General features: G+C 36.8%; 8 protein-coding genes across 11 annotated transcripts; 5 read left to right on the top strand and 3 right to left on the bottom strand.

Moving 5' to 3' along the window:
• Positions 1–46,615: 46,615 nt before the first annotated feature.
• Positions 46,616–48,574, bottom strand: LOC133533007 (sun domain-containing protein 1-like). The gene is made up of 2 exons (XM_061871915.1): positions 48,391–48,574; positions 46,616–48,291 (listed from the first exon to the last, which is right to left on the bottom strand). Exons 1-2 carry the CDS (start codon positions 48,398–48,400, stop codon positions 46,643–46,645), a joined length of 1,659 nt encoding a protein of 552 aa, XP_061727899.1. The 5' UTR covers positions 48,401–48,574; the 3' UTR covers positions 46,616–46,642.
• Positions 48,575–54,185: 5,611 nt separating this feature from the next.
• LOC133532887 (zinc finger protein 728-like) lies at positions 54,186–60,428 on the top strand. Its single transcript, XM_061871746.1, has 2 exons — positions 54,186–54,682; positions 59,506–60,428. The coding sequence occupies exons 1-2, from the start codon at positions 54,463–54,465 to the stop codon at positions 60,426–60,428; spliced, it is 1,143 nt and encodes a 380-aa protein (XP_061727730.1). The 5' UTR covers positions 54,186–54,462.
• Positions 60,429–66,477: 6,049 nt separating this feature from the next.
• On the bottom strand, positions 66,478–71,709 carry LOC133532939 (zinc finger protein OZF-like). The gene is made up of 2 exons (XM_061871814.1): positions 70,542–71,709; positions 66,478–69,406 (listed from the first exon to the last, which is right to left on the bottom strand). Exons 1-2 carry the CDS (start codon positions 70,783–70,785, stop codon positions 68,448–68,450), a joined length of 1,203 nt encoding a protein of 400 aa, XP_061727798.1. The 5' UTR covers positions 70,786–71,709; the 3' UTR covers positions 66,478–68,447.
• Positions 71,710–76,938: 5,229 nt separating this feature from the next.
• LOC133532936 (zinc finger protein 287-like) lies at positions 76,939–81,033 on the top strand. Its single transcript, XM_061871810.1, has 3 exons — positions 76,939–77,350; positions 78,006–78,134; positions 80,306–81,033. The coding sequence occupies exons 1-3, from the start codon at positions 77,149–77,151 to the stop codon at positions 80,977–80,979; spliced, it is 1,005 nt and encodes a 334-aa protein (XP_061727794.1). The 5' UTR covers positions 76,939–77,148; the 3' UTR covers positions 80,980–81,033.
• Positions 81,034–85,538: 4,505 nt separating this feature from the next.
• LOC133532937 (uncharacterized) lies at positions 85,539–89,051 on the bottom strand. Of its 3 annotated transcripts, none has more exons than XR_009801778.1 (2): positions 88,441–89,051; positions 85,539–86,451 (listed from the first exon to the last, which is right to left on the bottom strand). XR_009801778.1 is itself a non-coding variant. In XM_061871811.1 (2 exons), exons 1-2 carry the CDS (start codon positions 87,183–87,185, stop codon positions 85,581–85,583), a joined length of 975 nt encoding a protein of 324 aa, XP_061727795.1. In that variant the 5' UTR covers positions 87,186–87,214; the 3' UTR covers positions 85,539–85,580. The 3 variants fall into 3 exon arrangements, 1 of the variants encoding a protein (XP_061727795.1); XR_009801777.1 differs by lacking the exon at positions 88,441–89,051 and adding an exon at positions 86,950–87,214; XM_061871811.1 differs by lacking the exon at positions 88,441–89,051 and adding an exon at positions 87,082–87,214.
• Positions 89,052–91,245: 2,194 nt separating this feature from the next.
• On the top strand, positions 91,246–96,101 carry LOC133533017 (zinc finger protein OZF-like). Its single transcript, XM_061871929.1, has 3 exons — positions 91,246–92,657; positions 92,739–93,075; positions 94,882–96,101. Exons 2-3 carry the CDS (start codon positions 92,811–92,813, stop codon positions 95,820–95,822), a joined length of 1,206 nt encoding a protein of 401 aa, XP_061727913.1. The 5' UTR covers positions 91,246–92,657; positions 92,739–92,810; the 3' UTR covers positions 95,823–96,101.
• Positions 96,102–103,195: 7,094 nt separating this feature from the next.
• On the top strand, positions 103,196–104,873 carry LOC133532886 (uncharacterized). Its single transcript, XM_061871745.1, has 2 exons — positions 103,196–104,683; positions 104,838–104,873. The coding sequence occupies exons 1-2, from the start codon at positions 103,196–103,198 to the stop codon at positions 104,871–104,873; spliced, it is 1,524 nt and encodes a 507-aa protein (XP_061727729.1).
• Positions 104,874–106,997: 2,124 nt separating this feature from the next.
• LOC133532999 (uncharacterized) lies at positions 106,998–136,805 on the top strand. 2 transcript variants are annotated; one of them, XM_061871906.1, is made up of 9 exons: positions 106,998–107,799; positions 107,907–107,936; positions 109,286–109,402; positions 112,499–112,708; positions 118,113–118,244; positions 122,537–122,824; positions 131,269–131,358; positions 132,372–132,509; positions 136,142–136,805. In XM_061871906.1, the coding sequence occupies exons 2-9, from the start codon at positions 107,933–107,935 to the stop codon at positions 136,231–136,233; spliced, it is 1,071 nt and encodes a 356-aa protein (XP_061727890.1). In that variant the 5' UTR covers positions 106,998–107,799; positions 107,907–107,932; the 3' UTR covers positions 136,234–136,805. The 2 variants fall into 2 exon arrangements, with proteins under 2 accessions (XP_061727890.1, XP_061727889.1); XM_061871905.1 differs by having other exon boundaries at positions 106,998–107,936.
• Positions 136,806–144,179: the final 7,374 nt, after the last annotated feature.

The raw sequence follows: 144,179 nt of genomic DNA, 5'->3' as shown, positions 1-144,179 counted from the left end.
GATCTAGAGCAGAGCCCAACTGGGGAAGTACCTCCACCTTACAGAAAACCGCAGCCAAATAACACTAGACCCTACTCATAGTGTTGTGTTCCTGCCGGCGAGTAAGAGCTCAACGAGGGGAGGGAGGGTTGTTAGGGTTGGCAACTGCTCTGGAGTTGCAGGCGTACATAGGCTACGGTAAGTACTTACCATCAGGCGGTCCGTATGCTTGTTTGCCGCCGACGTAGAAAATTTATTGTTTTTTTCCTATTTTTGTGTAAAAATCTTAATGCGGTTCATAGAATACATCTACTTACCAAGTTTGAACAGTATAGCTCTTATAGTTTCGGAAAAAAGTGGCTGTGACATAAACGGACATACAGACGGACATGACGAATCTATAAGGGTTCCGTTTTTGCCATTTGGCTACGGAACCCAAAAAAACATACAACCGAATTGATAACCTCCTCCTTTTGTATTATTTTTTTTTGCTAAAAACTTATTTGTGACACAAATAATGCTAGAAAATAGCAAAGCTAAAACTGAACAGTACCTATTTCCCGCCATACATCGACGGATTTCTCCGTCCTCAGATAGAATACGGATGACCAAGCTAGGTATTCGCATTCGGAACTTTATTGCTGCAGTATGGTCTCGCCGGAAGATCAGCGCTGACTTTTGGGTTAGCATTAATGCTGAGGCGGGACCATTTCGTGGTAAACTATTTATTTATTCTATGTTTCTTTCTTTTGTTATGTTGTTATACTTTTGTATGTCATAGTTTATCACGAATAAATGCTATGATTTCTGATTTCTGATTTCAGTTATGCCCCTGCAGACCTTTGTTTGTAGTGTGTGCTACGCCTCACTAACACACTAGCATAGCCTTAACATATGTATATAAGTGCATGTACGTGTTATTTAAGCGATTATACGTTTTACCTCGAACCTAGTTGTTTGATTCAACGCCCAATATCACAATTTTATGACTGCAGGAAAAGTTAAATTTAATACTAACGCGTCGATCAAAAGGCCTTTTCACCACACCAAAGGCCCTCTTGATTGGTCAAAAACTAATGAGAAAGTTGCATTTTATCCACATGTGGGGTAAAGTAATCAAATGCTAATATTGAGTTGTTTCCTTATGTTAGCTATTAGATTTGACTTTTAAATAATGGTTTTGAATTATTATTTTTGTTCATCTCAATCGGAAACCGGGAAGTTGAGTCCAATTTTGCTTCCAAAATTTGGCAAATTAAGTATAAGCTTGTAATAAAGCGTGAAAATGGCATCATACATCAATTTTCTATGAAAAAAGACGATTATATAATGAGATGACATTTCCACACTTTGTTCTATCAAAGTCGGTGTAGTTAGCATGGACACTATAACAGTTATCTCAGTAAATTAAGACATTGTTAACAAAAACTATTAACGCAGCGTATAAAAGGTTAAGCATTTACTTATACATTCCACCAGGCAGGTGGCTCCATCGGAATCGGTGCAGCCGGAATGAAGACGGCCCTTTGTCCTGTCAGGGAGGCGCTGTTTAAACACGAATTAGAATAAACGGACAGAAATCCTAACCATTGTTATTTATATTCTGAAGAACACAGGTAGTCATACATAATTAATGGTTAAGGGGAAGTTAGTATAAAGAGAAAATAGTTTTTTTTTTAAGAGGGAAAGATACGAAATCTTGTATAATTCCCAGTACGTAAGTACCAACTCGCTTTGGTGGTAAATAATGGGATATTTTTCTCAGCATTGTGAAAGTGACAACTAGTGAAAGGAAAACATCTAGACTTCTAAAGGAAACATGCATACATCCGCGAAAAAATTAAAGAAATTAAAAGGGTGTATGAGAAGTCACCTCGCTTTAGTCCAGCCAGACTATAGCCCAAGCCTACTCTCGCGCATAGGGGGAGGTCTCTGCCCAGTGGCGGGACAAGACCAAAATTTTATGTGGGCAAGGTACATTTAGCGAGGCCCTCTGGTGGCGCAAGAAATGACGAATATTTTTACGTTGTGTCCGAGATATACTTATTTGAGGCGCGAGGCCTCTCGGACTGCGAGGCCGCGGGCGGTCGGTGGCCCACGTCGCCCACGCCTAACGCCACCTCTGCCTCTGCCTCTGCCTAGCAGACGGACGTATATCGGTTGAATGATAACTTTAGTTATTTATCAACACCCTGCCCTCCCTGTCGCTTCTTTCCGCCATCGCTCTACGCGACAACATTTTCATCTTCACTATTTAGATGATTGACAGTCCTCAAGTGTGAGTTTCTCCAGGGCTATAGCCGCGAAAATCTTAGTTCTTCAATTGCGGGCATTTTTCTCTGTCACTCTAATTACGTCTTAGTCTTCGAATAAAAGAGAAAGATCCGCGCAATTTGCTAAATTCGGTTTTCGTGGTAGGCCCCCAGAAACTTCCTGCATCACACAGCTAAACGTGGAATAAACTGTCACCCGTGGCCTTCAGACCTTCAAGAAAAGATCAAGCTTTCATCTAAAAGGCTGGCTATGCACTTGCTTCCCCTCTGGTGTTGCAGGTGTCCATGAGCGACAGTAATTGCTTACCATCAAGCGATTACTCTGCTCGTTTTTATATAAAAAAATCTAAATCTAAATCTTGCCCAAATGCAAGTTTAAAGTTATCCACGTAAGAAAATAAAAATTGGCAAAACAGCTGACGCCCCGTATTGACTTCAACAGCTACTCAGAGGTGCCTTTAATTTACCGCATACCGCAGCAGCATGCGGCTTTAACACTGGATAACTTGCCACGTGACAGAAATGGGCATGGCACGGTATATTCGTGGCACGGGGCACTCATTTCGACAGATTGTCCACTAAAATCGTGCAAAAAATATCTGCATATGAGAACAGAAACCAAGATGCAAGCAGGGGTAAAGTTAAGAGGAAACTGATTAGGCAGCGAAAGTAAAAAAGCAAAGTCCTACTTCCCTTTATGCCCAGCGCTCGCCCCCGCGCTATTCACGCGTAATATATGCCACACACAGCATTGAGACGACAATTCTACAACTCACTCTAGGAATTTCATATTTGACTAAAGAGCTTCTAATTATCGCTACTTCTTACACGACTAGAATTTAAAAACAGTACAAAGTTACCTACTTATATAATTATGCTCTTATTAAGCTACAGTTCTGGTTCAGACTTCACCAGCATTTCTGCTGCAGTAATGCGGAGTGTGCGGTGGGATTACATAATCTAATCCCCCCATCTCCGTTCTGCCACCGTGAGACTAGACGCGGACTTGCGTTTCACCCTTACGTCGTTAGGTACTCTGCCGCTGATTCGCACTAAACGCTACGCATCCAGCTTTATCATGCGAATGGCTAAGGAGTGGAACTGACTTCTTCCAAATCTATTCCCAGTCCACTTTAACTTGGATCTTTTTAAATCGAGAGTGAATAGACATGTTTTAGGTAAGCATGCTCCATCCTAGACTGCATCAGCACTTAGCATCAGGTGAGATTGTGGTCAAATGCTTACTGTTTCCAATAAAAGAAAACATATCTAGTAGTAGTAAACTCTTTATTGTACAAAAACACATAATAAAAGTAACTTACAATTAGGAAAAGCTAAGTACAAAGGCGAACTTATCCCTTCAAAGGATCTCTTCCAGTTAACCTTTGAGTAGATGAGAGGAGAGAGTGAGAAGAGGGTGACAAATGCAGCAACATGTACAACTAGGTACTAGAAAGTAGAGGATATAAATACATACAAAATTTATAGGATAAATTTACATATATTACACAAAAAAGTAATAGGGATTTAAGCTAAAAAATAATGAAAAACGTGGAAAATAATTAGTAATCATACACTAGGAACACTAGGAAAGGAAAATTATTCAGCAGTCAGATAACCTAACCTTGAGCAACACAACCGATAACGACCACGTCTACGCATATCTATAGACCCACCTTGCCATCTTGCGCAGCAGATCGGCTTCGCTGCAGCAGCATCCTGAGTGCGCTGGCTGAGCGGGCGGACTGCCTGATCATGCAGCATTGGAACGAGGCACGCGCTCCAGTGCGTGCCTCTGTCCGTAGGTATTAGTCTATAAGTTTCTATTATTATTATATAGTTTGTTCTCTGTTGCTAAACATTAATTGTATTTAAAAAAAATCTGTTGGTGTTGTGTAGTACTAACCAAGCTATGAACCCAGAGTCTGCAATAAATGTTTTTTTTTATAGAAGCTCAAGAAGCTCTTGCATCCTGCTCTGCTACCGCCTACGATATGCGACGGACGCGCTTGCGCCCGGACAAATCAAACTGGATAAAACGTTTTGGTCAAGTTTGAGGTCCGGTATGAGGCACAACGATGTGTTTATAACCGTGTCACTTAGCCCTCGACGTATGACAGTAAGTGTAGCAGCCGCTATCGCCCGTCACTGGAAGGACCACCGGCGCGCGAGCCGGTATAGACGCGACACTGCTTTGATTTTAGGTATATGAGGAAACTCCATAGCATAAATCGCAAGAAAACGTCAACAAGGTTGTGTTAATGAGTTTTTATCTATTAGGATATCAACTTATAGAGGTTCTTAAGAGGCAAGAATAGCTTTGCTAGAGAAATAACGGTACTTTTTCTATGAAATTTCGGGAGAAAACATTTTAAATAAACTAAATCTAAAAACTCTTGAAACTCTAGGTCCATGGGCGCACAAGTTTTTTGGAGAAATCGCGAAACGTCTGGTTGACGTAACTGGTGATCGAAGAGCTGGCGGCTTCCTCGCACGACGTATCAGTATTGCGATACAACGAGGAAATGCCACCAGCATCCTTGGTACAATGCCTCAAGGGCCTATTTTAGATATAAGCTAGTTATAGTAATCATCTGTATATATCCATTATGTATATTGTTATTGTAAAACAATTAGGTACTCAATACTAACTAAATCTTAACAAATCTCTTTGATTTTGATGTCGATCGTTTCAGCATAATGTATTCTAGGTTTCTGGTTCCGATAAAATAAAATAAAAGATTTATTTTGTGTCACTAATTTTGAAGAAATGGAAAATCTATATCCTAACCTAATACTAAAAGTCATAGAGAATGGAAAATATTTTTTTATTTTTATTTTTTATTATTATTAACTATTAATTTTGAAACAAGATTTAACACAAAAAGCCACTATTGAAAACCTCTAGGGTTTATGTAATTTAGAAGTGGATAAATGTTTTCTCTTTTAGTATGGTCAATCACGCTGTATACTCTCTGCTCTTAAGAGATTTCGAGTTACAGTGGTAAAATGAATGGATAATTCAAATTATAGAGGTAATTTATTCAAACGCGTAAACTCTTTACTCACAACTTTGGAAACAAATCAAATTATTTCATAGATGGCAGCACCAATCTCTCTCATTATATCATAATTCCATAAGGAATTCATATAGGATTAGGAGGTATTGGTCAAGTTGGTTGGTTGGAATTGGTGGTTGGTTATATTAGTTATATATGTGTATGTTGCGCCTCTGGATATGAGACCAGGCTACCAGGTGACGCCTCTGCCTTTTACGTCTCAAGTTTTCCAGCCACATTTCATCATGCTTCTTCACTCGCACGCATAGGTCTTTACGCCACTCGGGTCTCAATCCAGCACGTTCTTCCCAGTTGCTTATACCTATGCTAAAGCATTCCATGTCGCGCTTGCAGGAGTCCCTAAATCTTAACATCGCACGCCCCACAGGTCTTTATTGAAATTTAAATCAATATTTCTGCCGGTCTGTCAGAACGTTACTCTTTGCGCGCGCGCACCTCAAAGCTATCAGCGGCTTAAAGCGGCGATAGTGGTATGATTCATTCGGTTTTTATACCGAGTTGCCATTAATGTCCTAGCGTTGACGACCAGGGGTCCTGGGGCAGTGAGAAGACCCCTTGTTATTGAATACTGTGGGACTTAGAGCGTATTCACATTGTACGGTCCGATATCGGACGACGGATGGCAGTTGCTAAAAAATACCCTATGGCACTAAGTTATTTTATTTTAGACCAGGGATCCTTGGGTAGTCACAAAACCTTTTGCTGTTGTAATTGTAGCACCGCTCACAATCTCTCTGCTTAGCCTTAAGGTTCACTGGTAGAGAATGCCTCGTGGCATTAAGTCCACCTTTTGTACTGTATTTTTTTTTCTTTTGTGCCATAAAAAAACCTTCAGTATTGAGTACTACAGGACTTTTATTAACTTGTACAAACGTCGCCATTTATCGCATGCCGCGTTCCATTGTGGTATTTGATCGATGTATTGAATTCGTTGGAATAATTTAAAATAGCGTATCCTTTGTTGTAGCTTTTAGTCAACTTGTGAAGCTATCAACGGTTCATCCGGTTTTTATGCCGTCGCCGTTTATGTCCTAGCGTTGACGACCAGGAGTCCCGGGGCAGTGAGAAAATCCCTTGGTATTGAAAACTGTGGGACTTAGGTTCTATTTCAGTGTCCAAATAAAGTCCTGAATAACCTACTTGCCACTTATCTGACGAATGTTTTTCTCAGGGGAAAACATTTCAATTTCAATCAGCATTTCAAAAACTCCTTCCTTTTTGTGTCAGTTGAATATTTATGATATTGTTGGCTTAACAGTATCTTGACAAGCGCTGGTGGCCTAGCGCGAGCGTGCGTCTTGCAATCCGTTGGAACCCCGAACCCCGGCTCGTACCAATGAGATTTTCGGAACTTATGTACGAAATATCATTTGATATTATACTAGTCGCTTTTCGGTGAAAGAAAACATCGTGAGGAAACCGGATTAATCCCAACAAGGCCTAGTTTACCCTCTGGGTTGGAAGGTCAGATGGCATGGTCATGGCTTTCGTAAAACTAGTGCCTATGCCAAATCTTGGGATCAGATGTCAAGCGGACCCCAGGCTCCCATGAGCCGTGGCAAAATGCCGGGACAACGCGAGGAAGAAGAAGAAGAACAGTATCTTGACGTGAAACACGTAGTTCATACACTTTTTTTATTTTTTTATTCTTTCACACTTGGAGAGCCTTTACACCTCCAAATCTTATTAATGTCATTATTATTGTGTATTATTATCTTTTTCAGACCGTGGTGACCTTATACATCTCCAAACTTAATGTATTTACTGTGGAGACTATACGTCTCTGTAATATTGTATAATATTCTTGACTTGACGAGCCCTTGAGGCCTACTTGCAGAATAAAGTTTTGAATTTTGAATTATTTTATTACTTATTTATATACTGAACCCCAAAAATAGTGTCCCCAAAACCCATGTTTTGTCGCAGAGTCACTGTAAACGCTTCTTAAGTGCGACGTATCGATGTTTTACCCGTGTTTTCGCCTCATGACGTGTTTTTACGTCTCTAAGGTTGCCATGGAAACTTTATAATAAAATAATGCATGTTTTTTTTTGGCCTAATAGATCCATTTTGCTGCTTAGCACATACTGTATAGTATATGGTAAATGTATAGAGTAAACGAGACGGTGATAAAAGCTTGCATAAAAACTCGATTTTCTTTAAGAGGGAAGATTAGCTTTGCAATATTAGCGAAATAATGGTACTTCATAAAAACGAGAAAACCCTTTATCTCGAAAAATTAACAAATCACTTTGATTTTGATGTCGATCGCTTCAGCATAATATATTCTAGGTTTCTTTTTTTTTATAACAAATAAAAAAGTTAGTATTGCAAATCTTGAAAAAAAAAGGAAAACCTATAAACCTAGTTTATATTGTGTCAATAACATACTAAAGAATTATGGAGAATGGAAAATATTTAGAAGTGGAGAAACGTTTTCTCTTGTTGTATGAGATCCCTCTTAACAACCTTTAAAATTGTCTACGGAACCCGTGTATAGTCGCAGGGTCATCACTGTAATCGGTCATCGTTAAGTGCGGCGTATCGGTGCCGTACCCGCGTTCTCGCCAAATGACGTGTTTTTACGTCGCACTCACGGGGTTCTCAGACTCATGTTTTGACGGGGCCGAGGTAAACATACCTACAAAAAATCGTATTTTGTAGACTTTGTTATGATTTACTTCTAAATATTAATTTAATTTTACATATAAAATGTATTGTTATTGGAGCAATAAAGAATATTTACTTACCTACTTATTAACAAATTTATTAACAAGGGTTCAAGTTTCGCGTTAAAAAAAAATCTACCGAAACTTTTCACCACACAAACGCGCTAATTTCTGCTAAAATTAATTAGGTACATTAAAATAGGTGTTAACTATAAAACATTACAAATTAAATATATCAAAATTTTATAATCCAAAATCACCACTTAAAATTCTATTTCAATAGCTATGAGGAACTCAAAATTTGCATCACATTACTTTACCACTCTTGTGAATAAAATGTAACTTTCCCATCAGTTTTTTTTTTAATATAGAGAGCCTTTACCAGCTGGTGTGGTGAAAAGTAACTTGTTTATAGACTAATATGAAGCCGAGGCGCGTGATTGATCGCCCTCTAGGTACATTGGAATGCCTCAAAACAACAACAAAAATGTTCAAACCAGCAAAATTAACTTTGCCTGCCTGTTCAAGTTGAACTAGAAACCTACCTACACGTAGCTGACAAGGGCCGTAGATATAAATCCATTTTTTCCACTAAGACGCCATTTAATTTTATCCTAACATCTGTCATCAGAGACCCAAAATAATCTAAAATAGAGCAACTCCGAGACAGTTTCGAATTTCCAACGTATAAAGCAAAAGTTTCTCGAGAAAAGACTTAATTCCATCCGTATCCATCTTTTGTCTGTTAAGACACCTTTTATTGCGTTCGAAATTTGAATCTTTTGACAAACTTATTTATAACGTCTGCCAACAATAACATATCCCTTATAACTATAGTCATAAGATTGAAATGTATTCGTTTTTAAGTTAGCGAGATGTAATTTTAAGTTTGTATTCTTTAGCATTTTGTATAGAATTTGGAACGCATTGAATTCTTTTGTCAGTGCTAATCCAAAGAGAATATGTTTTTTTTTTGCGCGCTTTTATGGCTGTTTGCGCTGGCAAAACCTAATGTGGATTGGATTTTGACGGCTTTTTAAAAGAAAACTGTTTAAGCGTGGAATCGAGGGCTTTGTACGAATTATGGAGAGTGTTGCAGAGATTATTATTATTATCGAAACGGAAGTTATGGAATACTTTAAGCTATGAAATTCGTAGATTAGTTGTACTCAAACACACCCACTTTGTCTGTAGAAAAAGGCGCGAAAAATGGGAAGTCAAGAAGTCAACTTTTACGCCTCATTTTTTAAATCTGCCGCCTTTTTCTGCTGACTAAGTGGGTGTGCCAGGAATAGATATAGACCAGTGTCTAAGAAAGCTGGAAGTCTTGTGGTTGAATTTTTTTCAAGATGGCGGAATAATAGTGGTTCGTAACGTCTACAGCTCCAGAGCGACTAGTTAATAAATGATATGATTATATTCGCCGATAGGACAAACAGACAGACAGGTGAAAACCGTTGACACTGCCGACAGCACTTTTCCACCGAGTAAGTATTGAGTTGCTTTTCCATCTAGTTCGCTGGGAATGTGCATCATTAGCGAGCAGTTTTCTTTCAAGTTAAGGGGCCTTTTATCCGACAATCGTAAAATGTGCTTCCTTTGCTCGAACTTTCGAGGAGATCATCGATTTTGGACTCGGAGGAAAAACCATCATCACCTGGTACAGACTATTACAGTATTTTTATACGCGTTTTGTTATGGAAAAAGATATAATATTGGATGTAAATGAAACGGGAATTAGAAATACATAACAAGAAGGCTATTCATTTCCGTAATTCAATGTATTTCATTCGGCCTTACCGTTGTCAACGTCTTTATAGCAGTGACATATATAAGGTTTAACTTCACCTGAACCGTGAGGTATTTTCCACTAAGGAGTGAATTTTCAAAGAAATTTAAAGGTGCATGTGAAGTGCCCAATGCGGGCTAGCGTGGGACTATAGCCCGAGCCCTCTCGCGCATGAGAGGAGGCCTTTTTTTCCCCTGTGCCAAGCAGTGGGAAGTATATAGGTGAATTATTATATTATTATTAGTTATGTTCTGTTTGCACTAAACTACATAGTGGATAGCCATTAGTCATGGCTGACATAAGTGCGTTTCGATACTATTTAAAATATCAAGCCGCGTAACTAACGTGCAAACGTTAACGCTCCGTAGCGTATCGTATTCATCTCTCTCTATCACTCTTCCATATTAGTAGTAGTATCAGACATTATTTATTTATATATACCTACTTTTAAATTACAAATCTACTGTAAAAAAGCCTAAAATAAATAGTTATGCTAGTATATCTATATTTATTTCACTTAATATTTAGGTTCAAAGATTGGAGATTTAAACGAATACAGAATACGACAATATCATGCTACTTTTATTAAACGAAACGCATCCATTTTTTTTTTTCATTTGTCAAATATTTGCAAGCAACGCTAACCTTAAATTAACCTTATTTCGTTGAACGAACTGTTAAAATGGTCAGTTATCAATTTAGAAGAAACAATGAACTTCCGAACAAGATCAAAATATAACTTGTTATTGTACCTATAAGGATACGATTTCAGTTTCATTTATATATCAGAATTTGTCTATTTTTAAAAATACTTTTACAGAATGGTGTGAGTAGTATACCTACGATTTTATGTATAAAAGTTTTTCTCATTTACATATATCTCAGGACGAGCCCTACGGGCACTAAAAATGGTAATAGTTCAGTGGTGGCACTCACGAATTCGAGCCAATCGTGCAGTCTAACGCATCTAGTTGCGACAAATCGCGCGCGCGATGCGAACTCATCGACCAATCGCGTTGTGGTGTGAGACTGCGCGATTGGCTCGAATTCGTGTGCGTAACACCGCTGTACTGGCCCCATTCTCATTGCCCGTGAGGCCCGTTCTTAGATGTATATGTCAATGGTTTTTCTTGCCATGTTCAAATTTTATTGCAGGATTTATCCAAATTCCCGTAATATTTCGTGTTTTTTTTTATGATACAGGAGGCAAACGAGCAGACGGGTCACCTGATGGTAAGCGATTACCGCCGCCCATGGACACCTGCAACACCAGAGGGGTTGTAAGTGCGTTACCGGCCTTTAAGATAGGAGTACGCTGTTTTCACCATCATAATCTAGCAATTGTAACGATTAATTTCCTATATATATATATTAAATGTATCCGTTCAATTTGACGAGGGGCCCATACGCTTAAGAATATCGCCGATCTCCTTTGACATTGATAATGCTAGTGCCACACTTTAAAAAAAAAAAACAAAAGTAAAATTCGCACAAAACACCGATACGAGTAAAATAAAGCTACAATTTAAAGGGCATCTTAAGTAAGTCTATCTATTACAAACTGGCTGCGATCCTAGTTAAGACACTAAGTAGTCAAGCCAGCTTTCAATATAGACATTAGCTAATTGTCCAGTGTCGCTAACTGGCTAATTATGATGATTTTATCGCCCTCATTATATTATGCTTATATTTACATTTGTGAAAGCAGTTAAACTCACGGAATTACATATAATAATAAGATCGTAAATTAATAAAGGAAATAATAATAACATTATTTAATGTGCACAATGAAAGCATGATTAAACATGATTAGTTGTCAAGCGGACCCCAGGCTCCCATGAGCCGAGGCAAAATGCCGGGACAACGCGAGGAAGAAGAGAATAATGAAAACATGATTAAATACAGCAATTTAACATAAAAAAATACCAAGCAACACCAGCGATCTCTTCCAGAGAACCTCAAGGTAGTGAAAATTATCGTAAGGAAGAATACATATGTACATCGGATCGATCGTATCGGATAGGATTTCCATCTTCATCACTCAGATGGTTTGCAATCCTCAGCTGTGCGTTTCTCCAGAAACTTTTCCTACCAAAGGGCTCCTCTACACCATGGCCCAGCGTAGGCTAGTCCTAGGGAGGCATTTATGCGTTAGAGGACTTAGTGGGCAAGTGATATTGCTATCTCATTTCACCGCATAGCTGCGTCCCTTAGACTGGCCTACGCTGGGCTATCGTGTAGAGGAGCCCTTGACTGTAGAAGGAACTGTTGTCGCCCGCGGTATTTACGGCCCGATATGTCATTGATATCTTCAAGAAAAGAGCGTACTCCCATCTTAAAGGCTGACAACGCACTTACAACCCCACTGCTACTGCAAGTGTTTATAGGCAACGGTAATTGTTTACGATCAGGCGATTTGTCTGCTATATAAAAAATAGTACTACAGTTGTAGCGTAAAAATTGTACTGTTACTTTTTTACTAACAAGCAAGATTAGGGAATACAGTCCGAAAGAGAACATGAAACCAGAGAGCTGTGTAGTGAGACTTGCATAATAGGGTATTAAAATTAAAGGGTGCCCCAAAAAAGATGAAAGAAATAGTAGATAATACGACAAGGGCAAAAAAAAATCTTATTTTTGGCGCAAAATATGCAACTTTCTAATACTGCACTGTTTTGTCATCTTGTTAGCATTCAAAAAGGGAGATGAATGTTGCTCATGTCCGCAGGAAGAATACCCTTAGTCGCCCTGCACGTGTCCCCTGGGTGGTGCCAAACGAGCAACAACTCTTGGCCGCTGCACATTGTTCTCTCTAGAAGGACCTCGCAGCGCTTCACTCGAATCGAATGCAATCGGAATGTTACCATATGCGAACGGCTCTTTACAGAGCCACTCGACAAAAGACATCGGCCCTTTAATCCGGATATGTCAGTTAAACGTGGAAGGAATTAGTAAAGCTAAGTCGGACTACTTGCAAAAGCTACTGTACGATATTAGAGCTGACGTTGTCACAATCCAAGAGACCCACACTAAGGACGATCAGGACTTCGAATCCCGGGCAACCATACAAGGCTTCACGCTGATCAAGGCCTGAAGATTGGGAGAGGTTGGCCTCCTTTTTGCAAATATGGCGACTTACTCGTAGCCCCGCAAAAACTGAAGTCACCTGCTTTCATCTCCACAACAAGCTGGCAAACTACGACTTAAATGTACACTGGCAGGGAAAAAAACTGACGCACAACTTTGCCCTTAAGTACTTGGGAGTCACCTTAGATCGTTCACTCACATTTAAAGAACATCTTACAAAATTGGCTAGAAAACTGCAAACGTTCCTGGTTTGCAACATCCTCAATAAACTTGCTGGTACTTCGTGGGGAGCAAACGCAGACTGCCTGTGCACCTCAGCCTTGGCCCTTGTTTACTCTACTGCTGATTACTGCTCACCGGTGTGGCTGGAAAGTGCGCATACGGACCGAGGCGATATAGAACTCAATAAGTCGATGAGATGCATTTCAGGCACCATCCTTCCCACACCAACTTACTGGCTCCCGGTCCTATGTAACATTGCACCTCCCAGACTGAGAAGGGAAGAGGCACTTTTAAGGGAAACCCAGAAACTTATGACTAGAGTGGACCTCCCCGGGCGCCAAGAGTTCCTTAACCCCAGTTATCAGTTGTAAGCTGGCTAAGGCCCTAATAGAATCCGGACTCAGTCTTAAAGAAGAATGGACTTCTGACTGGCAGTCAAAGACAGCCTGTTCTCGGCCTCAGATCTGTTAGTAGCCTAATCTCACCCGGCGTGAAAGTGAAGGGGTTCAGCCTCCCGCAACATTAATGGTGCAAGCTTAACAGATTGCGGACAGGGTTCGGCCGTACCGCACATTTTAAACATGTTTGTGGATGGATCGACTCGCCCAGATGCGATTGTAGCGCTGAATCTCAAACTGTCCAACACGTGGTACAGGAGTGCCCCCTCAGAGCCTATCCTGGAAGCCCATCGGACCTGTTTTCACTTACTCTTGACGCAGCTCAATGGCTGAAAACCTTGGATATAAACTTGTGACATACCTGATATATTTTCGATTTATTTGTGATTTTTGTTATGCCATTCGATTAAATAAATAAAAGCATTCAAATAAAACTATAACCATAATGTTGTAAATACAAAATGGTCATAATACCAAAAAAAACTAGTATATACAGTTATTTGCCTAATTCAGTACATTAAATAGACACCTTTAAATCACAATAGCTATGACAGTGGAATTTGAACCTTAATCTATTGTGGTAAAGTTGAAAATATAGTAGTATTAATATGTATAGATTGTCTAGTTGCGAATTATAATGGATGGTCGTCGCTGGCGGTCGAAAAACGGATAAATTGTGGATGGTGTTATGCTGTATGTGAGTATGAGAGAAATTAAGTTACTCGTATTTTTAAACTCTAGAGCTGAACCCATTGTTCACCAGAGGCATTTGTTATGTTTTTTTTTATATTTTAAAACAAATGTAAAAAAATAAACTGTATACTTTGTACAATATGTTGTTCTTATAGATTGTAATTCAATAAATTACCTAGCCAACGTTAATACAAAATGCAAAGGCTTAATCTGACTTTTTTAGATATCCAAATGATTGTCGTAATTAATTATTTTACCTCTATTTATTACATTTTGGATGTGTCATTAGATTTGAAAAAAAATTAGGTATACATAAGTAATGAACAAAACCATGAAAGATTTACTCGACAATTTTACAGCCTTATCTGGCACCGCCTTTGTGGGATTAGATTTACTTTCTTACTTATTTGGTTGGCTCGATAACACTAGAGCACGCCAATTTGCCAGGTCCTGCGCGCATTCACGCTAAATAATTTCACTGACGATGACGACGAGCTCTTCCATTCTATCCGCCCTCCGATACTCAGAATGAGTTACAGGACTGAAGTCCTGTCGGTCAACCTAAATAGGTGTGCTTTGCAGTACGATCTCCCATCCTTTCGAGGTGATTAGGTTTACCAAGACTAAAATTAGCAAGACTAGTCTTAGAAGCTTTTAGCTGTGAAATCGTTAGACAGGAGAGACACAGGCAAATACCAACGTACACTGATATCAGAATGCCATATAACTGATGTCATTCATTGACTTATCGTTCATTTCCCTCGTACTTTTCTGTACATGAATTGGCGCGGGCGAGACGCATAATAACCAAATAACATGATTCAAATTTCATTATTTTGTCACTGATGTCAGTGTAAGTCGAATTGGTCTGATAGATTAAGTTACTGTGATGGATGGCTAATCTAGTACGTAATTCGTACTTGGCTCTTTCTTGCATAACGCCACCCATTCATTGATTTGGACAATAAATTATCCTTTAAGTCGTTCATTAGAATAATTTCGCAGTTAGACAGACAAACATGCAGCAAGATATATGGCGTGTCCAAATATTTGGAAGAGAATGTCGGCGATTTTTAGTGCGTGTAGATTAAGATTTTAATTATATTTTATTATTTTTACACGTTCTTATTAGAGATATAGCGTCAATAAGATGACATTTATCTATTTTACTGGCTGATAACAATTATTATGAAGTAGTTTCTTTAAAAATTCTCACGTTTTTAGATTTTCAATACATTTTCGTCTTTTTGCTTAAATGGTAATTATAATAATAAAAACAATGTTCCCTTTAAATACAGTACATACAAAGAAACAACCATGTTTTAGTATTAACACAGGTACTTGGTAAAAACATATTTTAAATAACTGCATTCTTTCAGTGTCTGATCAAAGACTCAAAACTTGAAGTAGTTTTTTTATATATTTTTTCATACTACGTCGGTAGCAAACAAGCATACGGCCCGCCTGATGGTAAGCAGTCGCCGTAGCCTATGCACGCCTGCAACTACAGAGGAGTTACATGCACGTTAGTTGCTATTGAGCTACGATATTTTGGCGCCCACCTTTTAATTTTTTTTTGTACTGTGTCGGTGGCAAACAAGCATACGGCCCGGCATATTGTAAGCAGTCTCCGTAGCCAATGGACGACATTAAGGACCAGTAAAAAGACATACCTAATATGTTAAAAATATGTGGATTTCCTTTTGAGTAAGTAAGTATTACATTCTACACATAAAGTTATACATATATTAAATTATCTAATTAAATAGAACTAGGTAACAACAGACGGTTTTATCGCTAAAAAGCGATCTCTATCACTGTTAATAAAGATTTCCTCGTATTTGTTGAGAACTTTACTAGCCAAGCGGCCATCATGCCTACAAATCTTTAAATGTTTGTCAAATTCATAATCAATTTACACGGATTGTCAAAAGATGACTACTTGACCAGGATCTAAGGTGAAGAACGTAACAAAAAATCCAGTAAGTGACACATTCTTCATTATTTTTTATATAGGGGAGAGTTGGGTTCATGCGGACGTCAGGGTACTTTGACGACATTTTTGGTTCTTGGGTATTAAAATTAAAATTTATAAGTCTAAAAATAAAATAAATTCATAAGGTTGTCTGGAAGAGATCGCTCTTTAATTAATTGTTTTTTTTCCCTTAATTGGGAAGAATAGCTTTTTGAATCTAGCGAAATAATGGTAATTTTTCTATGAAATTCCATTTCCCGAGAAAATGGTTTCTACTAACTAAATCTTAACAAATCATTTTGATTTTGATGTCGATCGCTTCAGCATAATATATTTTATAAACGTATAAACCTAGGTTTTCATTGTGTCAATAACATACTAAAAATCATAGAGAATGGAAAATATTTAGAAGTGGAAAAACGTTTTCTATTTTTTATTTACGGTCACGTGGTATACCTGCATCTGTTACTGAGGTGTGCCAATAAGTACCTACCTATTCCACAACGTTAGAAAGAAACAAGAGTTAACAGAGGCTTGTTAAGTTTTATAAATAAATCGGCCAGTGCGAGTCGGACTCGCGCACGAAGCGTTCCGTACCATTACGCAAAAACGGCAAAAAAATCACGTTTGTTGTATGGGAGCCTCACTTAACCATTTTCCAGGACGCACCAATCTACAAGGTTTTCCCAAAAAATCAAAATATATTCCAATTAATCCAGCTTTGATGATTAATTTGAAGACAAGTAACATTTCCTGAAATTGTAATCTAATTTGAACCTTAAATCGGAATGCTAAAGTTGAAATTCTAATGGCGCGTATGTGGTCGATAAATCGTACAACGCCTGGAAAAGGGTTAAATATTTATTTCATTCTGTTTTTAGTATTTGTTGTTATAGCGGCAACAGAAATAGATCATCTGTGAAAATTGTAATCGTCTAGCTATCACGGTTCATGAGATACAGCCTGATGACAGACAGACGGGCGGACAGTGGAGTCTTAGTAATAGGGTCCCGTTTTACCCTTTGGGTACGGAACCCAAAAAAGGGGGTAAAAGTTCACAATTACCTTACTCTCCCCTAAATCGCCAGGGGGTCAAATTAGCACCAAATAGCAATAGGCACAACCCACTACCGTGTCCAAATTTTACTAATACAGACAAATGGGTCTCCATAATTATATTAGCAGAGACCACTGAAAATCAAAGACTACCAATCTTAGTTTACTCGATATTGTTTTAAATAGCGCTCGCTCACAAGCACTACTTGGAAAGGGAGGTGTAGCACAAGTCAAAGCAAAAACTATACAAATAAGTACATTATATAAAACTGAAACAAAGGTCAAAACTCCTTACAAGTAAGTATATAGAGTACTTGTCATACCACGTGCACCGTAGCACACCTATCCGCAGTGTTTGTTAACCATATTTCAAGAAGTGTACTTTATATAAAAATCTAATAGTAAACCATCATATCATCGATATCTCCTAAGTATACTGAGGCAAGTGACAATTTTATGAATAACGTTTTTTTTCATATTTATGATTAAAATACCAATATTTACCTTTCGCTGAAATTTCATGCTGAATTTCGAATTACTTTTGAAAATAATGTGACGTATATGGATGTAATTAACGTCGTTTTATATTCGAAATTTGTATACTGACGCAAGTCACTCGCACCACAGTACGCGGTACAGTTAACGCGGAGGAGGGTAACAAACGTATTGCATACTGATACAACTCTGGATCTACGTGGTAAAAAAACTGATAATAACAATGAAAACAACAATTTTTTTCGACTTCAAGTGTTTCTTCAATTTCATTATGAAACAGAAGTCCGGGCTGTCAGTACCGCTGCTTTCTGGGCATCCACTGTTTAGGGGAACCTCGACACGAGAGAAGAATTATGAAACACAAATGGATAGAAAGACAATTAAACACTTGCCCCCTTATTCATAAACGTGTACTAAAGTTACGATGTATTGGTATGATGGAAAGGGACAAACGATGATCAGCGGCATCGTAACTTTAGTACACGTTTATGAATAAGGGGGTTTAAACTAAAACTTAAACTTATAAATAAAAAAATTGTCCCAAGTCGAGATCGTTTGGTTGGTGGTTGGCTTATGCCCCTCTGGATAGCAATGCTTATCCGCTGGGCGAAATACAGACCAGCCCTCTGGTCACCCGAAGCCTCATTGTATAACTATACCTAAACCTCTAAATACAATGATTTAATCTTTTTTTTATAGTTTTGATAATGAGGTAACATACCATACCATTCAACTTTGAAACAGATTTTATCGTCAAAAATTTTCAAATTTTGACGTATACTGGACCAAGTGCTTGTTGGCTCCGCTTAAATACATGTATACTGGAGTATATACTGTTATGTCATAAACTGCGATACATTGTAGAATACCATTAATGCAGACATAATTTAAGAGATTTTGCCAGAACTAATCCAAAATTTCATGGAATTACATTAACAAATAAGGAAGTTACGTTTTGTTTTGTACTTTTAAACCGCTCTCCTACAAAATCCTGATTTTTCACTTGCCCCAGTATACTTAGGAGGTATCGATATACATGTTTTGAACACAGTTTAAAACTTAATTTTATCGGATTTGTCGCCATTTAATTTTGTTACCTATTGTTACTTAATATGGAATATCAGTCTTTATCATGAATTCGTCTCTACTAATACAGACAAATGTACCTATTTAATTATATTAGCCAACATAATTTGTCTTATTAGAGACGCCATTTTGAATTATTTACGACAGAAAGTATGAATACGTATACTTTTAATTATCAGCTTATTACCGTCACGTCAAACGAACATGAACTCTATCTCGTTGTTATAAAGTCTTATGCAGTTGCATAGTTTATTTTGTATAAAATGTTAGATATTTTAAAGTGAATACTCATGTTAATCTAAAATAGACCTTAGTACGATGAGTTAAAGTTGCATTTTACATTCAATGTAAGTTGGCTTAGGAGTGCCAAAGGTGTCAAACGACAAATTCTTCAATAGAAAACGAGAATAATATTTGCTAGAAAATGATTTTGGATGAATTCGGTGGTTGATGATTTTTAGGGTTCCGTACCCAAAGGGTAAAGCGGGATCCTATTACTAAGACTCCGCTGTCCGTCCGTCCGTCTTTTCTGTCTGTCCGTCTGTCACCAGGCTGTATCTCGTGAACCGTGATATATAGTTGAAATTTTCACAGATGATGTATTTATGTTGACGCTAACGACCTCGTTAAAAAAAAAAGATAAAATTAAAAAAAAAAACGGATCTTCGGTCTTGATGATAATTTTTATCTTTGTTATTAATTCTCGAGTAATTGTAGAAAATCTCTGTAACATTTATGCTTGAAATTTATGCCCTAATTCATAAGCTGAATGTTTTTTTTTTAATGTGCGATAGGTAAATGGACAGATAATGGTACATTAACCAAGTGCAGTCGTGTTTGGCAGCATAAAACTTTGAAGCGATGCTTTTTTTAAATGGTTAAGAAAAAACATAGGTCTGGGGGTGATTTGTTGATAAAATTCATCGCACTATACGTGGTTAACAGCTCCACTATACGTGGACAAAACCATTGTATATTAGGACTCATGGCATTTAAGCAACACAAAGGTCAGAAATGAGAGTTAAAGTCTGACGCTCGCACTCGACGATTGAACCGCCTATAACAAAATGATATTGTAATATGACGTCACATTACATAAGTCTGTCCTAAATGTATGGAAGATCAAGAAAATTGCTATTTTGACCCTGAAATATTGCGTTTGTATGTAGTTGTTTCTACAATTTATTTTTCACTAAAATGAAAGGAATCGTCGAATGGTACTATTTTCTTTTTTTCTTTTTTAAAAGTATTTTTTTTTTTTGAGATTTAGGTACTTTATATTTTTTTTATAATCTCAATATGAATTTATAAATTCCACTATTTTATAAGAGATGGCTCATTTTCTATCCATTTAGCTAAATTCTGTTATACCTAATCTGATCCAGCCACTTAGCGAGAGTCTCTCAAGGTGTTGGTCGAGACTACGCTATGAGACCGTTCGCTGAAACGACTATGGGGACTATGATTATTCTTATTCTTAAGGGGCTGTCAACACCCAATGTCCTTGAAATCGATGTTACTTAAACAGTTTTTTAAGGAAAACTATTTGTTTTAGTCAAGTAAGAAACATATATGTTCATATTAATTATATTTCAAAGACCGTGGTTGTACTCGATACATGATTGAACGAAATCGGCTCGATAGAATATAATTGCAAAGATTGGTCTTAAAATCACAATTAAACGGTTCTATGTCTTTATTGTTTTGACTTATGGGTCTGCAATTAAAATCACAATTTCAAAACATTTATATCTAAACCGCTAATGAGTAAAATATTACACTAATAATCCACTTTTTTTTATTTAATTAATTTTCTTATACCCTTGCCCAGGCCCAGTAACATGCGACAGTGCTATCTCATTTACTCCGATACAAATAGACAGTGTGCGCGCTTTAGGTATTGACAGCCTCTTAATGCAACGGTTTCAGTATTCATTATTCAGCTATTCCCGCAGCCCCCGTGTCGTGTCGTCACCGTGTTGTGCCCGCTGGTTAGCGCGGTGTGATTTCGACTGTGTTTGCGCGGCTGTTTGCTGACGAATGTCGCACGTCGCGCCGCGCCGTGTAAACACAGCATTATACAGGGTCTGGATACTAGTAATCACGGATATATGATACTGATACTTGGGGTAGCTCCAGCCAGCAGTTCCTGCAGCAAGTACTAGGTAGAAGACACTACAAGGGGGAGGCGAAGTTGCGGCAAAATAGCACAATTTAACATAAGTGTCACAGATGCTTGATTATATCCATCAGGCCGTATGCTAGTTTGCCACCATCGTGGTATAAAAGACGTGGAAGGTTACAAAAGACATCTCGCGCCAGCTACAAGTCTGTGTTAACCGCTGCCTCCGCCGCATTCTCGGTGTATACTGGCCCGAGAAAATCTCTAATGCCAGCCTCTGGAGATGCTGCAATGAAACCCCGATCGACCAGCAGATCAAGCGCCGGAAATGGAGTTGGATTGGGCATACACTCCGAAGGGATCCTAAACACATACCGAGGCAAGCCCTAGACTGTAATCCCCAAGGAAAAAGGAAACGTTGCCGTCCAAAGCAGACCTGGCGCCGGACTATAATTGCAGAGGCGAAGGCTATTGGGAAGACTTGGAGCGAACTCAAGCACGAAGCTCAAGACCGATCCAGATGGCGGCGCACTGTGGACACCCTCTGCCCCATCTAGGGGACATAGGACAATAAGTCAAGTAAGTCAAGTGGTATAAAAAAAATAAAAACTGGGCTGGGTTTTCAGTTTCACAAAATAGCAGAAAATGTGCATAGTCAAAAATACTTGATATGTAAAGCGAGCGTGATGGGCACCTTTGCGTCTGGGAGGGCTCGGGACGGGTTGTTTGATTAATTTTTGTATTTGTGTCTTTCTTTTTGTTTACTTTTACTCCTGTTTAGTTTATAGTCAATTTTAATGTTTTTTTTTCATTGTATTTAAATAATTATTTATGTATCTTCATAGTATAAATGTAAAATATAATTAATATGTAAAAATAGTTATTTACGATACAAGCGCAGAAAATAGGAAAGTCAAAACGAGTGGTGATAAATTAAAACACGACCGCAGGGAGTGTTTTAAATTGACACGAGTAAATTACCTATTCGCACGTGTATCGTACAACGTTTTACAGTACATATATGGCTATAAGTTTCAACATATGCACGGAAAGTGCTCGTACCCGCACGCGTGCATATGTACTGTAAAATACTTTATCTCGAATGGACAACATTTTTAATAATTTTTTATTTGTTTCAATATTTTACACTTAAACTCAACTAGAAATGTCCACGACTCCCAATTTCGTGTTTCCTCCGGCCAATTGTTAAGGAAGCTGTCCAGGTCGTCCCGCCATCATTTTTATTTTTTTGTAAGTATAATACGTAAATGTGTTTGGATGCTAACTACAGCGGTAGCACTCTTTGACCGGACCCCTTTCGCAAGTACGTAGAGTTAGATCAAGATAAGTTGGAAGCGATTTTAATAACCCAGCAGGGCCGGATTTAGGGGAGGGCAACCGGGGCTACAACCCCGGGGCCTCCACAAAAGAGGGGCCCCCACAATAGACTTCGGAAAATTTACCATTTTACTTGAAAAATGATTTGGGCCCAGAGGGCCTCCACTCCTTTATTGCCCGAGGCCTCCAGACCTCTAAATCCGGCATTGTAACCCAGACGGTGCAAGTGTCAAGTAAACGTCATAATTTCATACAAGTTTCACGTTTAAAATAACGCGTGCACCCTCTGGGCTAACACAATCGCTACCAACTTATCTTGAAGTGGGTTGACTCTAGCACGAAGATGAAAGTGAAGGACCCGCGCGAAATCGCCTTTTTTATTGAGAAACAAACAGTCATTCAATAACATTAATCAGCAGTAGGTAGACCTATAGATTCCTTAATTTACAAATAAACGTAGTCCTCATTTTCCACAGACTTCGCTGGTTCGGCCATTTACTGAGGATGGGTAAGGATCGGGGTGTTAAGAGAGCTTATTTGGGGCGAGCGACTGGTCGCCGTGCAGTGGGTCGGCCCAGATACCGCTGGAGCGACAGTGTTCAGGCGGATCTGTGCCAACTCAAAGCCGATAACTGGCAGGAAGTGGCACAGGATCGGGACAGGTGGCGTTCTATCGTTTTGGAGGCCAAGACCCTCTTTGGATCACTGCGCCACAATAGTTAGTTAGTTAGTTCATTTTCCACTCTGGATATTATCTTTACCGAAAATATTTTTATACAATTTGTTGTATATGAACCACAGCTATGCCTCTACGTTTGATTTTTTCGAATTTTTAGTTATTACAGGAGTTATTAGAAAACAAAAGCACTGGTGGTCTAACTGTAAGACCGTGAGACTCGCAATCCGGAGGTCGCGGGTTCAAACCCCGGCTCGTACCAATGAGTTTTTCGGAACTTATATACGAAATATCATTTGATATTTACCAGTCGCTTTTCGGTGAAGGAAAACATCGTGAGGAATCCGGACTAAACCCAATACGGCCTAGTTTACCCTCTGAGTTGAAAGGTTAGATGGCAGTCGCTTTCGTAAAAACTAGTGCCTACGCCAAATCTTGGGATTAGTTGTCAAGCGGACCCCAGGCTCCCATGAGCCGTGGCAAAATGCCGGGACAACGCGAGGACGAAGGAAGAAAGAAAGGAAGGAGTTATTAGATATATTTTTAAAAAATGTATGAAAAATGTTTTTCGCTTCTTATTCTAACAATAATCAAAAATATCTAAAAAAATCAAACGTAAGGGCATAGTTATTGTGAATATACATCAAATTGTGTAAAAATATTTTTCATATTGTCAATATTAAGAGAGGAAAACGAGGACTATGTTTGTATTGAGAAACGGCCGACCTTTCCTCTGCGCCGACTATAATCGTTAAAAACAAGCTATAAAAGATTAGTCAAGCTATACTTTTAACACCCTGTACATTTCGTCACGTATGTGTCGGGTGGTCCCTTTTTTGTTTTATTGCACCCATAATCTGTGGTTCAAAATTCTAGTTTATGGTTCGATTCCCCTTAGTCTATGGTAAGGAGCAATTACGGCGTTGTTTACACAGGACCTGTTTAAGGAGGCCTCATTGAAGTTTTAATAAGTTAGACAAATATGGACGTTGTTTGGAGGAATTTATAATGTTTTTTTGTTTGTGCTTTGTATCCTGATTATTCTAATGCTTATCAAATTAGTGGTTTTTTTGAGAAGTGAGAAGTTAAAGTGAGAGCAAACATATTTTTTGTATGAAAGCCTTTTATGATGATTTTGAATAATAAATATTTGACAGTGTTCATTTGGATTTGATTTGTAATGTTTTACTATTAATATTTTCCTCGCGTTAGTGTGGTGAAAAATTTTGTGTTTGAAATAGTTTAACTCGTGCCTTGAAACCCTCGCACTGCTAAAGATTCCACTCGCTACGCTCGTGATTCGATTTTGGAATCTTTCGCTTGCTCGGATATCAATATTAGCACGAGCAGTTACACAACAACTTTGCTCCCTTGTAAAACAAATAACTAAGTATTGTAACGAAGATTGAAACTTTTCGTTTCCAAAACAGATTTTTTTAAGACAGAGACAGAAGAATAGTTCCGACTTTTAGGAAATTTCCGCTACTTGCACATCTGTAGGTATCTAAAGTGAGGTTCAATGGAATTTAAAAATAATATAAACAAATATGACACATTTTGTAAGCACTTGACGTATAACCTAACAGGTATATTTTAACAAGTAATTTATATAAATAAAAGGTTAAGGGGTTTACTGTTGATAAAATATTGGTTTTCCACAAAAAATATATAGTACGATAGTACTAAGAAATGAAGCTAAATTAGTTTGTTTGCATTATTTGCAATTTTTATTGAACCTCATTTTATCTAGGTACTTTTAACTTTTTTACCCAATAAACTAGCCATCATCAAAGACATTAATCAAAACACCGACCATCCAATTCACCAGAACAATTTCAACTTAATATCGCAATCAAGCTCAATTACTCCACGTTTCCCCCAAACCGACCAATACGAAGAACACAATTAAACGCAGGGAAAACGGCCGCCATATTTTCCAAGATGGCCACCGAAAAAACTGTGCGCCATATCTTTTTAAAAGTTTTCGATCTCAACCTGATATCAATCTTAACAGAAAAGGATAAGGTTCTTTTTAGTTCGCAAGGAGAAACGTCACCAAATTGTAGTCGGCCAGTATGTGTAATTAAAAAAATCCGCGGAGCAAAAAGGTTGGTTAAAGTAACGCGAGTGAATGCTGTGTTGCCAAATGTGCAAGTTTATCTGTATTTATATAGGTAGACTTTTGGTAAACGATATATGTATAGTTTGGCGCTTAGCACTTCCGTCACTAGAAAAAGGCAGCAAAATTAAAAAATGTATAGGCGTGTAGGTTTGACCTCCCATATAAAAATAGAATTTCGCTCATTTTTCTACTGACAAAGCGGGTTGGCCAGAGAATAGTTTATTATATTCGTATTTATGTATAGTTTGTTCTAGGACTGTCTTATTTCAAATATAAATAGAGATAATCATACTGTATTTGTTTTACACTAGTACTAGCACCAAAAAGAATTGGATGAGTATAATTTTCCTGGTTCTTACTGACTGGCGAGTTGTGTATGCCAGACTATATATTTAGTATTAAAATAGGTATTTTTCATATAAACGCAAATTTTGTATTTGTTGTCGATATCGTTTCGTAAGATTGATACACTTTGTTAAATTTGAAGAGCTCCTCATTCTAGAGCTCCTCTCCAAATCCCAACGAGTCCCAAAAATATGTAGGTATGTAATTTTTCGTAGAGTTACGAAAGAAACCACAAGTTTTCGTACTAATAAGTTTTTTTAGAACATACTGAGAAATTGCGCTTATATTATACAGAATGTGGAACTCAAATTGTAACAAAATCTAAAGAAAAAATTAAAAAGGCCAAGTGCGAGTCGGACTCGTACAGGAAGGGTTCCGTACCATTATCTATAAAAACGGTCACCCATCCAAGTACTGACCCCGCCCGACGTTGCTTAACTTCGGTGATTGGATAAGAACCTCGAGATTGGAAAGAAATATTTATTTTATTCTGTTTTTAGTGTTTGTTGTTATAGCGGCCACGGAAATACATACTCTCTAGAAATTTCAACTCGCTAACTATCACGGTTCATGAGATACAGCCTGGTGACAGACGGACGGACGGACGGACGCACGGACGGACGGACAGCGAAGTCTCAGTAATAGGGTCCCATTTGACCCTTTGGGTACGGAACCCTACACGGTACGGTACGGTTACGGTAGTAGGTAACTAAAAAAAAAATATTATCGTGTTCCAGATTTTTTGGCCATCGTTATAGCAACAACACCGGCTGAATGCCCGAAATGTCAGGTTCGTCTTTAGAGCCTGTTGGCATGCGGCTGTATGATTTAACTACCCCCGTTAATTGCTAGTGTTTGGCCAATTTCCATTTTGACAGAGTTAAATACACTGTACATAACATTGTTGCTAAACTGCCTGTTGTTAATTGTATGTACATTTTGTGGAGGTAATTTATGTTCTACATTTAAAAAATGTTAATTTGTTGTGCCCACAAATATAGTAAACGCCCCTATGATGGGAGAGGCACCAGTAATGGGATGGTATAGACAAATCCTGTAAAAGAAATATTTAACATCAGTTTTTAACGCTTACCATAAACAAAAGGCAAAGAGGTGCTTAAGTTTAATTTTTCATTGATATTTGTTAATTTGGAAACTAATTGCGCTATACATCCAATGGCTGGAGCAAAAAAACATAGTTTTAACTTGTTAATAATATTGAAACCAATTGCAGCAGCTTTCATGATAACCTCAAGAAGGCTTGTTTTGAAAAATCATTAATGACAATATCATTTAAGATTGCAATTTGTCTAATATAAAAATATACAATCATTATTAAAACATAATCAACGTATCAATAATCGATCAATTTAGACATAATGTCAAAAACTGAATAATTGAATAAAGCTCTCTTACAGAGCCCGTAACATTTCATGCCGTTGACGGAAAAATGACGTCACGGTATATAGAGTTGATTGCAATTAATATTTTCGTAATAATTAATCATTCTGTCGACCTCTTTAGTTACAGAAACGTCTTACTGGCTTTCATCTTATTGTCACTCAACTAAATATAAGATTAGTAGTTTATTACCTAAATAATACATATTTTAGAATTAAACAATGTATTTTTTAATTTCATTTATTTTGTATTCCATGGTACATACAGATGTTATCTTAAATTAAATTGTCTCAACATGGACCCTGAGTAGAGTATAGCAAGTTAACCTTATTAACTAAATACTTAAAATTACCTTACAAAACATATTATTACCTATTGCCTAATATCTCAATTTAGTAGTCTACGTATACATCCGAAAAAAATTAAAATACTCGTACATTACAATCATTAGTTTTTCAGTCACAGTAAATAGTAGTTTTTCAATGTAAATAACTATACTAATAATAACAATACGGATTAAAATGTTATATTAAAAAATGCAGTGATGTCAATTAACAAATAATAATAATAATCGAATATAAAATATCGTGAGTCATACTAACACTAAGTTATAATAATAACTAGCGTGTAATCAGCTAAATATTAATAATGCCAATTAATTAAATCATTTCATTATATTGAGACAAAGGTAAAAAATAAAAAAATAAATAAAAAATTGAAATTAATACTTATTCGTTATCAGATGTCATAAATTCTTGATATGAATAGAATGATTTACTAATTAACCACTATATGAGTTTATTTCGATATTTTACGTAACAAGTATTCATTTTTCTACTCGTCAATGGGTAAATTATCTAAATTTATATTGTTGTTAAATTACGTAATTTTTGCGTCAACGGCATGAAATGTACGGGCCCTGTCTCTAAAACTAAATATCAAATGGTCAATGAATGTTTTTTTAATTTTTTTTTTTTTTTAAGGGCCTTAAAATCGTCAGTAAGTGTTTGTATACTTATGTAGAACCTCCGACACCCCGATGTCCTGTGAGTAGACACAATAGCTCCCGCACAATATCATAATTACTGGCACTATTGCACACAAGAGCTGATCGGTCTAAGGTAGCTTGTAGACGTCCGGTATTTTCGCCGGACAACGGACTGTGTTACGCGACTACATACGCGTCCAGTCCAGTTTCGTATGTGGCTACCGACAGCTACAACCAAGAAAACAAGACTTCATCGCCGAACGCGGACAAATGTCCGGTGAAAACGCCGAACGCCTACAAGCGACCTAACTGTGACCGATGTAATTCATTTAATTAATTGAAATGTAATTAATTTCCATCTCGCTCTCTAGCTCGACGTTTCAGTTTCGCAGTTCAGCGGGGTAACGCAGCCAGCAACTTCGGAACCTTGCTACAGGGCCTTTTTAGGGTTCCGTAGTCAGCTATAGTTTCGCCATGTCCGACTGTCTGTCCGCGGCTTTGCTCCGTGATTGTTAGTGCTAGAAAGCTGCAATTTGGCATGGATAGGTACATATTATGGGAAAAGATTTGTAAAAAAAATAATGTAAAACGAACTTTTTTTGTGTTGTTGATATCTATTACGTACTCAAATTACAATAATTAATCCAAAAATGCCTAGAAGAATTGTGGTCTCAGTTAAATCGAAGTTCCATACAACGAATAAAATAATTTAATTCAATTTATAATCCGCGTAATCTGTGATACATTTAGATTGAAGTGTACCCATCCGCGATAACAAAACTGTAAATTGAAATGTTACCCGTTTTACTTTTTAATAATATGGAAGGGAAATCGCTGAATAACAACAGTGCGTCGCCTACAAAAACATTAGATTTTTTCGCTTTAACCCTATGATGTGGGGTGTTGTTGGATAGGTCTTTCAAATCATCAAAAAGAAGAGGGGTCTGTAAAACTATTTTTTTGATAAGGAGAATGTTTTCAGAAATAATCTCTCCGAAAGAAAAAAAACATGTACATGCGCATAAAGTCCGTTCCGCGCCTGTGTCAGCGGACACATGTTCCCTCACACAATACGACGCAAATGAGCCGCCATCTTGGAAATAAAACAAGTGTCGTCGCTACTCTAAAACAGCCCAAACCCAACGTCCTTTATAAAGGACATACGGCGTTTGAGAATTAATAATAAGGTTACGCGTCAACCGTGTGGGAAATATTGTGGTTTCGTATGCGGGCGGAAAGGCTTTATTTGATATATAAATAATAAAAATAATATGCAGGTAATAATTGTTTTATTACCCTTTATGAGACCATATAGAGGTATTACGAAAGAAAAACGACCAAAAAACATACAGAGCATTTTGAAAGATGCCCTGGATACAATTTCAGCAGTGAATATGCAGGATAATCCGTACGCTTAACTATGTTCACCGTTTCGCTATCTGAAGGTTGTCTGAAAGAGATCGCTGTTCAGCGATGAGTCCGCCTGCTGTTACCTACACTGTTAGACTCCAATGAATTCTCTGTAACTTTTATTAAGTTGTGCAATAAAGAACTTTATTATTATTATTGTCTGTCTTTACTTAATCTCGGGACCATGGGGTCCCGGACATTTGGAAGGCGTGCGTGGGGCCGAAGCCAAAACGTAGAGACCCTTTTTAATAGACAATTGACTAAATGTGATGTGACACCAACAGACGATTATCCCTGTATGCACTATAGCAATGCACCCAAGAATAAGCCCCGGTTAGTGTTGGGCTATTGTAAAAAAGCGGCCAAGTGCGAGTCGGACTCGCCCATGAAGGGTTCCCTACCATTTATGACGTATTAAAAAAAAATTCTTACTAGATCTCGTTCACACCAATTTTCGGTGGCAGTTTGCATGGTACCTAATGTATATCATATATTTTTTTTAGATTTTTCATTCTGTTATTTTTGAAGTTACAGGGGGGGGGGGGGGGACACATTTTACCACTTTGGAAGTGTCTCTCGCGCAAACTATTCAGTTTAGAAAAAAATTATATTAGAAACCTAAATATCATTTTTGAAGACCTATCCAAAGATACCCCACACGTATGGGTTTGATGAAAACATTTTTTTTTTAAATTTTATGACGTATTAAACAAACTACTTACTAGATCTCGTTCAAACCAATTTTCGGTGGATGTTTGTATAGTAATGTACATCATATATTTTTTTAGGTTTATCATTCTCTTATTTTAGAAGTTACAGGGGGGGACGGACACATTTTACCACTCTGGAAGTGTCTCTCGCGCAAACTATTCAATTTAGAAAAAAATGATATTAAAAACCTCAATATCATTTTTGAAGACCTATCCATAGATACCCCACACGTATGAGCTTGATGAAAAAAGATTTTTTGATTTTCAGTTCTAAGTATGGGGAACCCCCAAAATTTATTGTTTTTTTTTTCTATTTTTGTGTAAAAATCTTAATGCGGTTTATAGAATACATCTACTTACCAAGTTTGAACAGTATAGCTTTTATAGTTTCAGAAAAAAGTGGCTGTGATATAATCGGACAGACAGACGGACATGACGAATCTATAAGGGTCCCGTTTTTTGCCATTTGGCTACGGAACCCTAAAAAGGGACAAAAAGAAACAGGGCTATTGGGTTGAAATATTAGTGGACTGGAAACAGGGACTATGAAGAAGACTATGGCACCTGCCCTAATCATATGTTAAAAACATGAAAAAAAAGTGGGCAACGGCCGCTCGCACGGAGCGACAAGGGAACAACATTGCGCGAGTGGTTCAGGTGTGGAGAGGTGTGCGCTCTTTCTACCCAATGGCTGTCAGCAGCCACTGTGCCAACTCGCGTCTCATGCATATTTCACTTCCACCCTGCGAGCATATAGCTCTGACACCCCACTCTGGACGGCCGGTAAAGGCAAGCCAGAGGTGAGAGTCCTGCGGCCCCTGCTCAGTGTTCACTCCAGCCGGCCAATGAAGGCAAGCCGGAGAGAGGGGCCTGGCCGACTCTCGGGGGTATGGGACGCAAGGGACGTCACTTCCCATTCAGCTCGCCACACGCCCTGGGGGCTTATTATTATTATACTGAACAATGTTCGCTATGGAATCATCTCCTAAATTGAGAAAAAAACACCCATTTCAAATTGGGTGTATTCCCATCCGTTTCAGGCGGTCACAGATGGGAACAGTTTCATTCCCAACCGTGCGCGGGGGTCGCTCGTTGCCCCCCCCAACATTACACTACGTTAGGTTATAATAATGTTAGAATTACACTATGTACAGTCATTTGAACTCATCTGCAATAATATGTTAGCCATAAGAACGTGTCACATATTTTTCTTGCCTTCGTTGTGTAACATATTATTACAGGTACATTAAGTTATACCTTAGCAGTGCTTCTAAAGCCCATATACCTACTACAGAACCCTAAAATATCCAAAAGGCAAGAACAGGACTCGCCTTCGCAAATAAAGAATCCACGACTTCTGCACGCATCACCGCCAGAATCAATGAAATAACAAAAAATCATTGTCAAAAGGGATTTACTATTCAAATTGAACATGAATGGGTAACATTGAAAAATTACAGGATACGCAAAAAGCTATTCTGCTAATTCGTGTATAAAATGTGCTTTATGATATATTACATACGGTCTAAAGTGTGAAACTGTAAAAGTACATTAGTAGCGTAATGGCTTTTTTCGACAATGACGTATTTAGAAATTGTGCCGCCGAGTTAACAATCAACAATGAATGCGTTTAGTAGACTGATTAGCGTGCGGAAAGTTGGATTTCGCGAACTAGTGCTTTTTACTTTTCCACTTGTTCCAATTCATGACTACTTATTGATGAGTGTTAATGTTAGTTTCCTTTAAAAGTCGTAATCAACATAAAAACCTACTGTTCATGTAAAAATAATAAATATATTTAAGCATATTACTTATTTTATTACTTACCTCTTTATCATGATAACACGTTTATTTTTTAATATTGAATATTGAAAAACCGTTCTTAATAAGTTGTCTGAATGGAACGGAATAGCTGCCGAAACGCCTGTTAAAGCAGAGGAGTTTTTTTACTGCAAGAATGTTTTAAGTTTCCAAAGGCAACATTCGATATTGTTTTCATACAATTTAAATATACGATACATAAATAATCGTAAATAACGATACTTAGGTAATAATAGTATAATATTTTATATTTACAATTGTTTCTGTCTTATAGAACACGCGTAAAAAAGTACTTGTTGTTTTTCTTATTTTTTCGCAACTGTATTAAAAACGTCGTTTGATACACGTGCGGAGATGTCATTCTTCCGCACCAGCAACGAAATGTACTATTGTCATTTTACTGCTTAAAATGGGAAAATTCTTAATGTTAATGTGTGTCATATAAAAATCTATATTTTAAGTTAGACGGTCGCATAGTCGTGCGAGTTCAGTCTCTCCTCTCATATCACTAATATTTTCCAATATTTCTTGGAAAAATGGTATCTCGCGATTAAAACATATTAATATTAGGTCTCATTTTGTATGGGATTTTGAGTTTCCAAAACGTTCCGCTTGGCGCGCTGTTTCTAAATCCCATAAATGAGACTTAACGCAAAGGCCTACGTCACGTTTCGCTATCGAATAAATGTACACTAGGGGTACAGTTATTTACGACCACGGCCACGGCCAGCGAAAACTGTGCCTAAAATATAAATTCGCGATAGATCCAGTTATAAATTGTTTTATATATTAATTATAAGAGCTGGCAACTCAGCAGTCTCCCGCCATTATGGATCTTGATATCTGTCATATCTGTTATTTGATCAAGATCGTATTAATTAATTACACCAAGTTAATTAGCAATATAACATAAATATGTTTTAATACGTGTTTTTAACGAGAAAGTTTTAAATGTTACATTGTAACCTCGCTAACCGAAATCTCTGGTTAATTTCATTTTTTTTTTATTGCTTACCTACCAAACCCTCCAAAAAAGGTTAAAGCGTTATTTTAACACTCTTTATACCTGTCAATGTATTATTGTGACATCGAAAGTTCATATCTACTGGCCCGATTTTGATAACGCAATCATTCATTTTGAGATGGATACCGTAGTCAGTTTTTTCCTAAAATTAAAAATATTTTTCAAATCGCTCAGTAAGAATTATATCAACAGTTAAATCATATCCTGCCTCTAAACATCACATAAAACTGTCACTTTGGCACCGTGGACGGCAAAATCCTTTTTGTCCACTATAAAACACATAATTTACAACCATGAGTAGACTGACAATACATTCGTCGGCTATCGGCACTTACAGAAGTTGGGAGTCACAGTTGGTTAGGCCAATGTCATTATGACATGACTTTAGGTTTTAGGTTGGCACACAGAAAATGGTATGGTTAAGGGTATGGAGGGTAGAGGTAAGGAGAACAATCTATGTATGTATATGAAAAGTATCCATCAAAAAACATTAAACATGTGGCGCGACAATACACCGAAAAGAAATGTCAGAGCTAGTATTTTATATAGATACTTATTTAAGCGTTGGCAGTTCCGATACACGTGAGTTGGTGAATGCGCCGGCGCATCCGGGTTGCTAGCGCCATAAATCACGCTATTAGCCACACTGCCGGCCTGGGGTACACTTGGGTACCTGTCTTAAAGATGACTCACGTTAGACCGGCCCGGGTCCGGGCCGGAGCTTCCGGCGCTTCGTTTTGTATGGAAAGCATCATTATTTTTATACCATTAGGCGTAACGCCCCGGCCACGATATCGCGCGGCGGCGGTAGCTGCGAGCGGCGAGCATAGGTTGGAGCGAGACACAGCGATCCGACCTTTCGTTCCGTTCGTGGAATTTGTTATATCTAATTTTAATGTAATCATAATATTGTAAAATTTTATTAATTAACTAATTTATTTTGTTGTAATGTATTATGTTGTTTGTTGTATGATCCCAGTTGGTCGAAATAAATGGTAATTTATGTTAATATACATTTTTTTATCACTTAGGCCTCATCTAGTTCATACAAAACCTTATACCTAGGCAGTTTTATTAGTTAGTTTAGTTTATAGAGTAAAATTCAACTCTGTTGACACCTATTAAAATTTAAATCTAAACAAATAATTTTATTTAACATGCACGAGAGGCTTAAGAGGGAAGAATAGCTTTGTGATCCTAACGAAATTGTTTAGCGAGGTCGGATTGGGAGACGCGGCCGGCAACCCCGTTTCCCGCCGAGATTTGTATAGTGCTTTTCTCAAACTTGTAATAAAATATTTTTTTTTAAAAGATATGATGATGATAGGTTATTCCGTGCGTGGGGTATTGAAGGGGAACAAAAATGTAATTATTTTGGCGCTATCACGCACGCCATTACGCTTTTTTTTCTTTTTCTTTCTTTTTTATTTTTTTCTTTTTTACGTTTTTTGTTGATGAACGAAATTTTTTGACAACATTTACGGGGAACGAAAATGTGATTATTTTTACGCTACGACGCACGGTTTAGGAGATACAGCCCTATAAAGATTTCTGCATGCCTGAAAAAAATAAAACTTTTTGGGGCTGTATCTCCTAAACCGTGCGTCGTAGCGCAAAAATAATGAAATTTCTGTTCCCCTTTAAAACCCTGAAATAATATTTAACAAACACAAAAAGAAAAAAAAACACAAAAAAGACAAAAAAAATTAAAAAAAAGCATACTGGCAGAATTTTGCTTATAGGTTTTTTACAGTTGAATGCCAAGACGTGCCATAATTTGATGTTTAAAAACAAAAAAAGGTTGCCTTACAGGCCTAGGTGTGTAAGACTGTATGAAATTCCTTTACATATCATCTTCACTCATCGCACCTCATATGTAGTATTTCCGGACCTAATTTGAAGTAAGTCAAGTCAACATTTCATCACAAGTTTGAAAAAATCTATTTTCCTATCCTAGTAACAAAATACTACTATATGTACTACCACTAGCGCCATCTGTGTACCATGTGTGATAACATTTTTTTTAATAAAACGTCAGTTCATTTGCGTCCCTACAGAATCCCAACTTGAAGTTTTACTTTACTAAGGTACTTTTTTATGAAATTTCCATTTCGGAAGAAAACGGTTTCCACTAACTAAATCTGAACGAATCACTTGATTGTGATCGCTTCAGCATAATATATTCTAGGTTGTAACCTGTAAATCTATGAAATGTACCCGGCTGGTTACATAATACCTAGGGATGTAGTAAAGGAAAGAAAACACAAGAGTTCACTTGATAGTTGTTTTATTTCTTCTTTCAAAACTCCTACATACCCTAAAAATTCAACTTCTAGCTCAGTCTGCTAACGGTAGAGCTGTTGGTTCATTCATATCTGTATTCTTACACTAAAGGATAAATCACCAACAAACTAGTTGTTTAATTAAATTTTATTCTGGTAAATATTATATGAAAAGTTACACCTAAGCATTAAATTTGGCGAGCAACACTGTCCATCAGACCTTAGTAAACCTTGATTATGATATTAAAATTATTCATTATAAATGTGACAAAAGCAAAAGGTTACCGATCTATGACAATGACAAAACTTGTTCTACAAGTAAACTATGAGCTTCTTAAGGGCTACCTAAGGGTTTTCTAAGGGTTTCCAAAGGATTTCCTAAGGTTTTCAAAGGGCCAACACATACCTGCTGCCACAGACGATGTTTATTCCTCCGAATTAACTCCTCTGCATTCCGCCTGACGAACAAGACAGACGACAGAAAAAGTCTGCTGCAGTCAAAATTAGCATTTGGGTTGGAACTCGTAACAATGGCCGTGAAGGCGTCCCGAACTGGACGAAGAGAAGATCCGTCTCTTACATCAGCCTGCCACGCTCAAGGGCACGCTCCTCTTTCCTCAGCAACTTGGCAAAGGAAAGCAACATTTGCCTCGACCTATTAAAATCTGGAAAGAATAAATTACTTAGTCTTCCGAATTTGGATTAAGCTGTTTTGCAATGAAAACACTTTGTGGGAATTGCTTACCCAGAAACCAAAATCTGAATCTCCGGAACTATATACTCGTATGGCGAGAATAAATTTCCACGCTGAGTTTTATAAATATCTATTTTAATTTTGTAATAAATCAGTATTCTGACACAAACCAATGCCGTCTTTTCTTCTCCTTCTTTTTTTTCCCTACATTTCAAATTTAGTGCTCTTTCCAGCCAGAACTGTGTGTTGTCAGTCAAATTGTGCTACCTTTTAAAACATGTAGGTTTCATTACCTAACGACACAATATCCAGAAAAAAATGCTGAAATACAACTATTTATATTTGTAACTAAACTAATTAAATTAAATCATGTTTCATATTTCTAAAAAAAAATATAACACTAAGAGAAATAAAAAAAACAACGAAGTTATTACGCTAACACCACTAGATGGCGCTATGTGACAAGGTTTATAAGTTTCGCTTTTTTTTTTGCAAATTTTGAAAAAATAAAGAAAACCTATGAACCTATATATTCATATCCAAAAAATCATGGAGAATGGAAAATATTTAGAAGTGGTAAAACATTTTCTCTTTTCGTATGGACGAGTATACGTGGTATACTTCCAGCCAACATGTGGAAACAACTCAAAATTTGCATAAAATTACTTTGTAACTTTTTTTATATGTCATATTTTTTTACAAATATGACCTTAAGAATTTATAATTCATAATAATTTATTTGCGAAAAAAGGAGTTATAATAGTTGATACATTATATTTTCAAGAAATTCCATCCTCTTAGCCGTTCATACACAGCATGCAAATCTTACTAATTAGCCTAAATATTAAATATTTTAGAAAATACGATTTTTTTTACAATCGTACCTAAACCAACAACATAATTTAATAAATAATATACAACGTCTTCAGATCAAAAGTAAAAAATAAAATAAAGAAAGGGGTGCATAACCATATAAAATTTAAGTGATATAATGACAAATATAAATAATAAAATAATTAATTAATAACCAGAAACAATAATTTGATGTAATTTTTTTTGTCAATGATGACATTACCTCACTTTATCATAGCTAATGCAGTACACATTGCAATTTCGCTCTCCATCGTCCCCTGTGCGCCCCAGGCCTTGTCACAGACCGAGAACCATTGTAGTCGACGGAAACGGCGGATTTTTTGTCCCCCTCTAGGCTTTGTCAGTTTTTGAGTTACATAATGTATGTCTTCATCATTCACTGCCAACATAGTAGTTCCCATGGGAAACGACATGACTTACGTTATTTAGCCATAATACCTACCTAATATCTGGGAGACCAAGCTTTATTTATAGCCGTAGCCTATGGACGCCTGCAACTTGTGACAATGTGCAGTTTTCACCTACCCTTCCCTTCCCCAAATAATGACTCGCGGTGATCGTTGCGGAACGCTGGGTAGAATGCGATCTGCCTCCGAGCTTGACACGAATTGTACCCCGCACCTCCACCAATTGTGACAATGTGTAGGGGGTGAGAGAAAGGTATGGGATAGGACTCACTTCTCGTCCTCCAAGTTCACGTCGTTGTCCAAGTTACAGTGCACTGGTCACTCGCGTTTCAGGGGGCTTCAGTTTCTGAAGGCACACGCGATACGGAGGGTGTACAACTTCACCCTTTTCGAGTTCCTTTTTAAGAGGCTGTCAATACCTAAAGCGCGCACACTGTCTATTTGTATCGGAGTAAATGAGATAGCACTGTCGCATGTTACTGGGCCTGGGCAAGGGAATAATAAAAAAATTATTAAAATAAAAAAAAGTGGATTATTAGTGTAATATTTAACTCGACCAAGGTTTAGATATAAATGTCTTGAAATTGTGATTTTAATTGCAGACCCATAAGTCAAAACAATAAAGACATAAAACCGTTTAATTGTGATTTTAAGACCAATCTTTGCAATTATTTTCTATCGAGCCGATTTCGTTCAATCGTGTATCGAGTACGACCACGGTCTTTGAAATATAATTAATATGAACATATATTTTTCTTACTTGACTAAAACAAATAGTCTTTCTTAAAAAACTGTTTAAGTAACATCAATTTCAAGGACATTGGGTGTTGACAGCCTCTTAAGAGTCGGAGAGCATACGCGCGATGTGTGTCAAGCTCGGAGGCAGATCGCATTCTACCCGGCGTTCCGCAACGATCACCGCGAGTCATGATTTGGGGATGGGAAGGGTAGGTGAAAACTGCACATTGTCACAAACTCCAGAGGTATTACATGCGCGTTGCCGCCCCAACACCCCGCACCCTCGTTGAGCTCTGGCAACCTTACCCACCGGCAGGAACACAACACTGCGTAGGGTCTAGTGTTATTTAGCTGCGGTTGGCGGCTTTGCTCGGAAAACATAAAGCACATAAATACTACATTTTTATTAACAAGGGCAAAGGTTGTTCCTGGATAATGTAGGTTTAAACCATGTCTAGTATTGTATCTTGAGGTTGAAGCAAAGCCTACAGAATGAGCTTAGGTTATTTTTAACAAATAGACTCGCTTCATAAATGTAAAGTGAATGAAGTGTTAATATGTTCAGTTTTTTTTTAAATTGGTCGGCATGAGACGGTTTGTGGAGCGCCGTAGAGTGCCCGTTTTATGTAGAAATATTTTTGAAACGTTTGTACAGTTACCTCATAATATTAGATTTACTTACGTTCGAATTGGCCTGTTTATTTATTATGTCCAGAAGATTCTCCTAACTAACGGCCGTCGTTCAAGGTTGAAATGACGTCCCGTGTCCACTAAATAATGCAAGTTTTTGCCCCGCGCTCACGAGCAAAGTGGCAGGAACACGGGATTCGCGACAGGAGGCAAATTCAACTCGTTTTCTACGGCCATGCGGCGGCATGTGAGATATGCCGATTTCATATCAAGGTTTTTCTTGTCTTTTTTTTAAACATATTTAAAATTTAAAACGAAATATTAACATGCACAAATCATTGGCGCAAACATGCATAGTCTTAAATTCCTAACAAATACAAAAATGCAAAAGCATGAAAATGGGTCGAGCCATGTGATGGTGCGAAGAATAGGCGCTGGCTCAGCATAAAGCTGCGGAGACCTGCAGCGCTTCTTCTTCTTCTTTCGTGTCGAGGTTCCCCTAAACAGTAGATTCCCAGAAAGCAGCAGTGCTGACGGCCCTGACCGTCGCGTCCCTCAGGTCAGATTCCGAGCAGGAGTACGGGCACGCGGGGCATGCCAAGAGAATGCCAGAACTCAAAAGAGCAGTGACGCTAGATATGCTGCACAGAATGAACTACATGCCGATTTAAGACTGCTAGGTAGATAAATAAGGCTATTGTCACTTAAATTAAAACAATAGAACGAATAAAATACGCACGATTCTTTAATTTTATTTTCACCACATCAACTGGTAAAGGCTCTCTTGATTATTCAATAACGAATGAGAAAGTTTATCCACATGTGGGACAAAGTAATCAGATGCAAATTTTGAGTTGTTTCCTTATGTTGCCTGGTAGATAATGAAAAATAATGATTTTAAATAATGATTTTGAATGATAAATTGATTATTACATTCATTTGGATTTGATTTGATTTGATTTTTGGTATTTTCCTCACGTGTGGTGAAATTTTTTGTATTTCACTCGGAGGCAAAGTTTACACTCGTGCCTTGAAACCCTCTCAACGCTCAAGATTATCAATATTAGCACGGGTATCAATATTAGCACGAGCGGTTAAACAACAACTTTACCCCCTTGTATAACAAGTAACCATTCATTTCGAGAGGTCAAATTTCGATGGTTAGTTTATTAAGTAAATTTTATTTAGGGGCTCTTCATTATTGGGTGAAGAATTTATATTTACGATGTTCAAATCATCATTAAGTACGGTCGAGGAAATTGATTCTTTAGCAGTTTATGGTTCACTTTACATTGGAAAGTTCTTAGCATAAGTATGTGCAACCAAATTTACTTGAACCGCAAATTGCTAAAGAATCAATTTCCTCGACCGTACATTAAAGTTTCATTAAAGGTAGGTAAGGAAATGAATGTATAGCTGGCTCCCGTTGTTTACTATCTTTTACGAGGCCAGCTCTATCCATTTTGTCCCATTTTTATCAATAAATAATACAAATGTTGCCCATACAAAGCCAAGGAAGTAAGGGATCACCTTACAAATGTATGTTACTGTAAATAACGCCCCGTTGTCTAATGATACTGGAAACAACATTGCCGGCCGAGACAATGTAGGCGTCGCTACATTAGTACTATTATAATATAGAGAAGGTAAAATGAAGGATTATAAATTTAGCTGTTTGTGTTATGTTATCATCAATTTTTTGTCACTACACGAGCTAATAAATGCTTTCTTTATTTTTCGAAAACGGATGAGAAACTTGTAATTTATCCACAGGACTGGCAAAGTTGATGCAAATTTTGAGTTGTTTCATATTGGATGGTCAAATTGACTTTTAAGTGATTAGTTTGAATGATAAATATTTAATAACGTTCATTAGGTTTTGATGTGTAATGTATTTTCCTCGCGTTGGTATGGTAACAATTTTTGTGTTTTAATTGGTTCCAAAGTTTGTTTAAGCGTCGTGCCTTTAAATAATCATAACGCTCTAGATTCCACTTTTAGAACCAATCGCTACGCTCGCGATTCAGTTTTGGAATTTTCGGCCGCTCCGATATATCAGATGGCGACTGTACATGAATAGGTAGGTAATCAAAATTAATTAAAAGATTGTAAAAACAACACTGTCTTATAAAGTCCGATCAATCTAACTCTGCACGGCATTTTCAATGACAAAGTGTGGGAATGTCATCATTAATGTCAAATTTCTATGAAAATAGGTATGTCGTTTATAATTACACTTTTCATTTTGTTCTGTTAAAATCGGCGCAAAGTTAACTTAGACGGACTTTATCCATTTTATTCCAACTTTAAAACTGTATTTTAACTGCTTCGCACCAGATACCGACCCACAAATAAAGCAACATTCCCAAATAAGCACCAAAACTGTGCTCCTGTCGAACAAATTGTACTGACACGAGGTCCGCCATTTTGTTTTTCGAATTTTTAATTACTGGCTTTTTGTCGCCGGCCGCCATGATTGGCCAAGCAGCTTTCGGCGGCCGTTTTTGCTTCGTGCTTCGTCGAACAGAATTAAATGGGTAAATTTAATTTAAAATGTTTTAATTTGAAGGATGATTGTCTGGGAACATTGGCAGAGTGAATAGTTTCGTAGAACGGAGCGAGGGGCTATGCAACTTGTGTTTTGGATAGTTTCAAATCGGTGTAAAACAAAGTTCCCGCAGCATCTGTGTGTGTTTGCGATAAACTCAAAAACTACTGAACGGATTTTCACGCGGTTTTCACCTATCAATAGAGTGATACTTGAGAAAAGTTTAGGTGAATAATTTGTTCAGGTTTTGTGTAACCCGTGCAAAGGTGGGGCGGCCGATCGTAATAACCGCCCGGTCGTAAGGTTCCTCGGTAATGTTTTGTTGGTAGTCACATTTTTTATATAATAAGATTATCTACGCAAAAAAAATATACTTATATAAAATAAATTGCACTGTATTCTTATTAGAATGGCATTTGTTTTCTAGTATTAAAACAAGCCTTAATTATCTACTTTAAGTCTAAAATGAAAATGGTAAATGTCTTAATAGTTACTATTATGTTTGGGAGAGGACACTGACTTCTGTAACACAGGTTTTTACCTAGCTCAGAAGTCAGGGACTTCATCACTAAAATGTACTTCCCTTAATGCCAATAAAAATTTATTTTATTTATTTATTTATTCTACCAACCATTAGGATAGGATAGGTTCGTTAGGTCGCTTTAGATGCCCGAAGGGCAAACGGGTCAGAAGCGGAGCTCCGTCTTCTCCGGGAACGAGGAACGAGACAATTATTTTCACGTTACACGATATGCCTGAGCGACCTTCACGAATTTCACGATCTGGCGGATATTACGATCGGCCACCGGTATATTTATATATTTGCACGCACTTCTGCGATTTTATAAGCGTTTTTAGAATTAAAATGAGTACCATAAAGCTACGTGTCAAATGTCAAATATGCGTCAAAAATCAAAATCATATCAAGTGTCATTCGAAGTATTAGCGAGACCGAATCGTTAGCGAAGTTCTCAGTTTTAAGCCCATCACTGACGGAGCGATAACATACCAAAAGCATATAGCAAGGCATCTTACGATATACATCTTACGGTCTGGCCTAGTGGGTAGTGACCCTGCCTATGAAGCCGATGGTCCCGGGTTCAAATCCTGGTAAGGGCATTTATTCGTGTGATGAGCATGGATATTTGATCCTGTCATGGGTGTTTTCTATGTATTTAAGTATTTATAAATATTTATATATTATATATATCGTTGTCTAAGTACCCTCAACACAAGCCTTATTGAGCTTACTGTGGGACTTGGTCAATTTGTGTAATAATGTCCTATAATATTTATTTATTTATATATTTTACTTTAGGTCACACATATGACATACAAATGCATATTTGGTCTCCCGCGGTACAGGCCTAGCCTAGTGCGGGGACCCCTGGAAACTCATTTTATGTAACTATACGATGTCACGCCAATTCTGTATCGATTCTGTATATGTTCAGTGTGCAATAAACTTTTTTTTTTATACTACGTCGGTGGAAAACAAGCATACGGCCCTAACCCCCTCCCGCCTCTCGTTAAGCTCTGGCAACCTTACTCACCGGCAGGAACACAACACTATGAGTAGGGTCTAGTGTTATTTGGCTGCGGTTTTCTGTAAGGTGGAGGTACTTCCCCAGTTGGGCTCTGCTCTAGATCCGGAATGAAACTTATTTTTTATCTTATCTTATCTTTATCTTTACGTACCATTTGATAGAGTCCACACACGAAGCTAATATATATATTTTATTATCTTACGATATTTTATAGCCAGGCATCTTAAGATACCTTGCGATATATAGCTCGGTATATTACGATATATTTTGGTATATTTCGTCTCTCTCACAATGTAGGTGCTAGACGCAGCGATATATATTTAGGTATCGTTGGCATGTGCTTAGCTATACTATGTAAGATATTTAGTGGCTGAAGAAGATCACAGAATCCATTGGTTCACCTTGAGAGAATGGATGAAGATCGTGAAAAGAGCGTACCGGGTCGCCTAGCAGGAGGACGTCCTATCGGACGCCTCAGGTATCGCTGGAGTGACATGGTGGAGGTGGATCTGCGCGAACATCGAGTCAACAATTGGCGAGAAGTCGCACAGGACCGAGAAAAGTGGCGCTGTCTTGTGTCGGAGGTCAAGTCCCATTTTGGGTCGCTAAGCCAACGGAGTAAGTATCTTTCTAGATATGTAAAGGACCAATGTGACTGATGATAGATAGAAGGATAATTAGGAAGTATCCCACCCATAGAACTAAGAATGACACAGCCAAAAATCTTTCCATACCCAACTTATTCAACTTTACTGAATGGCTCTAATTCGGTTTGCACCTGCGATTTCGGAATCGTCAGCCGATGTTAGTCGTAACTAATCGACATAAATGACACGTGTGATAGATTGGTAGCGTTTTGTGAGTTTTAGGGTTCTTTATAATGATATGGAAGATCCATTTCAACTACAAACTTATTATAAACATTAACCACAGCCAGAACAGGCGAGGCTATTACATTAATTGTTACACGATATCAATTAAGAGTATATGATTGTGATAAATTTAATTACACTCCGTACGTATTTAAGCTACCTTTCTAGCTATAAACTTCCGTCACAAAGTATTTTGCCTTCATTAATTTTTTTTAAAAAGCACTTAATTCAGCCGTGGTCTATAAATGTATTTACTGATTAGGTACCTATACGAGTATGACATACATATATAATCACGCCTATTACCCGAAGTGGTAGGCAGAAAGCACGGATTTCCTCTCGTCTCTTCTTTCGCTTCCTTCACTTTCATAACTTTCCACATACCAACACGGTCGGTTTGCTCTTGACGTGGCAATTTTTCAGGATTTCCTCGATTTGATCAGAGAAAGTCCGCCGAGGTCTACCCTTTCCAGCTCCCTCCTCTTTTACTTCTCCCATATACTCTCTCTCTTTGTTAGCGTTGTTTCACTCATTCTTTCCACGTGTCCAAACCATCTCAACATATATGTACCTTTCTCAATTTTTGTCACTACATCTTCGTCCACACTTTTCCCATATCACACTGTTCTTAATTCTATCTTGAGCTACCATAAGTGTAGGCACCAACGGCCTTCTAAGCATATCCAACCGTGCTTTTTGCGACACCTTCTGGCTGTTTTTGGTATTTTTTTTATAGTGTCCCACTGCTGGGCAAAGGCCTCCCCTCGTTTTCTCCACTCGACCCTGTCGTTGGCATTTTCCCACCATTTTGGGTAGAATGCGTCCAAGTCATCCCGCCATCTCCTTTTCGGTCTGCCTGCATCCCGTCCTGCACCGTCTATGGTGTTCCGTGGGTCCCACTCAGTAACCACTTTGGCCCACCTTTCCGGGTGCATGCGGCAGACATGTCCAGCCCAGTTCCACTTGAGCTTGGCGGTCTTGACGCCTACATCTACAACTCGAGTTCTGGAGCGTAATTCCATGTTTCTGATCCGATCACTTCTACGAACACCTAATATACTACGCTCCATCGCTCGCTGGCAAACCTTCAGTTTCGACTTCAGAGCCTCAGTTAATGACCAAGTTTGAGCACCGTAGGTTAGGATAGTTTTTGGTATATGGGGAAAAATCCTGCGTAAAAATCTCAGATATCGAGGTTGTGTTCTCGACATTTTCCTCCTCCAAAACTTAATCAATCGTAACGAAATTTTGGGAACAGAATGGGAAAGAAATTATCTGTGTCTGACCGTTTTTGGCTTTATTGTTGCCGATTTTGTACGCTAGGTATCTGTTTACGGCACATTTATTTGGCCGTTTTTAGAGCTGTTTGAAGTAACCTAATTCTTATAAAAACAAGAATATCAAAAAAAGTAAAACGTACAGACACGTACTGGTAATATTGAACTCATATAAAAAAAATCTTCTAAGTATTAGTACACATAGTAATAATTTTGCTAACCCCTATCGATGGACTTTTACGTCTGAAATAAACGTTTTTTTTATATTATATTTTTTTAAGGTTAAAAGAGAGGAAATTGTCGAGAACGTTTGACCACTAGGTAATGTATCCTCTTAATCTTGAGCCAACATAAACAGGGAACTCTTGTGTTGCCCCCTACGGTTTATGCACGCTCTGTAGAGGATAAAACGCGGTACCGAAATAGTTATACGGAACTCTACTGAATGCGATAGGAATCCCGATATGTCATTCATCATTAATCAGCACTGACGGCCGGTACGGATTCGAATCCCGCTGGGCATTTGAAAAAACCCAAAGTCCTTAAAACAGCCTAATGCCTTTGAACATACTTCTAATTTAAACCTTAAACACTGCAATATAAAGCGCATTTTTTAATAGAGGATTTTGGAAATATGTGATATTGAAATTATGTTGCATGTTAAGCCATGTTAAGTTAAAAGAGTGTAACTTTATTATACTTCAAAGATAATATGATGTATTTCTTCTGAATGGGTCTTAGGTAAGCCCTTTTAGGTATGTCAAGTGAGTCCGACTCCGATTTGACACTTTTAGGAAGAATAATTAATAATAAGATCAAATAGAAAGAAAAATAAATATCTATGGCATCGAAGTTACATCTGTCGGTTAGGGAACTTGTTTAATCGGTTGAATCACAATAAACACGATACGAGTAAGTCTCATCTCATCCGACTTTTTTCCGCCATGAATTATGGAATGTGGAAATAGCTATTTCAGTCGAGGAGTGCTTTAGTACGTTAACAATAGTATTTTACAGTACATAATGGTGTTATTTTTTAGCACTAGTGCGAAAACTAGCATATTACGTTACTGTGTCGAACATTTAAAGGGCCATATGTACTGTAAAACGTTGTACGATTGGGAATAGGTAATTCGCAACTCGTGTCGATTTAAAACACTCCCTTCGGTCGTGTTTTAATTTATCGCCTCTCGTTTCGAATTTCCTATTTTTCGCACTTGTATCGTAATGTACTATTATACAATCGTGATATAATAAAGAGCTTTTTAGTCGAGTACCGCGTTTAGTCAATGAAGCTTGCTGAGTTGCCTCAGTAAGGTACGAGATTGAAAAGCTTGATTATATCAGTATTGTATACAATACTTTTTCTACGAGTCATCTAAAATAATACTTTTTTCCATAAAACCTAAATAATTAATGAAAAATTGTAAGTACCTATCTCAGTAGATAAAAATGTAGTACAAAAGACATAAACGCGCGACTCGACCGTTTAGTTTTTTCCATGGGAGTACGGCGGCACGGTATTGGTCAAACTTTTTTATAGTCAACTACAGCGTATCGAAATTAATATTATAGTTGAGTTGGGAGGAGTAGCAAAAGATTTTTATTTGACTGCAGCGCTTTTGCTTGCGTTAGAGCGTTTTCACATTGTCTGATCCGAAATCGGGTGTATTTTATTTAAATAAGGGTACCAATTCATTTAAAGCGTGAAACTTTGAAATCAGAGGACATTGTGATACGAGTGTACTACGTTGTACATTACACACGAAGACGGGGCGATATTGTGCGCAATAAGAAAGCCGATGTGTATAATGACCAATGCACACGCGTTTCATCACTTGCGAGGAAAAAAAGAAACTTTCATATTTATCCAATTAAGTGTTAAAACAGTTAGTAAATACTGTATATTTGGAATAGACCGGAAAACCGATCAGATCGCTCTAATCAACTGAGCTGCGGTTGACTTTTGGAAGAAAAAAAATAAGATCTTTTAAATATCACAATTATATTTCGTACTAAAAATAGATAATTAGGGAGTCTTCACTCTCTTTTACATTTTCTTTCACTTGCGACGAATTTCCCATTATTAATGTTGTAGCTTTCTCAGTAAACTCTGCATATGTCGTCCTTGTTACATTTACTGAATGTGTATATTCACTGATATTAAAAGGTTTTACAATATTAATTTTCCTCGCATTTACTTTGTCATTCAATTCCAGAGTGTTTTTTGCATGTCCTTTAAATTGTTTTCTTCTGTAATCATAATTAATACTCTTGTGTGGTATAATAGGTCCTATTCTTAATCTTATTTTAATGCTATTTGGATCCATGTAATTATACTGTTCTGTGTTACCTGTGTTACTTTTCCGCAATGCAATATCACCGTTACATGTTCGAAATACTACACACATTTTATCCTTAAATACTTTTTGTAGATTCCCCAATTCTATACCGATTGAAACGTCTATGTCTTCTTTAATAGTTAAGCGTAGTTTAGGTTTCAATTTCTTCAGTTTCATAGACAGCGAAGCGTAAATTAACTCTTTACTTTTATCTACTGTTCTATCAATTATGTTTTTAAGACCATCAGTTCTTTTAGAACGATTATTCAAAATATCGTTAAGTTTTTCTAATTCTTTTGAAAACATTTTATTTATTTTATCTCGTGCGTGATCTAAAATAAGTTCTAAGATATTTTTAAAAGATTCTTTCTCATCTTTACCTGCTTCAACTTCTTTCATATACATTTCAATATAGTTCTTGAACACTTCAGTGTATGTTTCATTTAATTGGTTATAGAAATCAGCTAAAAAATCTAATAGTTCTGCCGAACATATAATAAGATCACTGCACGTATCATCTTTATCAAGGTCTTTTGTTTGTTTAAAAATTGGAGAGTGTACTCTTGGTTTATTAGACGAACCACATTTTATCTCATACTTGTTTTGTAGTTTTGTATAATCGTCATGAACATCAAAAACAAACTGCCTTAGCCGAGTAAGGAACACAAATGCTACTTTGCGAATCGTATCATTATGAGTTTTAGAGTCAGGGGGCATCAAGTATTGACTTACTACGTTATCCCATTTTTCTTTTATATGTTTCATAATTATTTCCGTCTCTGCCATATTCTCAGGAATAACTATAGAAGGTTTGCTTCCATGTGAATTTCGTCTTCGCATGTCATTTCTTTCTGTCTTCTTCAAAACGCAATCATTCATTTTCAATTCAGTTTCAATCTGATCTAAAGATTCAATCACAATACGTTTAGTTTCTTCCGATATAGGTTCAACCTTTAAATGCTTTTCTATTTCGTTCCTAAGTTTCTTATATTTCTGGTTTGGGGTATCCATCTGTTCCGTTTTGTTTTCATTTAAAAAATCTATGAATGACTCTCCATTTTTGCGATCATCTACTTTTCCATTTCTGTCATCGTCAAGTATTGGCTTCAATTCGGTTATTTTCTTACGAATTGCTTCTTCAATGTCTGGATCATTAGACGAAGACCTTCGGATGTCTTTGTTTTTATCATTATTATTAGAATTATTATTAATGTCTTCGTATTTTACAAGCACTTTTTGTAGAACATCGGGAATGTTATCGTATGCCTGCTTTGTTTGAGTTACGCTGAGAGACGCTGCCAAAATTGTAGTTAAAATTACAGCTGAAACAAAAACATACTTAAATATAACCTGTAAGTTGATTCGCGTTATCGCAATGGAATTCTCACAATTGTCCACGAAAAATATAAAATTTCGCCCACCACAATTCATTGTGAAACATCAAATTATTTTGTTTGATAGAGGTTTTTTTCTTTGTACGTAATTCGTAAGCAAGTTCGTAATAAGTTATTATACAAAAGCAATACGGACCATTCTACTTTTTGTTGTACGTAAGTTTTTGACACTTTTTCGTAAAGTGTTTATTTTACTTGGCCATTACTTTTATTTTCTGTTTTGTGATGAGAAAGAGGCTTAGTTAGGATATCTATTGTTGTTTTATGCTTTGTTCAGTAAATAACGACTGTAAATATTCTTAATCACGGTGGTCCTTGATTGTCCCCCGATTTGAATGAATTAAGTAATTTACCACTGCTTTACCATATTTTTACATTAATATATTAACATATTATAAATTTTGGTCAACAAATTCCTATGATTTGGTTCAGGTATAATTTGGGAATTCAATTTTTATACACGAATTCTATTTCTGTCTGTACTTTTCTCTGGCAACAGATTAATGGTCACGAAAAAGTAGAATGACCCATATATTTTGCGGTTCCATATTTCATTAAGCAGTCAAAAATTATTTTTAAAACTGCAAATAATAATCCCTTGTTTCACAATCAACCTTAGAACAGGCAAATGCTTCTTCTTTTTATAAATAAATGAAATACGAACCAATGAGTACGAGTAAAGCAAACCAATGATGTGTTTTCTTTCAGTACCCCTAGTGTAAATTTGATCGACATCATAACGTGACGAACGCGTTTGCGTTAAGTCTCATTTTGTATAGGATTTTGAGTTTCCAAAACGTCCCGCTTGGCGCGCTCTTTCGAAATCCAATACAAAATGAGACTAAACGCAAACGCGTACGTCACGTTTGGAAATCGAATTTAGTTACACTAGGGGTACTGAACACTTACCTCAACGATTTAAGATAGTTATAGACAAGAACCTCCAGCAACCCACCATACGAGAAAAAATTGCAGTCAAAGATAAAGATAGTTTATTTTCCAAGTAGGCATATTACAATGCACTTATGAACGTCAAATAAAGCTACGCCGGCTCTGACCCGAGAAAATTTAAATCCCTCTCAAATTGTAGGAGAGTATCCCAATACGGGATCGGCAAGGAACTCGGCGGGACAAAGAATCAATTATATTAAAAAATAGAATTCAATTTGCTTCCGTTTAAAATCTTACGAAAAAAAAACCGAGTCTGTTCTATTTAATAATGATTTAAATTTATTTGGAGATAATTTGTACTAGTATTAGGACAGTGGGACGCCATATAAACCCTGCCTTACCCTACCATCTATAAATGCTAACGAAAAGAAAAATATAGCTGATATTTTAACAGATATTCTTACCTCGACTAGTCTTTGACATATTGAGTTTTCAAAAACATTTCATCACCTTTTATTGTTCAGTTTGTTTCAGATTTTTATAACTTCATTCGATTAAATTTAAATAAAGTAGGTTTTATTGCAAATTTAATGGGCATACTGTATTTTATTTCTATGTAAGTGCGAGAACATAAATAATGTAGGCTTTGACTTAATAAAATTTTTAAGAAAATGTAGAATTAAGCAAAGACAAAAAAGACGTACAAAACATTTAAAATTTGTAAAAGACTTTCCAGAACTTTCATATAATAATGACCAAAAAATACAGTTTAAAATGATTAAATAATGTTAAATAAATGTCGTGAATAATATTTAACATATGTCAGATTTTATAAAATACTATTTATTTATCATAGTTTTTTTTGTGTAATTTGACATTTAGAGACAGTGTACATCTCTAATAAAGTATTTATTATTTCATCGATTCCATATTTGTAATTGTTTTTTTTTTTTTTTTTATTGTTTGTAAAAATGGACATGTAAAAGTGCCCCTGTGGCCTATTTGCTGAATAAATGTTTGATATTTGATTGTAAAGATGTTAGGTAATAATACGATATGAATACAAATTTAAACTTTAAATTCAAATATCACCGTTAAATTAACCGGTAATATTTCGAGTACTCCCATTTGTTTTGTCCTTATAATTACAGATATCAGACCAATAAGACTTCACCATATGAACTTGTCCATGGTCACTTCAAACTTATTAGCCTTTTCTGCACATTGCACACGAGTATGGTTTCTCCCCATTATGAGCCCGTTTGTGATCGTTCAAAGCATCCAAACGCTGAAATCGCTCATTGCACACTTCACACGCATATGGTTTTTCTCCACTATGGACTCGCTCATGCAGCTTCATTAAATCACCCGAGCGCAAAAGCTTCTTATTACAGCTTTTACAGCACAATTATTTATTTCTAGTGTGGAGTAATTTATGTGTACTTATATGTATAGATCGTATCATTCAGAAAGACCTTGACTCGTATTGTCACATTATTAAAAGTAAGATTTGACAAATATGCGCGTCATCGCGGATGACACGAACTATATTTATTTTACTATTCTGTGTAAATGCCACGTTATGTAACATTAATACAACTGCGTGCATATTCATATGGTGTATGCATCATATTAATACGGCTTTTCACCACTGTGAATACCTAAATATGCTTTGAAACTTTGCAAGTCAGTAAACTTATTTTTGCAAATAACGCAAGAATAAGGCGTTATTCCTGGGCGTGTTTTTTTTGTGACTTTTCAAATGATTTGACTGTCTACAATTTTGTTTTGCAAATTTCAGATGAATACCGTTTTAGGACAGTGTGAATTAGTCCATGCGATATGCGTCATCAAATGAGTCAATTGTCAAAACTGCTTTTTATAAACATCGCAAGAGTACACTTTCTCCCCTATGTGCATTATTTTATGTCTGTTTAAATTAAATAAATGATCAAATTGTTTCGGCAACCCGTTACAAGTGTATATTTTCTAGCTTTTTTTATATACTACGTCGGTGGCAAACAAGCATACGGCCCGCCTTAAGGTAAGCAATCTCCGTAGGCTATGTACGCCTGCAACTCCAGAGGAGTTACATGCGCGTTGCCGACTCTAACTATGTTTGGGTAATTTTGAGTTTCACTCGGCATCCAAGTTTTGACGACCGGTTTGGCCTAGTGGGTAGTGACCCTGCCTATGAAGCTGATGGTCCCGGGTTCAAATCCTGGTAAGGGCATCTATTTGTGTGATGAGCATGGATCTTTGTTCCTGATTCATGGATGTTTTCTATGTATTTAAGTATTTATAAATATTCATTATAATATATATCGTTGTCTAAGTACCCTCAACACAAGCCTTATTGAGCTTACTGTGGGACATAGTCAATTTGTGTAATAATGCCCTATAATATTTATTTATTTAAGTTTATTTTGTGCCTTGAAATGTCTAATTTTTATTTATTTTCACTTGAAGGTATAACGTTACCCTGCATAACATAGCAGTACAAAGGAAAAACTCGAAACTTGAAACCTACGTAATGCTCAAGATTTCAAATCAAATGAATCTTTGGTTAAGTAACTAGAGTCTGGCTACTGAAATATTACACAATATTTTGGCGGGAAATTCAAAAAATCTTGGGCTGGTCACACTTTGTGTAGTAGGAATTATAGTTTCGATACTAGAAAATATTTTTGATCTTCTGTGCACACGTAAGGTACCTAAGGAAATAAGTTAATATACGTTGACGTGCACTCAAAGTCAGCTCAAGTAATTTCTACCTCTATGTAAAGTACAAAGACATATTATATAGACATGTCCAAGATATTTGTATATATTTTATATTTCTATATTAATTTACTACTGACCAGTCATTCCACAGATTTCTTCAAAATATTAGTTTTAAAATATCCGTTTCTTTACACACTTGTCTGTTCATGAGATTCAGGTATTAATAAATTCACGTACTTTATCAAAGTTATAGGTAAATGTTAGAACTAGTACTTAAAGTATCAAAATAGTAATAGAGCACGAACCTACTAAATTTTTTACGACTTGTAAACATTGCAGATTTTCGTTATACAACGCTTCACGTCGACTTCGCACATTATCGTAATTATTTATGAGCTTAAATAATAGTTTGCGGACCTCACTCAGTATAGTCATTATTAATATTATTTAAAATAAACCCCTTATAAACCGCGAACAATTTGAATGAATGACATAAATTAACAACATACTTCTCGTTTTTTTATCATAGACAATTGGTGATACAACATGAAAATATCTGTCAACAATATTTGGCTAGCCAGACTCTAGTACCTGGGCGACCGAGCTTTGCTCGGTTATAACATTCTAACTATCAATTTGGTGAAAAGGAAAAATGCTCTTGGTCAGGCCCGACGTCGGGCCTGACATCGGGCCATAGCGACTGTGGATGCATTTGGCACATAAATCAGGCCTGGGGTATAACCGCGAAAGTCGAAGTTCGCAAATTGCGGGCATCTTTCTCTGTCACTCTAATTATGCCTTTATTGGAGTAAGAGCGTACTCCCATCTTAAATGCCGGCAACGCAGTTACAACCCTTCTGGTGTCCATGGGCGGCGGTAATCGTTTAAGCCCAACCAGAAATATATGATCATTGTCAAGAGGGCGCTGTTATTCTCATGTATAGGGCGACAGTTCAATTTAGTATGAAAAATATAGTTCCAGTGGTTCCAGTGAAATTCCGCTATGTGGCGCGTGATCATATATTACTGGTCAGGTTTTACCATCAGGTGATCCATCTGCTCATTTGCCTCCTATATAATAAGAAAAAAAATTAAAAGAGAAAGGTCCCCGCAATTTGCGAATTTCGGTTTTCGCGGTAGGCCCTCTGATGTCAAGGACCCTCCACACTCGTGCTCGAAGTGAGGCGCGAAACCGCGAACGCGAGTGTGGAGGGCCCTCGCGTCGATTTCGCAGATTGTTCACGCCTTCGCGCCTTATTCCCTTCGTTTTTTGTCGGTATAAGGCCCGCGTCAAAGGAGACGCGAAGCGCGAACTTGCAAGACTCCACACTCGCGATCGCTTCACACCGCGATTCGCTCACGAGTCGGTTAATCTGTAAACCGTCATAACCTTCTATGGCGGCTACTTGGTTATTGGGTGCGAACTTGATCAACCAAAAATCAATTTGATAGTTCCCAGTTTGAATCAGTGTCTTGCTGCAAACTAAATCCGATCAGCTGACGCTGACGCTTCGGCGCCATCTTGCCGCGAACCAAACTGCAAAATCACCGTGAAGTTGTGCGAGTATGGAGTCTACGTCAACGTCGCGGTATGTTCGCTCCGCGAAGTCCCGCCGCGATTCACACGCATATTCTGAAGGGGGTTTCAGGGCTATAACCGCGAAAATCGAAGTTCGCCAATTGCGGGCATTTTTCTCTGTCACTCTAATTACGTGACGTGTGTAATTAATTAGAATTACGTCTTAGTGAGAGTAAAATACTTCGTCTCCATTTGCCAAAAATGTTCAATATTTGATATTTTTACATTATGTTCATATTCAAAAATGTCATATAACTGACAATCTGAAATGTAACAAAATATTGAACATTTCAGATATTGTTAAAGATGTGCTGATATTCCGTGTAACGGAAAACTATTATCAGGTCCGACATCGAGACTGACTTCGGGTCCGATATCGGGAAGTGTGGATGTAATGGCCCTTATCCCTTATCGCTTCATCTCACTTTGTTGGGCCAATATCAGTAGTCTATTATATAGCCAATATGTCAATATGTTAAGAGGCTTTTATAATGTCATATCTTCTGGACGCCGTATATAAATGCATAACCTTAAATCAAATAAAAATATATTTTAGTAATAAACACATTGATTCAATTCCATAAGTACATAAATGCTTATTATTTAATGCTAATAATTTGTCATTACTGATTTTGTTACTATTTATTTTACACATTTATGATCATTTAAAAGTGCGTGAAACGATAAAATATCAACTGTCACTGTCAGGCGTCAGCGCAACTTCCGACTCCCGGTCAAATTTCAACTGAATGCTTGTTAGTTTACTAACGATTTATTTAACGAACGTTGTTCTAAAGTTGTATGAACTCGCGTGGTGATCTCTTCAATGGCCAAGTGCAAATTTGGTGCAGTTGTAAAATAATGTTATCTTAGTTGTAAACAGAGATATCTTAACGGGCATTAACATGTCGCTCGAAGAAGCCCGAGTGAAGGAAGAGGAAATAAGTGTTAAAAAGGAGCCAGATTGGGACGCCCAAATACTTATGGACTGTAAAAAGGAGTTCTCGCTCGAAGACGAGAGTGTGAGAGCGTGTGTGGAACTATATGTTGACCACCTGGTAAAAAATGAGCTCGTGCTTGGTCCGGAGTTGTTTCAACGGGCCGACAGTGCCTACGCAGCCGCAAGTAAGTCAAACAATGTGAATTATTTTATTTTAAATAACATTCTATTAAAATAAATATCACATTATACAGTCAGAACTGTTTATAATAACATCGCTTATAACGTCGCACCGGGTACAACAACGAAATTTTAAGGCCCTGACCTGGTACAATATAAGCATTTAATGTTAGTTATCAGTGGCGGATTTACCCCAAGGCCAAATAGGCCGGGGTCTAGAGCGGCGAGTATTAGGGGCGGCACTCTGCAGTCTATCTATCGATATACAGATATGATGTATGAGTATGAGGGGATGCTAGTAACTTACCATAGGTTCTGGGGCCTAGGGCAGCCGACACTGTAAATCCGCCACTGTTAGTTATAGCAACTACAAGTTATAACAACCTTAATCCTTCGGTTCCTTCAATGTCGTTAAAAATAGCTTTGACTATACTGCCATGCTAACCCAAAAGGATGCATGTCCAGAAAATCGAATTTAACATTTTACTATCTATTTTATTTAACTTTATGAACCTGATTTAGTTAAATTATGTGCTATCCCTATCTTTTTTTTATTTTATTATTAAAGCTTTTTTTCCACTTAACAAGTTTTGCAATGTATTTTTAATTTACAACTATTTCTTCCATCTTTGTTATGTGGCCCCTCTGAGGGTAAAAGCCTCCTCCATTCCTTTCCACCTTCCTCTGTCCTTTGCTATATGCATCCAACATTTTCCTGCTGTGGTTATTATATCATCGGCCCATCTTTTCTTTTGTCTTCCCCATTTTCTTTTGCCTGTTGGGCCCGGCCATTTAGTTATTTGGTAAGTCCATCTCCTGTCTTCGTATCTTGACAAGTGCCCGGCCCAGTTATATTTCTGTTTTAAACTAAATTCAAGGGCATCTGTCAATTCGTCAATCGTTCGACGACTGATGCCGCCTCTGTACTAATCAAGCACATATACGACGCCTGGGAACACTCGCTAGATGCTATAGGTGTCTTCTGCGATCTGTCCAAAGCATTTGATTGCGTGGAGCATGACACACTTCTACACAAGCTGAAGCACTACGGTCTGTCAACGGAAGCTCTAAGCCTTGTTAAGTCTTACTTAAACCAAAGAACCCAGAAAGTGGTTGTAAATGGAACGGAGTCTACTGGAATGACTGTAAAGCTCGGAGTTCCACAGGGTTCAATTTTGGGTCCTTTTCTCTTCCTTGTATATATAAATGATCTGCCGAACCTTGTAAAACATAAATGTGAGATAGTCTTATTTGCTGATGACACCTCACTAATTTTCAAAGTTGACAGGAAACTGAGCGATTATAGCCAAGTCAATGAAACTTTGGAAAAGGTACTAGAATGGTTCACAGCAAATAACTTACTTCTTAATGCGAAAAAGACGAAATGTGTCAAATTTTCGCTGCCGAATGTAAGAAAATCTGAAACTATCATCACATTAAATGGCGAAACGCTGGACCTTGTCGAGAATACGGTTTTTCTGGGCCTTACTTTAGATAGTAAACTGCAATGGGCCCCTCACATATCTGCCCTGGCGAAAAGGTTGAGCTCTGCCGCGTATGCAGTAAGAAGAATCAGGCAGTTTACTGACGTGGAGACAGCTCGCCTAGTTTACTTCAGTTACTTTCACAGTATTATGTCTTATGGCATACTGGTGTGGGGCAAAGCAGCTGACATAGAAACCATCTTCGTTCTTCAGAAGAGGGCAATCAGATCCATTTATAACATGGCTTCTCGTGACTCACTGAGAGAACGATTCAAGGAAATAGATATTCTCACAGTAGCTTCACAATACATACTAGATGTGATAATGTATACGCATAAGAATATAAAGTCCTTTAAGAAACTGTCTAATATCCATAGTTATAATACGCGAAATAAACATAAGTTAGTAGTCTCCAAGTTTCGTCTACAGAAAGTTAAAAAATCGTTCATGGGAAACTGTGTAACATTTTATAACAAAGTACCCTTAGAGGCATGGAACCTGCCCTATACTTCATTCAAGCAATACGTCAAAAATGCACTTCTCAAAAAGGGATACTATAAAATAGATGACTACTTGGGAGACACGGAATCATGGCCAAGTATCCAGTCTCAAAAGCTGTAATAGTTTTGCGTGCAGTGTCCCGGAGAGGCATATGGCGCTGTTGTTTCTAGCTGTTCAACCTTATGTATTAATGTTTGTTATGTTTTAGTTATTTTGATGATGACATTGACATATTAAATACATAGTAGTTATGTATTCTGTAGAACTAGTTTTAAGATTGTTAGCTTAACAGTCTCTTGACGTGAAATATGTATTTCATACAATTTTTTATTTTTTTTATTCTTTGACATTTGGAGAACCTTTACACCTCCAAATCTTATTATTGTGTATTATTATTTTTCTCAGACCGTGGGGACCTTATACATCTCCAAACTTAATGTATTAACCGTGGAGACTATACGTCTCTGTCATATTGTATAATATACTTGACTTGGTACATACTAGTTATGTACAGAATGTAGCATTAGTTTATGAGACTGCTAGTTTAACAGTCCAGACGCGGTTTATTTATTTAGTATAAATTTTATTTTAACACTTGGAGAGACTTTACACCTCCAAATTTTATTAATATTAGTACTCTGACATTGGGGACCTTTTACATCTCCAGATTTAATGTGTTTTTAACCATAGAGACTATACATCTCTATTGTATTGTAGTAATTATTTATTTTAAGATTATTATAATGTAATGTTTACCCAGGTATTGGCTGTTGTATTTATAAAATGTTGTTATGTATTTTTCATGTCACTATATGATGTTACTGTAAATGTTGTATTGACTTGTAAAAGAGCCCTTGAGGCCTACTTGCAGAATAAAATTTTGAATTTTGAATTTGAATTTTGAATTTAGTTTTCATGCGGATGTCTGCGTTTCTCGTTTTTTGTATTTTTCTCAGCCTCAGTATACTTCGTTCCATAGCATGTTGACAAGATAAAATTTTATTTTTTACTTTTTCTGTGTAGACCCATGTCTGGCTAGCGTAAGTTAAGCTTGGAAGAATGGAAGAGTCCATTATAGTCTTTTTATATTGAGACTGTAGTTCCCTTTAAGAATTTCTTTTTGGGCCCAGTATTTCTTCCAAGCTATACTTATTCGTCTGTCTATTTCCTTTTCATTACTATGTGCATCAAACGACACCAATTTACCTAGGTATACATATTCCTGAGCGTATTCTATTGGTTTTTCCTCTACATTTATTGTTTTCTTTTGACTATTTGTCATAATTTTAGTTTTGGAGGCATTCATGTGTAGACCAATTTTTTTTGCTTTCAGAGTTTAAGCTCTGTAGCATTGATTCTAAGTCTGTCGCTGATTCACTAAATAGAACAATGTCATCCGCGAACCTTAGGTGTGTTAGTTTTTTATCAAGTATCCATAAGCCTTTATTTTTCCAATTAATGTTTTTGAAAATCTCATCAAGTACAGCTATGAATAATTTTGAAGATAGTGGGTCTCCCTATCTTACAAATATATAAGTCAAAATGATAAAGACAAACAATTCAGGCCTGTAGCGCGTTTATGAATTACGCCATTAGCTTTTTTCGATTGCTCAAATGTTAATACATCTTATGCATATTTAAATACAAAAAATATAAGTTAAAAATATTTTTCAAAAAATCTATAAAGAAAATATAACTGATTTAACACTTGTCCATAATCATGTTATTTCCTGGGCCAGTTAGCCGCATCAAAATGTTTATTTTACTTTCACAATAATCATCTTAAAGTTAGTGATTGGAACCTCCTTTTAAGCTTTAATATAGCCTGTGCCAGGAGGTACCGCTCTTCCTTATCTGAAGAATGTTAACAATGCGCATGCGTCTTTTGGTAAGCAAAAACTCCTTATCTCCAATTTACTAATGAATTAAGGATGTATGTATCTAACTTACGTTTTTATAAACTAGTGACGAATTACCAGACCATTACTACATTTTACCTATGTATATGTAGTAAACTGTCATAATAATCGTAAAGAAAGTATCAGTATTGTCAAGCCTATGGAACTCTCTGCGCGAGCTCGGATATATACCTACGAATCTCGTCCCGTTCACGGTACTAAAGCAAGCCAGTTGGTTGTCACACGCGCTCATGTACGCACGCCGCGTCGCCGGCTAAATAATTTTGGAAACTTGTCATAAAAGTTTTCTATTGGGATTCAATTTTCCATTTCCAAATTTGAATTTCCTGTGAGTTCTTCCTGGATTTTTTCTCTGTTTCCAGTAGGAGTAGGTAGGAGGGGCGCGACAGTATCTCGCCCGCAAGATAGACTACCCATCGCACTCTAATTAATACATTTAGAAAAAGACGGGTAGTCTATCTCAAGGGCGAGATACTGTCGCGCCCCTTCTGTGCTAGTCCTGCTAGTACTGCTAGTGCTACTGCTCTGGAGTTGCAGGCGTACATAGGCTACGGATACTGCTTACCATCAGGCGGGCCGTAAGGTTGTTTGCCACTGACATAGTATAAAAAGACTAATTGAAATGATAAATAATAACATATTTCATTCTTCAAAGTTACCTCTCAGCAATTCTGTTTTATTTCATTACTGGAAACTGTTTTGGCTCATGTATTAGTCATATAATGTATATCCTGTATTGTTGTAAGCTGTTTGTTTTCCAATAAAAAAAAACCGTGAGCTTTTCCAACTTTTTGGAAACTTGCACATCTGTAGCTTTATAACTGTCTTTCATAATATCCCATACACCTCTTCATATGACAAAGTTGCTTATGATGCAAGGGGCGCCAAAGCATAAACATGTAATAATGTTTTTTTTTTTTTCAGATGTCCTTGATCCGTCTCTGTTGAAAACTTGCAAGCAGGAACCAGGCTTCAAGTCTAAATGCAACCAGATGCAACCACAGCTTCGGGACTGTTTTGTGAGACTTGAGCGGCTCCCAACCTCAAAAATTAAGCTGGCCAGACACAAGCATGCTCATGCAAATCATGACAGTAACTCAAGAATAAAATATAACCAAAACAAACCTGCAGTTAGTAAGACTTATAATTGCAAGACTTGTGGAGAAGAATTCTCAGTAAAAAGTTTATTTATCCAACACTTAAGACAACACAGACCATGTAAGTGCCAAGTATGTTATATTACATTTTCGGACCAAACACCTTTAAGAAGGCATTCATTGTTACATATTGTTGAAAAGGGAAGCAAAAGTTGCAGTAACTGTAATGAAGAATTTGCATCACGATCAGCATTAATCAAGCACATTCGGAAACATTTGGAAGAAACAACTTGCCAAATATGTAACAAGAAGTTTTCAAGCACATATACACTGGATGAACATAAGCTTATACACACCGGTGGGATACCATACATCTGTGATATATGTGGACAGTGTTTCACATACAAATCTTCCTTGGTTGTTCACATACAAATGCATGATGGATCAAGAGAAAAAAAAATCTCATGTGATGTATGTAACAAACAGTTTCCTTATGAGGCACCTCTGCTTGCTCATAAAAGGTCTCATACTGGAGAAAAACCATTCCCCTGTGAAATATGTGGAAGAAAATTCAGTGCTACCAACAATTTGAAGAAACACAAACTTACTCATACAGCTAATGTGGAGGAGCGACGTTTTTCGTGTGATTTATGTAAAAAGATGTTCATTCGTAAAGATAATCTAACTAAGCACAAACGGATTCACACAGGAGAAAAGCCTTTTGCGTGCGAAATTTGTGATTCTCAGTAAAAAGTTTATTTATCCAACACTTAAGACAACACAGACCATGTAAGTGCCAAGTATGTTATATTACATTTTCGGACCAAACACCTTTAAGAAGGCATTCATTGTTACATATTGTTGAAAAGGGAAGCAAAAGTTGCAGTAACTGTAATGAAGAATTTGCATCACGATCAGCATTAATCAAGCACATTCGGAAACATTTGGAAGAAACAACTTGCCAAATATGTAACAAGAAGTTTTCAAGCACATATACACTGGATGAACATAAGCTTATACACACCGGTGGGATACCATACATCTGTGATATATGTGGACAGTGTTTCACATACAAATCTTCCTTGGTTGTTCACATACAAATGCATGATGGATCAAGAGAAAAAAAAATCTCATGTGATGTATGTAACAAACAGTTTCCTTATGAGGCACCTCTGCTTGCTCATAAAAGGTCTCATACTGGAGAAAAACCATTCCCCTGTGAAATATGTGGAAGAAAATTCAGTGCTACCAACAATTTGAAGAAACACAAACTTACTCATACAGCTAATGTGGAGGAGCGACGTTTTTCGTGTGATTTATGTAAAAAGATGTTCATTCGTAAAGATAATCTAACTAAGCACAAACGGATTCACACAGGAGAAAAGCCTTTTGCGTGCGAAATTTGTGATAAGTATTTCAGATACAAGGAAAATCTAGTGTATCACTTAAGAACACATTCTTCTAAAAATCCAAAGCCTCATAGCTGCAATATATGTGGAGACAAGTTTAGAATCAAATCACATTTAACAAGGCATCAGCTGATTCATAGTGGCGAGAAATCATATCATTGTGAAATATGTACAACATCCTTCAGACACAAATCAACGTTAACATGTCATATGAGAACCCACACTGGTGAGAAGCCATACAAATGCGCAGTGTGTGCACAACGATTCACATCAAGTGGTAATTATAACAAGCATAAGCGAGATGCACATAGGTAACATAAAAAGTAAGTTTATTTTCGCAAGTTAGTTTCAATTTTTGAGTGTGCGCAGAGGTTCATAACCATTGACAAGTATAATACGCATAAAGGATGACTTACGTTAGACCGGGCCGGGGCCGGGCCGGAGCTTCCGGCGCTTCGTTTTCTATGGACAGCACCATGTGATCACCGATCAGCCGTCATCGAAAATGACATGTCAGACGCTCCGGCCTGGCTCCGGACAGGTCTAGCGTGAATCATCCCTAAACGTAGGTACATAAATAAAAAGTGTAAAGGCGTATACAAGTAAAATACGCGACGATGTTACGTTTCGAAATTTAAAAAATAAGAGAGCGTTTTAGATAATATCAATCATGATACAAACAAAAGCTATGTCCACATGTCAATGTGTAAGACATGTTGCTTGAAATAAATACAATACAATTATCCTGTGCTAGGTCTACTGGTAGTAAGAGGTTAACAGCGTGGAGGGTGGGGGAGATAAGCTCGCATGAAAGAACCATGTTAACGACGACGTTGCCTAAAATAAAAGTGCAGATTATCTCATATATTGCCATAGACCCTACTATATTAGTGAATCGATGAAAATCACTATTTGCCTGCATTTCCACTGAGGCGCAGATATAATTAATGCTAGGTTGATTCCCGCAAACCTGATGGAGGCACTTGCACTGAATACATTTAGAATTAATTAACCAATTATTTCATGATTGTATTTTTTGTTATATCGTGTTGCATTACATATATGTGACCGCGGTCGGAATAACGTCCCACTTTGTCGCTTCCCATACGGACAAGATTTGCTTGCATCTTTATATGAATAACTTGTCAAGGCGTCCTTATGGCAAGCGACAAAGTGGGACGTTCTGCCGGCCGCGGTCACATATGCTCGTCTGCATGTGTTTACTTTGTACCAAGAAAATAATTTTATTTTAATTCATTTTTTTAACCTTTTTGTATGTAGGATTTTATACTAATAATGTACTAATAAATGACACAATAAATTGTACTAAATAAAAATATTTTTATTTAAAAAGGTTTTTACAACATATTTATGTTAATAATTATTGATAGAGCGTTAGCTAAGGAGGTCTGCATTTCAGCTTGGGCAAAAATGCTTTCGTATGTCCGGATGTTCTCTACAGCATTTCTTAAGGGCCCTAACGCCAATGACCTTCGATCTGAATCCCTTAGTTTTCTATTATTTTTTGTAGCTCATCATATTAACAGCAACAGTTGTAAGCAATATAGTATACCATATTTACTTCAAAGTTCACTGTCTTCGAGATATTTGGCATCAAAGTAATACAAGTTTAGGCCAAAAAACTGGTTAACTGGCCATAACTTTTGTGTTAATTGTTTAAAATTAAAATATCTGACCAGTTTTTAGAGACGTCAAAGACGAACCCAAATGTGTGGTTTTCGTAGATGTAAAATCCTTCACAGCAATCTAGTAACGAAAAAAGTGTTTTTTTAGACAATGTTTAAAAAAATACAAAAAATAAGTGTTCATTTCTTTCAAATCCGGCAGACCAGAATGGACATAAAAGATTAAAGAACCGATAGCTGTTTGTCTTATAATTCTATCTAAAGTGCAAATGAAGGAGTAACGACTCAAAACTAGTCAAAAATCGATGAAAACCGCGGGGAGCCCCTTACCGATTCTCGTGAAATGCCGTGAGCAGTTTCGCTAGTTAGATAGACATTTTCTGTCGTTTTATTTTTAGTAAAAAATTCAAAATGGTGGATGTTGGCCTAAGGGTTTTAGGCAACAGTAGAGTCTATCGCACTTAAGACTATTGTGAGTTCACTGTGATAATGATTCAAAGAATCAGGTATGTATTTTTAATTTTTACAACTCACAGACTATAGATTTAAGACAGTATGTTAGGGAATATACTGTGTATGTTAGGGTACCCAAAATTCAGAGACTTCGGCATACACAGAACAACCAGTACCCCTAGTGTGAATTATTATAAAGTAACTCGAATATCTTGGTTTAGGCAGTGGGGGGAAACTGCAGCATTCGGGCGTTGTCTGCTCCGTTCGGCTCAGCAATGCTACGAGCAATTATTAGGGTTGATAGAACTTGAAGTTCCTTTGCGTGCACAACGACAGATAAGAGAAACTTCGGTTTGTAGCAAATTTCCTTTCTGTACCATAATACTATTATTGATTCTGAGACCGATATATCTCTCGTCTATCGACCATAAGTAGTGGTGCTAAGGGTCAGGCAGACTAGAAATTGACATTGTAAACAAGAAAAAACACATGCAATGCTATCAGTATACTTATAGTTACAGGGGAAATCATTATAAGACCAAAATGAAAAGCACGTCCATATTGTAGCCTTTCCCAGGCATAGTACGATTTATCGACCACATAAGCGCCAATAGAATTTTAACTTTAGTTCTCCGATTTAAGGTTCAAATTAGATTGTATTTTCGGGAAATGCGACTTGTCTTCAAATGAATCATCAAAGCTGGATTAATTGGAATTTATTATGTTTTTTTTAGAAAACCTTATAGATTGGTGCGGCCTGGAAAAGGGTTTAGAGCCATTGGAATTAAATGTAAAAAAAATGTACATGCATGTATATCATAATTAGTACTTTATGTGACTGCTACATAATAATAGGCATTAAACTACGAGTGTGGGTTTATGAAACGAGCAAAGTGAGTTTCATAATAGGATCCCACTAATGTGTAAATGCCTAACGGTGTGCAGTTACATACACTGTTTTATGTACGCACATACTATTAGCTCTCTGTTGACAAGTTACGACCGGCATTGTGCAGCATCGTTGCTCTGTCACGGATATCAGGTTGCGTCTCCGAAAGATCTTGAGCGCAAATTTGACTAGTATTATATGGTGCTTTGGTTAGTTCATAAACAACAAAATGTATTCAAATTAATTAAAAAATAACCAGAACGTCAAGTTATAAACTGAAATACATTTCATATAGTAAAGAAAAAGTGACGAAGTCCTCCATTGGTGAAGGCCTAATAAAGTTGTGTATAGTTGGCAGCACTAGTCTATCTCGCTGTATAGTAATCCCATGAGGGATTCGTACAGAACGTGCAAGCACATACTGCTCGCCCTTAGAGTTGATCAAAGACGCCTAGTCTTACTAAGATGGCATTTAGTCGAGACAGGGACCCGTCCACCCCTTCACAGAAAAAAAGCCTTTAAATGGCTTAGCCGTTCATCGAATAGCCCCAACGATTGGCTTACTCGTTCATTTGACTTAGCTCTAGGAAGGGGTTTATCTTTCACAGGCACCGCTAAATGAAAGGGTATCCTTTTCCTAATTCATAAAATCATGACGCCTAACCTATGAAGACACCTTATCCTTCTCTTTAAACATAAATAAGCAATATTTGATTTTATTTTACCAAGCGAAAGTTGAAAATCGCATAAGCGTTATAATTTATAATCGATACCCCTTCAAGGGGTTAGCGCTTAGGAACGAGTATCAGCTTACCCGCATTATGAGGCGCTTAAAAAGCCAAATGAAAGGGTTTTAGTTAGCAACGGCTTTGGTAAGCAAAGCCTTACTAAATACACCTTCAAAAACCCTCGAAGGGAATACCGGACCGGTCCCTGAGTCGAGAAATTGGGACCGGTTCCGCCGTGGCGGGCTAGCCTAGGGGTTCAAGGCGTTAGCCCAGATTGCTGGACGCCTGTTCGAATCCGGCCTTCGCTATTGGAGAGATTCGTCACTTTTTTTTAATATATGACATTTATTTCAATTTATAATTTATATATATGTGTGAGTTCTTAAAAACATAAATCCAAATTGCGCTCTTATAATGATTTTTCCTTCCTGTATCATTGCATGTTTTTTTTTTTGTTTTAATGTCTGACTAATCTACCCCTACTGATCTGTAGGTGTTAGTGTGTAAGTAAATTTACATTTTATATAATTTTATTTTTTGTTTGTTACTGTTTGATACTTATACCGTTGTTTGGAATAATATAATATATGGCATACTTTTATATTATAACTTCGTAAGTAATAAACATGCGATAAAACATATTTTTTTCCAATTTAGTCCAACCAAAAGCGACTACAAGGAACTGTCAATAGTGTCAAGGAGGGGCGAGGCGATCCGCAGAGGCAACTGATGAAGTGGCCATGTTATGGGCTTATTACATCTATACGACCAACGGACACTCGGGGACACTTTCTATAGGAAAGCCAGTCAACGGGTGCTACCCAACCTAGTTATAATCACATGAATCTATTATTTAGTATGGATTGGGCATGAGTGGTAGGAGTGGACCTGACAGAACGGGATAGTCTCATGTATCTTTCAGGAGGAGTAGCAGACAAAGCGCTATTATTGTTTGACCTTGTCATAGTCACTTTTTTTTTCTGCCTACTTCAAAAAAGTCTTAAGTGAGGTAGACGTAGGTGGTACCGGTCTGTACCGGTCCGGTCGGATCGTATCGTGGCGCGGCATTAAGCGTGCATAACTAGCGCCAGGTCAGCGGTAGCTACACGAATTAAATCCAATGACAGATTTGACAAACATAATAATAAGATGAATGTCATAATCTCAATTCTCAATCCGTTTTCGATGATGAATGTATCGGATACATAATTGTATTGCTTGATAATTTACATCTAGTGGCATAACAAAACCGAAACACCACCCGACCATAGTCCAATACTAAAACTCAACACTTAATTAAGTACAGTCACAGACATTAATTGTTGATCTATTTAGAGTCCAGTGTAAAGTAAACCCCAAAAGGCTCAACAACTAAAATCAGTGACTATCATTGCCAATGTTATTTTTAGAGAATATTTTCTTTCTGGCATACTGGAGATATTCCATTCATGAAAATATTTTGCCCCAAAACATAGTACTTACGTAATTTAAATATTAGTCACACCTAAACTAAGATGTTCGAGCTACTTTTGGGAGATTGTGGACTAATTCGGTGGGTTTACGGAACTTACGAGTTTGTTCTGTGTATGGACACCTCCGAAACATTTTAATGACTCTGTTATGTAAACATTTTAGTTATTATTGTCTCTTTTTAGAAAATAGTCTTATGTTAACTTAGTTTATAATTTAATTACAAATGAGTGAAATTAAAGTGAACAATTTGAAATATTGAAATGAGTTTCAATCAAATGTATCCGTAGAAGCATTGACATATATCTAAGAACGTGCCTTACGGGCAGTAAGAATGGTGCTAGTTCAGCGGTGTCACTCACGAAGTCGAGCCAATCGTGCAGTCTAACGCAACTTGTTGCGACCAATCGCGCGCCTGATGCGAACTCATCAACCAATCGCGTTGTGGCGTTCTATAACGTGCACGATTGGCTCGAATTCGTGTGCATAACACCGCTGTACTGGCCCCATTCTTATTGCCCGTAAGGCCCGTGCTTAGACATATGTCAATGCTGCAATGTAGATGTTTTATAAGCTCCTAGATTAGTAGACTTAAATCGACTGTTTTGACTAATTGTTCAACAATTTATTTCAGTGAAAGTATTGTATAATATCAACCCAAATGATCAGTCTATAAGAGTGTCTGTAACCACCTGAGTTATGTGATAAGTGTAAGGGAACACTGCCTTAAATCTATAAATAAATATCAAAACACAATTATTAAATTGTACTATTAATTGCGTGTCATTTATTTGTACAATTCAGCACCAATTTTACATGTAAAAAACTTACATTTAAATTTGTTGTTATTATGCAGATGAGCATATAATGTAACATGATTTACAGTACATATGGTGCTACTTTACCGCACTAGTGCGAAAATTAGCATAGGTATAACGTTACTGTGTCGAACATTTAAAGGGCCATATGTACTGTTAAACATTATACGATACATGTGCGAATAGGTAATTCGCAACTCTTGTCGATTTAAAACACTCCCTACGGTCGCGTTTTAATTTATCGCCACTCGTTTCGAATTTCCTATTTTTCGCACTTGTATCGTAATTAGGCTGCCATCTCGAATTTCGCCAAACCCGGACAAATATAAAAAAACCCGGACATTTGGTATAAATCGCATTTTTTCCCCGGACGAGTCTGAAAATAATATTTTTAAAAACAAGACCTTTAATTTTACATGTAGTTTTAATGTGCTGCCTTACATGAAAAGTGTCCGGGTTTTCCCCGGGACACTTCTTGACCCCCCCCCCTCCCCCGGACGGTCTCCAAACTAGGACAAATCCGGGAAAACCCGGACGGATGGCAGCCCTAATCGTAATGTACTATTAACAAGAAATACACTTCTGGAATAAAATTATGTTGGAAAAATTCTGAAAGATTTTATTGCTTTTCTCGTATCCTCTAGCGTCCCAGTTCCCACGGTCCATAAATTACCTTCATGAAGTTTAAATCATTAGAGTCAGGCCAAGCTAAGTTGGCAGCGATTTTGATAGCCCAGCCTGTGCAAGTGTTAAGTAAACGTCATAATTTCATAGAAGTAATGTTTAAAATAACACTTTCCACTGTCTAGGCTGCCAAAATCGCTATCAACTTATCTTGGTTTAACTCTATCAAATAGAATAGAATTGCTTTTGTGTTTCGTTCAATTTTAAAACGAAACGATTTCAATCCTGTTTCCTAGTTATATGTAAATGTGAGTTAAAAAAAATTACGAATTATTGAAAAATATGTTTACAGTTTTTTTTATATTCTTACGAACAAGTGTTTATACGAAACATACTGAGTAAGAAATACATATTCCTGATCACAAATTATGAATCATCCTGTATATTGAGACACTGAGACGTCACTGTATGTTGTGATAAATTAAGTTAATTTTAAGGAGTTTTTAAGTCTACCACTTGTTCCAGTGGTGGCAGCATTGTTGCATTTTATCACTTGTCACTTTCGCACTTACATATTTGTTGGAACGTGACAAGCTATAAAAATACGACCGTGCTCAGCCCGCAGATGGTTGGGAAAGAAGTTACGTGGATTTTCTAACCCGAGTTTTGGGATCACATACAAAATCGAAAAAGTAAAAATTTGATTTTGACACTACCGCAAGAAAATTATAACTACACGTAATACTTGCTCCCGACTGAACCTTCATACTTCGCTTTCAAATGCTTCTGCTTATGGAAACTCAATCTTCCACTTGTTGTGAACCGCATTGGGCACATATCGCAGGGATAAGGTTTTTCCCCAGTGTGTATTCTCTTATGGCTTGTTAACACCGAGTTTGAAGTAAAACTCTTTTTGCAAACTTCACATGGAAAAGGCTTCTCACCAGTGTGTGACCTCTCATGTATAGCCAAATGTGACTTTCGACTAAACTTACTTTCACAAAAGTCGCAGGAAAACAACTTTTTACTGTAAATTCCGTGCGTTTCTAAATGGTCATCCAAACTTTTTTTGTATTTCATTCGCTTTCCACAAATTTCACATTCAAAAGGTTTCTCGTCCGAGTGAGAAAGTTTATGTCTGATTAAATATTTTTCGTAGTCAAATTTCCTGAAACATATATCACAAGAAAATGAACGGTCATTCATGTGATTAAGCACATGATGTTTCAAGGATTTCTTAGTGGCACACTTCGTTCCACACAGTTCACACTTGAAAAGTTTCTCCCCTGAATGAGTTACCATATGATTACGTAAAGACGAAGGGTACGGAAACTTCTTTTGACATATGTCACAAATATTTGATTTCTTACTTTTGTTACACACTTTATTTAGTAAGTGTTTGATAATTGTATCTCTCCATGCAAATGGTTTGCTGCATGTATTACAAATGTAAACTTTCTTCGCAACTTGAAGGGTGTTTTTGTTGCATTTTTTTCTTGTTTTCTTGTCATTTTCTGTATGAGTAAGTGTTAACCTGGCAAATGAATAGCGTTGAGATTTCTTCAAACTATAAATAGGAATACGCTCCAGTTTGACAACACACTCCTGCTGCACTATTTGCTTGATACAACATGAGAACTCCGGATTTGTCTCTTCTTTAATCCGTGTTTCAGACAAAGAGTCCAGTGCAACTGTAACAAAGCATAGTATTACTTCAATTTGTTACATTTCTATGGAACAGAATAATATAATAAACAAATCTAATATCTATCTATCTATGTATTAAGCCCTTTTATTCTGAGTTAGAGTATGTCTCTTAACTCAGCGTGCCGCTTGGCAAAGGCCTCCAGGACTTATTGAATGATTTGTTGCCCATAAGGTTATACATTGTATTGATGCAAAAAAAATTAGGTTTTTTTTACCTTTGGAGAGCTGAACTAGACTATAATATTTTTCAATCTCAATGGGTAGGGTGTCAGGTTTGGAGCCAAGAACCGGGAAGGGAGAGGCATTTGTACTATTTCCCCTCTGCTGAAGAATAGGTACAACTGTACCTATGGTGGTGCGTATTGTGTATTGTGACTCGTCCATACACAAAAAGAGATCAAGGTGTGCAAGATTTGTCTTTGACGTGTGTCATTTTTTATGTATTCGTGTCGTCATTATAGATTTGATTTTGTATGTAGTGAGTGAGAAGTGTGACTGTGTGCATGTTTTCCCCGCAAAAAACGGGCAGAATGATTTGAATGGTAAGATTTTGCTTGGGCTTCTCCCTTTCGCCCTGACGGAAGCTTGTGGTGCTCGAAGGTGACAGATGTCATCTCCATATAATCTATAACCTAAAAATGTCAAACTTACATAATTGTATTGAAATGATTCTTGTTAGTGTACCCATCTAGTTTGAAGAATACTATAGAAAGAGTTAGGCCATGATAAAAGAATAAAATAAAAGTTTTTTTAAGTTTTCATTTATATTACATCACACTCTTATCATGGAGTTTTATTATTATTATTAAATATAGCCTTTTTTGTATCCCACTGCTGGGCAAAGGCCTCCCCTTTTTGCAGTGGCAGACCACTCATCACGGTTTGGAGCATGTTCCCGCCAGTTGCAGCAAAAAGCGTAGAGGTCATCCCACAATCTCTTTTTTTGGTCTGCCTCTAATTATTCTCTTTATTTTCTTTCCATCTTAGGTTAGGATTTTATAATATGGATATAAAAGTAAAATACAAAAAGTTATACAAAATACATATAAACACATTATAAAAAACCTGTTATTGTTATTATTATTTAGTTTTAAAAAGAAAATCAATAACAAAACTTACTGTGGGCAATTTCAATCTGACGTAACAGTTCACATGCCAGGTCAAGCTCATTCTTCACTTCATCCCGTCTCACATCGTCTGTATCCTCTTTGCTCTCTGGTATATCTGTGGCACATTCAGAATCTGCCTTTACACGCACTTCAGGGTCCAGCCCGGCTGTGCTTAGATCATGGTCAATATCACTCTGAGGCTCCTCTTTTATGCATTTGTCTTCTTCTTTTATACGTATTTCCTCCAGCGACATACTGTTTTAGCGTCTAAAGCACGTATACAGTATACCTACTATACCTGTGACACTTTCGCACGTTCCGAAAGTTTAATCTAAGAAGTGCATCGGTTAACTACACATTTATTGGTAAATACAATAATTCAATACCTATTTTAGTTCCAGAAATATCCTGTAAACAAGTTTAATGCTCGTAATCCAAAACGTGACAAATGCATAGCAAATAGCAATAGCATATAAATACTATTGACAATTACGTTGACATTGACAGTTAGTTAGCAATGAAAGCTTTTACAGACGGGCGTGCCAGACCGCGATCCTGGTCCGGTCAGCATAGCTCTTTCAACTTAACAGATGTACGGCGGACCACCTTTATATTATACATGAATCTAGTATAACTGGATCAAGCATGAACGGTGGTGGAGATGACCGACCGGGATAGTCTTATGTATCTTTTGGTAGGAGTAGAGTAGCAGAGAAAGCGCTATTATGGTTTGTCCTTGTTACAGTTTCACTTTTTTTTTTGTTCCCCACTGTAAATTTAGTATAGTTTATGGTGGACAACAACTAACCCGGCCAAATTACGTAGGTTGTTTTTGATATGTTGTGTTATGTTAAACGTGTTTTGTTTAAACGGGAAGGGTACGTTGACAAATGTCACACCAATTTAATACAATTTTGTGAGGTTTGGCGTTTGTATGGAGATGACATCTCCCCTGTTGGAAAAATATTCGACTTAAAAAAATTACTATCAATGTTACACTATACAAGCACTATACACATACGTTTTACTTTTAACTCCACGGGTTAACGTCTTCTATCTAGTCTGATATTTTATAACACACACGATGAAACTGGCTTCGGGCAGAACAAAGGACGCGTTCCGGTACGCCCGTCTGTTACAGATCCAGTTTACGCAAAGTTTGTAGTTATTAACGATATCAATTAACAGGCTGACGCAACTAGGAACAAAATAAGTTTTGTATGGAACTTGTTTCGCAAATCTTTGCCAACGAAGAAAAATAAAACGTCAGTGCTATTTATTCTGTCAAGTATACGTCAAGTCAACTGTCAGCCTAATTGTTTTGTTTGTTATGAAGGCTTCAATGTTTTGTTCGGATATTTCGTGCAATTTCTTTATTATTTAGTGAAAATATCGAAAATAGTGAACCGTGATCAGAGTAAAGAGCGACTTTGTTACAATGCCACCGAGAAAACGGGTCACTAAGTGTGAAATATGTGGCAAGCGAGCCACTCAAGAAAATCACGAAAAAGAGATTTTATGGCGAAATTTCCCTTGGATAAAGACCGGTACGTATTGCTTTAGTTACTTTTGACTTTATTTTGGTGCAGCAGGCTTTAAACACATCGAAAATTTGATATTTTATATTATTTTTAGTTGTGAACTAGGGATGTACTAAAACTATCGATAATTGTAAGTTTATTTGTATATCAGTGTAATAAAATAAAATATGTGAAATTTCCTGTGAACTTGCATGCAATATGACACAAAATTAATTCGTCGAAGATTTTCAGTGGAAAATTATCTAGCATCTATGCATTAATGGTCATTATTTGACATTTTTTTTTAATCTAGTAATTATTTAATATATTAATCTGAAATGTAAGTAAATTAATCTCTCTTTTTATGATCAATAAAAAATATTATACGACATTATTACACAAATTGACTTAATCCCATAGGAAGCTCAATAAGACATGTGTTGTGGGTACTTAGACAACGATATATACATATAAATACATAGAAAACACACATGACTCAGGAACAAATACGCATCACACAAATAAATGCCCGTACCAGGATTTGAACCTGGGACCATCGGCTTCATAGGCAGGGTTACTGCCCAGTAGGCCAGACCGGTTATCATGATTAACAGACATATAAATACATAAAAAGTTAGAGCATTGATAAAGGGTTGTTGATAACTGGATGCCGAAAAACATGATTTTTAGATGCATATTAGCGCTAAATAATCAGTTGATCATCTCATTAGCAAATACTTGGAATATAAACTGTAGATATTTAAAGTCATGTTTGTCCAAGGCTGTATGTTTTCAGATGCAGGCAGTGGGTCAAATTTGTTGGGAACGAAGACCTGACGATACATCTTCCCATAGAAAAGTAACATTTATTGAAACATGTATGTGCAGAACTTTTTGAAAATAAAGCTTTAAATAAAAAATAAAAAACACGACTTAAAAACTGTATTAAAATAATTCGGGTCCACATTAAGCCTGACCTATCCACTATATAACATACAACTTAAATGTGGACTCGATGCTAATCTGATTTCGAGTACAAGATTTGTAGACAGGAGCCTATGTTTCAACCCTCCCCATTTTATCGATATCGATAAGAATCGCAAGCGTGTAGCGTACTACACTATTAAAATCGGTTATGTTGGTATTATGGTTCCTTGACAGTTCTTTGTCGTAGATTTTGGTAATGATTTGCGAATCAAACTGAGTCCACTCGCTAGTATGGAAGTCCCGTCTCTTAAAACGTAGTGATTATATGCTCTTTGTCAATTAATACGAAAATATAAATGGTCAGTTGTACAATATATAATAGTAAATCAATTTATCAAAGACATATCTGTGTAAAATATCAATAACACGTGGATTTGATTTATCGTCAAAGAAACTTAAATGCTCACTGTGAAGGCACTTTATTGACTTTTTCCGCGTATCGACTATCGACTACCGCTTTGTTGTCTGTCACCATCTGTCACAGTTACCGTGTCTTATCCAACCAGGCTGACGCAACTAGGAACAAAATAAGTTTTGTATGGAACTTGTTTCGCAAATCTTTGCCAACGAAGAAAAATAAAACGTCAGTGCTATTTATTCTGTCAAGTTTACATCAAGTCAACTGTCTGCCTAATTGTTTTGTTTGTTATGAACTTATGAAGGCTTCAATGTTTTGTTCGGGTATTTCGTGCAATTTCTTTATTATTTAGTGAAAATATCGAAAATAGTGAACCGTGATCAGAGTAAAGAGCGACTTTGTTACAATGCCACCGAGAAAACGGGTCACTAAGTGTGAAATATGTGGCAAGCGAGCCACTCGAGAAAATCACGAAAAAAGGAATTTTATGGCGAAATTTCCCTTGGATACAGACCGGTACGTATTGCTTTAGATACTTTTGACCTTATCTTGGTGCAGCAGGCTTTAAACACATCGAAAATTAGATATTTTATATTATTTTTAGTTGTGAACTAGGGATGTACTAAAACTATCGATAATTGTATGTTTATTTGTATATCAGTGTAAGTAATAAAATAAAATATGTGAAATTTCTTGAAAAATTCATGCAATATGACATAAAATTAATTCGTCGAAGATTTTCAGTGGAAAATTATCTAGCATCTAAGCATTAATGGTCATTATTTGATATATATTTTATAATCTAGTAATTAATTAATATATTAATCTGAAATCTAAGTAAATTAATCTCTCTTTTTGTGATCAATAAAAAATATTATACGACATTATTACACAAATTGACTTAATCCCATAGGAAGCTCAGTAAGACATGTGTTGTGGGTAGTTAGACAGCGATATATACATAGAAAACACACATGACTCAGGAACAAATACGCATCACACAAATAAGTGCCCGTACCAGGATTTGAACCTGGGACCATCGGCTTCATAGGCAGGGTTACTGCCCAGTAGGCCAGACCGGTTCTCATGATTAACAGACATATAAATACATAAAAAGTTAGAGCCAGTGGCGGATTAACCGAACAGCAGAAAAAGCATATGCTAAGGGCCCCGCGCATAGGGGGGCCCCGCGCACCGACCCTGACCATACGATTTCGGTACGCGGAACCGGCCAAGTTCAAGTAGAACTCGCACTCCGCGGATCCTGTACTATCACATTTTATTTACAATGTATTTGTTTCGTAAGTCAGTAACAATATTGATCAATTATTATTATTTGTCTATTTTTCTTTATGTCGATACCAAATTTATATAATTTTTGGGCTTACGCAAATACCAAGAGCAGAGTTCAGCATAAAACCGAAGGTGCAGAGTGTCTCAAAACTTTTGTGCATGGCTAAGCTGCAGGAAACAGCAAAGCTCGGAAACGAACAAAAGATACTGTGTTAAAAAAACATATTAGTGAAAAGCAAGGAAGGATGATTTATTTATTATTTCAAATAACAAATTGCACCTTACAGCTAATGCCTAATGCTGATCAGCTTTGAACCCGTAGTAGGCCAAAGGACGCGGTCCTCTACGGCTGGCCGGACGCCCGAAATATGCAGAGTTGCTCTCGGCATATTTCGAAAATAAAAAATACTCCGGATTTTAAATGACATCATATACCTATAGTTTGTGTCATCCACGAAGACGCGCCCCGCTCTTCTTCCTAATCGCTTATAGTACAAATCGGCAACTTTTTGGCTATGTAGTAGTTATGTCTACTAATTAATGTGTATAGACAGAACTACTATAGTAGTAAAAGGTTGCACACCGCACATGTAGGTACTATAGGCGATTGGAAGGAGGAGCGAGGCGCGTCTTCGTGGATGACACGAACTGCAAGACAAATAAAACATTTCTTGTGTAGGGGCGCCGTTAATTTTTCTTTTTATTTTATATTTATTATTGGTTGTTGTAGCTGTAATGGAAGTAGGTACATACTTGATTGAGGTAAAAGACTGTCTACCTGTTGCGAGTCATATACGTAAGATAGAGCACACTGAACGACAGATTTCATGAACGGTTTTACGGTTTAAATACAGACCTTAAACTTGTTGTTATAATAAAGAAATATCGTAGCATGCTCAGTGTAGAATTTCGTAGTTACCATTCAGTCAAAAAAGGCCAAACGGGGGCTATTAGTATCATTTACATTATAAGCATAAGGGAGTAAACCTTTGCAACGCTTTGTACGTCTTTTTAGTAAGAAGAGAAGATTTTTTGCAATAACCCAAAAGCGACTAAACCGATCATTTTCGCTATAGTTTTCACTGAAAGTATATATATTAAGCTTTGGCGGGGGGGGGGGGGGGGGGGGCACATTTTTTCACACACAAAATAATAACTTTAAAAAACAAAAAAGGTTTTTGAAGACCGTTATTCGTTTTGAAATACCTTATGCAACCATACGCCACACTGTAGGGTCAAAAAAAAAATCTAAGAAAAAGCATTTTGTATGGGAGGATTGGGAGGTACCCTAATTTTTTTTATAAGTAGTTTTTATTTTACCGTTCTGTCGCAATGCATGATTTATGTATCCATGCCAAATTACAGCTATCTAGCACTAACGATCACAGAGCAAGCCCTCGGACAGACGAACATGGCGAAACTATAAGATACACTGCATAACATGTTACAAACTAATCGAACACGAGTCAAAAAAATAAGATATCATACAAAATGTTGTGATGGCACTGAATCCTTGAGGTGCGAATCCGACTCGCACTTTTTTTTTTTTCAAACCAGGGGGCCCCGCGGTCTTTTGTGCTAAGGGCCCCGCGCCTTCTTAATCCGCCCCTGGTTAGAGCATTGATAAAGGGTTGTTGATAACTGGATGCCGAAAAACATGATTTTTAGATGCATATTAGCGCTAAATAATCAGTTGATCATCTCATTAGCAAATACTTGGAATATAAACTGTAGATAAAGTCATGTTTGTCCAAGGCTGTATGTTTTCAGATGCAGGCAGTGGATCAAATTTGTTGGGAACGAAGACCTGACGATACATCTTCCCATAGAAAAGTTACATTTATTGAAACATGTGCAGAACATTTTGAAAATAAAGCTTTAAATAAATAAAAAACACGACTTAAAAACTGTATTAATATAATTCCGGTCCACATTAAGCCCGACCAGATATTAGTCCACTCAAAGAACTATCCACTATATAACATACAACTTAAATGTGGACTCGATGCTAACCTGATTTCGAGTACAAAATTTGTAGGCAGGAGCCTATGTTTCAACCCTCCCCATTTTATCGATATCGATAAGCGTGTAGCGTACTACACTATTTAAATGGGTTATGCTGGTATTATGGTTCCTTGACAGTTCTTTGTCGTGGATTTTGGTAATGATTTGCGAAACAAACTGATTCCACTCACTAGTATGGAAGTCCCGTCTCTTAAAACGTAGTGATTATATGCTCTTTGTATCCAACCTCGACATTGGCAGAATCATCAACACCTTGATGGAGCCATAACACGAAAAATTTATTGATTGGATCACAATAATCATAATTATAATATTGTGGTCGATCTAATGTATTTTCTAACCCAAGATAAATGAAATTTACTTCTATCGCGCCTGCTCGGCCCCACAGACTCAAATAAAGACGATATTTGGTGCTTGGGAACTATCACCTTAGCATGTCGCTACATAATGTTCAGGATAAAGGCGAAGTATTTGTAAAGGAAGAACCCATGTATGACGGCGTACTTACCGACACTTGTCTAGTAAGGGAGCCAGGATTGTACACCGCGCAGAATGTGTATTCTGACCATAAGGTGAAACTCGGACTGCCTGAACCAGACCTGATACAAGGTCTTGAATCAGCTAAAACCGCCCAGGGTAAATTAAACAACTTTATTACCTAAAGGTGGCGACTGACTTGTAACATTTGCTTGTAATGTATCGTTCACGACGATCGTTACAAGTCAGTCGCCACCTTTGTAACACTCAAAGGGATTCGCGTAAAAACCGACAGCCGAGTGGAGCACGCGGTGCTCGCGTCGAGCGGCTCGGCTTGCTGCACTGACTGTTGTAATGCTCGGGTTGTATCACGTTACATTACACCGAAATGTTACAAGTCAGTCGCCACCTTAAGGATATGCTTATATGAGCGCTTTCTTAGTGTAGGTTTACTACATTTGAAGAATGTTATCCAAATGTCAAGGTCCTACATTAAGTCTCGGCTCCATCCCCCCCTCTCTCTTTTGACTAAAGTCTTAGAGATTAGGCTTATTATGATAAAATAATTATTGTGCATAATATAAGTAGTGAGATTGTATGAGGGATCAGATTTTTGTTTTTTTTTTTAAACTAAATATTGTAGCTTACGCTTTCTGTCATGCTTTCAGCATGATCATCCTAAATCGGTTACTACTGTTATATTTTAGTTTTTCTTGCATAACTTATATTTAAAAATGTTGCTATGTAATTTTCATGCCACTATAAATGAGCTCTTGATGCCCTTAAAAAAGTTTTGATTTTTGAAACTTTTCAGACACATATTGCATAACGGAGTCTGATGATGATGGTGTGAGTGCAGCGCAAGTGGAGCTTTATGCCGGCCACATTGTGAAGGAAGAGCTGGTGCTCGGTCCTGAGTTACTGCATCCACTTGATACAACCAGTAAGTTATACTTCAAAGAATGCATTCTGATGATGGTGTGAGTGCAGCGCAAGTAGAGCTGTATGCTAGCCACCTAGTGAAGGAGCAGGTGCTTGCTGCTGAGTTACTGCATCCACTTGAGACAACCAGTAAGTTATACTTTAAAGAATGCATTCTGATGATGGTGTGAGTGCAGCGCAAGTAGAGCTGTATGGTAGCCACCTAGTGAAGGAGCAGGTGCTTGCTGCTGAGTTACTGCATCCACTTGAGACAACCAGTAAGTTACATTTCAAAGAATGCAGTCTGATGATGGTGTAAGTGCAGCAAGCTAAGCTGTATGCCGGTTTCCTAGTGAAGTAAGTGCTGGTGCTCACCCCTGAGTTGCTGCATCCATTTGAATGCCTGGGGTCATTCCACAAAACAGTCATAGTCTATTTGTCTGCTTTTTTAAAAGAAAAATAGGGTAGTTGACTGCTTAGTCAAATCAGTTTCTTTTTTCGAACTGTCAAAACGATTAGCCACTATGGAATCTATGAAGTACAGGACAATGATGTCACAGTCAAGTTACCTGGGTGAATCAACTATTTTTGTTTTGTTATCCTGTCCCGTTGTCCAAGGGACAACAGTGGCACAGTTTGTTTGAAGAGACGTTGCATGCCGTTCTATTAACATGCTTAGTAGGGGGCCCATTATGGACATTGGTTATAACGACCACAAAAACGCAATTTTAATAATACATTTAAGTACCATAAAATCAGTATTTCAATGAACTTTTGTCCCCTGGACAACTAATCGTAACCATGGCAACGAGTGACGCTAAAAAGTTGATTCTCCCACCTAGTCTTTATATTTCTTTCGGATAGTAATTGAGTCTGAAAATAACTGTGGTCTAGTCTAGGATTTTATAATATTCTTCTGGTGCTTTATTTTTTAGATAGTGTGAAATAATTAATTTTGAAAACAGGAAATATCCCGATTCGTTAAAAATTACCCAAATTAAAGTTTCTATAATTTCAATGTACCTGAGGACGAAAAGTAACAATCAGGAGACAAATAATGTTGACTTGTAATACTTTTGTCATGGAATGATCCCTGGGCTATTTGTGCTATATTCAATGGGTACCTTAGGTAAATTCATTTGTAGTTTTACATGTATGTAAAATGTATAATTGTTGGTGCAATAAAGAATATTTACTTACTTACTTACCTTTGTGCGGGGACAACTCGAGGGGGACTTTGTGACTAGTATTAAGCTAGTCTTAAGTTATAATTTTATTTCAATTTGATTTGTATATAAGAAATAGATTCAGGCGTTATTTTGTACAAAATGTACAAATCCTTATTCATTATAACCAAAATATTGCTAATCCAAGTCATATTTTGAGTTTAATTAATTTGATTTTTGAAAAATTCACTTAAATCTGAACTGCCTACATTTATACAAAATACAAACAACATACAAACAAAACACAAAATTACATAAAGCTCGCTGGACAAAAATCAAATCAAAACTAACAAGAATTGCCCTGGACCAACCTAATTTGTTGTTAGAATTGTCTTGATGAGTATCAGTTGCCTGTGGGAAGAAAAGTACAGACAGCGATAAAAGATTGTGCCATTTCGCACAAGCTTCATCATTCGTCATTGAAATGCGTAAGTAAGTAAGTATTCTTTATTGCACCAACAATTATACAGTAAAAAATTAGAAATTAGAAATTAGAAATGTTTGTTTTAAATAATAATATAATGAAAAATAATGAAATGTGTGTTCACAAAATCATAAAGATCTAACAATTAATTGGTCAACTTATTTCACTCAGCCGATGGACCTAAATAAGGTGGATTTTAATTGTAGTCTGTCATAGTTGACGACCTGTCTGGCCTAGTGGATAGTGACCCTGCCTAGCAGATGGTCTCGGGTTCAAATCCTGGAAAGGGCATATATTCCTATATTTGTTCCTGAGTCATGGGTGTTTTCTATGTGTTTAAGAATTTATATATTATCTATATCATTGTCTAAGTACCCACATCTCGAGCGTTATTAAGCTTACTGTAGGACTTAGTCAATTTGTGTAACAATGTCCTATAATATATATCATTTATTATATAGTTACTAATCTGCAAATTAATCTTTAAAGTCTTGTGTCAATTAAAATTAAAATATAAAATGGTAAATTGTTGAATTCTTTCAGCACAACTAAAATCTCTGAATCCATCTCAAGTAACTACTAGCAAGCAAGAACCAAATGTGGACTTGGAGTTAACATGTAGTGAATACGAAGACCCGGCACTCCAGAACAAAGCAAACAATGAAAATGAATCTTACATTTGTGGTATTTGCAGTAAACGATTTATAGACAATGATGCATGCGTTGAACACTTGTTAAAGCATACCAGTGTTAAGTCTTACGCTTGTAAAATTTGTGATGAAAAATTCAGCAGAAAATATGAGTTGTATAGCCACGAAAATATGCACCTTAATAGAAAACCTCCCGAACAACCAAACTCGTGTGACATATGCAATCAGGAATTTTGGCAGCCTTCGCTATTATCTAACCATAAAAGAACTCACGTTGTTGAGAAACCCTACCAATGTGATATATGCAAAACCAAATTTGCAACTAAATGTGGCTTAAACAAGCATAAAAAGAAACATTTTAAATCTTCCTATAAACCTCGAGATAATACAGTAAAAAAGCCTTACACTTGTGAAATATGCAACAATAAGCTGACTATCAAGTATAATTTAGATAAACATAAATTAATACACTTGGCAGATAAACTATTTTACTGTTCTATATGTGGAAGAGGGTTCGCTAATAAAGGCAATTTAATAAGACATAAAAAAAAACATATGAATATGTGATATTTAGATACCGATTTTGCTCTGAAGACTGGTAAATATAATTTAAGTAGCTCATGATTTTATTTTCTTTCTGCTGTTAGTATGTATGTTAACATTATGTGCTTAATAATGATCCTCCAAGTCTATGATTCTTAAGTAAGTACACTACTGTTTGTGTTCTAAATAAATTAAAAAATATATATATACAAGTATATATTGTTATTTATGAACGAATCGGTAACTTACGAAAATATACTGTAACTATTGACATGTAGAATGATGATTTATAAAGGAATAAATTAAATAAATAGATTTAACTGGGGGTGTAGAAATGATACAACAATGCCCATATGCAGGTTATGTTTTTATTTGAAATTTCAAACGCTTATGTAAAAATGATGAGGTATTAGGCGGTTATCACACCGTCCTTTGTATATATCCTATACCTATTCAGTATTCAGTATTTATTTCTTGCAAACCATGGTACATATTTAGTTCTTATACATATCATATGGTATCACATGGGACCCTGAATAGGGTATAGCAAATATCAGATATTCTAACTCTCTTAAATATCTGAAGATACTTAATATTATTATTAAATAGTACAATCTTTAAACAGCTTAAACTAATAACATTAGATTATACTTAACGAGATAGTAGGTATGAGTATTATATATGTATGTGCATTACGTGACAGTGTGCCATATGGGTCTGAAAGTTACGATTTTTTCTCTTCTATGAATTCTGCTATTGAATAGTATGCTTTTTTTATTAAATGATGCTTCAACTTTGTTTCAAATAAATGGTAATTTTCCTCTAATTTAATTAAACTAGGGATATTGTTGTAAATTTGTATGGATGTGTAGTATGGGCCTTTTTTGAAAATATCAACTTTTGGTTCCGGTAGAATTAAATCAAGTTTACGGCGGGGGTTTTTATTGAATTTGAACAAGTCGATATTTTTACGAACAAAAGTAGCGGATTCTAAAATGCAAATTGACGGAAAAGTTAAAACTCCTAATCTAATAAAATGTGGTTTGCAGCTACATGTCTGTTTAATATTGACTATTATTCGGATGCACTTTTTCTGCATGACAAAGGCATCATGTGCATCAGTACTATGTCCCCACAATAAAACACCATAGCGTAATAATGAATGCGCATAACCGTAGTATGCTGTAAGCGCACATGTTTCGTTTGTGTTAGATTTCAGTACGCTTAAGGCAAAAACAAATGATGAAAGTTTGTTTTTGAGTACTGCTACGTGCCTTTTCCAATCTAGGTGAGTGTCAATGGTGATGCCTAAAAGCGAGAAATTCGATACTTCTTCAATATTTAATTGTTTTGCTATATTACTTATGTCTATTGCGCGTTTTTGGTGCGGTCTGAACTGCATAATTTTAGTTTTTTTGCTATTAATTTCAAGGTTGTGATCTTTTAACCAGCTGACCATTTTGATGTATGTTTCTGTTATATTTTTGTAGGCGTCGTTACTCGTGGGGCTTTTGAAAAGGAGTGAAACATCATCGGCAAACATTATACACTTGTGCTCTGTAATTCGTGGTAGATCGTTGATGTATATTACGAAAAGAACACAACCGAGCACGCTGCCCTGAGGAATTGAATTGTTAATAGATATGACATTCGATTTGTATGTTTGTAACTGACGCATTTCATCTCTGTAATATTCTATTTGGACATACTGTTTTCTGTTATTTAAATATGATTTTAACCAATTAAGGGCCGGACCGCGAATACCAATGTTGTTGAGTTTTTGAAGTAAGATGGGATGTGATACCCTATCATATGCCTTAGACATATCTAGTAATAATCCAACCCCATAGGTTTTATCTCGTAAATGCTCCAATACTGTTTGAATGTAGTTATAAACTGCAAGTGTGGTTGAACTGTGTTTTCGAAAGCCAAACTGGTTTTTATGTATGAGTTGAAATTTTTCTATGTAGTTATATATACGGTTTGCAACACATTTTTCAAATATTTTTGATACAGTGGGAAGTACTGCGATGGGTCGGTATTGACTGGTATTGTTTTTTTCTCCCGTTTTTTTATATATAGGTCTTATTTTAGCGATTTTAAGTCTTTCCGGAAAGCAGCTTTCATCCAGCGATTGGTTAATTAGCCTAGTTAGGGGTATGGTAAGTTCGTTCACACATGCTTTAATTAAAACGGCAGGTATTTCATCATGTCCACAGCTGAATTTATTTGGTAGGTTAAGTATAATATTTCGGACTTCTTCCTCTGTAGCAGGATATATGTATATCGAGTTAACTGCAAAGTTTGTACTTGCAACGTTAGTGGTTTGGCGTTGTTCGCTTATTGACGCAAAATATTCGTTAAAATGATTAGCTACTTGTTGAGGGCAATTTATATCAGTATTGGAAACTCTTAATTTAATATTATTCGGCTGTTTTTTTGCGGCATGTTTCCCTGTTATTTCTTTTATAAAATTCCACATAGTTTTGGTCTTGTTTTTAGATTTGTCTATGGCTTTTATGTATCTCATTCTTTTGGCTTGTTTTACACAGTTTTTAAGGGTTTTTGTTATTATTTTGTAATGTTTTGTTAAAATGGAATTGTTTGATTGATTTACTAATATTTTGAATAACCTTTTGTTCTTACATGACTTTTTTATTCCAGTTGTCAGCCAGCTGTTGTTTTTTAGTTTTTGTTTGATACGTTTATAAGGTATATGCGTGTTTAACAGTAGTTGTAATAATTTTTCAAACTCATTGTAGTTTTCATTTATATTTTGACAATTATTTATTTGTTTATTCCAATCAACCTGATTAAGCGCGCATTTAAATGATGTTATATTCACAGCAGAAAAGTTCCGTTTTAGAATATATTTGTTAGAGTGATTGTTGTCAAGATATGTAATTTCTTCGAATTCATATTGCAAGCATTTGTGGTCTGATATGCCTTTATCCTCAACTGTTAGTTTAGGATATAGGATACCTATATCGAACAATATTTTATATTCCTACTGATTATAATAGGGTTGTTTCCAATTTTTTGAAACGCTTGTATTACGTTCTACATTAACTAAAACTTGCCCTAAAATTCAACTTTTATACCAAAAACGGCTTTAAGTATGTTAAATTAACAAAATATATTTTGACAGATGCTTTCGCGCCCAAAACGCTCTTTGAAAATTGTGTGACGTCACAGTTTACGGTTTCACACATAACTACATACATACGTAGAAGATACAAACTGTCAACTGACATTTGTTGTTTATCGCCTAAGTGTCAATCCGAGAGTTGTGACGTCATCAGAATCTTCAATGACGTTTCGAGTTTGGTCACGTGAAGTGTGCCAAAAGATATTTTAAATTGAATATTTACAAAAATATGGTCATTACAGGTCCACTAAAAGTAGTTTAACATGTTCTTATAATCCAAAAGAATTTATTGGAATACAATTCTGCCCTAAGATTTGTAGATGGAAACAACCCTATTAGAGGAAGTAGATAATGTTTAATGGTTATAAATACTCTTTACATTTTGAAAGTCTAAGCCACGATGCAGAGTCCGCGACAGACGCCAGCCGACAGTAGACAGTAGCGGGGAGGTGGGACAATGGCCTAGTCAGGCACCGGTCCTCGTTTCACTTAAGTTTAGATACTTATATAGTTATTTAAATATTTACTTGTTAGTACAAACTATGGACTCTTATACAGTGTGTCCCTAGCCATTGGACAAAACCGAAATGTACATATGCATTAGGGTATTTAGAACCAGTGTACAAAGTATCATAACAGCCGGTGTAGCGGTTTGGAAGAAATTAACAAATTACCAATTTTTACTTTGGAGCAGCCTGTATGTGTTAGTAGCTCCTAAGGTAAATATCCTCAAAGAATAGTATGGAACCTTCTTCAACCTTTTTGATTATCTTTTTTATTTATGACACTAATAAGCTTCTGACTCTTTAAAAATGTCGTCATTATCAAATATTTCGAACAAATTGTCAAAAACACTGCCAAAGATTAACACAGTGTGTTTCTTTTTGTTGTCGATTATTGCAAATAACTTTTGTTCGATTTTTTTTATTTTTATCTTTTGTTCTAATTAAAAAAATATTAACGTCAGAGCATTCCTGGGAAGTAACCCTACTTGGGATTTCAGGGTTTGTCCAATGGCTAAGGTTACCCTGTATGTCTGAAATAAATGCATTTTTAGGGTTCCGTAGCCAAATGGCAAAAAACGGAACCCTTCTAGATTCGTCATGTCCGTCTGTCTGTCCGATTATTTATATTTAGGTATCGCAATAGGTACCTACATACTACATTACCATTAAGAGCCCGGATTAAAGGAGCTGTCAACACCCAATTCGTTGAATTGAAATTGATGTTACTTAAGCTGTTTATTAAGAAAAACTATTTTGTTTTTGGTAAAGCAATAAAAAAGAATATCATTTTATTTCAAAGACCGTGATCGTACTCGATATATGATTTGACGAAATTGGCTCGATAAAAAATAATTGCAAAGATTGGTCTTAAAGTCACCCTTAAACGGTTCTATGTCTTTACCTACCAATATACAATTAAATCACAATGCGAATGCTATAATAATATAATTTCCTTTATAATTAATAGAACTTCACATTCGGCTTCGGCTATAAGCTTTCATCATGATACCATCAACAGTTTCATTCGGCAGAGCAATCACTAACGATTTTACTAAATCTGGCACATTGCTTCGGCTAGCAAATTCAAAAACCTGCTCAAAGTTCTTAGGAGTGACTGAATCTACAATTTTAGCAATGCACCTAAATATCAAGTTATCAATCATGTACATCGCAGCTAGTGAAAGTAGTGATTGCAACTGCAATACATCATCAGGCAGAGTTCCTAAGTACATGTAGTCCTTTAGGTATTGAAGGGTCTGTTTAGTGATTCCTTCTATAAACATACTGTTTTCTGCCGTTTCTTTCCACTCTCGTTTAAGCATTGCACGGAAAACACTGCTGTGAGTGACCAGAATCGCTTTATGGAGAAACACTGAACCATCATCCCCTTTCAGCTCAAAATCCATGAATGTAGAATCGTTATAAAGCCATTTGTTCACTGATAAAGGCTTGGGAGTTAAATCTGTCACGTTTACATTTACTTTGAAAATGCGTAAGAAGGGATGTGAATGCGGAAATACGCAATATTTGCAAGTCTTTGTGTCTTGTGGAGGTCCCATTTTAATATACTCTGACCAATCGTCATCGCAAAGGCTTTGTTTTTTAAATCCTGGAGAACGTATGGTTATTGCGATGTAATCTTTTCCACCGTTGCCTTTTTTGTATTGTATACTAGGTTGCAAAAAACAGCTATTGTTTAGATCCATAGTGAATTTAAAGCGAATTTCAGCCCAACTCCACAGACGCACAGGGTCCATCTCGATGATTTCACCGCAATTCATGCTTGTAATGGCAAAAATTAATTTGATGTGTGTGCCGCGCCTGTTACCAGGGATCATTTTCCTGCGGAAGAAATAAGACAAATTAATTAAGTAGGTACTTAAAAGGCACCGTAATAACTAGCAAAAATAGTAGATAAGGAGTCATTATTCACTGTGTAGCTTCTATATTAAGATATGGCGTTCTTTTTTGGGAGAAACTGTTCATAGAGACGCAGTTTCCAAAACCAAAAAAAGATTTGTGGAATAAGCATGAGAGAAAGCTGTTCCATTTTTTTTTTTAACTTCGGTAGCCGCTTTAGAAGTGTAACTCTTACGGTAGATGTTGCTAGGGCTTCCCTAAGGCTCATAAATATATGGTGGAAATATTCGCTGTATTGGGTAAGGTCGTGGTGACTTTGGCTCAGATGGTAAAGCACTGGGCAATCAAGTGGTCGTGGGTTCAAGTCCCACCCAAGACAGTGAATTTTCCACTTCCATTTGTTTCTAAACTTATTATTTATTATATTAGACCTAAACTGAATCACCTGTGTTACACAAATAAAATTTTATTTTACTTTACTTTAAAAATGTCCGGACTTCCCCGTCCCCACTGGGTCGTTGGCCTACAACAGTTTTTTTTTATATAAATGGAATATTATTTTAGTAACACAAAATGATAGTAGTGGTTTACTTTAAATTCTCTACTACAAACATTTCAGCAGTTCCCCATCTCAGTTCTATCAGTTGCGACAATTTTGGTGTCATCAGCGTAGCGCAAGAAACTCCGCCCTCCCAGCCTTCGAGGGTACGCCGCATGATATATTCCCCGTAAGCGTTGAAGAGGATGGGGGATAAAATACATCCTTGTCTCACTCCTTTACTAAACATAAGGTCTTAAAAGGATTCGGTCCACTCTCACAACTGCACGGTTGTTGATGTATGGTGACCGAAGAAGGGAGATATAAAGTGCTGGGGTACGCCAAGTTCGGAGATCACGGTCCATAGGTTGCTCCAGTTTACGCAGTCAAATGCCTTGCTGTAGTCTATAAAACACAGGACCAAAGGGTTGCCATATTCGTAGGACTTTTTGAATGATGTTTAAGATTTGGTCTCTGGTGCCCTTGCCCTTCACGAGTCACGAGCCAGGGGGCCGATTTTTGAATTTCCACCACTCGATTGCGTGTATTTTGTTCAATAATATCTCCACTATTAGGCATTTAAATTCTCCTAATGGAATTGAAAACGAGTGGCCAATACCACTCGATTCGCAATTTCTATCGCTCGTATTTAAAAAAATAGCACTTCGCCGTTTTTCCACAGATTTTCGAGTGACGAAATCGAGCGCTCGAAATTCAAAAATCGGTCCCCAGCTCGCTCAGGTGGAATTTGCCAATCCAAATAGTTAAACCAAAAAATATATCTTTGCTAATCCGCGAAAAATTTTTTTGCGTATTTACTTTTGTGGTGGGAGGGTGGGCATACCCAAAAGGGGGCCTACATAAATTACGTGAGGCGTTTAGTCTAGATACTGTAGATAAATACGTACCTTGTTATTTTTATTTCTACAAGAACCATCATATTTTTTTTTAGTTTAGGATATATTTTTATGTTTTTCCTAAAACAAGCATAAATAAAAGTAGTTATAAATGAGAACACCAAAAGCGCCACGTACAGGCGCGCGAAAATCACCCGCTTTTCGAAATCTAAGATACCTACTTTAAATAATAATTTAAAAAACATGGAACGCATTTCACCTTATACACGGCTAGAAAATATATTACATAGATACTCACGTTTGATAGATATGAACGTTAGATGCTAATCTATGTACATATTTTCTGTAAAGCACTTAATATTAAGTATTACATTTTATGTACATATCGGGCTCTTAAAAATAAAGGTTTACGCAAAAATATTTGTCCAAAAACCCACTAACATAAAAAAAACCGCCATTTGTTTTTTACCACTGTATTTACCTGCTCGTATAATTTCATACAATTAAATCCAAATTAACTTCGGTAATTCGAAACATTGTCTATGAGCAAAAAAAAAAGCTTAAAATTTCACTTACACTTTCCATTGCATGGCACGGTTATTCACTTAATTTGTTTCCGTTTAAAATGTCTTAAAGTTTTGTGTATGTTGTAGTAAAAATAAACAGAGCGAGCGTCGAAGAACGTTTTAAAAATGAAGTTTAGGCAGGTCATCCTTCCACGCAGGACTTTATATATATAAACTGAGTTGAGAGTTGCTTCAGTGAAATAATGACTCATATACTAGCGCCACTGGCGGCTAAAGAACGAACTAAAAGCACGGGCTGACCTTGTCTCCTCCCCTCACTGTCCATACCCCTCCCCCACCATGCTTACCCTACCCCCTCGCTTGACCCTGTGCCCTGCATCGTCACCTCACCGATAATTGCATGCGATTTGCGTGACATTGCGGCGTTTTTTCGATCCATTGCATTATTTGCACCTACTTAGCCGGCAATTGTCGGAATCGCATGATATTATCGGTGAGATGTGTAGGGGCTACCTTGAGGCGATCGATGCCCCGTGCTATGATATCATTCTTATCAATGCAAATTTATTTTAGGCAACTTTAAAAGCTAGGAGTAAGTAACAAGCGAGTAGCGATGAATGATTATTTTCTTTACAAGCGTTCGTTATTTCATAGAAAAGTTATTGCCGACAACTTTATATGTATAAAGTGATTAAGCAACGAATAATAATTATTAAGTAATCATATTATTATGTAGTTATCTCTTTTATTTACAATATTCACACACAATTTATTAGAGATTAATCAATTAAATTGAAGCAACTGGGGAACAAATCTAATTATTTTTTAAAAGTAGTCATATGTATGTGTACTCGTAAATATAAACTGAAATATATAATATATACAAAATAAAGTGTCCAGTATGGACGTCGGCAGGGGGGGGGGGGGGGGGGGCAGCTGCTGTCGTCAAGCTCACCATACTTATTAACCTATCGAATGAACTAATGCTTTTACGGATACTGGAAAGCGATATGTAAATGTACTACACCTATACGAGGCCTGGACGTTAGTGAGATGACGATATGAGTTGTGCTGGTGTCCGACTTTATTACCTACATATAACATGAGGATCACATGATTATCCACCTGGTTCCTTGAGCTTAATAGTCGCCTTCAAACCTCCCCTTGTAGCGACCCCATTCCTCACACAAAGTTTACCTTAAGTTCATATTAGCCTCACTGGATCACTGTTCACTCTGAGTACTGTAGATAATGTTGGTCACAATCTACAAGAGACACATTATTATTCTAATAACACTATAAGAACGTCCTTGACTTGATCTCAAAGCAAAAATCACCCCCTCGTAGATTTGTTCGCACGCAACCTCCTTTTTCCTACTGTCGTTCTCATCTACCCTCTCAACTTCAGCCAAAAAATCCCAATAACCTAGAAGCGGTTATTTAACTTAAACGTGACTACTAGCGCCATCTACTCCTTGACGTTGGCAAATATTAGCCGGTTCGCAATATGTTCGCGACAGCTGCTGGAGACAGACGCCGCAGAGGGGTGTCCCCCTCCCATCCTAGGCCTCCGGCGATATCAACTTGCCCCCCCCCCCCCCCTAGTGCACTCTTGCGTCCAGTGGCCGAGATCGGTATCGAACCAGCGCCATCTACTCATCAGCTTTTCCGGCCACGGGCATTTGAGATCGGCAAAATATAACAGGCAAACTGTTTTTTATGTAATCTGTTAAAAACATCGATACTATCGAAGTGCCAATAATATGTAAACACGAATTTATGGCCCATAAATTAGGGTAGCGTATACATATTTTTTGCACTTTGCCCGTGTCGATGTTTTCAGACGTGACCGTACCTACAATTAAGTTCTAAAAAGCGCAGAATTGTATACTTTTGTCGGGTGGTTTGCTTTAAAATGTTTTCATAATGTGGAAACCCTGTAAAACTAAACGTAGATGGTGCTCACGATGATGGTACATTTTTAGGTACGGAACAGAATTCGATAATTCCATAGACAATCACATTGACAGACTTCTTAATAGTGAAGGTGTCCAATACATGCTCGTTCTATTTGAATATAAATTATTAAAAAAAATATCATCTCCCTACAATTTATAACTTTAAAATCGCAAATACGTACTCGCAAAATAGTATTGAGATGCCATTTGTCACCGTACCCATGTTCTTTAAAAAACAACATTTATATTATAAACATTCATTTGTATACTGCACAAACACGCAAATAGCTCGAAAAGAAATATGTTTCACGTGATTTATGAACGGCCCCTAAAGACAGTGATCAACCCCGTTGTAAACAAATCTGACACATAATTGTGCTATTCGTGAATTCAGTGAGGTCGACGCCCTCGCTCGCGCGCCCCACCCCGCTGACCGTGTGCGGGCGTCGACCGATATAGATATGCGAAACGTGCCAATTTAACATTAGGATCATTTCCAAGGTCAATTTGCATGCTAGTGTTTGTAGTATTTGCCAAAGAGCATATAATCACTACGTTTTAGTATTTGCCACAGAATAAATAATAGTACTGCCGTACAGAAAGGACACCTACAACCGAAGTTTGACAGCGGTTAAGAGGATAAGGGACGCCCGCTTCTCCATACAAACGTAATCCCCATTTTCCTCTATGGATATTGATATTATGGAAAATATTTTTACATTAATTTGATGTTTATTAATAATGGCTCTCTACGTTTGACGTTTGATTTATAAATGCTCCTAACTCTTATAATAATTAATATTTCGAAAAAATCAAACGTAGACGTAGAGGCATGGCCGTGGTCCATATACAATAAATTGTGTCAATATATTTTCAATAATGTTAATATCCAAAAAGGAAAAAGAGGACGTTTGTATGAAAAGGCGATTTCGCGCGGGTCCTCCACTTTCCTCTTAAACAAAGAGGAATTGCACGTAGCCAATGTATTGTGATGTGACGTTGCTCACGGCGCTTAGACTACATCTTTAGAAATATTATATCTATGAGATGGAGTATAAGCTGTCACCGTAACCAGTGGGGCGACACTCCTCCTTTCGGCTTTTCTCGGCTCCGTTCGGCTCTGAATTGCCTCGGGCAATTATTAGGGTTGGCACAAATTGACGTCTCTATACTTGCACAACCACAGATAAGATAATGACTTGAATTTTGACAACCCTAAATGGCCGGAGGGAATAGTGCCATACATTAGAAAGGGACAGCATAATTCATCCTTGAGTCGCTGTCAAACTTCGGATTTGTAGTACTATTATTTGTTCTGTGCCGTAACTCACACAGAGACATTTTTATGTACGATTAACAATGAGTAACCAGACGTTGTGGCTATGTCGATGAAGTCATATCGATAAACTATCGGCATTTTTTACAATTTTAATTTTACTTGAAAGGTATTAAACTACCTAACATGAACAGATAGCCATTATAACACAACTTTATATATTCTTATCAACCAATATGATTTTGTGAGTTCGATATTACAATAATCAACACCGGAAATCCATGGTGCACCAGCCACTCAATTATTGCGGTAAACCACCAAAATTATGTTTTCAGCAATAATCGAGTTATTTTATTGTCACAAAGTATTCATTATCAATTAGCATTTCTATGGTGACAATTTTAGTGAAGATATCAAAGCTTCAATTAATTGCTATTCCGTCCCGCTGCGTAGAGATTATCGATATACGTATAACATGAATAAAATCGACAAGTCCACATCCCTAAAACATGCTAAAAACATACACATTTAAACGCACACATACAGAGTTTGCCCACCACCTAAATGGCTACGGCTTGAGTATTAAATTTTGTACTGAGAATAGAGGGGTGAGGGGGGGCTCGGGTTTAGTGACAGATGGTGACAGACAACAAAATACGGAAGGTGGAGATAAGGAATGGAATCTCCATATGCCAAAAGTGTCATCAAAAAACCTTAAATAGGTGGCGCTACAATACCTAGAATACGTGAAAAGAAAATCAAATCATAGACAGCGCACTTCACTCCGTCAATACGCCTAGGTTCTTAGCTACTCTAGCGCTACTCTGGAGAGATAACTCCTAACACTTTTAAATTCGTACGTAAACGTGACAGGGAGGCAACACGTCGAACGTGGTTCGCGGTAGGCCCTCAGCTGTCACTGTCAGTCTGTCAATGTCAACGTAACTGAATGCCTTGCTATGGCTATGCATTTCAGGCACAGTGCATTACGAGCATTGAAAATTGTTTACAGAATATTTCTGTTACTAAGAGGTATTCGATTGTATTTACTAATACATATGTAGTATTTTGTGTAATTACTTGTTTAACTATTTTAACCGATGCACTTTTTAGATTAAACTGCGACATCGACAGTATCACAGGCATATTAGTAAACTGTAGTCGTGCTTTAGACGTAAAAACAGTATGTCGCTGGACGAAATACGTATAAAAGAAGAAGACAAATTCATAAAACAGGAGCCGCAGAGTGATATTGACCCTGATCTAAGCACAGCCGGGCTGGGCCCTGAAGTGCGTGTAAAGGCAGAGTCTGAATATGCCACAGATATACCAGAGAGCAAAGAGGATACAGAAGGTGTGAGGCGGGATGAGCTCGCTGGGTATACCGGCGAGGTGAAGGATGAGCTTGACCTGGCCTCAGAACTGTTACATCAGCTTGAAAATGCCCATAGTAAGTTTTGTTACAGATTTTGTTTTTAAACTCCAAGATAAGAAGAAGCCTGTTGTTTACCTCTATCTTCATGTTTTTATGTGTTTCCATGTATATTTTTTTCAGAGGTTGTGCAATAAAGAGGATTTGTATTGTATTGTATTGTATAAGAATGCTGCAATATGCGAACTACATTACTGAAATCTTCTGCGCCGAATTGTATTGTTGCGAGCTCTATTCTCTGTTCAGATTGATATTGGAATGGTGGTGTTATTATATTGGCATTGTTATACATAGGCATATCATTATGAGCCACCCCACACTGGACATCTTTTGAGCATCGGCGTCTAGTCAGCGCTATGGAAAATTGCATTGCTGCATAGTCACATCAACCTGCCAATATTGCTCGCCGATTTCCACCACCGATTATGACTGATAATACCGATAAAATTGAGGCGTGAACACAAGAATACCAATTTGTAATGCTAGTATTTGCATTTGGATGTATTTTGTAATTTAGGATGCTCAAATATCAATATAAATCTCAAATTGGTGATTAAATTTGAGATTGACTCCAATTTCTTTTCTGATCAATTTAGCCAATTTGATCATCCTGCCTAATCTCGGAATCTAGTATAACTGATCAGGCATGAGCAGTGGGGGGAAATGACTGAATGGGATAGTCTTGTGTATCTTTCAGTAGGAGTAGCAGAGAAAACGCTATTATTGTTTGTCCTTATCACTGTCTCATTTTTTTTATTTCCCACAAAATTTTAGTCTCCCTGCCTATGAAGCAGGAGGTCCCGTCCCGGGTTAAAATCCTGGTATTTATTTGTGTGTTCATCTCAAATATTTGTTCCTGAGTTATGGATGTTATCTATGTATATAATTATGTATTTATTTATATTTGTATGTATATTGTACCCATAGTCATAGAATAAGTAAGTAGTCCTACTTGGTCTATGCCATAGTACAAGCTTTGCTTAGTTTGATCTGTATAAGATTGCCCCTAATATTTATTTATTTAATTTACTTTAGCATTTGATAAAAACATACTTAATATCGTGTACAATAAACACAGAAATGATCTTTTAGGTTGTACTTATTGTGATAGGGGCTGATTTTGCAACTTGTATGAGAAGTGGGAACTGTATGCCGTTGCAGTCGGGTTCCAGTCCATCTGCATTGGTCCAAAACCCCTGTTTTCCTTTACTATACATTGACGACCGGTTTGGCCTAGGTCCCGGGTTCAAATCCTGGTAAGGGCATTTATTTGTGTGATGAGCATAGATATTTGTTCCTGAGTCATGGGTGTTTTCTATGTATTTAAGTATTTATTAATATTTATATATTATATATATCGTTGTCTAAGTACAGTCAGCGTCAAATACTTTGTAGCAACCAAAGTAGCCAAATAGTTCGGTACACCATATATTTAGTATGGTGTACCGAACTATTTGGCCACTTTGACTGCTGCAAAGTATTTGACGCTGCCTGTACAAGCCTTATTGAGCTTACTGTGTGTGGGACTTAGTCAATTTGTGTAATAATGTCCTATAATATTTATTTATATACAATTTAGGTGCAGTAAAATGGGCTTATAAATATCAAATTGAAAAACTATCGTCAGTTCTAACCTAATTATATGTCTGTTAGTTGGGTGGATTTTGGATGATCTTGAAGGAATCAAAGACAATGTGTGCTTCGTATCGAGTATATTTGGAAACTAAATCCTAAGAGAGAGATCTCCATCTTAAGTTGGAGGAGGGTACCCAATATGAGATAAATGTGTTCAATGTGAAAAATTTAAACAATGCTTTGTTACAGTTGCACTGGAATCTCTGTCTGATATTCAGATTAAGCAGGAGACGAATCCGGAGATTTCACGCTGTATCAAGCAAATTGTGCAGCAGGAGTGTATTGTCAAACTGGAGCGCATACCTATCGATAGTTTGAAGAAATCTCAACGCCATTCATTTGCCAGGTTAACAGTTAATCATACAGAAAATGACAAGAGAACAAGAAAAAAATGCAACAAAAACACCCTTGAAGTTGCGAAGAACGTTTACATTTGTAATAATTGCAACAAACAGTTTGCAAAGAGAGTTACAATTATCAAACACTTACTAAATAAAGTGTGTGCACACAAAAGTGAGAAATCTTATGCTTGTGAAATATGTCAAAAGAAGTTCCCGTACCCTTCGTCTTTACGAAATCATAAAGTAACCCATTCAGGGGAGAAACGTTTCAAGTGTGAACTGTGTGGAATAAAGTGTAGCACTGAGAAAAACTTGAAACACCATGTGTTCAATCACATGAATGACCGTCCATTTTCTTGTGACATATGTAACAGGCAATTTGTCCGCGAAAGATATTTAATCAGCCATAAACTTTCCCACACAGGTGAGAAGCCTTTTGAGTGTGAAATTTGTGGGAAACGACTGAAACACAAGCGTACTCTGGTTGATCATTTACGAACGCACGAAGGTTACAGTCATGAAAAGTTGCTTTCCTGCGACTTTTGTGAAATCAAGTTTAGTCGAAAGTCACATTTGACCATACATGAGAGATCACACACTGGTGAAAAGCCTTTTCCGTGTGAAGTTTGCAAAAAGAGTTTTACATCAAACTCAGTGTTAACAACTCATATGAGAATACACACTGGGGAAAAACCTTATGCCTGCGATATGTGCCCAATGCAGTTCTCATCAAGTGGAATATTAGGCGTCCATAAGCAAAGGCATTCGAAAGGGAAATATACGACTTAGTTCAGTCAGGCGCAAGCATAAGGTGAAACCCCACTAGTACATATTTTAATATAATAATATAATATTTATTTCAGGCAATGTACCCATATCACAAATTACAAATTTACAATATCACATTAATTAGAGTTTACAGACAGCGGACATTTTTTTAAATAAAGCTGAGTAGAAATTAAATGCTTACATGCAGATTTGTAGCAGATGATAAGTATACATTAAATAAAACGAAAAATGTTGGTTCACCTTATGTAATGAAAATATATATTTTGGTTTGCTTTTGTAGTTTTGTTTATTTCTTTTACCAGGTTTTAAGCAAAAAGAAAGAAACGTCTAAAACTATGTATTGTAGATACAATCGGCTATCAAATATCGACACTAACAAATTGTCAAAAATAACAATTATTTATTATAACTCAAGATAGGTTACAGGCGTTGCAAAATTGAAGCGCTTGTGATAAATTGTACAAGTTGCCTTTAGTCGCATCTGGGCAAGCCAGAGATGTGCACGTTCTAACGAGCTCCCGTTCACCGAAAGAGAAAGATACAAGCTCGTGTTTATCAACGAGTATGACAAAGATGAATGAAATTCTTTCAAAAATAACATTTCTTCGTAGAACTAGAAATAAATATGGAAGTATTTTTTGTGCTCCTTATGTATGAGTATAACCTATCTATAGTTATATAACTTCATTGAAAATGAACATACAAAAAACACACTTTCTTCATATATTATGGACGATACATACATACTTTATGGGACTTTTTATATGTACCTATACGAACATGTTCTATTGTAAGCAAAACATGCTGTGGAAGAGCGGTGTTCTCTTCACACAAGTATTTTAAATACTTAATAAAACTTTTTAACAAAAAATAAAACTGACTTCAAATATTACCAAAAGAGCCATATATGTACCTATAACATTTGAAGAGTTCCCTCGATTTCTCCAAGATCCCATCATCAGACCCCGGCTTGGTGCCAACGGGACCATCTCGGGGTTATACCCGTTCGATAAAAAAAAAAAATTGAAAATCGGTTCACGATTCCCGGAGATATCGAGTAACATACATACAAAAAAAAAACATTCGAATTGAGAACCTCCTCCGTTTTTGAAGTCGGTTAAAAAGAGGCACCAGCACAGCTACTGTAAATCTAATCTTAGTTACTGAATATATTTATTTTCAGTGTCGCCTTATAATACCTTACCCAGTGAGCTTAGACCTCGCCATAAGCTTAAAAATGGAAAAATAAAAAATACTTTTGCTCATTTAGTCCTTATCACAGCGAACTCACAGTGGTCTTAAGCGCCATAAACCCTACTGGCGCTTAAGCCATTTATGCTTATTTCTTCAATTTAGAACCTTTTCCAAAAAGCTAAACGTCTGAAAAATTCGTACTATAGAACCTACTCGCAAAATAACACGAAAATCGGTTGAGGAACGTGACCTGCAGAGGAGAACATCTGGATATACGAAAGCATTTGTGCCCAAGCTGAAGCGGAGACCTTCGGTAAAGCTCGGTCAGTTATATTTAAGTAGATACTCGTTGGCTTGGCTTACTCACACACTTTGCATTTAGTAACCTTTAACTCATTTATTTTAAGCACATCAAGAAACAGAGGTATAATAATATAGCGATGCAATGGGGGAGAGGGAGATGACCGAACGAGATGCTCTTACGGAACTTTCAGTAGGAGTAGCAGAGAAGCGCTATTATTGTTTGTCCTTGTCATAGTCTCACTTTTCCTTTCTGCCTACATCTAAAAAATTCTAAGTGATGTAGACGTTTTTTGTTGTCCACCGTTTTTATGGTGGGTAACAATGAACCCGACCAAATTACGTAGGTTGTTTTTGGTATGTTGTCAGGAATATTAAAACGTTTTTTTCTTATTTTGTCTCATTGCTTATGTTATGTCATGTCTATGTCAAAAATCGTACAAATGGCAGATCATAGCATTATCCTCCCCCCCCCCCCGTCATTTATTTTTATTCTTACCGCTCTTTCTTTTCAAAAAGTCTTCAGTAAATAATTTATGAATGAATATTTTGAAATTCAAGTCCTACTTTCAACGATTTGACTGTTGGTTGTCTCCTAGAATCATTAGAATCTAGAACGAAACTGTTTTATATAGAAAGAATCCTGAAGAAAGGCCAGGTCAAGAGCACCTTAAGCGGTCGAGCGTGTATGAGGAATGTTATCGAAGTGAAGGAAGTGAAATTGGTATGTCAAGATGGTAGAAAGTGGAAATCCGTGGTATCTGCCTACCCCTCCGGGAAATACGCGTGATTATATGCATGTACTCGTATGTTTTACATGTTTTGGATCTAACGGGTTTCCTCCTACATACAGGAATAATTATAAGTATTATAACCACAGTACATTTTACCATCTGAGTCACTAGCGGATATGTGCTTATAACGTCAGTAGGGTTAAATCATAGAGGAAAGATATTATCATTATAATTTGACTTATGACAAACTGACACTGGAATGGCGGATGGCTTGAAAGTGTGCGTGTAGACGAGTGATACCATGTAAAACATATTCTCCCTGATGTAATAGGGAGCGTGCATGAACTGTAGGAGGCAGCACAGGAGTCGTCAGATTTTTGGCGCGAGGCGTAAATATGATGTTTATTGTTCCGATGTAGCCCACAAGATGGCAGAACCTACTATACACAAGAAAACACGTGACGTGTAAATGTGCATGTTTATGGTTCCGATTCAGGCCACAAGATGGCAGACCCTCCAACGCGCACAGTCCCTATAATTATCCCACCAAAAACATTTCATGTAAAGTGTTGCCAAGACTAACAGGCGCATAGAGCGTTTACACTAAAAAGTTATGAGATCCCTTAGTAGGCACGAAGACTTTTACTTCAATTCGGGGAAATGGCCCAGCATCATCGGCACCATGCCAAAGGGGCCAAATTTTTTAGACATATTTTAATTTTATTTAGTATTAGTTTTTAGTTTTAATTTAGTTTTATTTAATAGATAAGTTAATTTATTTTTATTGTGCCCGACATTTAATTACTTTTTAATAAATAAGTTTATTCGTTTATTCACAACGGTTGGCTACTCGCAAGCGTATAGACATCTCGCAACCCCAGTGGTGTAACGTGATCGTGAGATCGTAACAACCTATGCGTAATCGGAGAGCTTACGTATACTGAGGGCCTACCGCGAACCACGTTCGACGTGTTGCCTCTCTGTCGCACTTGTACATTCGTACGTAAGTGTGACAGGGAGGCGACCCGTCGAACGTGGTTCGCGGTAGGCCCGCTGGTTTATTAGCCCTTGAGTCGCGTATGATAAGTAAGGGATATAATAATCAATTCCAGCGCCATTCCGTGTTGAGTAGCTGAATTACAATGGCTTGGACGAGCTTTTGTAAGATAATTTATGAGGATATTTATTAAGTTAAGAATAAAAAAGAGATTTTAATACCTTAAATGTAATTCATTTACCGAAAATGTTCAGTTAAATGCCTACAATCATAAAACAAAATCACTTGCATCGTGGATTCATAAAACCACGCAATTAACTTTTTTGTCTATTCAGTTGTGGATATTTTACAAAATTACCCAGTCATGGTAGATCAGCGCCTAAAGAAATTGCGGTTTCGATACTTTCGATATCATTGGAGTTTATTTCTTTTCGAGACTATAAACATGTGTTCTATCAAAGAGAATTTGGAATAGAGGTGTATTATCAAAGAAAACTTTGTAGCGACTTAAATTTAGTGCCATCTTTCGACACATAATTAAAACTTTTAGAACGCCATTTGACTTTGATCCTTGTTCTTTCATTGATATGTGTTCAATTTGTGAAATATCAAAAACTGGCGCCATTATAGAGGTCTACTATAGAGGGCGCTACTTGGCTGTTTTACGTGAACCCGGTTCAAATCAGCACTTTAATTTTTTTTGTATTTTTTTATTGTTGTTTTGTTATTAGCATTCCAATCACTGCTACCACACAAAATTTCACGATTCTAGGACTCCAGGAACCAATGTTTTCAGGTTTGGAGGTATTTTTAGGTACCCCCTTTTTAAGGAGTTGCAGGGAGAAAGGTACAGATTTCGCACGACCAGATTTGTTTGCAAACAGACTCGGCTCTACATGCCAAATTTCAGCCTTCTAAGACCCCAGGAAGTAGTCTATCTTTTCTATGACACGGATTTCATATGGCTCGGACAGTGAAAATTAAGGTATCTATAAAATCTAAAGTATAATTGGTAGCCTAATAAAATTTGGTGTTTAAGATAAGTCTACTGACTAGATGGTACCCTAAAAATTTCAGCTCTCTAGCATTATCCAAACCGAAACTACGAGGGTCCGAAAATACGACGAAACGTGCCGAGACCGAGAAAAGATATGCACTGCCTTTTGCCCTTTGTCTCGTCTTGGCGGGGGCACGGCCGTGTCCCCAGATGTACGTACGTCATAATGTAATCAATTCCTCACGCGGCAGACAGATTGCGCAATTTTTATAAATTTTTCCTTTTAAATTAGTACTAATGTAATCGTTTGTGTATAAACAGCATACTCAATTTCTCGGTAGATGGCACTTTTTGTTTTTACAACTAACGAACGCTTGTCTACCGTGGATTTAATAAGGTAATTATTTTGTTTTGAATTTTGTGTGATTTGTGTGGAGTTTAAGTACAGCCAAATAAACAAACTACTGTTTATAATTAAACGAGTTGTTTAATTTTGAGCTTTCCCTTTCGAGACCAGAGTACCGAATATACATGGTCCCTCGAATCGGATGAGTCCGTGGCTTTTTGCAAGTTCAGTGCACTTCGTCCCGTGCTTAGCAGAGGTTCGCTTCTGAAAAGGCGGGGTAGAGTTCCAGCTAGTTAGGATTACTAGCGCCATCTAGCGACGAGTAGCCGAAGCTAAAAACGGAAGCGGATACGAGTTGCAGCAGTTTAGAGAGGTCAAGTGGCGCCATCTAGTACCAGCAACTGGAAAAGGAGATCAGCGGAGTGTGACGTCAGTGTCAAATGTTGAGTGAGTGTGTCAAGTGTGAACCGTGAGTACTTTTAAAGTTATTTTCAACCTTGTGGACAATAATTTACTTTGTGATATCGATTTATTTTGCTATGGAATTTTGAACCTTGTTTTCAAGAAGCTATTTACTTTGAAGAAATTGAATACTTAAATGGACATAGAATTTCTTTAGACATAATTTGTATAGAATATTAACTTAGAATAATTTAGTAGATTAGTAACTTAGAATAATTCGCAAAATCCTGTTGGAACGGGAAATCCATGCCCAATTTTACTCAGTGTATCAAAATTCAAAGACTTGTAAAATTTTCAAAAATATTATTACTTATTTTTATTTTTTTTGTATTTTTAATATACAAACTTTAGGTTGTCATTCAATTCAACTCTGTTTTGTCAAAAGATTCACATCAATTTGCTAACAACATGGATACATTGCTCAATTATCAAAATGACTTATCCAGTCGTATTTTCAAGGCGCGTGTTAATTTTAAAAAATCTCCTAAGGCTCGTATAACTGAGCATTATATAGAGAGTAGGCTAGAAACACTAGAACAGTTTTGGTCGGAATTCAGACAAGGTCACAAAGAGTTAATGCGTACCTACGATTTAGCACTTTTAAAAACAAAAACTTATATTGTTGAGGACATTTACGACCAAACAGAAGATGAATATACGGATTATCGATGTGAACTTAAAGATGGTTTAGCTGAATTTGTAAGCTTTCATTCATGTCAATCAAAGGCCACCAACGAGGATAGTGTACCTGCTAGGATAAATCCAATAAAGCTTCCAAAATTAAGCATTTCAAAATTTTCGGGCAAGTAAGAAGAGTGGATGACATTTAAAGATTTATTTGTGTCTATGATTCATAACAATACTGCATTAGATAGCGTACAAAAATTACAATACCTAAAGAGTTATCTCACGGGAGAGGCAGAACAGTTGCTACGCAATATTCCGGTTTCTGATTCAAATTATGCTCGGTGTTGGAGTCAATTAGAGCAGCGGTATGATAATAAAAAATATCTCTCGCACTGCATTTTGAAACGTCTACTAAGTCAAAGAAACGCAACTTCTGAATCTCCTGCCTTTTTAAAGGATCTTTTAGACACGTCAACAGACTGTTTAAGTGCACTGTCTAACTTAGGCATTGATGTATCCACATGGGACATCATAGTGATACATTTGTTGACGCTAAAATTAGATCAAGAATCACGCAAGCAATGGGAGCTTAATGTAGCAACCAACTCAGCTTCGGATGCTCTGCCTACCTTTGAGCAATTCAAAGATTTTTTGACGAGCCGATACAGGGCCTTAGAATTCATCGAGCCGAGAAACGTTAATAAGACTCCCAATGCTTACGTAAAACCTGGCAATAGTAATTCAAACAAGCCAAATGCACTTCACGTTGCCAACGCATCGGCTTTAGCTTGTGAATTTTGTTCTGAAGCACACAAACTATGTTTTTGTAAAAAATTTGCAAACGAAGATTTTGACAAAAGGCATGAATTTGTAACCAATAATCGACTGTGCTATAACTGTTTAGGTAGTAACCATGCTGTGAGGTTTTGTCAAAAGGCCACTAGTTGTAGAGTTTGTGGAAGGAAGCATCATTCTCTACTTCACCAAAAGGATTTCTCATCTTCAACTGTCAATCCAAAGAAAGTAGTTCAGGCAGTGGAAGATGTCTCGAAAGAAGCCACACATATCGCGACAGAGAACACACAAAATGAGAGCACACCGATAGTCAACTGTTTTGCGACAGAGATAGTGAAAGATGAAGTATTATTAGCCACAGCCCTTGTAAAGGCTGAGTCCAGAACAGGCGAGTATCAGGTGATTCGTGCATTCATAGACCAAGGTGCACAGTCTTCATTTGTCACTGAAGCTGTGGTGCAAGCCTTAGGGTTAAAGAAAGTTCCCATCAAAAGTTCGATTACGGGGTTAGGTGGCGAACCGACTTCTGCTGTGCCTAAATACACAGTAGACTTAAAAATTCAATCGCTAGCTGACCCAACATTTAATATTGTAGTAAAGACATATGTTTTAAACAAAATCACCAATTACCTTCCCGGTAAACAAGTAACATTTCCAGAATGGTTGAAACGGAAACAGCTTACGTTGGCCGATCCGACTTATAATATACCCAGTAAAATCGATGTACTGTTGGGAGGCGAAGTCTACTGCAAGATAATTGCAGATGGAATACTCAAAGGTCCAAAAGGGTCTCCTCTATTACAGTGCACTACTCTCGGGTGGATTTTATCTGGCACAGACGGTTCAACGAGTGGAACTGAAAATGTGACAGTTTTACATACACAGGTGAATGAGGATGATATGTTGAAAAAATTCTGGGAAATGGAGGCAGAACCGAAAGTTCACTCGAAACTGTTTACACCAGAAGAACAAAGGTGCGAAGATTTCTTTGCATCTACTACAGTGAGAGACGAAGACGGCAGGTATGTCGTGAAATTGCCGTTTCGCGACGATCATACCTGCAAGGGCAATTCAAGGGAGATTGCAGTTAAAAGACTACACAGTTTGGAGAGGAAATTTGAAAAAGATAAAACACTTAAAACAAGATATACGGAAGTAATCAAGGAATATGAGCAACTAGGCCACATGATACCTGTGACTGAACCTGACCACAAACTGAAAGATGCTATATACTTGCCTCATCATGCTGTCATTCGTGAAAATCGAACCACAACTAAGGTTAGAGTTGTATTTGACGCATCCTGCAAAGACGACAAAGGGATTTCGCTGAACGACTTACTTATGATAGGGCCTACCTTGCAGCCAGATTTGCGTCACCTAGTTATGTGTTGGAGACAGTATCCCGTGTGTTTAGTTGCGGACATTGTCAAAATGTACCGCATGGTGCGGGTGGATGAAGAAGATGCCGACTTCCAACGCATAGTGTGGCGAGATGACTCTAGAAACAAGATCAAAGATTACAAGTTACTGACAGTAACATTTGGCACCGCCTCAGCTCCATATTTAGCGGTGAAAGCATTGAATCAAGTAGCTTATGATCATATGGACAAATATCCCATGGCTGCACCTAGAGTTCACAAAGAGTTTTACATGGATGATTTGATGACTGGTAGTGAAACAATAGAAGAAGGGTTACATCTATATAAGGAAATGAAAGGACTATTGAACGAAGGAGGATTTTTGTTACAGAAGTGGGCTAGTAATAAACTGGAATTGTTAGATCTGATAAATAAAAGAGAGTACGAACATATTGCAAACGAAGAAGAAAAGAACAACCTGGAATTAAAAACAGACAATGTAACAAAAATTTTAGGACTTACCTGGAATAGAAATGAAGATGTATTTCAGTATTCAGTTAATCTGCCGCCGCTTTCGCCACCTGCAACAAAAAGAAAAATCATATCCGATGTTTCTCGTCTATTTGACCCGTTAGGATGGTTAGCTCCATGTGTCATAGTAGCAAAGATTTTTATACAGCGATTGTGGATAGCAGGAATCGGATGGGACGAGGAACCACCAACTGATATATTAAAAGATTGGATAACCTACCGTGAACAATTAACTTACCTTGAAGACTTCCGGATCCCAAGATGGCTTAACATGAATGTTAATGACACATTAGTGGAGTTACATGGCTTTAGTGATGCCGCTGCTGCTGCATACGCAGCTGTTGTATATCTTCGGGTAGTAAAAGCTTCAGGTGAAATTCAGGTTGCTTTGATAGCGGCTAAAACCAGAGTATCTCCTGTCAAACAGGTCAGTATACCAAGACTGGAACTCTGCGGCGCAGTACTCGTAGCTAAACTGCTGAAGGAAGTTGCTATGGTTATGAACATACCCAAATATAATGTAAGAGCGTGGACAGATTCTACGGTAGTTCTTGCTTGGCTGAACAAACATCCAAGTAATTGGAAAACTTTTGTAGCCAATAGAGTCTCGGAAATACTTACTACTATGGACTCATCTCAATGGTCGCATGTTTCAACAAAAAACAATCCCGCAGATTGCGCGTCTCGTGGGATCCGACCAGCAGAGCTAAATGAGCATAACTTGTGGAAATTCGGTCCTAAGTTTTTATGCAATGAGGTCATCAATTATTCGAAACCCAAAAATAACGAAACGAATCTGGAAAAATCTGCGAAGGTTCATTTAGGAGTTGTAGAAGAACCTATTTGGGCTAAATATTCATCGTTGAATAAGCTTATTCGTATTGTCGCATATTGTAGACGTTTTATTATTAAGCGCAATTTATGCGGAAACCGAGAACACACTAAACATCTCCAAAAATGGGAATTAGACGAAGCTTTCACAAACTGTGTGAAATTGTGTCAAAACGAAGAATTTAAAAATGATATAGCAGAGATCAATAAAAATGGTTATATATCTTCGAAGACTTCCAAAATTCGTTCTTTGTCACCCTTTCTCGAAAACGGTGTTTTACGAGTTGGTGGTCGATTAGAGAATACGTTAGATTCCGAAGAAACAAAGCATCCGATGATCTTACCATACGATTCACATCTGACAAAATTGATTGTTGCGGACGCACATGTACGCACCCTTCATGGAGAGCAAAGAATCATGTTGAACTATTTGAGGTCAGCTTATTGGATAATAAGGGTAAAAGATTTGGTGAAACAACACATTCGTAAATGTGTTCGTTGCATTCGTTATAAAGCCAAAATGCAAACACAGATGATGGGAAACTTACCTACAGCAAGAGTCACTCCAGACAGGGCATTTATTCGCAGTGGTGTTGATTACGCAGGACCCATCAATCTGAGGACATCAAAAGGCCGAGGGCATCGTTCGTATAAAGGATACATCTGTTTATTTATATGTATGGTCACGAAGGCTATACATCTGGAAGTCGTAAGTGAGTTGACATCGCGTGGATTTCTGGAAGCTTTCAAACGTTTTATATCCAGACGCGGTAGGTGTTTAGAAATTCATAGTGACAACGGGACAAATTTTGTCGGAGCCGCGAAAGAATTAAAAGAATTATTTAATGCTGAGAAATCGACTATGATTCAGGAAATAGCAGAAAGTTTAGCTTCAGACGGTACTACGTGGCATTTTATACCGCCTAAAAGTCCAAACTTTGGCGGATTATGGGAAGCTGGAATTAAGTCCACTAAATACCATATTAAAAGAGTTATTGGTGATTCGACACTCACATACGAAGAAATGTCAACGCTGCTTAGCCAAATTGAAGCGTGCTTAAATTCACGTCCTATTTCAGTTATGAATAGCGACCCAAATGAGCCTATTCCTTTGACACCTGGTCACTTTTTAATAGGAGAGCCTTTAGTTACAGTACCGGAAAGGAATTTTGAAGGTTCAAACACTGTCAGTTTAAAGCGATGGCAATTGACGCAGCATATGTTGCAAAACTTTTGGCGCCGGTGGTCCAACGAATATTTGACCCATTATTTACATCGTTATAAGTGGTCACATCAGGTTCCCGAACCTGCAATTGGAAATGTCGTTTTGGTGAAAGAAGACGATCTTCCCCCTTCTAAGTGGCTTTTTGGTAGAATTATACAAAAACACCCCGGCACAGATTCAATAACCAGAGTTGTAACTATAAAATGTAAAAATACATTAATGAAACGGCCGACTTCAAAGGTCATTATATTGCCAGTGACTGAATAAACAATTGTTTTATTACTAAGTATGTGCTTGATTATATTTAAAGAGTTTTATGTTGTATTGAGAAGATTAAGATTATATGTTATGTTTTAATTTAATTGTATTTAGGAAAACCGCACCCCCTTAAATTTGTTTTGTATTCAGTTCAAATTTGTTCTCATTGTTACTCAAAGGTGGGCGGTCATGATGAAGGACATGTTGTCCTTGGTAGGCGGTATGTATAAACAGCTTACTCAATTTCTCGGTAGATGGCACTTTTTGTTTTTACAACTAACGAACGCTTGTCTACCGTGGATTTAATAAGGTAATTATTTTGTTTTGTATTTTGTGTGATTTGTGTGGAGTTTAAGTACAGCCAAATAAACAAACTACTGTTTATAATTAAACGAGTTGTTTAATTTTGAGCTTTCCCTTTCGAGACCAGAGTACCGAATATACAGTTTGGCTTTTCAAGGTTTTAGTCTAATTCCTGATATTATTTAACTTAATTAACCGATTTTTACCTATAATCCCATCTAATTAGTCAACTACTAATTAAACTGAATATATTTAAAAAAGAAGTCCATCGGAAGTTCAATCAATTTTTCGTGTTATGGCTCCATCAAGGTGTTGATGATTCTGCCAATGTCGAGGTTGTATAAGACACGGCTAGTATATGAATCTTATTACGGTACGGTATAGACAGTGTTCGGTGGAGTATCCCGAATTGTTCAGAAAAGTTGATCACATATTTTTCGCGGTAAAATGGCAAACGTCAAAGTCCCATCGGAAGTTCGATATTTGATGAAACATACTTTTTGACATTTAGGCATTTTGAGACTTTGACAATATGAATAAAAGTCATTATGACATTCGGTCATTTTAAGAAGGAAACATTTTGATATTTAGGCATTTTGGGACTAAGTTGTTTTAAACACTTTAATTAGAAACTTATGAATAAAAAAAATGTCTCAAGTCGAGACTGCTTGGTAGGGTGCCCGGATGGCTGGCTGCATTGCCCCTCTGGATAGCAATGCTTATCCGCTGGGCGAGTTGTTATGCGCAATGCAATATATTTAGGCGCAATGAAACCAAACTGATGATTTTCCTTCCCATGCCATATTCCTTATATTTTATTGTCATCATTTACATTATTTTCCTGGCAATCAATAGGAGTAGACATACTTGTTCAGTTTACAATGCACCGTTAATTTAGTCAATAATTTGGTACCTATATAATGAGTAATGATGACTTACTCTTCTGCTAATCAGTTTCAGTTTCATTTATTTTAATAAAGTAACATTATAATTGATTTACCATTATTTAGGATCAAAAGGTTATTGAATGTATTTATTGGTTGTTAAATAGTACCTTCCCACTGTTTTTCATCATAAATGTATATGTTAAAAATAATGTTTAAATTTTCATTGTGTTTGTTACAAGTGTTATTATCATTCCGCTGTGATGTAATGAGTAAGTATGTTATTTTATTTTAACGATATTTAGAATTCAAACGCTTGCCATAAAACTATATCTAATGGTTAAACTACATATCCTATACTATAGGGAATCCTAACTTTACTATTTGCTCCCAACTTCGCCCAAGTTAAGTTTAAAATTAATATTTTACCCAGATATATATCTTACATCTTTAAACGAACAATTCTAGTATATATCTATCGGGTATCTCGGAAACGGCTTTAACGATTTCGATGAAATTAGCTATATGGGGGTTTTCTCTGGGAAAACCTACTAGGTTTTTATACCCAGATATTATTAATTAATTTCACTAGAACTATTTCCGGATTTTATGAGAATGTTCTGTAAGATGCATAGCTGGGCATTAACTCGTTAATCCGTTAATCGTTAATTAACGAAGTTAACATTTTAATTAACGGATTAACTTTTAAGTTAACTTAAAAATGTTAACGGACACGTTAACTTCCGTTAATGTGCAGAAGTCCGTTAATCGTTAATCCAATGCCTACTATTTTTAAGATGCACATTGATTCTTACCACTTCTCATGTCGTGTACTTTAAATCCCTTATATCTGTGCTCAAAAAACTTAAGAAAGTAACAGAATAAGACATGGTAGGCATCATTAGGCAGACTTACAATTTATTAATTCAATTTTACATGATTAGTAATTCAAAAGTACGTACAATGTAATCTCGATAATCCGTCCCTTCGTTGGTACGACACACCCAGTAATCCGGCACTAAATAGTGCCGGATTACTGGGTGTGCAAGTGATCAGTCTATGTCCAAATAGACCATGTGCGCTCATATTGTCGCACTTCAATGTCTCCGTCGCACTTGAATTTCCTTTGAATTTAGTATTTTAGTAAAATGTATTTCTACGGTTATTTTTCGTATTTTCTAATATTTTCTCTTCCTACTAATTTTAAGTCCCTACTCAAATCGTTCCCGTAACAAACTTTCAACCCCTTATTAACCCTATTAGGGGATGAATTTTCAAAAACTCTTAACTTGTCTCGTATTTTATGAAAATTTCTTATTAGATGAAGGTTCAAGTTCCTAGCTTAAAATAGATGTTCCAAACGATCTTAAAAATCTTATAATAGGTGCTGTTTTTACAGTTTTTAACTATGTTTTGGCAATTGTAAATTCCCGCACCCATCCCGGGACATCTTAATAACATAACCGTATTATGTACTATAGTCGCCGCTTGTCAAATTTAATTCAACATGCGGCGGCGACATATGTACCTATTACACTAATATTTAATTGCTTAAATCTAAGTGGCTAAATTAAAAACTTACTTTATATTTAAAAGGTTTTTTTTTATTAATGTCTTGTAGCGATGAAAACTCAAGAAATCAGGCTGCGACCAAATTATTTTAAACGGGACACAATCGGCTTTACTTGCATAGCAAATGGAAACTTTGGTGATATTCTATCTTGGTACCAGATCAAAGGTAATGGTAGTGGCTACTTTAGTTCCTGTACTCGTATAATTAATTTAGGCGGCCTGTCTGGCCTAGTGGGTAGTGACCCTGCCTATGAAGCCGATGGTCCCGGGTTCAAATCCCGGTAAGGGCATTTATTCGTGTGATGTGCATGGATATATGTTCTTGGGTCATGGGTGTTTTCTATGTATTAAAGTATTTATATATTATATATATCGTTGTCTAAGTACCCACAACACAAGCCTTATTGAGCTTACCGTGGGACTAAGTCAATTTATGTAATATTGTCCTATAATAAAATAAAGAAATTAACACTTAAAGTTAAATGGAGCACGTTGTAATTTGAGTTGACTGCTTTGTCATTCTTAAACAGTAGGTTTTAGAAAAATCAAATCAAAACAAAACGCTAGCAAACAAACGAAGGCGAGGGTGGCAAACACGCGGGATGGAATGTCCTAATAAGATTCCTCCCGTGGTGGGCATACGACGGAGGTGGAAAGCGGCAACTTCGTTTAGTGCAGCGGGAGCAAAGTTGACGCTTTCCGCCCGGAGGGCAGAAAAAAGTATTCCCTTCTTAGTAAAAGACGTACAAAGCGCTGCGAACTTATAATCCTTTTGCGTTTTACAAGCTTTATATTAAATTGCAATGTACTATTAACTTGTAATGTACCTATGTATGTATGTACGGGTCAAATCTTGCAAGTTAAATTTGAGCCACTTCCCGGTTTCCGATGAAGCTGAATATTTTCATACATATGTACGTTGGATGCCAATGCAATATTATGGTATTATCGAGCTGATCTAATAATGGAGACAGGAGGTGGCCATAGGAACTCTATGATAAAACAACGCAACCTAATTGTGTTTTGAGTTTTTAGAATTGTCTCGATGAGTATTAGTTGCCTGTGGAGAAAAGTACAGTCAGCAATAAAAGCTTGTACCAAAAATGAAATTTTTACCAAAAACATACTTGCTATGTAAAGCCTAATGTGACAGACGTGTAACTAACTATGAAAAGACGCTGCTGTTAGGACCCGACCATAGATATCTAGACTTGACCGAGTTAACTGTCCTATAATCTGGCACTCAATAAGATTCCATGTAAATTTTAATTTGTAACTTATAATTTAAATTTTATATGATATAAATAAATAAATAAGTATTGTAGGGACATTCTCACATAAATTTACTCACAAGGAAAGGTACCGAACTGTCCGGTTCCGATTTAATTTATATTTATATATGTTATAGAGTAGTCTGAAATAACGGACACGTATTTTTTTTAGCTGCCCAAACTCAACCTATTGGGAGAAATTGTCCTCCAAAGTACTAAAAAGTTACTAATTCTTCTTTAACTCCTATAGAAAGTGATGCTCAAGCAACTTGCTAGTTAATGGCTGGTTTGAGTATATGTTTGTAAGGAGCAAAAAAATAATGAGCACGTGTTTTGTTATATCGGCTAAAACTCATTTTTTCCTAAAAAAATCGACATTCGAAGTTTTGTAATATCTTATCGCTAAAGCTACACATAAAGACGGGTGTTTTTTTTAGGAAAACTTGAGTTTAAGCAGATATAACAAAACACGTGTACATTATTTTTTCCTGTTCTCAAACATATACTCAAACAAGCCATTAACTAGCAAGTTGCTTGAGCATCACTGAGTTAGAAGATTTAGTAACTTTTTAATACTTTGGAGGACAATTTCTCCCAATAGGTTGAGTTTGGGCAGCTAAAAAAAAAATACATGTCCGTTATTTTAGACCACTCTATAATATATATAAATATAAATCAAATCGGAACCGGACAGTTGGGTACCTTTTCTTGTCAGTCCCACATGCACTAGAGGTGAAGTAAAGATGTTTAGATTATTATTTATTATTGTATCTCCTTGGATTTCACGGGCCTATAAATCCCGGTCTTTTGATAGGCTTGCATATAGATCCAACACGTAGAGGCCTCTTGGAGAGCTTTAATGTCATGTAGAACGCCTGCTGGAACCCGTTCACGGGCGCAACAATAGACACCAATGAACCGGTCGCAACAGGCATTGGGACTATTGTAGTAAAGTGGACAGTATAACGGTCTATGGATTGAAGTTTGGGAGGACAATGAGACTGTGTTATGGCAAAGACGTCCGGACACCTGCTATAACAATGTTTTCACTAGTTATCGAGGCAGGCGGTGACTCGCCGCCCACTAGATGGGCCCCTGAAAATGCCGTCGTGAAGACGACCAGGAGCAACACCGGTGTGAGCGGCTCAGGGGTGTCGAGAGGTGTACGCCGCTTTCTACCCAGTGGCTGATAACAGCCACTGTGCCAACTCGCGTCTTATGCAAGTTTTCACTTCCACCCCTGGAGCATTTAGCTCTAACGACTCCTCTCTGGACGGCTAATGAAGGCAAGCCAAAGCTGAGAGTCCTGCGGGTCCCCTTGGGGTCCACTCCGACCGACGAAGACACGCCGGAGACGGAGACCCTGACCGACTCTTGGGAGTACTCGGGTCCGTGGGGTCGTTACTCCCCAACAGCTCGCCACAAGCTGCCCTGCGGTTAGATTATTATTATTATTATTATGACTTCCTCGGAAGAGATCCCTTTTAGAGATAAGTTCGCCTTTGTACATAACATTTTTGTTTTTTATTGTTTTGTTTTGTCTGTTTTGTGTAAACTGTTTATGTGCAATAAGTGATATACATGCATATATACACGACTGTTTCTTTTAATTTAATTAGTATTTTATGTTTATTATTATTTGTATGTCTTTCCCATTACGGAACAATGGTGTTGCGGACCTTTGGGAAGCGTGCGCGGAGCCGAAGCCGACACGTAAACGCCCTTTTGACACTTTAATGAAGTATAAGGGGTACACCGAGCGGATGTTGCCCTTATTGCTCGTGTCACATTATTATTATTGTTGTTGTTGTTTTACCTGAATTAAACGATTTGAATTGAATTGCATTGAAACCCTACACTGAGCATGACCTGACATGCTCTTGGCTGTTTTTTTTTTTGTGCCTTGAAACCCTCATAATGTACAATCACATCACTTGTTTTAATGGGTAAAAAACCAAGTGCTTGAAATGTGATTTTGACTTGCATTTCAGGGTCAACACACATATTATTGCGAAAATATCAACATATGCGTGCAATTGGTATACTAAGGCTTAACCTCAATATGACCCTACAGCAACGGGACCATGGTACGAGGGTATACTGCACAAAAGATACCTGGCCCGCATGGGAAAATTCAACGAGACAAGAAAGTGAACTCGTGTTGATTCCGTTTAAATTTAAACCATACACCCCACCTCTTGGTAAGTCTAGTCTCTACACTCGGTAGGTACAACACTTACATATGGGGTGTTTTTTGTCGATTTTTCGTTATACTTATTTGGAAAAAGTTTCGCTCCTCATTCTGGGTGGAATATATTAGAAAACATGTAAGGTCAGACCAAGACAAGTCTGCAACGATCTTTATAGCACACGCAGGGCTAGTTTTATTTAGATAGATAACTAGAGTACTCTTTATTGGCACACCTCAGTAAAAAGATACAAGAAATAAAAAGTCGGACAAGAAGGGTTCCGTACCATTATAAAAACGGTCACCCATTCAAGTACTGACCCCGCCCGACGTTGCTTAACTTCGGTGATTGGATGAGAACCTCGAGATAGGAAAGAAATATTTATTTTATTCTGTTTTTAGTATTTGTTATTATAGCGGCAACAGAAATACATGATGTGTAGAAATTTCAACTGGCTAACTATCACGGTTCATGAGATACTGCCTGGTGACAGACGGACTGACGGAAGGACGGACAGCGGAGTCTCAAAATAGGGTCCCGTTTGACCCTTTCGCTACGGAACCCTAAAAAGAAAAGAAACAATTGATTAAATGAAGAGGCAGACAACAGGCGTTCTTATCGCTTTAGAGCGATCTCTTCCACACAACCTTTGGGTAGCAGAACAGAGAAGTTAAACAAAAAAGTAGGTGTATTTATACGTCAGAATTTCATAGAAATTTGACATTTAAAATAACACTTGCACTGCGTGTGGTATCAAAATAACACTTGCACTGCGTGTGGTATCAAAATAACACTTGCACTGCGTGTGGTATCAAAATAACACTTGCACTGCGTGTGGTATCAAAATAACGCTTGCACTGCGTGTGCTATCAAAATAACACTTGCACTGCGTGTGCTATCAAAATAACACTTGCACTGCGTGTGCTATCAAAATAACACTTGCACTGCGTGTGCTATCAAAATAACACTTGCACTGCGTGTGCTATCAAAATAACACTTGCACTGCGTGTGCTATCAAAATTGTTGCAGACTTGTATTGGTCTGACTCTATGTAATTTTCCGTTGACTTACAGGGTTGGGTTATAGGTACCATACGTTTTGATATCTTAAAGAATAAATGAAATCCCAAAACCAATAATTATACAATTTACATACATATAAAGAATTTTAAAGGAAAATAGAACCAGGTACATACAAAAGTCAACAGGTAGTGCAAGGAGCTAAATATGGAGACTATTAATCGCAAAAATACGTAATATGTGACATTATCTATGAAAAGGGACCTTATTGTCGCCGGGGGGACGGCACGGTAGAATGGTCTCGCGACCCCGTGGCGTCCCCCAATAACGGTAGAGCGGGCAACGCCGCAGGGGATGTTAGTGGGTATTCTCTTCCCCTCCCTCTGTTTAACAGAGGGAGTACCGGGAGGAGCGAGTCCCACATACCACCCCCCAAGTTGGCCTCCCCAGCCAGGGGGTGAGATGCGTAAATGCATTTACCCCTGCGTGAAAAAAAAAAAAAAAAAAAAAAAAACCTTATTGTCGGTTGCGCTTACGCCATTATCAACGATTTTACCATATTATAAACAACGCCGCGCTACGTAGTGCGGCGTAAGCGCCATCGACAATAAGGTTCCTTTTCATAGATAATGTCACATATACTATTAAAAATACAATATTATAAATGGCCTGTAACACGAGCAAAAATTAAACGTAGGCTGTACTCCTCAAACTGACCAACATTTGTCCAGCGACTTTTAAAAATAACTTGTATTTTGATTTTTAGCATACTTTAAAGTTTATTGTAAAACGCAATGTAGGTATTGCGAATTTTATTATAGTATTTTATGCAACAGTTGTATAAGAAGGGTCAAAAAAGGCGAGTGGCGTGAGTTACAATGTGAGCCGGAGCCGAAGGCGTAGGTTCCTACGAGGGATTATTCGACGCTCATGCCATTATTGTTTCTTCCTAGTCGCGATTCTGCACAACATGGATTCCACACATTTGTTTTTGATCACATTCTTTATTCTTCGCAGTCATTAGTTTTATACAATCCGGTTTCTTCCTAGTCGCGATTCTGCACAATATGGATTCCACACATTTGCTTTTCATCACATTCCTTATTCTTCGCAGTCAGTAGTTTTATACAATCCGGTTTCTTCCTAGTCGAGATTCTGCACAATATGGATTCCACACATTTGCTTTTGATCACATTCCTTATTCTTCGCAGTCAGTAGTTTTATACAATCCGGTTTCTTCCTAGTCGCGATTCTGCACAATATGGATTCCACACATTTGCTTTTGATCACATTCCTTATTCTTCGCAGTCAGTAGTTTTATACAATCCGGTTTCTTCCTAGTCGAGATTCTGCACAATATGGATTGCACACAGTTGCTTTTGATCACATTCATTATTCTTCGCAGGCAGTAGTTTGATGTAGCTCGACGAAAATCAGTTAAAAAGCTATCAATTTATTTCCCATGTAGGTACATTGTACAGTCAGCGTTAGAGATATGTGACCCCCCCCCCCCCTGCATACAACCAATCTATGTAGGGGGGGGGGCACATATCTCTGACGCTGACTGTACTGTAGTTTTCCTCTTGAGTTTTCTTTTGTTTAGGCATGTTGATATCTGTAAATGAGGCAAAGGGTGCCAAGTGTAGAAGAATTGGTAAGATTTTATGATAATAACCCATGGTTAATTTAATCACACGGAAAAAACATATATTAATATTTAATAATTGTAATGAAATATTTAATAACCATTCTTTAATATTCATTACCGTTTTGCTAGAGTGAATGTGGTAAATGACTGTAATGACGAGAATGGTGATACATTTTCATTACTCATTAATTGTACCTTTACTCCTCAAAAGCAAACGTAATCTTAATTATAATTATTCAGTTACCCAGAAAAAATGGTAATAAAAAAAATGCGTACCATATTAAAGAATAATGAATGTGATCAAAAGCAACTGTGTGCAATCCATATTATGCAGAATCGCGACTAGGAAGAAACCGGATTGTATAAAACTACTGACTGCGAAGAATAAGGAATGTGATCAAAAGCAAATGTGTGGAATCCATATTGTGCAGAATCTCGACTAGGAAGAAACGGGATTGTATAAAACTACTGACTGCGAAGAATAAGGAATGTGATCAAAAGCAACTGTGTGCAATCCATATTATGCAGAATCGCGACTAGGAAGAAACCGGATTGTATAAAACTACTGACTGCGAAGAATAAGGAATGTGATCAAAAGCAAATGTGTGGAATCCATATTGTGCAGAATCTCGACTAGGAAGAAACCGGATTGTATAAAACTACTGACTGCGAAGAATAAGGAATGTGATCAAAAACAAATGTGTGGAATCCATGTTGTGCAGAATCGCGACTAGGAAGAAACAATAATGGCATGAGCGTCGAATAATCCCCTACGAGTCAACAAAAATAAATCTTAATTTAGGTAAACAAATTACAGCAAAAATATATAGCCAAGACGCGCGAGCATACCTTGTGACGCGCCCGGCCCGCCCCGGGCCGCGGCCGGCGACACCTCCTCGTAACTCATGAGGCCCTGGTACTTGCTACTTGCTAAATTAATTTTTTGGACAGTTTTTTCTCAATTTTGGCCACCGTAGCCTACGGAGACTAACAAGCAACGCTAAGCGGTCTTCGTAGTCTATGGGTGTTGCTATATTACGGGTGTCACATGCGTGTTTCTGACTTATGAAGTAATTATTTTTACTATGCAACCAAATGAATATTTTGTAAGTTGGCATGAATGCACTTAGTTTAAAACTGTATTCGTTTTGGTTTTGTTAGGTTGGTAGCCATTAATCGCAGTAACATTATAGCTTATAAAAGCACAAGAGCTTTTATGAGGAATAGACAATATAGACTTTTCTTGAAATCTTTTATGTATGTTCTTATATTCGTGTTAATGAATGCATAAATGACAGATAACAGTAGAGGAGTAGGAAAAGTTTATAGCGTGACAATTACACAGATGTCAGCGTACATTGAAGATAATATTTAATTTGTATGAAAAATAGGAAGTCTAAAATCTTCATAGTTTTTCCCTGTCCCTGAACGTCAGTTTGAGAAGTACAGTCTACCGTTTAATTTTTAGCTTGTGTTACAGGCCACACACACGATCTAGCTAGGTCTTATCTCTGGGAAAACGCGCATTTTTGGATTCTTATATGTTTTCCAAGCAAAGCTCTGTCTCCCAGATATCATAGGAATATAATATACAGAATAGGAAAGTAAATCTATACGCGAAATGTTTTTAGAGTGTAAAAAAAATTATACGAAAAAAATTGGCCCCAATTACTTTGTTGATGGAAACTGACTTTTGATTTACATACTTGTAACATTTTGCTGCAGTGCAAGTTCAGTTTCTTTACTGGTAAAAAATATTTTACATTACAGCATTACATGGCATTACATAGATACAGGGGGCCTAGCTAAAATTACCATCGTTTGCAGAAAACGAAATGCACCGCTATCATTTCTATACATTATTTACGCTTATATTGGCGTTTTGTTTCATTTTCTGCAAACGATTGTCATGTTGACTAGGCCCCCAGTAGCAGCCTTTATAGTGGCGTGGCGCTCCGCCTACGTTGTGTTTTAACACTTTTTTCCTACTCCTCTACTGTTATCTGTCATTTATGCATTCATTAATACGAATATAAGAACATACATAAAAGATTTCAAGAAAAGTCTATATTGTCTATTCCTCATAAAAGCTCTTGTGCTTTTAATCGCTATAACGTTACTGCGATTAATGGCTACCAACCTAACAAAACCAAAACGAATACAGTTTTAAACTAAGTGCATTGCTGCCAACTTACAAAATATTCATTTGGTTGCATAGTAAATAATTACTTCATAAGTCAGAAACACGCATGTGACACCCGTAATATAGCAACACCCATAGAGTACGAAGACCGCTTAGCGTTGCTTGTTAGTCTCTGTAGGCTACGGTGGCCAAAATTGAGAAAAAACTGTCCAAAAATTTAATTTAGCAAGTACCAGGGCCTCATGAGTTACGAGGTGTCGTTGACCGGCCGGCCGCGGCCCTGGGCGGGCCGGGCGCGTAACAAGGTATGCTCGCGCGTCTTGGCTATATACTTTTGCTGTAATTTGTTTACCTAAATTAAGATTTATTTTTGTTGACTCGTAGGAAAAATATTGTATGCAACGTTGTATAATTAGGTCAAAAAATGCTCGTGGCGTATTCCTTTACAATGTTCGCCTACGCCTTCGGCTCCGGCTCACATTGTAACCCACGCCACTCGCCTTTTTTGACCCTTCTTATACAACTGTTGCATAAAATACTATAACATGTTTGTTTATGTGTGTAATATTGTCGTATAATATATTATTTTAAATGTTTAACCCATAGAAACTCCCATCGTTACCGTCATGCCGAACACCAACCCCTACATCTTTGAAGTGGATGACAAGATGACTACCACGTTCATCTGCAATGGGACCAAGCCTGTTGATGGACGGAAACTGACTTGGTACATTCTAGGTAAGACAACTTTGTGTAGTAGACAAGGGCATAGTCAGCCAGTGAGACGGGGGGGGGGGGGGTTTGATATCGCCGGAGGCCTAGGGGGGTGGGGGGCAGAATCTGCAGAGTCATCGCGGCTGACACGAGCTATACAAAAAAAAATTACAATTTTTAGCAACGATAACTAGTATCAAACATGGATATAACTATGTAATGTTAATTTTAATGCCAAGTCTCATGGAACCAATTTAAGTTGAGGGGCGAGGAGCGCTGTTTACCCTAAAGTACAGGTTATACCTATTTAGGAAGCAGAGTTTCTAATCTAAGGAAATCTATGTAATTTGATGTTTATGAAATAAATTCATTCATTCATTGATGTTTATGAAATAAATTCATTCATTCAAGTATGTTTTAAAATGAGAGCGTAATACAGGATGATTCATGAGACGTGAGCAGGACCAAGCATACACAATCAGTAAACGTTAATGAATCGTTCACCGTCATATTTAAGTAAAACAATCACGCTTTTTTCTGTTATCTAACTTTTTTAAGGACAAATCTGATTATCTACAATCATGGACACCCTACAACACTTAATTAACAAAGATAAAACCACTTTAACCGTTATGACAGCAGTTTGATTATGAAGAAAATAAATTGTCACACTTGAGTGAGATACGATTTTTCAAAAGTAACCAGACTCCGATGACATTCAATTTGTCATTTGAAACAAAGAGGATGACCATAAATATCGTAGTTAAAATAAATATATATTTTTTTAACTTAACTTATGAGATAATTATGAAGATCTGGAAAGAGGAGCGACAACCCGAAGAGTGGAACACTGGAGTGATATGCCCCATCCACAAGAAAGGTTCCAGGAAAAAGTGTAACAACTACAGGGGCATCGCACTGCTGCCAACGACATATAAAGTGCTCTCGTATGTCTTATTGGGTCGACTTCAGCCTTATGCCGAAAACATACTCGGTGACTACCAGTGTGGCTTCCGCCAGAACCGCAGTACTGTGGATCAGATATTCCTGTTGAAACAGCTGATGGAAAAGAAATGGGAGTTCGCACAAAACATCCACATGTTATTTGTTGACTTTGCCAAAGCATACGACAGTGTTGACAGAGAGACACTGTATAAGATTTTGCGATACTTCAAAGTGCCAGAAAAATTGGTGAAAATGATTATTGTCGCTACCAAAGTCAGCAAGATGAGGGTAAGAGCTTGCGGAGAACTGACGGCTGAATTTGAAGTTGTCACAGGCCTGAAACAGGGAGACGCCCTTTCGCCAATGCTATTCAACTTGGCACTCGAATACGTCGTCCGAAAATTACTTATGTATGATGGGGGTATAGAGTTGAACGGCAGGCATAAGATCATTGGGTATGCTGATGACCTGGGGCTATTGGCGCAAAACAAAAGGGACCTGGAGGCCATGGCTAGAATTGTGGAGCAGGAAGGGGAGAAGATAGGTCTCAGAATCAACCACCAGAAAACAGAATATATCCAAATGAAAAGGTACAAGAACACCAGAGCTGATAGAGAAGACCTAGTAGTGGGAGCAACCACCTACAAAGGTGTGGATCATTTTAGGTATCTTGGTTGCACAGTAACTGATACCAACCGAAGGGAGGAAGAGATAGATCTACGAATCCAAAATGCTTTAAGATGCTCGGCAGCGCTCCATCGAGTTTTGGTGTCAAAGCTGATCAGTAGACCAACCAAGATTCGTGTCTACAAGACTGTAATTAGGCCAATTTTGATGTATGGGTGTGAAGCTTGGACTCTGACTCAGAAAGAAGAGAGCAAGCTCTTAGTGGCGGAGAGGAAAATCTGGCGGAAGATTCTGGGACCTGTCAGAGATGAAGATGGAACTTGGAGGCGTAGAAAGAATAGGGAGCTAGAGGAGCTGGTTGCGATGCCCAATATAATTGGCGAAATCAAGGCCACACGACTCCGCTGGCTCGGTCACCTAGAGAGGATGGGAGAGGATCGTGCCGTGAGAAGAGCGTATGTGGGGCACCCGGGTGGAAAACGTCCGTCTGGGCGTCCCAGATACCGCTGGAGCGACGAAGTCCTAAAAGACCTGTTCGCCCTCGGAATACCCAACTGGCGTGAAGTGGCGCAGGATAGGGCAGAGTGGCGCTCTCTTGTGTCAGAGGCCAAGATCCTGTTTGGGTCACTGAGCCAGTGAAGTATAGTATATAGTATAGTATTTTTTTAACTGTAAAAAATTATTAACGCTAATCTTAAATACTGGTAGGAAACAGTTGCTTATAACTAACTGAATACGCAGGCTTGATCCTGCTCACGTCTACTGAATCATTCTGTATATGAATATGAATATGGAAGCGGCTTTTAAACGGCGGGCTCGTGTGATTTTTAAACAGTACAGTTATAATATTATATATAATTTGTTATTCTTATTCATTTTAAAGTTTTTGTTTTCAGTTGACATTCTTTTTTATTTTCTACTTGACATTGTTTGAATATCATATGTAACTTATTCATTGATAGGTACTCTGTAGTATCATGGTACAATTTCAGTTTTTTTCTTTATTCCTATTGATTATTTTTGACATTTTGATATGGCAAATATTATATGATAGATTTATATACCATTGTATATAACTACCTCTACCTCTATAACATTATATTGTATTGTAATAATATTAAATTTCACATGTATCCGACGATCACTATACGATAAGTAATTGCTTATGTATCCTTTTACATTAACTTTGAACATTGTATTGAGAGATAAATAAACTAAACTAAACTAAACTAAACTATAATTGTACCGTTTGCACAATTTAAGTACAAATATTTATGTGGATTGAAACAGTTACGGAAAATGGGCGTTTTTCCTGTTAACAACATAATTATTAAGTTAACGATTTAGGTACTTTTTACTATAGTCTGTTTTTTTAACTAATTATAAAGTACTACGCCATACATTTGCTATACAAGAAACAAGTGTAAGTACTATTTCCTATGACCTATTAATAGTATTAATTTTTTATTAAATTTATTATAAAACAGACTATACAAGATACAAGAAATTTATTTATAAAAGTCAATGTTCATCAATCAACTAATACTAGTAGGTACAGCATTTTTTGGATAAATGTCACTTATTATAAAATAAAAAAACATGTTTAAAGCAGAACAAATACATAATCAGTATTAAATAGGTCGCATATATCTTTCAAGTAATCATGTTATTTATAAGGTAAAAAATTTAAAATGTGTTTATATATAGGTATGACTTTCATTAAAATAATGACCAAAATAAAGTACGTATATCAATTATGAAATTTAAAAAGGGAGTCAATGAATATTAATTACTTAATATATACATACAAATAATTAACAATACTGCCCCTTCGGCATGCCCTCGAGGTTGATGGCAAAAAGGAAATAATATACATGTATGTAAATTAGTAATAATCTAATAATTAATATAAGCATGGTGTAACTTATTTTAAATACAGTGAACATCCCTGTACATAACGTTGTTAACATATTATTGCATGTGCCTATGTAAAATAGTGCGTGTTATTTAACTTAATGTTAAATATTAAGATGTTGCTATATGTGAGATCCTATAATTGGCTCTGTGTCACTATTTATGTTGTTATTAGCATAGATATAGCTGTTGGTTCTCCATGTAAATAAAATAAATAAATAAATAAATAATATAAAATAAAATAAAATATTTATTATACGTAAAAATAAATGAATATATTTTTAACAAGCAACATTGATTGAATTGCTATCGGCGCGTATGACGCCAAAGCAATCGAAAGTAAACACGTAATATAGCCCCATCCATGTTGTAGGACTGTTATTGCCAACTGCTGGGCGAGCTCGGCGGACGTGTTGACCGCTCAGACCAACCAGTATTAACGCGTATCTCTGGCGCGCTCTCTTTATTAATGTCTCGGTCACGTTACGCTGGTCTGCGCGACAACCCGGTCCGCCCGCGCTCGCGCGATGACAATCTCACTGTACTGTACTTGTACTTGGCTTTTATAATATATTTTATGCTATTCGTGCACTATGTAAATAATGTATATTATGATTGTTTGTATTTCTGTAAGTGAATTGTAATATTCTCTTGGAGAAATAGATTCTTAAACCATAAACCATAAATATTTTTAGAAGCATGTAGAAGGTTCCAACATGATGAGAGCCGCAAAAATATTGGTTTTCTAGTCATTTTATTTTTGAAGAATACCAATAATAGGGTCTCGTAAATTAGCAGTTACATTTTTCTAAAAAAAATTTTCTTTACAGAGCCAAACTCTAAACCAAAATATTTAGAGAACCAAATATTGGACAGCAAATCGTTCACAAGTATTCTATCATTACAGTTAAATAAGACCTACCACAGGAAAAAACTGTTTTGTGCTCAGGATTTTGAGTTCAAATATACACACCCTAATGGTACTTTCTATATAGAGGGGTATGGTGAGCTTGCTAGATCTGAAACTATCATATTACTACATCGAGAAATTCTTAATACTAATGAGGAAGCAGAAGATACTTCAATGGATGACTATCCTCAAAAAGAAGAGAATGCAGGTACGAGTTTACGTTTTTTTGTTAAAATTTAAACCTATTAATGTCGATTTATCTACAGACATACAGGGTTCTTTTCGAGCAGTTAGCCATACGGTAATATAAGTTGTAAAAAGTCCCCAAAAAATGACAGTGAAAAAAAAAAAACTATTTTTCAATTTGTTGCCGCTTTTTGTATTATTTATCTATACAAGTCTGCTGCGTATCGTCGCCTAATACCCCAAGCACAAGTTTTTTCTTGGGCAACACTGCTCTCAAGACCATACAAAGAAAAAAAAAAAGTTTTTTCTTAATTTGGGAGTAGGTCGACCGGTGTGAGATTTTTATGGACTCACGAGCTCTCACCACGTACCAAACTCATTCCTATCAAACACGTCTGTCAAATGTGACTGTAAGAAAAGTAAACGGGTTTGCTGAAGGAATGTGTCATCATTTCATATAATAATTTCTAGAAAGTAATAATATCGATGAAATAGGTACCAATCGACATGTGACAGAAGGTCAGAGGATGGCAGTTTTTTAAAAGACAAGGAATAGGGTTATTGTTTCCATTTACAAATCTTAGGACAGAATTGTATCCCAATTTTTTTTTTGGATTATAAGAACATGCGAAACTACTTTTAGGGGACCCGAAATGACCATATTTTTGTAAATTGAATTTAAAATATCTTTTGGCACACGTCACGTGACCAAACTCGAAACGTCTTTGAAGATTCCGATGACGTCACAACTCTCGGATTGACACTGTTGACAGTTAGGCGATAAACAACAAATGACAAATGTCAGTTGACAGTTCGCATCTTCTACGTGTGTATGTAGTTATGTGTCAAACCGTAAATTGTGACGTCACACAATTTTCAAAGAGCGTTTTGGGCGCGAAAGCATCTGTCAAAATATATTTTGTTAATTTAACATATTTAATTTAAAGCTGTTTTTAGTATAAAAGTTGAATTTTAGGGCAACTTTTAGTTGATATAGAACCTAATACAAGCGTTTCAAAAAATTGGAAACAACCCTATTTAGAATATAAAATAAATAATAAAGTTTTATTTTCAGGCATCACGTACATTAGTACACCCATATCACACTAAAAAGAATTGCTTAAAACTAAAATAAAAGTAAAACAAGTAAAATAATGAATACTATTTTTTGTTCTCGTTTTCATGCACTGAGAGCCAGTGCCTAAACATATTACAATTAATATTGCGGTACACCGACATGAGGATGGTATTATGCGAGCGGCGCATCCCCTCCCAGAAAGAAGCAATGCGCGCGCGTACCACTGCGAAGAAGTCAGGGATTCTGGCTTCCGCGAACATGGTGGAGGCACTGCAGGAACGCGGCAGCCCCATCAGAGTCCGGAATATATTATTATACTGCACACGGATGGTGCCGTACGATTTCCTGCTGTACCTGACCCACAGTTGACAGGTGTAGAAAGAGAGACAATATGCATTAAATAATGTATATTTGACTCCCCTGCTACACCCGGCAAACCTGCGGGCTATCATGTTGCCACGAACAGCCAGAGCTCTTCTTTCTCGTTCTATGTCACTGTCGTCCCTCATGTCGTCCGTCAGTATATGGCCAAGATATTTGAACCGCTGCACAATACGCAGCTTCTCTCCATTTAATTTGACTTCCGGTATGTTATCCGGACCCCTTCCAGCCTTAAAAATCATCAGCTCTGTCTTAGCCACATTGTAAATCAGCCCATGAGAATTTACATAATTTTCACAGACTGAAACCAGCTTTCTCAGACCCTTGATGGAGGGGCTGAGAAGCACCATATCGTCAGCGTAGCTGAGACTGTTAATACAGACGTCACCCACGTGACAACCGACTCCAGTGCCCCTCAGCCTCCCCATCAAGTCATTGACGTAAAGGTTAAAGAGGTCCGGAGAAGTAAGTCCACCCTGGCGTACCCCGCATTCTAATCTATAGCTATTAGATGTCGTGTCGCCCCATTTCACACAGTTGGATTGGTTTCCGTACCAGTACTCGAAAACGCGTACCAAGTCCTCAGGTACTCCCGAGCCGCGCATTTTACCCCACAGAATTTCATAATTCACAAGGTCAAATGCACGGCTAAGGTCGAGAAAGCATGCGTAGACCGATGTATTGTTACTTACGTAATGGTCCACAGCATGTTTCAGACTTACGATCGCGGAATCGGTACAGAGACCGGGACGGAAACCAAATTGCGCGTCGTCTATTCTGAGAGTCTTAAGTAGGCTTGGCTGCAGCAAACGTTCAAATATCTTGCCCACCACCGTTCCAAGGGAGATTGGTCGGTAGTTAGCCGATGATGATAAATCTCCTGTTCGGTTCTTGACAATCGGGACGACAATGGTACGTATCATGTCTGCAGGAAGATAAGAGTACCGCAAACATAAATTGAATAGAGTACAAAGTTTCCCATAGATAACGTCACCTGCAAAAAGTATGTGCTCAAGGCTAAGGTCATCATGGCCTGGCGATTTGCCCCGCTTCATGTTTCTAACTAACTTCGCGATTTCTTCAGCAGAGAAATATAAAGGTTACTATATTTATTTCCAGTGATTTTTGTCTAACAGGGTCTAATAAGAAAATAAAAATATGTTTTACGGTAAGTTACATTATTAGCTTTCATTTGATACCATTTTCTTCAGAGTGGCATGAAAATTGTAAAAGTTATTGAGTGAAGAACCAAATATGTGAAGTATTTAAGAAAGTGCTTGCTATTTCAAAGCTAAACACAAGATACTTGAATTCGTGTAGAATGCTTCTGATATTTTCTTGCAGTAATCTACACAGAAAACTATTTTTGCCTGTACAAAGTTTAATATTTAAAAATATCAAAAACTTATGCTCTGCTTAAACTTAATATTATCGCCCTTAGTACAATGGCATAAACAGATGTTATATTTTAGACCAAATACTTATAAATTACGTTTTCTTGGTCTAAAAATTTGTTAAAACCGAGATACAGCAGCACTCCTCTCTGATAGCAGCAAATGCGACAACATGCCGTGGCCTCGTACGTCTGAACTTTTTCTTACTGCGCATTAAATGGGGTTGAGCAGTCGAAATATTTTACAGATGGCGCCAGCATAGGTTTTGTCAGTCCTAACGAATAGTCTCAGATTCTTGATTTTACTGTACTTTAGAACCCTTTAAGCTAAATTTCAGAACAAAACTAGAGAATATAATAGTCAATATTTCATAAATGTTAGAAAATGTAAAAAATGGAATTGCCACCTGAGGGCGAAACTCCAAACGCAACATTTCACTCGACAACTCTCGAGTGACTAATTTAACTATTGAGTTTAGGTTTCGAAACGTTTACGAATGTCATATTTCAATTTACACTCGCACGCAGTCGGCGCGTTTAAAAACTGATAAAAATTATTCTTGTTCAGGGGTCGGCAACAGGCGCCCCGCGAACCTTCCTGGTTATTTTGTATATAAAATTTATATCAGGTCTACGTCTCTCAAGTCGGCGCGTTTGGAACGCAAATGATCATGACATGACAGGGACAACATGATTCGTGACCTCGCGCTAACAAACATCGATTTTGTTCGTATCTAGTACTATATATAGTAAACACCCCTATAATGGAACAGGCACCAGTAATGTAATGGTATAGACAAATCCTGTAAAACAAGTATTTACCATCAGTTTTTAATCGCTGGCAACATTTTACCTTAAACAAGAGCCAAAGAGCTGCTTAAGTTTAATTTTTCATTCATATTTGTTATTTTGAAAATGAATGGCGCCATACATTCCATGACAGGAGCAAAAAAAAACACAGTTTTAATTGGTTAATAATATTGAAACCAATTGCAGTAGCTTTAATTAAATACATAGAAAACATAAAGGACGAATTGGACATTCAACTTTTAAAGCGTAAAGCGGTAGAAATTTTACAGACATTAATATCAAAAACACTCCAAATTTTCTCTTAAATGTTCCATGATTGGTGCCGTTAACATATCATAATTGTACCTTCTGTACCTAATCTGTGATCTATTCAGATTTACTATATAAGTATCGCGAACCACGAAGAAAGGGTGCATATTTTTAAACAGCTTGATTGTAGATTTTGATTATCGTTAAGTATTACTATCAAGTAAGTAATGCAAGCGCAAGCCCGTGCGGCATTTGAACTTGAGAGTACTCCCATTGTTAGGAACTTGTTTTTTTTTAGTATCCTTAAAAATAGGTATTTGTTGATAATTGTTGTCGTTGTCAGTCGTCGTTGACATTATCGAGTATCGATAAGGTGCTCTTTGCATAATAATAAATTATCAAATAAAGTGATAAAGTTGCAAATTATAAACAAAGTGCGGCCCGCTTCGATTTCGCTAATTCTATGTCGACCTTGGCTGCTAAAAGGCTGCCGACCACTGCATTTATTCAACGGAAATAGAACTCTAACCCATTAAGTAGTGATCTTAATACGCTCGAAGATCTCAAATGGGCTGTACTTTGTAATTTGGGCACCTATACCAGCCAGTTCTACCAACATACGAAAAAGGTAAATTACTGTCAAAATGAGCTATCTTTCGTAACGGATGAGTTTGAGGTTGCATGTCACACTCGCATGTTAACTAAAAAGTACAGGTTTTTAGTTTCCGAGTAGTTTTCTCACCTAACGTCATCGAATAGTTAACGAATATTTTGCTTGCATGACACACTAGATTATGGAGTGTGGAATTAAGAGGAGTGGCATCTCTTATGGTAGAACTGTTGCAAAAGTGTCCAGCTGTCAGCTATAAATAATAGTTCCAAATCTCTCCAGATTAGCGCTAGAGTAGCTAAGAACCTAGGCGTTATTGGCGGAGTGAATTGCGCTGTCTATGATTTGATTTTTTTGTTCAAGTACTCTAGGTATTGTAGCGCCACCTATTTAAAGTTTTTTGATGACACTTTTTGGTACATGGAGATTTCGTTCCTTATCTCTACCTTCCGTACACTAGATCTTCGGAATGTCAAATAGTTGAAGGGTTATAAGAAGAGATGACTGTAAATCGAATGGATACATTTCGAATATAGCAAAACATGACATTGTATAAGTATGAATTTTGCGAAATGTTTTTTTCGGCTCCTACCTCGAACCCTAATCAGTTAAACAAAAGGTTTTGTTTCCTTCATGCAGTGAGTACTTTTGCTACTGCTAAAAACGCCGTCATAAGTAAACGGGAACAAGCCGTTTAAAAACCAATTTTACCACCCTATTTATATGGTTCAAATTCATGAAACAGCAGGTTCGAAGAAAGTTTTGTTATCTCCAAAAATAATGCGCTGTTGTCGTTTGATTGTTTTTGTAAATGGCTGATTGTTCTTCGAATAAACTGTTACATAAAGTTGAACCTTATACTATCACGATAGACGCTTTTCAACAACTACTTATTGCTTTCGCACGCGTCGAAGATAGCTCTGCATAAAAGAAACAAAGGCTTTTGTTTAACAGATTGGGGGCCGAGCCGAAAAAATCATCTCATAACATTCATAGTAGGTACTCATATGTGTACTCATATGTGTACACCTAGGTACATAGTATGTAAACACTTTTTCACTACTCCAACTGGTAAAGGTCCTCTTGATTATTTAAAAACGAATGAGAAAGTTGCATTTTATCCACATGTGGGGCAAAGTAATCAGATGCAAATTTTGAGTTGTTCCCGTATGTTAGCTGGTGGAATTGACTAATGATGATTTTGAATGATAAATTTTAAATAACGTTCATTTGGATTTGATTTGGTTTGATTTTTTTGGTATTACATAGTTAGTATTTTCTTCGCGTTAGTGTGGTGAAAAATTTTGTGTTTCACTCGGAGGCAAAGTTTGTTTAACCCTCGCAACGCTCAAGATTCCACTTCTCGAACCACTCGCTACGCTCCGCTTGCTCAGGTATCAATATTATTTAGCACGAGCGGTTAAACAACAACTTTGCCCCCATGTAAAACAAATATTTATTTCGGTGTTACAGAAAACAGATTAAAAGTCAATATTGCTTGTAATTTGTGTACAAATTATCTTTACGTATTAATTTACTTATTTACCTCAGACGTATTTTACAAAATATCATTAATGATTAAAACTACAATCATATATAACTGAAACAGAACATGATATCATCAAAATAGTCTCGTTTGGCTTTGATACATATTATTTTAAGAATTATCCATTATCTAGTTTTAAGGTAAGTTCTTTTTTGTAACTGATGTGGCGCTGTATGTATATGATTCTTACTTCTGTATTTCTATTCTTTGTCTATTCTATTCTATACACAAAAGCAAAGCTTTGTTAAAATTATCATAAATATGCAAATTAAATAAAAATACTAAACTACAAAACTTAAAACCTAGATCTAAAAATAAAATAAAACTAAAAAAAACTAAACTTAAACTAGACTTAAAATAAAATAAAACTATCCCCCTGCGGCATGGTGCCGTAGATGCTAGCAGCATTTCCTCGCTGTATCGCAAGACTAATTCTTTGAGCGAGGAAGCTGCCAGCTCTGCGGTCACCGGTGACCTCTCTAATCCTTTTAGAAAGTTCCCTAAAAAGGTTAAAGGCACTCGGACCCCACGGACCAAGGGTCTCGACGCCAAATGGTACGAAATTATATTCGGTGCAGAGACCCCTATATTTAGTCTTTTTAGGGTCCAAATGGCAAAAAACGGAACCCTTATAGATTCGTCATGTCCGTCTGTCTGTCCGATTCTGTCACAGCCACTTTTTTCCGAAACTATAAAAGCTATACTGTTCAAACTTGGTAAGTAGATGTATTCTATGAACCGCATTATGATGTTCACACAAAAATAGAAAAAAAACAATAAATTTTGGGGGTTCCCCATACTTAGAACTGAAACTCAAAAAATCTTTTTTCATCAAACTCATACGTGTGGGGTATCTATGGATAGGTCTTTAAAAATGATATTGAGGTTTCTAATATCATTTTTTTCTAAACTGAAAGTTTGCGCGAGAGACACTTCCAAAGTGGTAAAAAGTGTGTCCCCCCCCCCCCCGTAACTTCTAAAATAACAGAATGAAAAATCTAAAAAAATATATGATATACATTGCCATGCAAACTTCCACCGAAAATTGGTTCGAACGAGATCTAGTAAGTAGTTTTTTTTTAATACGTCATAAAAATTAAAAAAAAAATTTTTTTCATCAAACCCATACGTGTGGGGTATCTATGGATAGGTCTTCAAAAATGATATTTAGGTTTCTAATATCATTTTTTTCTAAACTGAATAGTTTGCGCGAGAGACACTTCCAAAGTGAAAAAATGTGTGTCCCCCCCCCTGTAACTTCTAAAATAACAGAATGAAAAATCTAAAAAAAATATATGATATACATTGCCATGCAAACTTCCACCGAAAATTGGTTCGAACGAGATCTAGTAAGTAGTTTTTTTTTAATACGTCATAAAAATTAAAAAAAAAATTTTTCATCAAACCCATACGTGTGGGGTATCTATGGATAGGTCTTCAAAAATGATATTTAGGTTTCTAATATAATTTTTTTCTAAACTGAATAGTTTGCGCGAGAGACACTTCCAAAGTGAAAAAATGTGTGTCCCCCCCCCTGTAACTTCTAAAATAACAGAATGAAAAATCTAAAAAAAATATATGATATACATTACCATGCAAACTTCCACCGAAAATTGGTTTGAACGAGATCTAGTGAATAGTTTTTTTTTAATACGTCAATAAATTAAAAAAAAATTTTTTCATCAAACCCATACGTGTGGGGTATCTATGGACAGTTCTTCAAAAATGATATTTAGGTTCATAACATCATTTTTTTCTAAACTGAATAGTTTGCGCGAGAGACAGTTCCAAAGTGGTAAAATGTGTGTCCAAAGTGGTAAAATGTTGAACAAGATCTAACAAGTAGATTTTTTTTTAATACGTCTTAAATGGTACGGAACCCTTCATGCGCGAGTCCGACTCGCACTTGTTTAATTTTTCGGCCGCCTCTACCTCCGCGCCAGCCTTAGCAGAAGTGCCGTGGAGATGAGACGGGGCTAGGGTGTCTACACAGGTGGCGTCCCACACCAGCACCCGTCCCAACTTCCACGGCATTAGTGTCATTCCATCCGGTTTCTTACCATCATCTCTTATAATGCCGGGGGGCTCGAGTAGAGCTGGCACATTGACGCTGGCAAGAGACCGGCGGAGAATGTCGTTGAGCGCGGCGTGTCTAGAGAAGCGGCCGGCGCTCCTTTGGCAGGAGAGTCCGTGGTGTCCGAGGACGTCGACGTCAGTGCCGCAGGGGCAATAAAAATTGTCTACGTATTTTTAGGTCATCGTGTATAGTAGAACTTACTTTGGGACATTACATAAATTACCTGTGCCTACATTGGGCATATTAAGTATTTCAGTTTTTTTAATGCGTAAAATAGGCGGGGTTACAGACGTGTTTCAGTGAATAATATTATGATTTCTAGGTTTCTTCTGGCTGATTGTGAGCGCGGTTGCTGCAATTTTAATACTAGCTGCCATTATATTGTTCGTCATAAAGTATTACAAAAGCAGAGGTAATTGTATATACGTATTATTTTATTTTTACAAAATAAGTATACAGTATAGATTTTTTTCATATATTAATAATCTGAAATAAAACTTAAACGCGAAACAATGATGTAAATAAAATAGCAGCGATCGGAACCGGTTTTTTGCAAAACTACTTTTATTTTAACCATATATTTCGATTTATACTCCAAATGTAGGACTCAGTTGTGTTTTTTTAAATAACTACTACGTATTAAATAAAATAAATAAATAAAAATGCTATTTATTAAGTTATAAACCCATTACATTCCAAATTAAGATTACAAATACAATTATTTTTTATTAATAGTACACTAAAGTAAGATTGAAAAGGTGTAAGTGAAACATTACTCCTACAATAGCATGTTTCGTATACAGTAATACAGTCTTAATAATGCGATTAGATTGCGCAATTAAAAATGAAATAATTATCAAAAAACTAAAAAATACGACGTATCCGTCTCTGGAATTCATATAAGTAATAGTATTTGGTCATAGTTTTGTAGGTTTATTTTTATTATGTTTAAATATATGTATAATATTTTATTTTTCGGTTAAATAATTTATGAATATCTTCTGCAGCAACATATATGTCTCTGTTTGACCCAATGGTTGACTGGTAGAGAATGCCTTTTGGCATTAAGTCCCCCATTTGTATATTTTTCTTTGTTTAAATAAATAAATAAAATACCGATTTCGTTCCGATACAAAAAAACCGGTTTCTGATCCCTGTAAAATAATCTAAACCCATATGTAGAACCAACGAACATTGGCCGGCCAATTAATCAGTGTTTGTTTTTCGTCTTGAGGATCATCCATCTTCAGTCTCTTGGTGCGCTTCGCAAATAGTGTTCACATTCACACATTATACCTATAATTTTCGTTTTATTTAACTTTCTTCTATCTTTTAACACTGTATTGTAGTAATTCAGACCATCATTGTCAAATGAGGAAGCCGATTTTGATATTCGCAGTTTTCACTCTAATTTCTTCATTATAGCACGAGCATTACGACTGCGAGAAGATGTGGGTATACCTACTGCAACTGTACACATGGAGACGAGGGAAGAGGATATCGGGCAGAGGCCGCCCTACCCGCCGCCGGTCTGCCCGCCACCGCCCGAGCTAGTCTATGACGGTGAGCCTTTTATCAAAAAAATACATCATTAGCAATAGAAGAAGTAGAGAATGGCATTAAGTACGCCATCTGTACAATTTTATATCGTGCAATAAAGTTTAAGTAAATAAATAAAAGACCTCAGTGGAGTAATGGAGATTCGTCTTTATTTTCTACCAGTCTCTTGACTTCCTTTATTGGACATGACAACATCAACTTCCAACATGTATTCAGCAAAGAGGCCACAGGGGCACTTTTACATAACAATTATTTAAAAGCAATAAAAATTACCAAAAATTACAATTAAAAATATAGAATCAATGAAATATTAGATGCTTTATTACAAAATGTATAGTCTCTAAATGTCAAATTACAAAAACTATGATAAAAAAAAACTAAAATTCTTTAGAGATGTAAAAGTCTTTAAGTGTCAGAGATAAAAAATAATTAAAAACTGATCATTAAAATTATCCTTAGAGATGTAAAGGGTCTCCAAGACTGGAATTCTTATATAAATTACAAGACAAAAAAAATCAGACAGACAAGAACCGAATTAAGTATCTCACGTTAATGCCACTCAAAAGTAAAGTTACATAATAACAGAACATGTAGCTCTTGTAAGCTTAAACTGACCGGTCTGCTTAAACAGCACCCGTTCACGAGTATGACGCGTATCCCAGCCATCGCCTCCCTCAACCTTCATTTGGTATAGTAGCGACCCGATCAACGACGCCACCGTAAGCATAGACTTTTACACATACTTCATTCGGTTCTTGTCTGTTTTTTAATTTCACGTCTTTCAATTATTTATATAAGAATTCAATCCTTGGAGACCCTTTACATCTCTAAGGATTTTTAATGGTATTTTTGTAAACTATATCTTATCTCTGACACTTGGAGACTTTTATATCTCAATTTTTTTTAGATTTAGTTGTTTGTATTTTTTTATCATAATTTTTTGTGTAATTCGACAATTAGAGACTGTATACATATTCATATTTATTATTAATATAAATGTGTCAAATTTTCGCTGCCGAATGTAAGAAAATCTGAAACTATCATCACATTAAATGGCGAAACGCTGGACCTTGTCGAGAATACGGTTTTTCTGGGCCTTACTTTAGATAGTAAACTGCAATGGGCCCCTCACATATCTGCCCTGGCGAAAAGGTTGAGCTCTGCTGCGTATGCAGTAAGAAGAATCAGGCAGTTTACTGACGTGGAGACAGCTCGCCTAGTTTACTTCAGTTACTTTCACAGTATTATGTCTTATGGCATACTGGCGTGGGGCAAAGCAGCTGACATAGAAACCATCTTCGTTCTTCAGAAGAGGGCAATCAGATCTATTTATAACATGGCTTCTCGTGACTCACTGAGAGAACGATTCAAGGAAATAGATATTCTCACAGTAGCTTCACAATACATACTAGATGTGATAATGTATACGCATAAGAATATAAAGTCCTTTAAGAAACTGTCTGATATCCATAGTTATAATACGCGAAATAAACATAAGTTAGTAATCTCCAAGTTTCGTCTACAGAAAGTTAAAAAATCGTTCATGGGAAACTGTGTAACATTTTATAACAAAGTACCCTTAGAGGCATGGAACCTGCCCTATACTTCATTCAAGCAATACGTCAAAAATGCACTTCTCAAAAAGGGATACTATAAAATAGATGACTACTTGGGAGACACGGAATCATGGCCAAGTATCCAGTCTCAAAAGCTGTAATAGTTTTGCGTGCAGTGTCCCGGAGAGGCATATGGCGCTGTTGTTTCTAGCTGTTCAACCTTATGTATTAATGTTTGTTATGTTTTAGTTATTTTGATGATGACATTGACATATTAAATACATAGTAGTTATGTATTCTGTAGAACTAGTTTTAAGATTGTTAGCTTAACAGTCTCTTGACGTGAAATATGTATTTCATACAATTTTTTATTTTTTTTATTCTTTGACATTTGGAGAACCTTTACACCTCCAAATCTTATTATTGTGTATTATTATTTTTCTCAGACCGTGGGGACCTTATACATCTCCAAACTTAATGTAATAACCGTGGAGACTATACGTCTCTGTCATATTGTATAATATACTTGACTTGGTACATACTAGTTATGTACAAAATGTAGCATTAGTTTATGAGACTGCTAGTTTAACAGTCCAGACGCGGTTTATTTATTTAGTATACATTTTATTTTGACACTTGGAGAGACTTTACACCTCCAAATTTTATTAGTATTAGTACTCTGACATTGGGGACCTTTTACATCTCCAGATTTAATGTTTTTTTAACCATAGAGACTATACATCTCTATTGTATTGTATTAATTATTTATTTTAAGATTATTATAATGTAATGTTTACCCAGGTATTGGCTGTTGTATTTATAAATGTTGTTATGTATTTTTCATGTCACTATATGATGTTACTATAAATGTTGTATTGACTTGTAAAAGAGCCCTTGAGGCCTACTTGCAGAATAAATTTTTGAATTTTGAATTTTGAATAATGTACACATAGGTACATTACATGTCAAAATTACAATTAGTGAAATGAAGTTAAGCGGATTTTAGTTAATACCAACATCAAGATAATAATATAAAAATATTCACATAATGTGTTCAATAAAGTTACAAATTAAAAATTATAATATTTTACCATGTAATAATATTTTACCTGTCTAATAAAGTATCTAATATTTGATTGATTCTATATTGGTAATTGTATTTTGTTAAGTATTTATTGTAAAAAACTTGACATGTAAAAGTGCCCCTGTGGCCTATTTGCTGTTTGTTTAAGCGAGCATACTGTCGACAGTACTATTTGTCTTAGGGCGTCCGCTAGCCGGCGCGGTTGCACGGAGCGGGTGAGCGGGTTAACGAAAAATAGTATGAACAACGCTAACTGGCGTGGACGCGTGCGACGGATTTTACCTACCTATACAATGGTATGGTCACGTCTGAAAATATCGATACGAAAAATGTGCCAAAAATATGTATACACGACTTTTTTGCCCATATATTAAGGTAGTGTATACATATTTTTGGCACATTTTTCGTACCGATATTTTCAGACGTGACTGTACCCGCGCGAGCTAGCGGACGCCCTTTGCTTTCCTTGCCTCAATCTGGGCCTCCAAAATATTTTTTAACTGTCTTCTAATATCAGGTACCTCATCATCTTACCTCTCCTATTTTACATTGTTTATACTTACTTAACTAATTCCTTATTTCTGCTACAATACGCATAAAACTTCATTCGTGTCCGCCACTAAGTATTTCTTTTTCTTTATTTTAGAGTTCACGTCTTATAGTCTAATATTCCAGATGTAGGCTCCATCTAGTATTTCTTGTTTTTTTAGATACTTAACTTAGATATAGATACATTAAAAATGCTTCTTATGTATACGTAGCAAATTTTAAACACATCCGAAAGATTAATTTGAGTTTGTTGAAAGTTTATGAACAATAGAGGCGGCTGTAACTTAGAGGACAACTCGCATGGATCGCATGATAGTGTAATATTAGTAAACGTAAAATAAAATATAGAAACATCTAAAATTTACTCTTACGACTTATTGTTAGCTCGCATTCGTCGGCACATTGGCACGGTAACATGGTGTTTGATGTTTAGTCTTCCTTTACAGAGGTGTACGCACACGGGGCGGGGCTGAAGCGCCGCCCGCTACCACCGCTGCCCGCCTGCACTGCTACCACTGACGCCCGAGAAACTAACTAGACGCCCGAGTGGCTACACCGCTACCACCGACGCCCGACTACCTAGACGCAAGAGCGACTGTACCGGTACGACTGACGACCAAGTAACTAACTAGACGCCCGAGCGACTGGACCGCGCTTGATGACGACGCTGCCTCGAATGACCGCTGCACGATCCATGACGCCAAAACTATTTTTCTGCTCACCGGCCGGAAAGCGTCAACTTTCGACCCGCTGCACTAAATGAAGTTACCCCTTTCCGTCGAACACCAAAATAGTATACACATTCAGTCAGTAGATAATAAAGCTTCAGTACCCCTAGTGTAAATAAATTCGATTTTGAAACGTGACGTATGCGTTTGCGTTTAGTCTCATTTTGTATTGGATTTAGAAAGAGCGCGCCAAGCGGGACGTTTTGGAAACTCAAAATACTATACAAAATGAGACTTAACGCAAACGCGTTCGTCACGTTATGATGTCGATAAAATTTACACTAGGGGTACAGATCAAAGGTTTTTTACTATGTGATCTGAGATATTTCTTACCGTACTGCCCTAGTAAGTATGTAATGCTATTAAAGACAATTTTGGAAAACTTGTATAATTTAGTAATCTTATACCTTTAAACGAGCAATTCTTGTATATATATATATATATATTTCTGTGATATCGGAAACGGCTCTAACGATTTCGCTGAAATTTGGTATATGGGGGTTTTTGGGGGTATACAATCGTAGTAGTCTTATGTTTGGGAAAACGCGTGTTTTCGAGTTTTCATGCGTTCTTCTTACGACGCAGAATATGGTCGCTAATTTCGTGTTGTTGGGCACTATCCGTCTGGTCTAGCGGGTTAAGACGCGGACGGCTAGAAACGAGTGTTACGGGTTCAAATCTCGCCCGGTGACTAACTTTTTTTTTTATATGTTCAAGTTTATATATATTTTTTTAATTTTTATTGTTTTAGACAAGTTTAATTTAGTAAAAAAAATTAGTTAAGAATATCATCTATACACCACCATATTACAATAAATAGTTATAACCGAGCAAAGCTCGGTCGCCCAGGTACTTATCTAAAAAATGCGACACTTGTAGCAATGTACAATTAATTAAGTTAAGATAAAATAATATTTAAGATAAGATAATATTGATGATAAGATAATATTTATTCATTTAAAACTTATGCTAATTGATTTATTATAATGGAATTATACAATTTATATTTTAACACTAGTACATTCATATATTCAACTAAAAATTTGTAAAGGTAAAGTTAAAATTTTTAATACTGAACGGATGTGTATTTTCTGTTGCCAATGGAAATTTGATAACAATACCTAAACTAAGTAAACATTTACTTTACTTGTATCTTAGGTATGTACTTCTTTCAGGTCAATGTATAAGTGGGGTAAATGCTTACCGAACAAATAAATGATTATTTCTAATATCAATATGACTATATTTTACTCTTTAGAACGTTAAGTGGTGACATAACTCCACAATTTGTACATATAAATATCTCCTACGTTTCTTAACTTCTATGCAAGTGCTTCTAGGAGCCTTTCTATGTCCTCGTATTTTAGTGTAGGAAATAAAGGTAGTGTACCCCGCAGTAATTCCTCTGCCAGAAAAAAGTTTACAGTATGATAAAGTATCAATAAATAAAAAGTATTGTCTTCATTTCCAAAGAATAATAATAATAGGAATTAAGTAAATACATAAAGTATTAAATCGTTAATATCTTTTTACGGAAAAATGCTCCGTTCAAACTTTCTTCACCGGACATATTACATGTAACGTATTGCAACAATATATGGAATATCCAAAAGAATATCCCAGCAGAAATACCAATATTAATAAAATATGATTTTTGACGTGTCTTGGACCGGAAAATTACTGCGTCTAATTTTTTCACTGGAATGCCATTTTATTGCTGTTTTATAGCTACAAAATGAAAATCTAAAAAAAATCCAGGTAACTATACTATGTAACTAAACTTGCCAATGAGCAACGTTTGTACAGCAATTATAGACCAAACAGAGGTAAAATAACCTACATACCTTGTAGTCATGTATTTTACATTGATGGATTAAACTTTTTGTAGAATAGTTGTGCGAGCATATCATATTGACACCTTTATGAATTAAAAACATAAAATATTGAAAAGAAAAACTTTTTTTTATTTCTCTTCACGCTTAACCACTGAACCGATGTAGTTGAAATTTGGTAAAGAATACCGATACCTCTTCATCTTCAATTAGCTGACCAAGGGCGGGTTTAAATCCAGCAACCTGTACCCGCACCTTTTTCATTACTTACACAATCAAATTGTTGTACATTGTTGAGATAAATACTTACCTACACTTTGTACCTAAGATGGACTACTTACCTACCTAATATTTATACCTATGAACTGCTGTAAAAAGTAATGAAATAAACGTATTTGTAAAAAGATAGTTTGAGTCCCAGGAAAGGACATAGGCACAGAATAAGTAATAGTACTATCGTACAGAAAAGAAACTTCCTACAAAACCGAAGTTGGACAGCGATTCAAGGACGACTCATGCTGTCCCTTTCTGATGTATGTTACTATCCCTTTCGGCTATTTAGGGTTGTCAAAATTCAAGTCATTCTCTTATTTGTGGTCGTACAGTCAAGTGCAAAAATATGAAAGAATCGTCTCATAAATATGGTTCTACGCTCTTATTACACTGGAATAAGATGCTATGGGACATATTTTTGAGTAAGATGTGTACACCCATATTTTTACACTTGACTGTACACGCAGAGGGACGTCAAGTTGTCGCTGGCCCGATATTACAGGGTTCAATGTTTCACTTTATCGAAATGAAATTTGAACATTTGTCATAGTGACATTGAGTCAAATTTCAACTAGATATCTTGAAAATGTAACATAGAACCCTGGAATATTGGGCCAGCGTTGTGCCAACCCTTATAGTTGCTTAGAGCGATGCTGTGCCGAACGGAGCCGAGAATGCCCGAACAGTTTCGCTCACCTGACATAAGATATTAATCTGTTTTTTATTCCAATTATCATCCCTTAAGGCCGTGAAAAGACAGGTGGAAGTTTTTACGGGGAATCAATAACCGCTGAACCGAATTGGATCAAATTTGGTATAGTCTATATCTTTGATTTAGTTGAAAATGACACCAAACGTGACTTAGAATCTAAACTTTTATCATACTCAAACGTCGCCGAAGTTAAAACTTCGGCTGGTGAGTCTTCTAAACTTCTAAAATACTACTTAAACGTGGAGATACAGATTTGCGGTGTGATAAGTGAATTATTCGATAAGTCAATGTAATTTTTCTAGATCCACCAGCATAAATTGTATACAACGTGTAACAAAACTTGCTCAAAACATTTTATTAAGGATCAAAAAATACAGTCGATATCGCTTTTCCAAAAGCACGTTAATATTTTTCTAAAATCCCTGTGTGTACTCAGACAACGATATATATAATATACAAATACTCAAATACATAGAAAACATCCATGATTCAGGAACAAATATCTGTGCACATCACACAAATAAATGCCATTACCGCGATTCGAACCCAGGACCATCGCCTTATAGGCAGATCGAATGGCGTTTCATTTTGTTTTGTGTTACTGATCATGATAAGCAGCGTTATAGAGGCTTCGAGTGACCAAGATGGCTGACAAATATTTTGAGCATAGCTATCCAGAGGAGCAATGCAGCCAACCTTCTGGGCAGGTAGGATACCTAGTAATCATAACCTAGGGCAATTTTTTTATTTGTAAATTACTCTATAATGTTTGAATCCACTTGTATTTAGTCGTTTCAAAAATAAATTCTCATAACAAGATTGCAATTAGTAAAACATTAGTATATATTACAATACAAGTGCGAAAAATAGGAAATTCACAAGGAGTGGGAATAAATCAAAATACGACCGAAGGGAGTGTTTTATCATTCGCGTATGTATCGCACAACGTTTTACAGTAAGTACATATAAAAAAAATATAAGGACATTATTACACAAATTGACTAGAGTCCCACAGTAAGCTCAATAAGGCTTGTGTTGAGGGTACAGTCAGCATCAAAAGTAGCGGATGAAACAACGCGCCAAAAGTATCTGATATTCCGTATAACTTTTACAAATGTAAATAATATTCAAAAATTCGCGTTCAAAAATATATCTTTTACATTCATAGTTGTTCTATATTAAAGACATAACTTTTTGTTAAGCTGTTACAGAATGGTAGATACTTATGAAGCGTTATTTGACCCGCTACTTTTGATGCTGACTGTACTATAAAGGGCTTTGTCAAAGAGGCTTATGGATGCGACTGGGGACCGTAGGGCTGAAAGCTTCCTCGCACAGAGAATTATTATTGCAATCCAGCGGGGTAATGCTGCCAGCATCTATGGCAACTTTGCCGAAGGGTTAATTTTTATTTTAGTGTAGGATTTGGGTTTTTTCTAATTATTATTATTAATTTCGATGGTCATAATTTAGTTTAGTTTATAAGTTTTGATACAATATTTTTGTTATTTGGTTTACTTGAAATGTGTTGATAAATAAATATATAATAGTAAAAAAAAACATAAATCATGATTACATCACTATAAGTGTCACATTGACAATCGTATTTATTCTGAGGGTACTTAGACAACGATATATATGACATATAAATATTTATAAATACTTAAACACTACTAAACACCCATGACTCAGGAACACATATCTGTGCACATAACACGAATAAATGCCCTTTCCAGGATTTGAACCCGGGACCATCGGATTCATAGGCAGGGTCACTAACCACTAGGCCAGACTGGTCGTCAAACACATGGCACATATATATGGCACTTAATTTTACGTAATGTGGTACTTATCGCGCTAGTGCGGTAAAGTAGCGCCATATCTACTGGAAAAACGATTGCATCTGCTACTCAGGTATGGTGTCTAAAGTTTGCAGTGCTTAATGTTACACGTTGTATAATAATTTCAATATTTTGTTTGATGAGTATGACTAAAAACCAGGACAAAATATTTTTTGTTTTATCCATTTAAGTATTGTATATTTTCCTGTCTAAACATAGCGGGAATTAAAACATTTTGCGGTAATATTCAAAGCATACGAACGTGTTGACTGTTTCCGATGAATAAAAATCATGATACTAAAGATTATTTTGAGTATTTTACCCATAATATGTTTGTGTATTTCTGGGATCTACTGTAAGTACTTACTTATTAAATTGTTATTAACTTTTACGATGTTCTTGCTTGATTACGTTTTACGTTAGGTTAGTATCCCTATATTTATGTGTCTATTCAGGTATGTATTCGATTATCTATATTTTAAATGCGGCATTGAAGGCATCCAGCAGATACCATGCTGCTACGCTACGTCAAAATGGAGAATTCAGAAAAATCGACTTACGAGCTAACCTAACCTAGCTTTTTCTGCTTGCTTTCGATTATTGCAGGGCATCTACAGATTTTTTTTTAGTTTATTCAGAAACCAAACAGTCATATAATTGACGGTTTGACGACCGGTTTGGCCTAGTGGGTAGTGAGAGCTCGTTCCCACTATGTCGGATGTCGTGGCGATTTTTAATCGTACGTTCCACTGGCAGAACATTTTATATGAAGCTGTTCACACTCGTCCGACAACGATTTTGTGTCGGATACGACATAAAATGTCGTGCGTTTTGCCAGCCCTTCCAGCCCGGAAAAAAATCGTGTCGTGTCTCGCTCGCGTACGAGTGAATATAGCTCTGTTCACATTTTGTCGGATGTCGGAACGATTTCGATCGCTCGCATTGCGCAAACATATTTTGGCGCGGAAGGAGAGTATTGTGTTTTTATGCTGCAAAATTGTAATAATGGCTGTACTTAATATAAATTCTGAAGATTTGATCGCACTTGTTCAGGAAAGAGGTATTATTTGGGACAAGACTATAGAAGAATATAAAAAAAAGCATTTGAAGTTGGCTGCTTGGCGAGAAATTTGTTCCTTGCTCGTACCAGATTTTGAGAAGTTAGATGAAAAAGAAAGACATAAGTATGGTGAGTAATTTATTTAATAAAAAGTAGGTACCTACTCACTCGTTATGCGTAGGTATTTAGGTATGCATTTCATTTTGCCAAGGCAGCATGCCTACTGGTGAGACGAAGTAGTTCGCGAATTCAGTTCGAACATCTTCATCGCCAGCTGCGATCGTGCACGACAGACGACTAGTGGGAACAGTACCGCCGACACCCGATTGAAATCCGGATCCGACATCCGACATAGTGAGAACAGCGGCAACGACACACGATTAAAAATCGCCACGACATCCGACATAGTGGGAACGAGCTCTGACCCTGCCTACGAAGCCGATGGTCCCGGGTTCAAATCCTGGTAAGGGCATTTATACGTGTGATGAGCATGGATATTTGTTCCTGAGTCATGGGTGTTTTCTATGTATTTAAGTATTTATTAATATTTATATATTATATATATCGTTGTCTAAATACCCTCAACACAAGCCTTATTGAGCTTACTGTGGGACTTAGTCAATTTGTGTAATAATGTCCTATAATCTTATACCTTTAAACGAACAATTCTTGTATATATATTTCTGTGATCTCGGAAACGGCTCTAACGATTTCGCTGAAATTTGGTATATGGGGGTTTTTGGGGGTATACAGTCGATCTAGATTAGTTTTATGTTTGGAAAAACGCGTGTTTTCGAGTTTTCATGCGTTTTTCTTTCGACGCAGAATATGGTCGCTAATTTCGTGTTGTCGGCCACTGTCCGTTTTATCCAGCGGGTTAAGACGCGGACTGCTAAACGAGTGTTACGGGTTCGAATCTCGCCCGGTGACTAACTTTTGTTTTTTTTTTTATATGTTCAAGTTTATATATTACCATAAATAGTTATAACCGAGCAAAGCTCGGTCGCCCAGGTACTATTTATTTATATAAACACATTAAAAAGGCAATACAACACATGTACTGCAACAAAATAACAAGGCAACAAAAAGACCTGGAGGTTCATACTTATAAATAATGTTAACTGAAATAAGTAGTTATAGGTACAAGTATATTTAATGTATATCAGATAGAAAATTAACTGCATACAGCATAAATATATAAGTACCTGGGCACTGAAACAACTTACGTTTAACTATATTTTTTAGACTAGCCAATGAAATTTGAAAGCAATCTACATCGTATGAATATTTATTATAGTAGGCAACTCGGAACTTGTCTGAAAAAAGGATGTCTGGAATAGTTCTTCACAGATGTTGGCATATGAGACTGAAATTATAAAAAATGAGTCAAAGATTGTGACTGTAGTTCAGTTAAAAATGAAAGTATTTAATTATTATTAAATAACTGTAGATTAATTTATGTAGCTAAAACATTTAATTTCCTTGTTTATGAGGACAAAATTTCTGTTAAGTACATATTTGTATAATACAGGAAACTGTTTTTCTGCGTCATTCCGATTAGTTATGATCAAAATATTCCATTTTTTAGTCATACATACATGGAACAAAGCTGTAACGATACTGTGTGACACAAACCTACTGCTTTTCACATCATCTATGAGGAAATTATTACGTATCGAAATATTAATTAAGCTAAATAAATTGTTCCTATGCAAAGTAGTAAAAAAGATGAACAGAAAAGTGCCAATTTTTTAGGGGTCCGTAGCCAAATGGCAAAAAACGGAACTATTATAGATTCGTCATGTCCGTCTGTCTGTCCGTTTATGTCACTGCCACTTTTTTCCGAAACTATAAGAACTGTAGTATTCTGTGAACCGCATTAAGATTTTCACACAAAAATAGCAAAAACAATAAATTTTGGGGATTCCCCATACTTAGAACTGAAAATCAACAATTTTTTGTCATCAAACCCATACGTGTGGGGTTTCTATGGATAGGTCTTCAAAAATGATATTGACTAGTTTGCGCGGGAGACACT

This window comes from Cydia pomonella, chromosome 28 (assembly GCF_033807575.1).
Source record: "Cydia pomonella isolate Wapato2018A chromosome 28, ilCydPomo1, whole genome shotgun sequence".
NCBI lineage: Eukaryota > Metazoa > Arthropoda > Insecta > Lepidoptera > Tortricidae > Cydia > Cydia pomonella.
Note: the sequence above shows the minus strand (reverse complement) of the source record. Positions and strands in the feature narration are given on the sequence as shown.

Bases quoted from the DNA above. Each gene is read 5' to 3' on its own strand.
- LOC133532939 (XM_061871814.1), bottom strand. From the start codon at position 70,785: ATGTCGCTGGAGGAAATACGTATAAAAGAAGAAGACAAATGCATAAAA. The intron at 69,407-70,541 runs GTAAGTTTTGTT...GCTTTGTTACAG, and splicing joins TCAGATTGAAATTGCCCACA to TTGCACTGGACTCTTTGTCT.
- LOC133532886 (XM_061871745.1), top strand. From the start codon at position 103,196: ATGGAGGCAGAACCGAAAGTTCACTCGAAACTGTTTACACCAGAAGAA. The intron at 104,684-104,837 runs GTAAGAGCGTGG...ACAATCCCGCAG, and splicing joins TGAACATACCCAAATATAAT to ATTGCGCGTCTCGTGGGATC.
- LOC133532999 (XM_061871905.1), top strand. From the start codon at position 107,858: ATGTATATGTTAAAAATAATGTTTAAATTTTCATTGTGTTTGTTACAA. The intron at 112,709-118,112 runs GTAAGTCTAGTC...TTTAACCCATAG, and splicing joins ACCATACACCCCACCTCTTG to AAACTCCCATCGTTACCGTC. The intron at 122,825-131,268 runs GTACGAGTTTAC...TATGATTTCTAG, and splicing joins TCAAAAAGAAGAGAATGCAG to GTTTCTTCTGGCTGATTGTG.
- LOC133532937 (XM_061871811.1), bottom strand. From the start codon at position 87,185: ATGCGGCGTACCCTCGAAGGCTGGGAGGGCGGAGTTTCTTGCGCTACG. The intron at 86,452-87,081 runs GTTTGTAGTAGA...TTTCTTCCGCAG, and splicing joins AGATGGGGAACTGCTGAAAT to GAAAATGATCCCTGGTAACA.
- LOC133532887 (XM_061871746.1), top strand. From the start codon at position 54,463: ATGTCGCTCGAAGAAGCCCGAGTGAAGGAAGAGGAAATAAGTGTTAAA. The intron at 54,683-59,505 runs GTAAGTCAAACA...TTTTTTTTTCAG, and splicing joins CAGTGCCTACGCAGCCGCAA to ATGTCCTTGATCCGTCTCTG.
- LOC133532936 (XM_061871810.1), top strand. From the start codon at position 77,149: ATGTCGCTACATAATGTTCAGGATAAAGGCGAAGTATTTGTAAAGGAA. The intron at 77,351-78,005 runs GTAAATTAAACA...GAAACTTTTCAG, and splicing joins ATCAGCTAAAACCGCCCAGG to ACACATATTGCATAACGGAG. The intron at 78,135-80,305 runs GTAAGTTATACT...GAATTCTTTCAG, and splicing joins GCATCCACTTGATACAACCA to CACAACTAAAATCTCTGAAT.
- LOC133533017 (XM_061871929.1), top strand. From the start codon at position 92,811: ATGTCGCTGGACGAAATACGTATAAAAGAAGAAGACAAATTCATAAAA. The intron at 93,076-94,881 runs GTAAGTTTTGTT...GCTTTGTTACAG, and splicing joins TCAGCTTGAAAATGCCCATA to TTGCACTGGAATCTCTGTCT.